Raw genomic sequence first — 120,817 nt, 5'->3', positions numbered from 1 at the left:
GTTGTAAGGTTAATTGTGGTGGGTACGCGAGAAACTGGGCGTTTTAGGAGGCATATAATATATTAGTAGGTATCACTGGTCTGAGTGAGTTAGAAATGGGGAATTACTGGTGTGCGGAACGACTTTTAATACAAAATGGGGGTCAACAATGGACAAAGTTCACCATCTTGACTTCTTCATAATATTTGAATTTATTTGTCTGATCACGACAAAAATTGATAAAGGAGGATCTGAAATAGCCGCCGTCATGAATTTCTTTATTTTCAAATTGCAAAAACATGGCCGTCATCATGAATTCCTTTATTTTTGCTATGATCATATCGAAAATTGATATTTGAGGATTGAAAAAGGCTCTTCAATAAGAATCCGATTGTAAAAAGCGGCCGCCATCTTGAATTTCAATTGTTTTTATTCAATCGTGTCGAAAAATAAACACCTAGATGTCTATGCATCCACTCTATATAGTTTATGGTGAATCGCGAGTTCTCAGTTCGAGCGCACTACTAGTATAATCAACGTAATAATAGATACAGGTCGTTTTAGACCTAGACCTTATCACAGTTAACACATAGAGTGCCGAGATCCCGCTCGGCAGGTGCTCTTTTCATAGTCGTTTTCCTCTACGAAGTGGGAAAACGCTAGAATCGGCTACGCGTGTAGAGCTACGAAGAAGTTAGCAGTGAATGCGTTAACTACATAGTATGTATTTAAAATGATACGTTACGTTACGATGTGGATTAGTTATGTCAGTGTCAAAAGTGACGTTACCTCAAACAAAAACGTCACTTTTGACACTGACATATCGAATCCATATCATTTCTAGATCTAATATTTGACGTATCTTAAAGTTCGAATCGGGCCGTTAATGACTGTAATGAATTCTAATATATTCTAAATAAAATCATTGTGGCAGGCTTCTGAAAAAAATATATTAATAATTTACTGATGATATAAAAGCGTTTGTCCCTTTCTAGGAAGTATATACATAAGTATTAACCTCGAATTTTGTAAAATCCGTCTTGGTATACCGCTGCGCTTGAAACCTTAGCAGGATTAATAATTATTTTTCTTAGCCATGGCGAAATTAACAGAGCGGGCATTATCTACCGTTTTATCATGTAAAACTTGTTATAGCAAAAAATAAATTACCTGGTTTGATTCTGCTACACCTTTCAATCATCATACTGGCTCATCCTGAACTCAACTTACAACAATTCAGGATTATGAGGTAAATCTTTACTTTCGATCTCTATGCCGGATAACAAGTCGTATCTATAATAATACTCTGGTTCTTTGCTATCATAAAGGCGCAAACGACAGGGCCACGGACAGCAAAAACAGTTCGGATAAATAAATATAAAAACAATAAAACTGTTGTCTATGGGCGGGAGAATGGACGCACGCTCTGGCGGCACGGTGACCACACGAACGTAATTCATTTGTTTTTTTCGATACTTTCTACTAAGATATAGTGTGTCAAGCCATTTCCGTCAGTAGAAAAAAGCAAATTTAAAATCATTTCGATCAGGTCACGTGTCCGTCTTACCAATTTTCAATCTGTCGGTCACGTGACCTGTCGCGAGTTTAACATTTTTTCCCCACCACAAAAAGTGCACAGCGTCGCTATAGTAGATTGTTAACCAAGGAATGAAAGGCACTCATATCTGCGAGGTATTTTGGCGCTCGAACACAGTGAGAGCGCCAATAGTCCGAGGCTGAAATGATGCCTTTCACCCGAGTTAAACACTCTACTTTTCATTTCGAATACGAGGAAAGTAAAATGCATGTGTTTTTTTTAAAACATGACCAAGTATACATTTTTATAGTATTTCTTAAGGCTGGCGTCCACTAGACTCGCCGAGGCGAATCGAATCAAATCGCAATAATTCGCCTCCTATATTTTCTATGCAACTGCGTCCATTGACGAAGAGCCGCGACGCGCCGATTCGAATCTACCGCGCTCATTGCTCGTCAGGCGAATTTCTGCGGCTACGCGTTTCGACTCGACTCGGCGCGCCTCAGTCGACGCGGGGTAGCGGATGAGTGATGACCTGATGACGGGTGGTTTCGTTTTTGAGTTTAGGTAGCATTTCTTCATCCGAACTATCCATCATCGACAAACTGTACAAGCACAGGCGCCCGTGACTTCGACTCGCTTCGATTCGTCTGTGATGAACGCACACGGAAAAAATGCGATTCCATTCAACGGGGCTCGATTTGACGCGATTCGACTTTAATGGACGCCAGCCTTCAAGGGTACTTACGGTTAACAATTTAGGCAAAAGTATCGTTATTAATGGAATGGAGAGTCAAATATCAGAATGGAAATTGTATAACAAATCCATTTAATTCAATTGCTTATCGTAAATTTTCTGCACACCTTTTAGAACAATAATGACCCTCTTTCAGAGCATGAGAAATGAAAAAGAAGTTTTCCCTTCACTAGCTCGGAAAGCCGTCTTTTATCCTTTAAAACAAGCGGGGAAAAACGCATTTTATCCACTAGTGGGGAAATTAAATTGACCTTGGATGGGGCGTGTTTAAGTAGCTTGACAGATAACAAAACGTAAAACGCTCATAATAATGGTTCGTTCGATATTAATTATCATTAAATAAATGGTTTGAGAATCTAATAAAAAATACCAGATTTAGCTTTATTTAATGTTTCGAAGTCATAAACCTTAAAATTCCATAATAAACGTTTGTTTTTTAATAATTATGTTAAATATAATTCTGAACGCACAAGTTAAGTCAATGCAATTTCAAAACGCATCATTGACATTTCATACGTCAGAAATGTCAACATTGTCAACAAAAATTTTACTTAAAAACTTCTCACGTATAAGTACAGAATTTCCAGAGTTTTTTGTTATAATATCGTACAAAAATGAGTGATTCCAATTGATGAAGATGATCTAACGCCTGTGGATGTTGCACTTTCCTCGCTATAGTGAGGGGAAAAGTTTTGTGTTACACACGGGTGCAAATGTATTTTACTTCTCGTGTGTTAAAACACTCGCTACGCTCAGGATTCTATTTTAGAACCACTCGCTTCGCTCGTGGTTCAACTATAGAATCCTTTCGCTTGCTCGTATTTCAATTCCACACTCGGGGGTAAAATACAACTTTGCACCCTTGTATAACAAATAACTATTTCACTTTAAAAAATTGTCTCGAAGGGTACCTACCTAATCGTCCCATAGAAAATTGTAAATACCGGCCGGCCGGCTATGAATAGGTTAATTTGAAGTAACTAAAAATTAAAAACATAAACAACTGCACGCTGTATCGTCATGATGAATATATAGGTATGTAATACCGTACTAATATACATGTAGGTACTTCATCTAAATGTTTATTTAATTCAGACTCCCAACAAGTATATTTATTAGTAGGTACCTAAATATATTATACTTATTTTAAGGCGTTTCTATTAAAGTATGCAACTGTTTATGACTGCCTCTACGAATTGTATTTCTGCCTACAAAGTAGCGGCTGTGTCCTGCTGCCCCTAGAACCGTGCCCCCCCTAGCGTGGGGGTGGTGTTTTCAAATTCAATTGCGCGCAGCCCCGAGGCGATCTTTCTGCCCGAATTGAATATCAATCGTCGTGGACTGGAGTGGACATTACGCTTGAATTAAAATTATACTGTGTTGTTAATTAAACGGCTACCTTTTATTAAAGTGTGGAGACTAAGGTATAGTGATAGTACCTTAACACACATTTTCTTGGCCTTTTTGCCACGGCTCACTTATGGAGCTTGCATGGGGTCCGCTTGCCAACTTAATCCCATATGCAGGAAAATACCGAAAAGTGACAGGTAAACATCAGAAATTAAGTTATACCGGACTAGCATACGTTCGAAGCCGTTGGTACGGGCCGAGGTTTAAACCAATGACTTTCGAGATGAAAGTTGTACGCTTTACCGGCTATGGGCCACCAACGCCGCTTAAACAACCTAAACATTTCACCTCCTTAAGTCTCTTAACTCTCAAGACATCGCACTTGCTATGGGGTTTTAAACAGAGTGATAGAAGTGGCACATGGCGCATCCATAAGCGCTCATCCTATCCCCGATGGTCTAAACGCATAGATATGTTCAGAAATTGTAAAAGGGGACTTCTTGAACTTCGCAGTCCGTTCGGAAATTATATCATTGCACGGCGACGCGAGGGAAAACCAAATATTTTCCCATTCTTGCTCACGATCTTTGATTTCTAATCTGTAATACAAATGTTGGCTTTGATATTGTAATAGCAAGAAAAACGAATATTGATGGCTACATTGGCTACCTACTCTTTGTTGCAAAAGATGTTTTCTCTAATAATATTTAGCTACCTAGTTGTTTACTTAAAGATTGGATTGCTATGAACTTAAACAAGTATAGTACCTTAAAATGGGGTGAGTAGGGTTCGCGGGGAGAGTTGGGATGAAAGGGGGATGAGATGGGATTTTAAGGCTACTGCTACAAAAATAATGTATTCCAATTTAAAATGGAGCTATAGTAATACTCATAAATAATTAAAAAAAAAAACGATCCTACAATCTTCCAAAATCACCTTTGTATGAAAACCCATCTCACCCCAATTACGAGGGACTACGGGGTGAGGTGGGATTTCCTGTTTATTGTCAAAGTTATGAAATGGAACTACCCAAAATAAAATAAAAACTAAAATACAAACGTCCGGAACACTTATTGTATATATTATACACCATTCAGTTTGCATATGTAAAAATAAAACGTTATCGAGGTTTGAATGTCAGTTTTGCTCCTACTCACCCCATTTTACGGTACCTACTTATAAGTAAGTATATACTTCGTGTATCTGTTTTTAAATATTTTTCTATTTTTTTTTATCAGGATAGAATAATATTATTTTACTAATAAGTAAAACACTACACTACACTACACTTTATTTTCTTGGCCTGTATACTAACAAACTGCATCATACTTTAGCAAAATATTTCGTGCAGGAGTGACTGAAAATAAATTACATGCACATGCACAGTTGATGCACAGTCGTCCCTCTTTGAGTCTTACTGTCCAGCAATTTGTAAACATTTCTGTTATATTTCACTTGTATCTACCTACTCTTACAAGACATTTTACGTGAAGTGAGGAACATAATTTACTTAACTCGCCAAGTTTTTAAAGAGTTTTTTGATCTATTTTAATATCTACATATTAGAACACAAAGTGAATTTCTTGCTCAGCGTATTATGGGGAAATGTATTGGAGCTTTTTTTAAATTCTCAAGTGGTATCGTAAAATACCGTATTTGAGTATGCGTAGGTAGGGTAGATACAAATGCTTCTTCATAACTACCTGTTCTTATTTTTTAAATTATTAACACCTAATAAATGAATCAATGGACCACTGCTCTTTATTTACTGTGTTCAATGTTGTGGTACATATTTATAATAATCTCTACTCTACTATTCTCTCTTTTACTATTGGAATGATGGCAAAGGGGCAATTTATCACAAGGACCTGAAAGATTCAAAATTTAAGTTTTTTTTAACTTCCAAAAAGGGAAAAAGAGTAAGTATGAAAAAAAAAGATTGTACAGCAACTATATAGTATATACATAAACGCAATATTTCACCGATAAAAAGGCAATTTTCTGGTTTTGTCCATACTTCAAGATGGGCTCTCAGTGACCTTGACGTCACGTTCACTTATCGTTTTGTTAGGAGCGTTTCGCGAGTGAAGTACGACTGTCGGACTTTGACTTTTGTATTGCTTTAATGCAATGGGTCCAATATCGACATTTGATCCTAAAAACAAACTGGATCAATTGATATAATTAATGAAAATTTGCCATCAAGCCTATTGAATCATTTGGTAGGTATACACAGATTTTTATAATATACATTATCTTAATGGAACCCATTACTGAACCCAGACTGGCTCAAACAAGTTAAGACCACCTTTAACCCTAATATTTTATGGTTACACGCAGAAATGGTTAAGAAAGAAGACGTAAGTTATACAGGTGGTTGTAAATATTTTGCGCTACAGGGTGTATGGAAATGCGGCCAATAAGGGCGTTTACGGTCGATCGTAAAACTACCGCTGCGAATAAATATCGGGCTGCTGCTACTGATAACGTAGATACTCGTATATCCGGACTAGAAGGCGTAATTCGATAGACTGTGGGAATAATTAAAATTCAGGTCGTACAATATAATCAATATATTAACTTTTAATATGAGTATAATCCAACTTCATTATCGCGCAAAAATAGCAGCTGTAGCGTAGGTACCTACCTACAAAGCCTCGACATATTATTCAAAGGGGTGCATGTTGTAAATAATGTATTTCAATTTTAAAACTAATGTTTATCAAAAAAAAGGTTATATATAATTACCCTAAATTACTTGAAATTTGGATTGCAGTTGCCCTGCCTTGGGACTTTCAGTAGGAGGTAGTTTAGTTCTGTGTTCTGACTAATACAACAATGGAAAGCCGATCGCTTCGAAGAGGTTAATTCATTTTGCTACGCCGTGCTCATTATGTAGGTACCTTGGTTCTAAGTTTCCGTCTTTGTTTCGATACGGAAGATAGACTGTTTGCTACCATATAAAAATATATGGGAGTAGTCAATCAAATGCCTATTATTTTACTTAGTACTCTCTTCTCTTCTCTGTCGTATCGCTCTTGACAGAGCGGTCGTGGTCACGTTGAGGCGTCCGCATCAGCTAGCCATACACGCACGGATTTGCCCGTCGGATCTGCCTGAAAGATGTGTCTGGCGGACACACCCGTCAATGTGTGGCGAGAAATAGACACAGATGGGCAGCGGACGGGCATCCGGCGGACAAATCTGTGTCTATTTTTCGCCACACATTGACGGATGTGTCCGCCAGACACATCTTTCTGGCAGATCCGACGGGCAAATCCGTGCGTGTATGGCTAGCTATCGGTAGTAGAGGCGGACACAGCTCTTCGCACGATCTCCCGCCATCTCTCCCTATTGGCAGACTGTCTAGCACACTCAGATACTTAGTACTCACGTGGTAACATTTATGTACTTTATATTTTTGTACCTACCCGTACTTTTTGGGTGACTTTAGTACTATTACTAAACTCACCCAACATTACTATTAATGTAACCATTGTATAGGATATCTTAGCTAGTTTTTCACACTGCGAACGTATAGGTATACCTACTACCTACTACCACAAAGACTTTTAACTGCCGCGCAGGCTTGCATTGTATTTTTATTGAGTGGAAGAACAGTTTACATTATAACATATAAAAATACACCCTTCAAGGATATTCTATACATATTAATATTAAAATAGTAGCAGTACCTACTGGCAGTATCTGGCGCAGTAGTAATAGGTTAGCTTTCTCGCTAAGATCTGTATAGGTATATACTTACTTATATTTAAGACTTCTCGACAGAGCGACAGTGAAGTAGTCGGTCTCGGTAGTAAGCTAGATGTATTAAATAAATGAGGTACGCTAAAGCAGAGAAGGGCAAGGGCATGGAATCTGATATGAAAAAAAAAACTCGTAAAAACGAATAATATTTGACCTTACGTTATTATTTTTATGCCCCACATGAGGCGTATTCATAGCAATAACAACATAGTTCCGCGGGACCGCCGCAGGTGCCCGCGCCGTAAACTTTTACCGCTTGTGATTATAACATAAAACCCCGATGCGGCTGATACACTCGCGGCCCTGGAAGGGGTAGCCAGGAGTCACTCTTAGTAGTAGCTACCTAGCCACTCTAAGTTGTACCCAGTAAGCATGGTTGTACTTATCGCGCGATAACGTCAATATGTAACATACGTCACTTTTATAAACTAACACAGTTCTATAGGATATATCGAGGGCATAAGTATAGGTATTGTCATTATTATAAATTTGACCATAACAATACATAACACGCGTTCGGATTTAGCAAATTCATATGTTCACCAACAAATATGTGTATAGGGCCCTCCACACTCATGCGCGAATCGCGGAATTCGCGCCGTGATTCGCGCATGAGTGTGGAGGGCTCTTATGAATAGGGTATTTGACTACTAGTCAAATCAGTTTCTTTTTTCGAACTGTCAAAACGATTTGCTACTATGCAATTTATATGAAACACTAGCATGTGACCTTACGATAAAATTACCCATGCTTTATAGTTTTATAGGTACGGTTTTTAATATAGAAATTGTGTCTAAAAATAACTGCTGTCTACGTTTCTCTATTAGTCTTCAGGTGTTTTATTTCTTGCATGGTGTAAAATAATTTATTTTAAATATAGTCAAATACAATATTTATACACTTGCTTGTAGCGTAACTTTTATGATGTCATCTCATACTGATGCTTACTCATAGCAAAGTCAGGCAGGCATTTATATTTTTGGTCCGCTTGCACAGAATCGCTTGCTTTAAAAACTTTTTCATCCATAATCAAACTTTTTTTGCAGTAAACAGCAGCTTTTTTGCAGTTGGTTTGTAGTTAGTTGACATACACCAAGGAAAATATGCGTAATTATTTGTAGTACCTACACAAATAATTTATTTATCCAATATGCAAAAACAAACAAGGAAGAAATTACAAAAAGTGGACCAAAATTGCCGTTTGATAATAATTGCGTTACCATCGGTTCATCGCGGTATTAATACGGTCATGATCATGATGTAGTGTGATGTAGGTAAGTACACTAGCGAGCTACGCTAGAGCGGCGTGAGCGGGTCGTGTCGCGTGCGTGGCACGTGCGGTCGCATGCTTTGGATGTTTGTTTACAAGTTGATTCGTTATCCGACAAATTCTGGGTAGGTACCTAAAACACAAAACAAACATTTAAATATGTATACCAAGTAGATACAATTCAAAATTAACATTAACATAATAGTTGAAAACCATGGGTTCGAATGCCGAATGAATATTATTTGCCATTAAAGTTATGGATGTGCTTTATGTAAGTAATTATATATGTATTTCTGTCTTATATTATATCGTCGTCTAGTACAAGATTTATTGAGCTTACATGAGTTACATGGATGGGTGAGACTAGGCCTATTTTGTGTAAGATTGTCTATATACCTATATAGAGTCGAGATACTTCCTATTGAAACCCACACGATAAAATGTGAATGGATACATCCTGTTATTGCATCAAAAATTTTGATTGACAATTGGAGGCATGACAAGGAATGTAAAGTTAGATTCTAGATAATCTCGTGTCCATACCTCAACCCTTTTTCGCCATTTTAATTAATCATGGCTTATGGCTGCCCAAGCATCGGACATGTTTAGCAACAAGCTCGTGGTTTAGCGCCGCGTGCAAGTCACGTGCAAGTCACGCGTTACTCGCGCACCACTCGTTTAATGAAGCATAACAACACGCCACTAATACGATAGTGTTCAAAACGTTACAATTTAAATTACATTTTTATCCTTAGGATTACTAGTGTTGCTCTTATTTAAGTTGTAAGCTTGTTGTATTACTTAACTTATCTACTTTGAGAAGCGATTTTTTAACCCTTTGTTTTGTATTGTATTGTGTTTGTTAATCTTCAAATGTCATTCCTAACTTTTGTCGTTTTTTAGTCTTGACAATATTTACCTATATGGGAAGTCAAAGTAACTACATATTAATATCATATTTAATACAAAATGATCTGCATTCCTATCAAATACCTATCAAATAAAATAGGGCTCTCAAAAAGTTGGCTAATTCTCTTAGGTTTGGTCAATATTTACCCTAGTTTATTTTTCGTTTTCATAAGCCATTAATTTGTTAGTATAAATTATATGTACAGTCGCCATCAGATATATCGGAGCGCCCGAGGTGCTCACAAATATCTGAACACGCCTCTATTGTCAAGGCGATAGAGTGCGTGTTCAGATATTTTGGGCACCTCGGGCGCTCTGATATATCTGATGGCGACTGTACATGGGTACCTACACCAATAAATAAATACTTTTCATATGAATACCCCGAAAAACGGGGCCTAACAGAACTTGTAATGCCTCTTAAATCTAATTAACTGAGTATAATGTATAATAAATCTAATAATATGATATGAATGACAGTTTCTCACAACTTGGCAAGTTTAATAAGCCCTCTTGTGAAGGGAAACTATTGTAAGTAGGGGTATTAAGTGGCAAACTTATAAGTAACAACGAATGTTGCTTTGTATAGTTAGGAATGTAGGTATAAATGTGAAAATATTGCTGCAAGTTACTTAAGGCAGTAGTGACTTATTACAAGCAGTAAACTATTACTGCCAGTAGGTATTTAGCCTATTTACAATACCTAAACTATTATATTGGCATTAGCCTGTCTTTCTGGTATATATTTAGACATGTATAGCCTGTATAGCTGGTAGTAGTTGCTTTTGAAAACAGTCTAATGTTTTGTTCGATTATCAGGTTTGATTGTGAAAATTTCAGACAAAAAGCTCTTCTCTGTCGTAAACTTATGGGCATAATATGTATTTATGTACCTTCACAGTTAACCAAACAATCACATTTTGAATTAACAAGCCCCACGGAAAGTTGGATAAATTTATAATAATCCCTCTCAGTCTCGAGGTGACGTTCTGTTAGTACGTGACAACCACAATGACATATGGTGAAAGCAAATATCATAATATATGCTGGCTGGCTGTGGTAAATCAATCTGTAAAGCCTTTCAGACTCAGATATTTTACTCATGGAGACTATTTTTATTTTATTTTCTATACCATCCATAATTTTACTGTTAGTATATTTTTGAAGTAAGTATGTTTTGAAGTAAGTCTTTAGTGAATAAATTTAAAATGTTTATGTAATAAACAAATGCAATTTTGTGCTCACATCCCAAAATAATAAATACAACCAAAGGGCGCGTACACTTTACTAATCAAAAACTTGCTCAACTCGGAACTTCTCTAACAAGTTGTGTGAATCACGGCAGGTATTAGTAGTCTTCAGTCTTCACTAATTTATCTTTCGCGAAGGGTCAAATTACAATTTACTGTAAACAAGACTAGCTGATATTTTACTCACATTCAACTAAATTATACCTATCTTATACTGGCACTAGTGGTACTATATAATACCGTCAACCGGGGTGAATAGGATGGCTGGGATAAATAGGGACAAAACTTAGAATATGATTTTGTTGCCGCCGTGCAGGTCTCAACGACTTAAATACAACTTCAATTTGAAGTAAACTGATGTAATCTTCCAATAGGTTACAGAAGGTTTACAAAAGTACAGTTGCCCAAAACGGTCAAAAGATGTAGAAGTGGTGGTTGTTGTATGGAGGCTGATGAAAGAGTGATTTAGCGAAATTGAACAGTAAATTGGCCGCGATACAAATTATGTGAAGCGCTCCTATTGGTGCTGGCTGACAGCCCGACGGCTGCGTTTAGATACTGCATGGATAATTTATATAATAAAAGAGTTGAGTTCGCAACAATTTACCTGACAATTTCTAAACAAAAATACCCACACACATTGTATCTTCGATTTAAAATAATAATAAAATTTTGTGTGATATAATTTTTGTAGTGGGTATTGTCTAAGAAATTTGTTACGTAAATCACATTTTCAGGTTTGTCGCTATTCACTCGCATCAGCCATCCCTCTTCACCCCAGTTGACGAAAGTAATCTTTGTCATTTAAGCCAAGCCATCAGAGGAATCCTGTCACTACTTTGTACGGTTTGACATTGTGTACAGTTTCAACTGTGGTTACTCATAGAGTACGTCTGAATGTCTGCCAAATTAAACCAGTTTGACAGTACTGGCACACAATTACAATATGAATAATTGTAATACTGTGGTACCTACTGGCTTCCCTCGAATGCGGCTGTCTTTGACATTTCGCGAATCTCGTGATATCGGTGATGTAAATACATTTGTTTGTCGTCGTAAAATGTACGATACCAGCAATACCAACATTCATTTTGTCACACTATACTTGTATGCGACTTATGCGGCAAGAAGTGCCGTGCAGCGACAGGCTTGTATAGCCATAAGCGAAAATGCATTGGCCGTCTCAACCGCTCTTGACACAGCATTGCAACAATCATCCGTCAGGGATGCAGTGGCCATTGATGACTTGTACGCGTAATGCACCTCTAATAAGAACACCATTTTTATTTTTTATTTATTTAATCCATAAAAACGAGACTACAGAGTACAAATAGCACATCTGTCAAACTACAGAACAGATTGTTGGCAGAAAACGAAATCTACCCTCCACCATACTAGTATTATTGGATAGCCGGGGTAACATAATTGCAACCACCGGCATTGTGACGACCGGTCTGGCCTAGTGTGTAGTGACCCTGCCTGTGAAGCCGATGGTCCTGGGTTCGAATCCCGGTAAGGGCATTTATTTGTGTGATGAACACAATCATTTGTTCCTGAGTCATGGATGTTTTCTATGTATATTTTATTTTATTTTATTTTATTGATTTAAATTTTTTAATCAGGCAACAAGGCCCATATTACAAATAACTTACAGACTAACATACATAATGTATTATATAAACTTTAAAAAAAACAACACTTTTTATGCGACAAAACGGCGGACGGAAACGGAGCCACCCGTTGAATCGGCTGCTCTTGTGTCTGATTCGGCAGTTTGCCCCGGAACCTCCGAAACACGACACCCTTCGGCCAGAAGTCGGCGCACTCGATGGTCCCCTGCAGCGGTCGCGGCACGCGCACCACAAAAGAGTTGAAGTGCACGTAGTGGCCCGATCGAAGCTGGAGCACCCTCAGCGTGTAACCGGTCTTCTGGTGTACATATTACTCCACCACTTCCCCACCTTCACCACCACGTATATAAGTATGTATTATCTATATGTATGTATATCATCGCCTAGCAGCTGTACACGCTTGGCTTAGTTTGGGGCTAGGTTGAACTGTATAAGATGTCCCCTGATATTTATTTATTTAATGTCAATGAAAGCACCAGGAAAAAAACAGGACTAACGAGTCCGTAAAGAATTTCACACGGAAATCGCGAATATTGTGAATTTAGTTTTTTTGTGTTTGTGGAAAGTGTGAATTGAATCTAATAAATATATATTTTTCAGATCATACAATGAACAGTTATCATAAAAACTGGTGGATCTTTACTAATAAGAAGAGCGACTGATACGAAAAAAATTATAGCGAGTGACCTTAATCGAATAGCATGAAGCAGCTCTTCTGAATGCAGGTATTCGTATAAAGGAATAACTCCGTACGCCAGGTGCTCTGAGACACGCGGTAGCGTGTCCAACCAAGTTCAAAAAAAAGGAACTGGCGACGCAGCAACAGCAACCGTGAGTACACAAACCATTTCGAGCTACTTTTGACACCTTCACAACTTGAAACTTATTTAACCTACACACATGAAATTTGGCACATTTATTCAAGCCCTTTAGCTTGTCTAAAATATAAAATTTCATAAAAGTAGCTCAAACAGTTATTGATAAATTAACGTTTAAAAACCGGCAAAGTTGTGACTGACTGACATAGATCATAAACCTATCAAAAACCTAACCCACTTCCAGATGGCCTAGAAACTTGAGGCATCAAGGTAGACTATTAAATGGTGTATAGAGGAAAAAATCTGAAAACTGGTAATTACCCTAACCCACTTCTAGATGACCTAGAAACTTGATATTTGGCATGAAGGTAGACTATTAGGCATATACAAAGGAAAAAATCTGAAAACTGATAATTGTTGACAGTTGACCGCGCGGTAGCGAGGGTCTCCTTTTCAGCTTGGGCAAAACTGCTGTCATGATGAATAGGTACTATAGTAATTTCTGTACAAAAAGTAATGATATCCCAACAAAAATATAAATGTGAAATGAGAGCCAAGTTTAATATTAAGAATATGTGTCGTTGTTGACTCGCCGACAAAAGAATTGAGATCTATATGGGTGCCAAGTAGTGCTGTGCTGTGTAGAAAATCCTAAAATTATAAAGGATAAAATTTGGTTTGTTGGTAAAAAGTAGCCAAGTCAAATCCTTTATTATTTCAGGATTTTCTACACAGCACAGAACTTGGCACCTATATACCTATATTACCTATAGATCTCAATTCTTTTGTCGGCAAGTCAACAACGACACATATTCTTAATATTGAGCTTGGCTCTCATTTCACATTTATATTTTTGTTGGGATTGAGATTACGTCCCGAAATCATTTCTATTTTTATACGTTTTTATATGATTGCGCATTTTATAGCTTGCCTGTATCGCATATTTAAATTTTATTCGCCTTAATGTCGCCACACACGCCACTGCTTGCAATATCATACCTATACCACTAAGTAAATTTTACAACTAAACCTGCAGATATGAATCTTATTACTTTACATTGTGGTTTATTTTACATTTTATTGGGTGAAAATAAAATGGTTTTGCGTATACAGATGTCGGCGAATAGAAACGATTTGGAAGCAATGTTTTTATTTAGAATGATGCCATTTGGTGACGGCTTTACCTGGGGGTTTTGATTCGAAATCCATCTTTGGGCCCCAATTGATACTTTTCATGATTATGGAAACTGAGAATAATGTGGAGAGCGTATTACAATGTTTACTTTTGCTTGCGACGAAGAAGTGGTTTGTTTTAAGGTTTTGGCCAGTTATTGAATATAATATGTAATTATTTAATTAAACATTTTACTTGCAATTAAACAATTAATAATATTCGAATTTAAACTATCGTGAGACATACTAATTACGTAAGTGAAACCGCTAAGTTAGCTAAATTATTAATTATGACTACCGTTGACATGAATATTGGCTAATTAATAGCAACGTACCAACAATGAGATTAGTTAGAATAAGTACTGTACTGATTTTTACAGCTAGTGATATAGGTCACCGAGAATAGACCAAAACATGTTAATAAAATGTTTTTGGTCTACCTACGCGAAAGTTTTAAATGTTATACCTAGTGCAAATATGTACTTGCAGTCTGTAGGTATAACATTTAAAACATTCGCGTTTTGAACACACTGAAACACATTGATATCCGGCAGTAGGTATTTAAAAACTTAACTACCTGTTGAAAATACCACATTTCCTTTCTTAACCAGTTCTTAACATGCTACTGATTTCAACATGTTTGTGAGTTCATAACCTGTTATTAGTGTTATTACAATCAGAATACGTCTCCTGACGTAAACGTCAAACCTCTACGGACATTATTCGCTGAATATTAGGTGCGTGTGCGTGCGATGCGAGCTACGGCGTAGCATTCGTAACAAATTTGCGCGTGAATAGAAAAAGAGTTAGAGCGGCATTTGAATTAAGAAAATTTAATTTTGATTTGACAGAAGCTTGATATTATTCTCAGTTTATCACGCTCGCACGACTTCGTCTGCGTGGACTTAGTAACAGCACCTAAAGTAAGTATAGCGCCTGGAAAAATTATCATCGCAATCAATCAATTTGAGCATATTATGCACCCAAATTAGCAGGCACTTCATTAATTATCTCAATACCCCGCTTTTTACATTCTTAAGGGATAATTTTCGGGATAAAAACTATCCTATGTCCTTCTCAGGGACTCAACCTATCTCTCTGCCAAATTTAATCTAAATACGATTCAGCGGTTTAAGCGTGAAGAGGGAACATACAGACAGAAAGACAGACAGACAGACAGACTTTCGCATTTATAATATTAGTATGGATAGATAGGTTAGGTATTTGTTTACTCGTAGGTACCTATTTATTTCTAAACCCACGAAGAAATCTGTTATTTTTGATTAATTTTCGCATTACATTTATCTCTGTCATACTCGTTGTTAAACATAAGCTTGCCTCTTTCTCTTTAGTTGTGCGGGAGCTCGTTAGCACGTTCACATTTGTCGCTTGCCTAGGCGTGACTAAAGCCAACTGGTACAATTTGTACAAGGTAAGCGCTTAGATTTTGGAACGCCTAGATAGGTAACCTATTTTAGTTATAATATTATTGGATCTATAGAGAAATGTCTAGTTAAAATTAGAAATTTAAAGTTCGAATGCACTAGGAGAAAGCTCTCTAGGAACCTTACACTATAACTACTTACAAATGCACCACAGTAAACATAAAAAACCGGCCAAGTGCGAGTCGGACTCGCGCACTGAGGGTTCCGTACTTTTTAGTATTTATTGTTATAGCGGCAACAGAAATACAGCATCTGTGAAAATTTCAACTGTCTAGCTATCACGGTTCATGAGATACAGCCTGGTGACAGACAGACGAACAGACGGACAGACGGACAGCGGAGTCTTAGTAATAGGGTCCCGTTTTTACCCCTTGGGTACGGAAACCTAAAAAAAAACTGGCCTAGTGCGAGTCGGACTCGCGTTCCAAGGGTTCCGTATATTACACAATTTAAACAATGTATTTTTTATGTGAAACGTGAGTGAAATATTTTTAAAAAACCCGTAGGGGTCGGATCAAAAACTAAGTAATTAAGCCTGACTCACGCTTGACTGCAATTTCTAATAGATTTTCCTATAATCTATAGGTAAAGATCTATTTTGCTTATTTTTTTCACAATTTTAGACCCAGTACTTTCGGAGATAAAGGGGGGTGGGGAATGGTCATTTTTTGCCTATTTTCTTGAATAACTTCTAAATTGTTTTTCCTAAAATTATAAAAAAATATATATTTGATTGTCACAATGAGCTCTTTCATTTGATATATAACACGATATAGTTTGAAATACTTTATTTTTTAATTTTCTCATTAACCTCCAAAAGTGGCCCCCATGTTTAAAATTCATTTGTTTGCGTTACATGTCCGTCTTTGGGTCACAAACTTACATATGTATACCAAATTTTTAACTTAATTGGTCCAGTAGTTTCGGAGAAAATAGGCTGTGACAGACGGAAAGACAGACAGACAGACGCACGAGTGATCCTATAAGGGTTCCGTTTTCTCCTTTTGAGGTACGGAACCCTAAAACCATAAAAGAGAACCTGCCAGTAAAACAGTTTTCAGCTTGTGTCGAGTACCTTGAGTAGTTGAGCACATCAACAAACAACGGCGCGAATATAAACTTCCGTCATAAATTAAATCACAGCAAATCAATGGCGCACGTAACCCAATAAAGGTGCCACTGCACTGGCGTGAATTTTTTCCTCTAATTAAGGGGGCACCGCGTGCGCATGGCGTCGCGTAAATCATCCGCCTTATTAAAAGAATTCCACGAATCGAACCTCCTTAAGAAACCTTTAACAACTCTCAAAGAAAAAATAACCTTAACTGAACCGATACACGGTCCGGTTCAGATTGTGTATGCAATTGAAAAGTCATTGATAAGTAGGTGCAGAAAAGTACCTAATGCTTTTTAATATCGCCGAGTGTGAATGATTTTGGTGTATTAAAACAGGTTTGGATTTATTGCTGTAAGTGAACCTATTTCGTTATTTTCATAATAAATATCTAAAGTTCACAAGTAGCTGCCTTTTTTGTTTTTCCATATCTCTTATTGCTTTATGATATGAGGAATACCTTTTATTTTTATACACAATAAAATATAATTATTACTAGTGGCTCTGTGAGCTGTAGACCTCGCAAGCGGGAGAAAACGGTTTCGACTAACTAAATCTTAACAAATCACTTTGATTTTGATGTTGATCGCTTCAACATAATATTTTCTAGGTTTATAAATTTCGCTTTGAAAATTATTGTGGCATTTTAGTAGGTATACATTACCATTAGTTGAACCCTATGAAACTATTAATACTGGATAGAAATGGAATCGATTGGCATAAAAAATTGCATGTGAAAAATAAAAGTTTTCATTTCATAGGTACAAATTGTATGGGAAAAGTTTTCCTCGATTTGTGGCTTTCCTAGGCGGAAGTTTTTTATGGTCCCATACAAGCTTTTGATCGTGGATAGGAATGGGATCGATTGGCATCAAAAAAACATAGGAAAAGCCTGTATTAGGACTATTAGGGACACAACCGCAGTGGTTGACGTGAAACGTGGCGTGGAAAAGTTATTGCGAAGACCGCATAGGGCCGCTTAGGGACCTCATAGCGTAAAGCAGGCGCCCTGTATGTAAGACTTGATTGTTCGCTTTTGCCCTACCCTACAGTGAAAAGCTTGTAGGTAAGAGAAAAAGGGCGCCCCAGGCATATGTCAAAAATGACCTTTTTCTTGCATCCTGTAGGTACCTATGTTCTTTCCAAAATCTGTAAACCCCAATCTTCATTCATTTGAAATTGAGGGAAGGTTTTCTAAGACCATTTTCACGTAGCAGCACGGGATCTGGTAGTTGCCCTCACTGACCCAAACCACCCTGTATACCTGGCTGATTTTTGAATTTCTAAAAGTATTGAAATGCTTAGTAGTGGAGATATATTGAAGGGAGCCACACGAAATCAAGCGCTCGAAACTCTAAAAACCGCACGAGTGCGGGTCGGACTCGCCCACCGAGGGTTCCGTACGTTTTAGTATTTGTTCCTATAGCGGCAACAGAAATACATCATTTGTGAAAATTTCAACTGTCTAGTTATCACGGTTCATTAGATACGGCCTGGTGACATGCAGACGGAGAGACGGACAGAGGAGTCTTAGTAAGTAATATGGTCTCGTTTTTACCCTTTGGATAAGGAACCCAAACATCGGCCCGTTTCGACCTTACGATGTCACCACATATCGAGCAAATTAGGCACTACTTAGCTAGTAGGTCAACTGTGCTAAAGTGCTTTGTTAGTTATTATTAATCTTAACTTCACCATCTTGTTTAACATGGATGATCACTCACACCGGACAGGCGTTGAGCAAAATTTTCTCAATTTTTATTGAATTTTTCAATAATATTATTGAATAATTTACTCCATAAACCCACTCAGACAAACGAATCTATACAACCTAAACCTCAGTTTATGGTGCAAAAAATCTACGTATTTTAAGAACAAAACTGTAAATACAATTATATGAAATTCGGAATAAGGAGAAACACTTAAATCTAAATAAATGTATGGCTCCGCGGTTAAGAACTTTTTAGAAAATTAAAATAACAAAAAAAAAACATATTGTTAGGTCTAGTTAAATAAAAGCTTGTAAAAATGAAACGAAAATACGCTTAGCCCGCGCTTGATCAATCAATAATACGATTTTTTTTTCATTTTTTGAAAATAGAAAAATATTAAATAAATAAAAAAAACAATACGAAATTTAAGTGAAAAAAAAAAACAAAAAGTTATGCAGCAGCATACAATTCCCGGGGATCGAACCGGACCACCCGTTGCAAACGAAAAAAGCGACTGTTTGCAAAACACACAATGCTAGTTCTTATCTAAGCTGACGAAATACAGCTACTCATTCTCGAGTAAAAACTAAACATCTAAATACCGCCAAAACCAGCAATACAACTTTTCTGCATTTTTCGCTGTTTAATCTGTAAACATATCTCAAAAAGAAAATACTGTTATGATATCGATACGACTATTTGTTTGGGCGCGAGCTATCACGACTCCGCCATTTAGAAAATTTTCCAAAAACCGGGTCGACAAAAAAATTCTATTTAATCATAGAATTTGGTCACAAAATTTCACGAGAATCGGTTGAGAATTGCGACCTGTAGAGGAGAACATCCGGACATATAAAAGCAAAATGCCCGAGTCAAACCGTAGACCTTCGCTACGCTTCGGTCAATTAGCTCGTAAATTAAATGTAGATATTATAATGCTACATTTCAAAAAAAAAACCAGGTATAGTAAAACCACCGAATATTTACTATCGGTTGTTCTAATTTACTACCAAATTCTTAATTATAGTATATTTATCTATCAGATCTAACTAGTGATAATGCTAAGAATATGAAAATGGTTGCAACTATTGTAATAAGCGAGGTTTAGATTATTTTTGTTCCATCTGAATCAATAGTGATCATTATTATAATAACAACATATGACGGCAATAGGTTTTAGAATGCTAGCGTGTACTACAGTGGGGAGGGTGGAGGGACATTATTAGCCGGAGCTGATCCGGATCGAATCACACCCGCGATTGGAACACGCCTACAGCGCGTTCTATGATTGCCAGACCGATAATTTAAGAATTATATTAAAAAATGTATGAAATATCAAAGAAGTAAATCGTGATATAAAAATATGACGGCAATAGGTCCTATAGAACGCCAGCACTGTGTATTTACTACAGTGGGGAAAGTGCAGGTGGAGGCCTGGTGGGACATGATTAGGTATCCAAACCTGATCCAGATCGAATTACACCCGCGATTAGAACACAGCTACAGCGCGTTCGACTGTTTTATAATCGATAAATTAAGAATTGTCTTCGAATTATATAAGTAAGAAAGGTCAATGGAGGAAATCTCGATTGGATACAGACTGATAAAATTACAGAATAGATTTCGCACCGCGAGTATATTTCTCTTTCAGTGGCGCGGGCGTCATTATTTATTTTTTGGATAGGCACCGCACCCGGCTCCGGCTCGCCGAGGAGTGGGGTTGTTGAGAGACATGACTTCGTCAGGGCCGTCCACGTCCACATTCACATATATCCTCTGTGGTCATGTCAAGTGGTATTACCGAGATCAATATGGTATTATTATTGGTTATTAGTTTTTTGTTCATTATATTTATAAATGTGTAAGTAATTTTATGTATTCCAATTGTTGTTTTTACATTTTTACTTTGTTGTATATTACTCATTTTGTATTCATTTACCTAGATGGAAGCCGATAAAAAATGAATGAATTATGATCCTCGATATTTATGGAAAATTAAAAGTTACTAACTTCTTCTTTACTAACTTCGGTCCAGACTAAAAAATATCATTTGGCAAAGTCGTAATAAATCCCTGTCAATTACAAACTAAACGAATCAGCCTGTAGCCGATCGGCCCCCAATTCATTCGAGCATATTTTCATAAATGCAAACATTCAGAAAGAATTTCCTTTGAAAGCTCATAAATATTTCCCACTTTTACTACTCCCACCCACGCCCTTCATTATAAAAACCAACTTTATAATAAAGAACATAGAGTTTTTAATGTATTGATTAGAAGCAGTCATAAGCGCGTTTTTAAACGAGAACAGGGAGTTGGAATTAAAGATTAATCTGAATCTCCAATAAATATTGGAACGCATTCGGTTTGAAATTGGAATCGAAGAATTGGAACTTATTCCGGACCCATTTGTAGATGAGGTGTTTTTGCAGCGTGAGTTATGGCGATGCGAGGCGAAATGGTTGGGATGAAAAAACGGTCAAGTCATGAGAGTACTTGCACAATTACGTGATTGGAAAGCGACTTTAAAAAATCTGAGTATTGGTAAGGTAACATTTGTACAAAATTACAAATAAGTAACTTTTTCGGCACTGATACATTAGAGACATTTTAGTTCATCGTAAAAAAGAAGGAAATCGAGCTCTAATTTATTAAATATAATGTGATATTTTTAGGTAAAAACAAATAAATACCTGCATTCCTGCCCAAATCAAAAACCAAATAAAAATGGATTTCACTTTGGTTAAGTCTTCACTTAAGTATTAATATTAACAATAACATGAATTTAATTAATTAATTTAATTCTCGCGGAACCCATTTCAATATCTTTAATAATAATAAAAATGTAATACGCAAAGTAGAAGTTAAGTGATCTGTTAATAAGATTTTTTGTTAATTATTATGATTACTAAAGGGTGAAGGACTTATTCGATTAAGATGATTTCTTGCTCTCTTTGATTCTTCACTAATTAAACATTTTTAAATTAGTAGGAAATGTAAAAAAAATAATTTATGTTAGTTACTTCGATAATAAATCGGCGTTCTATAAATAAGTTAGTATTTTTCTATTATTTTAGAAAGCTTTTATATTCATTAGAAAAGTTTTGGCTTGGTTTTAGGATAAGATGATTACTAAAGTCACTTATACCTAAATAATACCAATCAGTCACTACATTATTATTTATAGTTAACAATAAAAAATTACAATCAATTTGCAAAAAAAAATCTCAAGTTACGTTCGTAGATACCTGTTCGATGTTAGTATTTTATATCAGCGTTGCCATATTCTAGATATTTTCTAGATAATAAATATTTGCGTGGTTTTAATTTAGAGCAACTGAAAAATTCTCTCACCTCCACAACACAAACTTATTGGCCATATTATTTGATTTCCGAACTTTATGCTTAGTTTAAGTTACAGATGTAGGATGTAGTGCATAACTGTTTTCCATCGTATTTCCTCGGAAACGTTCGTATTTGTCATGCTACTTCAGTCAACCACAGTCAGTAATTTTTGTACCGAGACTGACTGAAATAGCAAGACAAGTTCGTACGTTTCCGTGAAATTACGATGGAAATTAAATATGCACTAGATCTGTAATAGATAATGTGTTTCTCTAACCGAAATATGTTTGTTGAAATTGAACTAGCGAAATACCGAATCGGACAAATGTTTGGCAAAACAACCAAATTAGAAGAAATTGCACTCCAGCTATTATCTCTTCTGGCCTCGCCAGCCAATCGGTAACAGACCGCAAATAAATCTGAGTCCGCGTAACCCGTAAATCTGGTCCATTAACTGGCACTTAGCACTTGGCCGAGGGGACCTAATTTAATTTGTTCGACCGCTGTCTTGACGACGGGTAATTTGGCTTTGATTGTTTCTTGGATGTTGGTTCGGCTAGTTATTTGAAAATTAGACCAGCAATTACTGGTTGTCTTTACGTTTTATTTCTTTTACGAATATTTATATGGAAGGAAGCTCTTAATAACAGGCTAGATATACCATACGCATAAGGGAAACAGTCTATTTTCATTACTAAAATGAAATACTAGTGACTTTCATCTTTCAAGCGCGTCACGCTCAAGCTCAAAAACTGTTTAGGATATACAATTTGACTTGGAAGTAGGTGCTGCGATCGAGATTTAGTGATGAAACTTAAAGAGCTAAGGGTTTAGATGAAATGTTTTACGCGGGTATGTATGATTAATAAGCTACAAGAGAATATTACGTTACTTGAAAACATATTCACCTAATGCCAGCACCATACTGCGCTGTATTTGGCAAATATTCGTGTTGCATCCCTTTTGTTTTGTATGTCAAAGGAAAGAGATGCAACACGAATATTTGCCAAATAAGGCGAAGTGTGGTGGCAGCATAACAGACAGAGCTGACGTGTCCCCGAGTCCCCGTGTCCCCGTTTCCCCTTTTTCCTTTAACTCTTCTAAATCATTAATTTTGAAACAGCAGCTGCAATTTTCCATTTACACATTATGCCATAGATCTTATTTAGGCCGCGGTTTCCTTCCGACTCGGGCTGAAATGTGGTGCACTTACGTCGCACACTTGGCGACGTATGGGCCCTCTAACTAGCCGAGACAACAGACGAGGCTCATGGGGAGTTAAGAACGGTTAGAACCTCACTGTTCTAGTAACTGAACACCCCTGAAGTGTACTAAAAATAACGGAACACAATTTCAAAAGTCAATTAAGAGGTACCAAAATACACACAAGGGAGGACAAATAAATAAATTCAAACGGATTATTAATTAAGAGGTGTAAAATTACACATTAAGTACATGCAAATGATTTCCTCGTTGTGTCCTTTACGTAACTCAAAGTTAAGGTACGAAGTTTCTTCGAGTTAAAATATTAGGGGTACTGTAAAAAATTGTACTGTAATAGGGGTATTGTACAAAATTCAAAACAAACAAATATCTGAAAAAAAACACGTTTCGTGTTTAGCATGGCTCCCATCTCATGGTTTCGAATTGTACCTAAGTAAGTAATTAGATTGTCAATATCTTTCGTCCGCCTCTAGCCATCCTTGGCACGCTTGGCGTCAGCGTCGAAGCCGCTAATTGCAGATTTACAGCTCGCGCCGGCGCCGCGGCCGCGACGTATGTGCCGCCGCTCCGCCCCATAAGTGCTAAGTGCTGCTTTTATTGGCTTCACTAGCTAAATTGATGGAAACCGAGCTCTTGGTTTTTACGCCAACTTTTGGACCACATTTGGAATCGCGTTTGAGTCTTTGTTAAAATTAAAATTTATATTTCTCTGAGCAGAGATTGTCATTGCCAAGCTGGAAATTCTGCACTTTCGTAGTTTGTACCTACAAAAGTTACGAGTATAACACAGTGTGAAAATCCTTATTTTCATTTTGGGAGGTATTTGTAATGGTTTTACGAAACTTTTTGTATATTTTAATTATTGTCTTGGAATCCAATAGAAATTCTAAGATAATAAGTATATCAAAGGAAATTACATAATAATTTTGCATTGATGTCGCAACGCCGCAAGATTGAAGACTACTGCAAGACTATATTTCAATATCGCTCCTCGTACGGGTCTGACCACTTAATGTCGTCGATGCGCCGTGCCTCGCTCTGCTGTATTATGCTGCATGCATGCTGTATCCATGCTCAGAGCAACCGTCAATGTTTTTCTGTTTTCTGTTTATAAGAATATCGATGGATCAATCTAAACCTTTCTTTTTAGAACAACTTTTGTTTCATTAATGACACACGGGGTCGATCGTTGTGTATGTATTACGTTCCCACAGGTTGTCCATCACTTCAACCTCTTTCTTTCCGGACTTGGATTCGATGGACGGATGGATAACAAACAACTTGCTTAACCTGACCTAATCGAAGTTTAACAAACTGGCATCCGTAATGGTTACCTCCGATTAGCTACTGACCTGTTACGCTATACTTATAGGATTACAAGACTGCGGGAGTATTCGATGTATTGGCGTTCACCGAGAGCAGTAAGGGACAATAAACACGGCGCAGGTGTGCAGCTATTGGAAAACTTGCGGATTAACGGACGCTGCTTACTGTTCACTAGAGAAGGCCCTGTTTTCGACAGTTGATGGTTTAGTCGATGTTTGGTTTTTTAAAGTGAAACTTTTATTCTATCGCCCCAAATTTTTTGGGCTGTCTTTGGCATGTCGCATTACAGCATTAGTAAAATTCTACTTTATTCCTAGTACTTGTAGTTCATTCATCAGTTCAGTCTTTAATATAAGCATACAACTTTTTGTTTTCGAACATCACGGATCCAATACTTCATTCATTAAGGCTGATATTTGCTTGTAATTTCATACACAATTTTAAGGAACGTAGACCTTATAAACCTTAAATAGGGTGGCCTTCTGTCAAATTCAAATAGAATCAGTCAAAATACATAAAGATAAAAAAAAAAAAATTAGTAAAATTCAACTTTAATTGTAGTAGTTATAGTTCATAGTCTTTTGTCATTCTTTTTGATGTTTATCTAGAATATTAAACTTTGTAATCTAGCAACAGCTGTTGTTTACTGTCACATAAAAGTAAATGTCGTAAACAGAGATATTATAAGCTTTATTTCTCTATTAATTTTAAAGTGTAGCAAGCAACACGAGAATGATGTAAAATTGCGTTGAGGACTATAAATATAATATTGGGATGCTATTTACATCATTCTCGTGTTGCTTGCTACACTTTAAAATTAATAGAGAAAAAAAGCTTATAATATCTCTGTTTACGACAATGACATTCTGCAGAAAATAGTGCGATTTGATGGAGGTACCTGCTTATACGAGAGATAAGTCCTATGCCTGAAATTCTTCAGCTACAAGATGGACTCAAATCACGACATCATTAAAATAAATAAATAAAATAAAAATAAAATAAAATAAAATAAAAAACCTTTATTAATTCTCTACATAAAAAAAATTAAAATATGTTTATAAAAGTAAAAAAAAAGTTTTCTATTGTGTAGAGACCCCTCTACGGGTGTAGGCCTCCTCCAGATTCAGCCAGTTTTTCCTGTCCTTGGCCTTCTGTGACCAGTCTTGACCGGCTGTAGCCACGATTTCGTCGAGCCATTTTTCTTTAGGTTTCCCTTTGTTTTTTGTCCCCGAAGGGCCCCGCCATAGGGTGGTTATTTTTGCCCATCTGTCCCTATGCATACGTGCTGTATGGCCACACCATTTCCATTTTAATTTTTGCGCAAATAATAATGCGTCGATTACACCAGTTATTTGCCGTATGTCTTTGCTCTTCTTTTTATGGAATAATTTTATATTAAGTATGGATCTTTCCATGGCGCGTTGGCAGCGTTGTATTTTATTCTGCGCTTGTTGATTGTATATCCATGTCTGGCACGCATATGTCAGGCTAGGCAGGAGACAGGTATCGAGTACTCTTTTTTTCAGCTTCATTGGCAGACTTGATTTTAAAATTTCGTTGTATTTCCAAAATTTTGACCATGACATCATTACTCATGTGTTAATTTTAAAGAATTTCTGAAGCAAACTGTGTACGGAGCTACAGAGCGTGGCGTGGCGATATTACCCGAAATTCTCCTAATGTGATACCTAATTATTGCAAAGAAAATGGATATAGAGTCAGAAGCTGCAATTATGTTTTTGTTATTTTCATTCCACTGTTTAAAACGTTTTCTATATAATATTCACTAAAATATATAATTATTCGAAATATTTCAGTTAAATGCCTACAATCTGAAATAAGTTTCACTTGCATCGTGGTTTCCTAAAACCACACAATTAATTTATTATAAATAGGTAGTCTGCAATCGCAAATACTTTAACGATATGTTTCAGGCGGTTGTTAAAGTAAATAATGAAGATCAAATTAGTTACTGGATTAACTGTTGTCACCATTTAAGATTTTATCAGTCTTTATAGTTATCGCAAAAAATTATTTAGTATGGCACTATGTAAACTTTTCCGCTACCGATTTGATTATAATTAAAGAATATGAGAAACAATGTACCATTACCTTCAATCCCTAGTAGATTTCTTTCATAAAATATTGGTACAATTACATCCTACGGTTCATTCTATCGATACTCTCCCACCTCTAGATATTCGGTGCACCTAACATTAATTTTGTGTTGTATCGAGTGACGCTACATTATCGACCACTCGAATTAAAAGCGATAAATTGTAGCCGCAGCGAATTGAAAAAGTTCACCAAACGGCAACATTCACGTAATGCACATTGTTTATTGTTTAATTTTAACTTTTGAATAAGTAACTTACATTTAATAAAAAAACGTTTTGAGTGTTAATGTTAACAAAACTTTTTTGTATTTTATGTCGGAGCTTTACAATGATCGGTTTGAAACTTTTGTTTTTTTACTTTATATTTCGTATCATTTAAGCACTAAGCATACAAACATACTTGAAAATATGTAGTTCCCGTTTTTCGTTTATCTCACAATCACCATATATCTAAGCAAAAAGATATTCACAAACATGTCAACATCAACACGATTTGTTTATGTATCTATTATATATAAATGCACGTGTCCTGACTGACTGATTCATCAACGCAAAGCCGAAACTAAAAAAGATAGAAAGTTGAAATTTGCACACTTGGTTGCATTTACAAAGTGTACAAGAGATAAGAAGCGATTTTGAGAAATTCAATCCCTAAGAGGGTTAAAAAGGGGATGAAAGTTTGTATGGTGTTCAATTTTATTTTAAGGTAGGAATTTTAAACTTTGTAAAAGGGTATTTTATTAAAAATCAAGAAAACTAATTTCAGCGTTTTTGAAAATTCATCCCCTAAGGTGGTGAAAAAGGAGTTTGTATGGAAATCAAACATTCTTTTGTACCTACTTATTCTTTGCAAATAAATACTTACTTACTTACTTTTGAGCGCGGGACTTGAATCTGTGCATAAAGGTATATTATTAGAATACAATAAAAGTAATTTCAGCGTTTTCAAAAAATCATCCACTAAAAGTGTTAAAAAGGGGTTGAAAATTTCTATAGAGTTCAAATTTTATTTTAAGCTAGGAACTTGAAACTTCGTAAAAAGGTATTTTATGAAAATAATTTTTTTGTGAATGAAATGTGTGTGAGATGAAATTTGTGAATTTTTGTGAATGCGGGACTTGATTTTTTGTATAAATGCATAATATCAGATTACAAGATAAGTAATTTCAGCGTTTTCAAAAATTCATTCCCTAAAAGGGAGAAAAAGGGGTTGAAAGTTTGAATCCAATACGAATGATTTAAAACTTCTTAGAAAGGCATAATATAAGATTACAAAAAAAGTTATTTCGACGTTCTTGATAATTCAACCCCTAAGGGGGTTCAAAAGGGGATAGAAGTTAAAACTCATGCACCGGTCAATTCGAACAACGTAATAATTACTAGATACGAGAACAATACGAGATCTAATAGATACGTTATAGTTTAGTTCTCAACTAGTTATCTTTTGCAGTTCGTCGTCTATTATTGTGACGTTTTGGGATATCCATTAGATATCCATTGGATGTCTAAGTAATATCTTAAGCAAATCTTAAAGAAATCGTTCAAGAGGACATTCGGAATTGGTGAAAAAACCGGCCAAGTACGAGTCGGACTCGCGCACGAAGGGTTCCTTACCATTACGCAAAAAAACGGCAAACAAATCACATTTGTTGTAAGGGAGCCCCATTTAAATATTTATTTTATTCTGTTTTTAGTATTTGTTGTTATAGCGGCAACATAAATACATCATCAGATGATGTATTTATGTTATGTAAGTCGCAGATTCTTTTTTTAAATAGTTGACTTGAAAGTCTTCAAAGGGGGTTGAGAGAAGAGGGATTTTTATCGAAAACAATTTTTTTCAGTTAAGGGCTTGACACTTCGTACTAGTTCGTACGAGTAACTATTAACAAATGATTAACCGACCTTACTGCTATCTTTTGCTGCATAATGTTCTATGCTTATGTAAAATATATAACCACCAACATACAAATCCACGCGTACGAAGTTGCGGGCAACAGCTAGTTATTAATAATGCCTTTACTTAATAAAATTATTAAGTAACGGCAGAGAGTATCATTAATTAAGCCATACAACGCCACCTTCCTCGTCATTTTGTAGGCAGAGCTATTTACTACATACTTTAGCTTTATGCGTATGAAAACTGTCACCATACTGCTATTTAAAACTACGAAACGTAAACTTAAACTTTCTTGTCTGCTGTTATACCTAGGTCCAAAAATACAATGAATGAATAAAAAATGCGTTCCATTCATATTTTTATTAGTTAATGGCGCCATCTATTTTTACTTTTTTAAGCCTTTGAAGAGAGCTCACTGGTAAAAAAATCTTTACAGAGGAGGGTAGCGTAATTTTTCACCTCAGCTTAAGTCTATTCATTGTTTTAAGTCAAGTGATAAAAGCGATACAAAGGTGACACTAGACTAGAGTAAATTTCTTGTGCAAGTTATTGCTAGGAAATAATTCTAAAATTGCAGTTGAAATTATTGATCTTGGCACTGCGTGATAGATCACAATTGTATACTCGTATGCATTGCGAAAATTAATTTTTTAATACAGTTGCTCAAAAAGTGCTACTTTTCGTGGCTGTTTAGCGTGCGGAAAGTTGGTTTTCGCGAACAAGTGCTTTTTACTTTTCCAATTTTTTTAAATTTTTACTTGATCCAATTCATGACTACTTATTGATAAGTGTTAATATTAGTTTCTTTTAAACGTCGTAATTAACATAAAAACCTACTGTTAATGTAAGAATACAAAAAAAATGCATATTTCATATTTTATTACTTACCTCTTCATCATTATAAGTATTATAACACGTTTATTTTTTAATGTTGAAAAACCGTTCTTAATAAGTTGTCTGAATGGAACGGAACGCCTGTCAAAGAAGAGGCGTATTTTCTTACTGCAAGAATGTTTTAAGTTTCCAAAGGCAACATTCGATATTGTTTTTATAAATATACGTTACACAAATATTCGTAAATAACGATATTTAGGTAATAATAGTACAATGTTTTAATATTTACAGTTGTTTCTGTCTTATAGAACATGCATTTGAAAAAAAAAATAACTCATTGAAGTGGGTTCAATAATAATAACAAAATCTATTCTAGTCGAATAAAAGCTAGAAAAACACCTCTTCATAATGTCAATGATGTCACAGAATGAATAATATAAAAGTATCGAATTCCATTTCTTGCTTTTCTTATTTTTTCGCAACTGTATTAAAAAACGTCGTTCGATACACGTGCGGAAATGTCATTCTTCACTCGTCCCGAGTCTTGCCACTCGCCTACGGCTCGTGGTAAGATATCTCGGTACTCGTGAAGTGATGACATACTTTCCGCACTAGCATCGAAATGTACTATTGTTATAACAGTAACATAACCTACTAAAAATAATGACACTGCGCAGTAATCATCATTAAACTTAATTACTCTATTTACTGAGTTAACTTTCCGTTCTTCCTGCTAATTGTGAAAACTCCACTCTTAATGCAATTAAGGCTTATTTACACGCGCAATCCCAGTTAACCTGAGTTTAGTAGTTGCAATGGACAAACGGACAGACCGCTGACGCAGTTTGTTGCTAATTGCCCTTTACGTCTTAGCGCGGTGCTAGCATGCTCGAGCCTGAACTAAATGGAAGCAAGTATGGATTTTAGACCTTACGCCGACATTAATGGTTATCCCTATCACGTCAAATTGTACTGTACTGCGGGCTTAGCACGGTTATTGTCATATTGCGCGTGAAATGGTTATTATCATATTGCGCGTGATAGGACTGCTGTCTTCTAACGTTATCGTAAAAAACTGTCATTTTGCGAGCATGGTACCGGGCTACGATAACAATATCCCGTCGATAATGCAAGTAATCGACAATCTTTTTTTTTTCCTTTTCTTGATGGACTTGAGGGCGGTGTTGCCCGTAGCCAATGTCACGTAAAAGGGTAGGAACAAAGAAATGCTCTTAGAGCACGACGCTGTTCGGTGGTTGTTGTAGTTGTCTCGTAAAACCGATAGCTGGATTTTACGAGAAGCACGTGGACTACCGGCCGTTGACTCCAAAATGGTGGTTAAACACGCTTTGAGATTAATTCTCCATTCACTGCACACTACCACATTAGATTATTGTATAATAAAGCTATCGATATTACACTTTAAACAATATTAATGAGCAAAAAACAAAGGAATTAATCACGAGGCTACTATCAAGATGGCGTTAGAACCGGAAATCTCTAATCGACAATCATTCGTTAGTGACCACGATTGTCTATGCCTAGAGTTTTTGAAAGATCCATTCAATAGGTGGCCTTATTCAATTGTCGGACATGTGTCTGATGAAGTTTGAACGCGAATAGCTAGATTTATTATTACACTTCGAAATTATAGGCCATAACACACCATCGTACCGCACCGTGACCTTGGAGCAATTCTAGAGGGTCCTTTACGCTCATGCGCGAATCACGGCGCGAAGCCGCGAACGCGAGTGTGGAGTCTAGTTCGCTATTCAGCGAAATCGACTCCACATTCGCGTTCGCGGCTTCGCGCCGCGATTCGCGCACGAGTGTGGAGGGCCCTTAGGAATAGGGACACAAACAGTGTCCCATATTTCCATGTTTTTCTTTTTTTTTCATGGAAATATGGGACACTTGGCAACACTGGCGCACGTGTGCGGCAGTCTGTAAGGTAGGATCGCACCGTTTTGACGGTTCGGTGCGATAGTATGGAAGCCCACGCCAGTACTACCTATTCCTAGAACTGCACCAAGGTCATTGTGCGACGCCCCCATAAGTAAGAGCGAGAAAGAGATATCGCTTTCTCGCTCTTACTTATGGATGCGTCGCACAATGACCTTGGTGCGGTGCGACGGTGTGTTACGACCTGTAAAGGCAAATACGTCAAAACGGTGCGAACCTTACAGACTGCCGCACACGTGCGCCAGTGTTGCCAAGTGTCCCATATTTCCATGAAAAACATTCATTCATTCATACATGACTACGATAACAATATCACGTCGGTAATGAAAAAAGTTATCGACAATCATTCGAAAGTGACCACGATTATCTATGCCTAGAGTGTATGTCAATGGCTGGCCTTATTTAAATTTCGGACGTGTGTCGGACAAAGATTGAACACGAATAGTTAGTTTTATTACTACACTTCCAAATTGAAAAAAGTTTAAATGAGTGACAGTTGAGTGACAGCTTTATACAAATTGACTTGCATTATATAGTTTGTCAAAAGGGCCCTCCACACTCATGCGCGAATCGCGGCGCGAAGCCGCGAACGCGAGTTTGGAGTCTAGTTCGCTAATCAGCGAAATCGAATCCACACTTGCGTTCGCGGCTTCGCGCCGCGTAGTCTGGAGCGGGCTAAACATGAATCTAGTATAACATGGATCGGTCATGAGGGGTGGGGCGAAATGACCGAACGGGATAGTCTTATGTATCTTTAAGTAGTAGTGACAGAGAGCAATATATTACTTTTTGTCTTTGTCATAGTTTCACTTTTCCACCGCTGCCACAACCGAAATTGTGGCAAACAAATAAGTACGTGACATGTCATGCTTCGTTGCTTGTTTAATTATTGTTGTTTTCTATGAAATTGTGCTTTCTCTTATAAAACATAGTGATGGTTAGCGTTTTGAATTGATAAAATAATGGTGAATTGTTCTGTAATTGGCTGTCATAGCCGCTCTGAGCAAAAATATGAGAACATAACCTTTCACACGTAAGTACGGTATTTTACACCTTCCTCTTAACGCAATATGTGAGAATAACATCGTAAAATTACGTTACACTCAAAGCAATGTAGAATCAAACGATTTCAATAAAAATATCACAATTATTTACGCAAATTAACAAAACATTATTTGTAAAATTATCCGCCCAAATTACGTAGGTTGTTTGTGGTAATCTGTCAGCTACTCAGACGAGTCTGAAGTCAGCCGTTTTTAATCTTCTTCTTAATTTAGCTGCATAACAATCATGTTAGGGATACCAGATGAAGATATCATCATTTTATGGGTAATTTTGACTTAAGTTTTTCGTATTTCTAATTCTAAAAAATAAAATAAACAAATGTTGTGAAGATTAAATGTGGTGTACATTAATTGGTGTGAATAATGTGATTGTGATTTGTGATTTCATAAAATTTTAACTCATAATACATTTTATTTTACGTTTTATTTACTAAACATGTTTAGTTTTGTACCACCTGCGGGAATTATAGGAGGTATTTCATTGTTCATACGCCTAAATAGAACGGCCCATTGACATTTATTCAACAATTTTAATACCGTCAAACTTTGCCTCCAGGGTAATCGCCCCAACGTAATTTTTACCAATATGGTACCCCCACGTTTATGACGTCATCTATGTCTATCCCTTACGGGCGCACGCGGTAGCCCGCATCTATGTAATGCTACTCGTAGAGTCGTAGGTCTATGGGGCTAAAGGACCGTCTCATTTCAAACATAGAAATTTCAAACAAGAGAGAGAATCATACTATCTTTGTCTTACACTAGTACTAGCACCCAAAAGAAAAGGATGAGTATAGTTTTTTTTGTTCTTATTTACTGATAAGATTTGCTTGACCAACTATAAGGCCCCATACGCACGAGAGCTTAAAAAGCGTTGCGTGTGGGACGCACCCATAAGTAAGAGCGAGAAAGCGATATCTCTTTCTATAAGCTCTCGTGCGAATGGGTGGGGCCTAACATGCACGGATAATTGTGTTCTCTCAACTTAAAGCACACTCGAGCGCGAATCGCGGCGCGAAGCCGCGAACGCAAGTTAATCTAAAGCGAAATCGACTCACGCTCGCGTTCGCGGCTTCGCACCGCGTAGTCTGTAGCGGGCTTAACGTTTTGACAATTGACAATATTGACATTGACAAGCACGCGTGCGCGTCTGAAGAAAATACTTCGAGCGCCATCTTGATAGTTAGCATCGTGATTAATTACTTTGTTTTTTGCTTATTAATATTGTTTAAAGTGTAATATCGATAGCTTATTATACAGTAAACTAATGTGGTAGTGTGCAGTGAATGGAGAATTAATTTTGAAGCGCGTTTAACCACCATCTTGGAGTCAACGGCCGGTAGTCCACGTGCTTCTTGTAAAGACTAGCTATCGATTTACAAGAGCTAACAAATCACCGTACACTGTCTTGTACAACCGTACAATTTTTGTCGTTTGTAAACCTCTCAATACCTTGATACTGGCGAAATAGTCCCACTGAGCTGAAGCCATAATTTTAAAAGAAGAAGAAGAAGAAGAAGACAACTGACTAGAAAAAAATATATACTGATTTGATGTGAAAACTAAAGAAAATGCCACCGATAATGTAAGTTTCTCTAAAGAACAATAATTTATTTATAGAAAAAGTTATAGTTCGTGTAGATTGTTTGACCAATAATCAATAACTGACTTTATCATGAATTTGTTTTTCAGTCGATGACGATGCTTAGGCGCAGAAGAAAATGCTAGCGAAATATATATATATATACTCCCTGTTTAGACACGTGGAAAGAATGAGTGGAAAAAGGCTAACAAAGAGAGTGTATAAGGGAGAGGTAGAAACGGGAGTTGGGAAGGGGCAGACCTCGGCGGACTTTTTCTGATCAGATCGGGGAAATCCTGAAGAAAGACCAGGTAGAGCACCCTAAACCGGCGAGCGTGTATGAGGAACGTTATGAAAGTGAAGGTAGCGAAAGAGGTATGTCAGGATCGTAACAAGTGGAAATCCGTGGTCTCTGCCTACCCCTCCGGGAAATAGGCGTGATTATATGTATGTATGTAAGTTTGTTAAACTATCACTAACTGAACGTGAACTTCCAATATTACTTGGAACTCCGGTGGCCGTTTAAGAAGTGTAACACTCTTACGGTAGATATCGCTAGGGTCCCCTAGACCCATATAGTGGGAAGATTTGCTGACTATGGATGAGGTCTTGGTGGCTCAATTGGCAGAGCGCTGGAGTATAGATCCAGAGGCCGTGAGTTCAAGTCTCACCCAAGGCAGTAATTTTTCCACTTTTAAATTTATTCTAAGCTTAATAGCATCGATCGCAGACGTTTCTGCTTGTTAAAAACTACGTAATTATTCATACATTTACTCACACTATAGAAAAAGTGCATAAGGATTCTAACAAATATTAAAAACTTTGAAACCCGTCGACCTCACTCAAAACTTCAAAAACATTTTTTTCTTACCCTGTCTGTACCTATATTCTAGAACCTGGTTTTGTATGCAAGAATCCAAGTTTATTGACAAAAAAGACCACCACACTTTGTGCCATAAATTATGTAGGGCTCCGTGGCTCAGTTGGCAGAAGCGATTGGACCGATGTTCCAATGGTCGCAGGTTCGAGTCCTGCCGGAGGTGTAAATTATTCCATTTTTCCTTTAATTTAAAAATCTGGAGTAACGCTCGCATATGTTTCTGCTTAAAAAAAAAGTTAAGTATGGGTATTAGCACATTGTGTGTGTGTGTGTGTGTGTGTGTGTGTGTGTTAAGATCATTTCTTACAGGTAGATGTTGCTGAATACTGAGAAACAAAAAAAATCCCCCTGACTTAAAAACGAGAGCTTTCTAAAAGTGACATTATTTTCTCATAATTTGCCAATGAACCGCCATACTAGCCTGCACCACTATACCTATACAACTCATGACCTCATCTAATCTATTTTGTTTCTGTTTCAGTCATAACATATTAGAGGACACTCAAATTATCGAGGACATGGAAGACTTATTTAGAAAAGGGATAGTCATAAAATTTAGCTATCGAACGAAAGAAGAAAAGTTCTTACATTCCGCCTGGAACAAACCTCTCAGCAAGTGGCATGTCCATGCATTTCGAATAGTCAATAGTCAGTGTTTATTTGTAAAACATATGTAGGTGAATCTATTACAGTGTAAAGGATTTTTTTTTACAAACTTAAGTTGCAACGTTGCAATGTATGTATCAAGTCCTGCAAGATAAATTAGACCACACTTCCCTGTATTCGATTGAGCTAAAACTTCACATACACTCTTTAAGTTGGGTGATAACATAATACATTATATGAGTTGGGTGATAACGCAATATTATGGTACAGTCAGCTGCAGAGAAAAGGCACCCCCTGCATACAAATTTAAATTTGCATGAACGTGGGGTACCTTTTCCCTGCAGTACCATCGAATATCTGATGATGGACGCAGGAAGTGGTCATATAGGAGGTCATAGAAGGAGATAAAATAACGCAACCGAATTTGTGTCTGGATTTGTTAGAATTGTCTTGATAAGTATTAGCATAGAGTTACTTATACTAGAGCGGTACTGTCATATTAAATTTTGTAACCCCAGTAAATTCACTGCCATCTGTCGACATACTTTAAAACTAAAAATGAAGATTTATAAAAATACGATAAAATGTATTTAGATATATAGATAAATGATTTTTTTTATTTGCATTAATTATTTTTATGATTTTGACCCATGTTCTTTCACTGATATGCGTTAAAATTGTTAAATAATAAACGAAACCGTCAACGCCATCTATACGACTGTAGGCCAAAACTAGTAGCGCCCTCTGAACGAGAATCAAATTGTCTTGATTTTCGAGGCACGTTTTTTCCTTAGACTGTATCCATCTATTGGTATTAGTGAGGGCTAACGCGTATGAATTCGCCGCTAGGGGCGCTAGTGTAGATGGTGGTCTTTTCCATAGTTCGAAATGTCAAATGTCAAATGTCACTTGTCACTTTAATGACTGACAACTGTTCTTTAGTGTTTTGGACCACCATCTACAGAGGCGCCAACTGGTGAGCAAAAAAACGATAGTCCTCTTTGCCTGTTAAAAGAATCGGCAATAAAAACTTGTATCAAAAATATCAGTTTTAACAAAATCCTTATTTCATTTCATTTATTTAACATTAAAAGTCATGTGCATTACAGAAGATGTTAGTAAAATGTAGTCAGTACATTGACACCCGGGTAGGGCACATAATGTTAGTACTTGTGAGGTACCTACAGAGGGCTACAGTTTTTGTGCTCACCAGTTGGCGCCACTGTAGATGTAAATTCTTCTATGCTTATTTTTATAAAATCAATACGACCACACTTCCCTGTATTCGATTGAGCTAAAACTTCACATACATTCTTTAAGTTGGGTGATAACATAATACATTATATAAGTTGGGTGATAACGGAATATTATGGTACAGTCAGCTGCAGAGAAAAGGCACCCCCCTGCATACAAATTTAAATTTGTATGAACGTAGGGTACCTTTTCCCTGCAGTACGATCGAATATCTGATGATGGACGCAGGAAGTGGTCATATAGGAGGTCATAGAAGGAGATAAAATAACGCAACCTAATTTGTGTCTGGATTTGTTAGAATTGTCTTGATAAGTATTAGTGAGGGCTAACGCGTATGAATTCGCCGCTAGGGGCGCTAGTGTAGATGGTGGTCTTTTCCATAGTTCGAAATGTCAAATGTCACTTCAATGACTGACAGCTGTTCTTTAGTGTTTTGGACCACCATCAACAGAGGCGCCGGACTTCCGGTTCGAGCGCCATCTTGATAGTTAGCATCGTGATTAATTACTTTGTTTTTTGCTCATTAATATTGTTTAAAGTGTAATATCGATGGCTTATTATACAGTAAACTAATGTGGTAGTGTGCAGTAAATGGTTTAACCACCATCTTGGAGTCAACGGCCGGTAGTCCACGTGCTTCTTGTAAAGTCTAGCTATCGATTTACAAGAGCTAACAAATCACCGTACACTGTCTTGTACAACCGTACAATTTTTGTCGTTTTTAAACCTCTTAATACCTTGATACTGGCGAAATAGTCCCACTGGGCTGAAGCCATAATTTTAAAAGAAGAAGAAGAACAGAGGCGCCAACTGGTGAGCAAAAAAACGATAGTCCTCCTTGCCTGTTAAAAGAATCGGCAATAAAAACTTGTATCAAAAATATCAGTTTGAACAAAATCCTTATTTCATTTCATTTATTTAACATTAAAAGTCATGTGCATTACAGAAGATGTTAGTAAAATGTAGTCAGTACATTGACACCCGGGTAGGGCACATAATGTTAGTACTTATGAGGTACCTACAGAGGGCTAAAGTTTTTGTGCTCACCAGTTGGCGCCACTGTAGATGTAAATTCTTCTATGCTTATTTTTATAAAATCAATACGTTCTAATATACACAAAGGTATTTTAACGTCTAAATGTGCCATTTTTTCAACTTGTTTAATTTTGCATATATTTTAGTTGGCAGTTTTTATAAACCACTAACATTTATTGAGCTATATCATGTTTACCATGATTAATCAAAGACGAACAAACATTTACCACAATTATGAATAAGGAAGGAGTTAAGTAATTTCCCGATAAAAAAGCTTGAAGCTCCTAAAACTTCTTTGCATTGGACATTTTGAAAGACCTCCATCTACACTCGCGCCCCTAGCGGCGGAATTAAACGCGGTAGCCCTCATTACCTACACTAGAGCGGTACTGTCATAGTAAATCTTGTAACCACAGTAAATTCACTGCCATCTATCGACACACTTTAAAACTAAAAATGAAGATTTATAAAAATACGATAAAATGTATTTAAATATGGATAAATGAGTTTTTTTATTTGCATTAATTATTATTATGATTTTGACCCATGTTCTTTTACTGATATGCGTTAAAATTGTTTTAATGACAAACGAAACCGTCAACGCCATCTATACGACAGTAGGCCAAAGCTAGTAGCGCCCTCTGAACGAGAATCAAATTTTCTTGATTTTCGAAGCACTTTTTTTCCTTAGACTGTATTCATCTATTACGGAGTTATATCTATCTTTGTTACCTACTTATACTTATATTATAATCTATTGCTTGTACCAATTATAATGCCTGCATATCTAATTTAATTTAACATTTTTATAATATGTCAAAAAGCTAATAATTATAACAATAATTTGGAACCCTTTTCAAACTCAAACATATTTATTGCTCATAGTATTACAAATTACAAGAATACAGACCCTGTAAGGGCACAGCAATTTTGTTTTGCTGCAACGCACACAGCAATCCTACGGGTTTTTTTGTTTTGTTTTTATATTTTTCTTTTGTTTCTTTTATATGTGTGTATTGTGGCAAAAGAATAAATGATTTGTCTATCTATCTACATTTACTTAATAGGTTTGTGTAAATAAACTTCGTTTATTTTCTTGGCAATGGTTGTATTATTTACTCATTTATAATATTCTCTCCAGCAGCACAGAGCCGACAATCCGACATTGTTACATATCTGTATCAGAGTTTACATTAGTAAACATAGAAGACTGACAACGCCGCGAGAATTGTCATTGTTGTAAATGGAATTTAAGTTACTTATAGCAAAGACATAATTATGTAACTCCGTATAAGCAAGATAAATAGTATAAGGAAAAAATGTGCCTCGGAAAGCAAGAAAAAGTTATACTCGAATAGATGGCGCCACACCTTTAGCCTATACTCATCTCATCAAGGGGGGGCAATATTTCTCACTTATAAGAAACTAGTTATAAGAAACATGTACCGTTTGTGCCCAAATAAACATTAAAACATTATGTCCTGTCTTTGTTTGTAACATGTATTTTTCTTTGTAGTGCACAATAAAGAATTTTATTATTATTATTCCACCTACCCAGGGTCTCAGCCAGGTATAAGTAAATTTCTGTCTCATTTACAGAGGGTTCCATTTATAGAGATGAGACTTGAGGTTATTTCAGTTATAGAGGCTTGTTTTGTCTCAGCACTAACAGAGATAATTCAGTGCTAAAGTATCGGGACCGCGCTATGAGTCAGCTATAATAGAGGTACTAAGTACCTAACAGTGACAGATTTATTACGTATAAAGCTAAAATAAAAAATAGGAATAAGCGAAACCTATTCACCTATGTCGAGTCCATTAAAGTTGCGGGGAATGCTGTTTTGTATGAAGATTGTCCGTCTTGAATGTTTACTAGTCTCTACTTGTATAGAAACATAGGTAAATAGTTTAGGTAGGTATTCGTGTGATAGTAAAACATAGGCGACATAAGTATGTATTTATTAAGCTCGCTAGCAACTCGCAAGCGCACACTCTTAGTAACAGCCGGTTTTGTGCATCATGCTTAGGAAGTCCTTGAGGAGCGCCTTCCTTAATTTCTCCCTTGATCCAAGAGAAGTTTTCTGGAAGAAATAGAAGGAAATAAGTAAAAGTAGGTTCATGTGGCAGCAACGGAGGAAATATTTTCACATGAGAACAGTATATTTGCACCCAAGATATACTAACTAATCGCCAGGAACAATCATTTGTATTTATGTCTGTAAACAAGGCGCAGATTAGATTAGAACTGGGTGCCTTATTTAAACCTAATATTGCATTCCCAGATTATGTATCTCAGAGGTACCTAACTATCAAATAATAGGTACCTATCTCATTGCACAATACAGCCACACTCATACTTATTCAAAAGAGTAAAAGTTACCTACTAAGACAGACCTAGTGGAGCGTTACAGTTTTTTTTATGTCTAGTTTTTAATTCGGTACTCAAAAGAACCTACCTTCTATTTACAGCTATTACAAATTGCATCAATAGCTACTGGCTCACAGTAGTCTGACCAATGGACTAGTTGCCATCAGCTAGCAGGTGTTATTACACCTGTTAGAACCTAGAACAAAAAAGTATCTACCTAGATGTAAGTTTTTCAAGTAGATTTTCCCCCTTAGGTTAGGATTTGAATGTTGAGGTAAAAAGTAGCTTAGTAATGTAACCTAACCTAGGTTAATAGCATAAGTAAGAGATTGTGCAACAGATATCTTATCATACTAACTTTTACATTTATAATGTGAGGTAGTATTTAAGAGTTTAGGAGCATTGTTATCGAGAGGTTTGTTTGACAGACATGTAAACTTTACGAGAAACACTGCAATTTTATAGCTTTACCTTTAGGTGTTTTAGTAATCCATCACCGTTTTGACTTTTGAGGCTCGGCGTTAAGTTCGGCACATAACTGTAAATATGCGAAATGCCCGAAATTCTTCGTCTGGCATATCAGGCGGGTTGTAAGAGTGTCTTGATAAAGCTATGCACGAGATTTTTAGACGCTCTTTTTCTTTAACAGCATCCGCGAGTAGGAATAATAAAATTTGACTTTCCTGCAAAGAAAAAATTGACAATATATATATACAGCGGAACATTGTAACTAATAACTCAATATCATAGAAAAACTGATATTTACCCGTAATTTATACCTTAAAATTGGTTTATTCAATAATTTTGCTTTCACGACAAGGCTTATCGTCACCTAAGAAGCACGTAGATAGAATTAACGAAGTTGAACTGTCAAAATGGGACAATGTGTCAAATTATCAACGACGGCAACGACTATGTTATGCAAATTGTCGTCTGTCAAGCTCCTGTCATCTACCGCTGTCATTCTGTCATCTACCGCTGTCATTCTGTCATCTACCGCTGTCATTCTGTCGTCTACCGCTGTCATTCTGTCGTCTACCGCTGTCATTCTGTCATCTACCGCTGTCATTCTGTCATCTACCGCTGTCAGATGTGGATAACTATCACGATTTCGCCCTATCACGGCCTTGTCACGCTACCATGCTAAGCCCGCTGGTTGACTTAAAGCCCGCTCCAGACTAAGTGTGGAGTCGATTTCGCTGATTAGCGATCTAGACTCTACACTCGCGTTCGCAGCTTCGCGCAAGAGTGTGGAAGGTCCTTTAGATACATCGTTGCTATGAGGTGATGCTTGTGTCAAATAATCTTGACAAACTACGAGAATATAGTGTACCTAACAAAAAATTCAAACAAAAGTGGATACTTCTTATGCCCTGCTTGTTTACCTACTCTGCAGACAATATATGCATAGGCTAACAACAGCTTGTAGTCAAAAAAAATCGTGGAACTGATGGATGCTCTGGCAGAAAGTTTCTTAAGCTGCAACGATCTACTACATAATGAAATGTATGTATGTATGTGTGTATGTATAAACTCTTTATAGTACAAAACACAGAACACAATTATGGCACAGAAATAGGCAGTACAAAGGCGAACTTATCCCTTTAAGGGATTTCTTCCAGTTAACCTTTGAGTAGATGATAAATGTTATACAGGTGGGCAAAAAAAATTGCACTTTTGAAACATTAGCAGAAATAAAACAAACGCACAACATTTAATGCATTTCTCTAAATTACATCATCCGGATGGTCTCGTTTCGGAGACCGTCTGGATGATGTATTTTTTTTAAATAAATTGTATTAAATTGTTGTTAGGTTGAATAAATAAAATATAAAATAACATTTATAGTATTATTTCTGACAATGTTTAAAAAGTGCAAAACATTTTGGCCCACCCTGTACTTGCTGATGGAAAATTGTATAATTGCGACTTAATTACATGGTAATTTTCTCAATTTTTTTTGTGGATTTCCCTAGAAGTTTCCTAAACGTCGTAACTGTTTGAATAATCCTGCAACTTGCGCATGTAGTTGAGTGCGTGCTTGACCTGCTGGTCATTTTCATAGCGTAATGGCGCGTCGTTAGCGCCATGTTAATGAAGGGACTCTACAGCTAACACCTCTATTACAACGAGCGGTGACTATAGTTAATATATTGCTTTTTGACTATCTGCTTTAAAATATAGTAGTAAATATTTCACGAATAACTACTTAGAATTGTTGTACCTGCTTACTATGTTTATAAAATACTTTCAGTAAAAAATGTTATTGTTGTGCCGTCTTTTCAGTCACTGCCATGACTGTCAATCTTGGGTTGGACCACATATTTTCTCCTACATTTTAGGTTCAATAAATTTAGTGATTTTAAGTATAAATAATTGAAATCTCAAGAATAGGTAAGGGGAGTTACTACTTTTAGAAACTTAAGCATGAACAAACCGTGGCATTTAAGCTTTACATTTAATAAACGCCATCACAGGGGCACTGAAATGGGCCGCGATGATTCCATTAGGCAATGACACGCTCCCTTACCCTCGGCCCGCGGCCTGCGCAATGTTCACTCACTGTGAACGGATGAATTTAAAAGGTTTGGTTTATTTAATGTTTCTGAGAGATAGTTGATGAAAGTTGTGTAATAAAAAGGATTTAGCTATTTTTTTTAACAAATTTTTCCACTATTCGTCCATTATATTATTAAATTTACGGATATCATTTTGAGATCAAATAAGCGAATAATATGATAGGGACCTACGTTAAAGCTCAAAAAGAAAAATAAGCAATAGCGATAATTCCTATTACACTATACAATTGAAGTCAAAATTATTTGTAACATTTTAACTCCATTTACATTATTAGAGAAATACAATAAAATATAATATGTTTTCTTAGTTTTATTATAATAAAAATGACATAGACATAGACATTTATTCATAATATTTTTAAATATTACATGTATTACGTGTGTTTGTATTTAATGTAGGGAAACAATCTCGACTTAACATTTTCCTACAATAAGTTTTGTAATACGAAATCATACTATTAAATATATAAAGTCATATTCACATCGCGTCACAGCATAGGGTAGGACCCCACGTCATTAGAGCGGAGGGTTTAACTCGGTTTGCCTACGCGCACGATTGATTTATACGCGTTTATGGAGATTAAAAACTAACTCAATTGGACTTTTAATCGCAAATGCAATAAACGACTTTATTTAGTTTAATGGCCGGATTAATTGTTATGCCCGTTATAGTGTATAAAATAATGTTTATATGGCATGATTAAAGTATCTACTTTTTAATAGAACAAAAGTTAACTTTCTGGACTGAAGCCTTCTTTCAGTAGGTATTATAAAATCTATTATAATAAATTCTTAAAAAAAACAACTTAGATCACCAGTAGTGCACTGAAATAATATATACCATACCTTCTTACAACAATGAGCAAACGAGCGACAATGTTTTTCTCAACTGTGTTTTTAGTAAGTATGGATAATAATCCATATATCAAAATGGATTTGTGCGGATAATTAAGAGTAGGAAATCTTATAAACGATTATTTGTTTGATAATATTTATATCAATAATACAAATAATTAATTCCTAAAAGTTTCAATCTAGACGAGTTATTAAATGTAGGTAACGTCTAATGTTTTCTTGTAAGAATTGAAACCCATTTGTTTCTAATCCAATTAGCTTCCAATATCCTTTAATTAGTTATTTCAATTTTACTTTATTTATTCTGGATCTTTCAGCGCTGTTTGTAGCGATAACGAAAAGATAGCAACTTAAACGTGACATACGCCTCTTAAATAACCTATATAAGCGTAAATTTTGAAAAGTTTGTTCCGGCGCGGGCACGTCCGAATACTATCGTGTCTGAAATCGTCTAGGCAAAAACACGTGGGGTGACCGTCGGGTGGGGGCGGGACCACCGTTCTCTCAGCCAATCAAGGACGGTACTGATTATCTCTCTCACTCACCCGTGGGGTGATTCTATCTGAATGCGCGGTCACACTACTCGATTCTTCATATCGGTTGATTTTTTTATCGCTGTTTAAAGTTTCGCAGCGAATATGGTGGAGCCGCAATTCGTATAGAATGTTGCCAATTTTGTTGCTTAAGGATTCTTGTTGTGTACCTACTAGTATAGTTGCAACCGATGGAGAATTTATTAAAATTGTTTTCTTTGTAAAATATGACCGGTAATGATTTTTTTTTATAATTATAGGTTCCTCAGTTGTTACAACTAATTATAACACGATGATAGATGATAAAAAAACTATAATAGTAATCTGTTATCATAACATGTACCGCAATTAAATTTTAAGCCCAATTCATTTCGTTGTGATACTTACTACTTCTCTAACGTACTTACGTAGATATGCTAAGATTATTTTTCAATTAATGTTATATATCGTAACATAAAAATACAAATAACCAAATTATAAAGCACCCCTGACTAATCTCTAAACACATTATCATCTTAAAAGCTGGCTATCAAATCTACCGGTTATAACCAGATTTACGACTAAAATTACAACAATAACCTATATCTTTCCTCTTTATTTCCTGTGCAATAGAGTTCAAAATAATCCACAAAGTGAAAAGTTATGAAAATATCTTGCCGTTTCAAGGGTTCTTATTATCAAGTGTAAAAGGTCTAAAACTGTTTATATAAACGTGTTTAGACTGTGGTTGTTTAATTTGGGTCATATAATAGACCGTTTATAATGGCCGACAAAAGCAAAGGTGTTGGTCTAATTGACGTAGGGATGAATGGAAGAGCGAGGGGTACGGACGAGGTGCCAGTTATAGCGGGACAATAAGCGAATTGGCAAGCGGATACAAGTAAACTAATTTTACAGTACATATGGTGCTACTTTCTCGCACTAGTGCGTAAAAGAGCACTTTTCGTGCATATGTCGAAAGTTTAAAGGGCCATATGTACTGTAAAACGTTGTACGATACACGTGCGAATAGGTAATTCGCAACTCGTGTCGATTTAAAACACTCCCTGAGGTCGTGTTTTAATGTATCGCCACTCGTTTCGAATTTCCTCTTTTCCGCACTTGTATCGTAAATAACTATTGTCGCTAGTGGTGATGGTTAGTAGTTATTCTTGTTTATTTCAAAAATCTGCTTATCTACTTTAGCCTATGTGCATAGCGTTATGACGTAGCCGATATGATAATTTCCGGTAAGGTATGTTATGTAGCGATAAAGCTTCGTAGAGGCCTAACGACAATCGGCCCGATTAGAACTAAGATACTCAAATATTATGTCTAGAAACGATATTGATTATATATATGTCTGTGTCAAAGGGACGTTTCTTCCAACAAAACCGTCACTTTCGATACTTGGACGTATCTTAAAGTTCGAATCGGAAGGGGGATTTTCACGAGTTTCGGGCACTTATTTAGACTTATGCTAGGGTATGAAAATCAATTTAAAATTTATGATATCGTTTAACAAGATCAATTACATCACCTTATTTGAAGAACATAAAGTAATTTGTTGTTGTTTTATAACTACTCATTGGTCACTAAATTTTCAATTAATTTATAAAATGACTAATTAAAAGGTATATAGAAACTAACTACCTACTTACTTATCTATTTGAGCCATCTAGATTTTCAAGGTAGTTCTAAATAAAATAATATTTTCATAATGAGTAGCTATAATGATCGCCCTGTAAGCCTAAAACAGGTGACTTTTGGTGTGAATGAATAGAGCGAAGAACAAAAAGTTTTTCAAAAGATATTTTTACTATTTTTTACCAAGACATAAAAATGTGGTAAGCGTAGTAGGTTCTCGCTCGCACTGGTACCTCACCCCGCGCATCCGGGCGTCGCGCCGGGGCGGCACATCCGGCCGCACAAAAGCGCAACAATTCGATTGTAAACATAATTAATTGGCAGCACTACACAGTTTACGCTTGAGGCTCTCCCAGCCACTTTGGTGGCAGTTATTTAATTGCTGATTTTTATCTTAGCGCTAGCGAATTTTGGCTTTTGAGGGCTAGCTTCACAAAAGTTTTTACGTTACCTAGTGAAGATAGTCACTAAACATGATTCTTTGTATTTTTAACTAAATAGGTACTGGTCTTTAGTTACGAATAATACTTCGGATGATGTGCAATGAAGTTTTACAAACAATACCTTTCTGTCAGTCAGTTATTTAATTACCTACAAGTGTAAATTTTTGTGTTTATAAACTATTATATAATACGAGTATGTTCGGATTTTTGTTATATCTACTTTGTTCAAACATACACTAAGATAAAATTTCACGGAATGAACGTACTGAAATAAAACTATGAAAACGGATTATATCGCGTATATTGAATTTATAATACATCCCGACGTTTCGAACTCTTTACAGCGTTCGTGGTCAACGAACGCTGTAAACGAACGTACTGAAATATAAAAAAAATAACCCAACCCTTATAATATATCTAATATCCATTGAATATAAACTTTAGAAGACACTATCTCACAATTTAACCCAATCAATTAAACTATTACCCCAACTAAAAAATACTTTATTGTCAAAAGTCAGGATGTAGCTTTTGTGAACCTAATAAATAGCTTTATTGTTATTTATTTATGATGGCTGGAGCTTTTTAATTTGCCTAAAGCTTTTAGGATCGGAGGGGTGTAAATCGGGGTAATGTTGTGGCGGTTTATACATATAATAATAAGCTTTAAAGGTTTTTTGTTTTTTTTTTATCGTGAGCCGGATGTAGCTTGATTTTTTCAAAGAGGAATTAGGTAAGAATTTTATTTTAAACGTACCATTTTCATTTGTTCGTCTTAAGGTAATATGATAAACATTTTTAATAATGAAGGTACTCGTCGAGATGAGATAATATTAAGATTTGGATGAGATTTGTTTAGATGTTTATTAAATTAGCTGTAGCAAAGTCGGTTGTCTCGTTACACTAGATTCATCTGTCTTTGTATTTTTATTTCTATAAAATTATATTCTAAAAATTGTATGTCATTACAATTGAAAATGTATACCTATCATAAGGTGACTAGTTTAAATAGCAGTTTATTGAAGTGCCTATTATACCTAGGAACAATTCAGGTCAATAAATCACATTATAATTCGCAAATTTGTCAAAGATTTATTACCCATTGACTATCAATAACAAACAAACAGCTGCATTACATTTGTCGGCATCGACAAACTATACCGACCACGACAGCGAAGGGGGGACAAAAACTGCACCCGACTTAATTATAAAGAGACAAGAAACGCCATCAAATAGCCATTCCCTCAATCTACGCTCTTCTGTTAACACCACTCGTCTTCTCACACTTTCTAACGTATGTGAAAAGGAGTGAGTAAGCTATAGTTTTGTGACCCTGCCTTCGAAGGGGCGTTGTCTATAAGGTTCAGATTGACTGGGCGGTCTCTATCCAGTTTTTATTTGGCCGGTTTGGTTATTTTCATTTGCAGTCGCAGCGCGCGCGCGGCCGCCCGCGTCACGGTCGTGTGATGACAATCCAGTGTACTCAAATAAGATTTCTACACTAGTGCGATTCTAACCTGTGAACTTGTTGATTTGATTCTAGCTCAATTGACAAAGTGGACTGGTCATGATTTGAAGACTGCCAGATTTAAATGTAATGACAAATTAAATTAAAATTGCACTGATAACCTAAAAATCCGTGATTATTAAAGACTTGACACTAATTGAAGTGGACTTTACGCAAGGTCTTTAAGGGCATGTTTTGAAAAACACTGCCCTTCGAGGACTGGTGTATAGACTGTAAACAATGTCAGAACTACGAGGGTCGCCACCTCTAACGCGAAACTTGGAGAACGGTTTCGGCGCACCGCTGGCCGCGCTGAGCTCGCTGGCGGAAGCGCCGCCGCCGGCGCCGAACCCGCACGGCATCGACCACATCCTGTCGCGGCCGGTGGGCGGCTCGGTGGGCATGGGCGGCATGCTGACGCCGCGGCTGTCACTGGCGGCGGCGGCGGCGGGCATGGCGCACTACCTTCAACACAAGCCGCTCTACTGGCCTGGCTTCCAGGGCCTGGTATCTAACCCGATGGCGTGGAGAGACCGGCTGCAATCCAGTAAGTCTTTTTAATAATTAGCATTAGCCTCCAATGGCAAATTTTGTGCATTTGTACCTTCTGTGGTTCTGTACAATGTCTATGGATCAGATATTGAATCCACAACACGCACTATAGGTACTTATTTAGGAAAGGAAGGAATTCATACAATTTTTTAAACTTTGACACAATCATATAATTTTGTGCGTCAAGTGTCAACGTCCCGACCACGTTGACACTTGACGCACAAAATTATATGATTGTGTCAAAGTTTAAAAAATTGTATGAATTCCTTCCTTGCAGTCATATATAGCATGTAGCTTTATAAAAAAATCCATACATACATAGGTACTTCTACTAATAATTTATATGTATATTTTAGACTGGACTGTACAGTTCTTATTGGGCTTGATGTACACAAGGACCATGTATTTATGTACACATGACACATTATAAGTATCATGATGTATGATAATAATTTTTAAATATTTGCGGATTTGTTTGAGTTGTCGAATAATGATTAGTAACATTAAAAACTACTTAAATAGTAGGTAGTATGTATAGGTTCAAATAATAGTAGAATGCATTACACTTATTTATATTTTATGAAGTCGGCTATTTAAAAAAGAGACCAAATTTTATTTAAACATATGTCTGTAAAAAATTTTTTCACGCCTTAAAATTTTAAAAGAAAGAAAGACATCAACGCGCTCCAATGCTGTAAAAAATACATTATAATGTCTCTACCTTATTTTCAAATAAAGTACGATCCTTTATTGAATAGTTTAAAAATAGCGGATTATAGACGTTAAATCAAATAAGTTTTTATATTATTTACAAATAAATATACCAATACAATAGTTAATTACACATACACGTCTTACATACATGTCGAAGCCAGCATGGCACGCGCGATTCCGCCGCCGTCGGGCCACTTCCGGCGTGGCGGCCATTTGCGGAGGCTTTACGGCTGTTCTCGCGCGGAATGGATGTACTTAGCGAAACACCCAATAAGATATTTGCCAATTCTGGCGTTACATATATTTGATTGCCTCTTAAGTTAACGTTTATAAAGTAATTGAATTAACTTGAACCGCCTGTTGTCTGCCTCTATCTCGTTAATCGATTGTTTTTCCTGAAGCTATAGGAGGAAAAAAAATAATGGGCCCTGGTAGGAAAGTGCCTTAAAACCTTAAGTTAGCTCATTTTACTTAAAGAAAACATTCTTTTATAAAAAAAAAAACCAAACATTTTTCGTTTTTTTTATTTTGCTTGTCTTAAAATATTCTTGAGTACCTAAAAATATTCGATTTTATGGATATTTTGTACGACAGATGAGTTTAAGACCCAATCTTTCTTGGAGAAATGTGATCATGAAATGTGGATGTGATGTGAAATGTGATATTAGCTGTATCGACTAGTAAAACAAAATAGGATTTTCTTTTTAGAATTTTGATCGGTTCGATTCCCGGGCGAGACAAGCGAATTAAAAAAATATTTGAAATGAGCTAACTTAAGGTTTTAAGATACTTTCCCTCCAGGGCCCATAATTTTTAGGGTTCCGTACCCAAAGGGTAAAAACGGGACCCTATTACTAAGACTCCGCTGTCCGTCTGTCCGTCTGTCTGTCTGTCTGTCACCAGGCTGTATCTCATGAACCGTGATAGCTAGACAGTTGAAATTTTCACAGATGATGTATTTCTGTTGCCGCTATAACAACAAATACTAAAAACAGAATAATATAAATATTTAAATGGGGCTCCCATACAACAAACGTGATTTTTTTGCTGTTTTTTTCCGTAACGGTGCGGAACCCTTCGTGCGCGAGTCCGTCTCGCACTTAGCCGGGTTTTTTTACACTGTGTAATAAAGAGTATGTAAGTATTCTGTCTATTTTACATGCAGATAAATTACCTATAAATGATTTCTAAAAGCTCTAACATTTTTAAAGATTAGGTACGGGGTTTTTAGAGACTTACATGTTTGTGGTTTATGAAGTTTGTTAAGTATACCATCTCCAATTCTCCACAGTCGGATATTATATTTATGCATTAAAATTGGTTTTACTTCTATTTTCGCTATCTACCCCTAAACGTCAAATTATATTTGCCGATTTTTCATTTGCTATCGAAAGTTTTTGTTTTTTATTTGGTTTGTTTCTAGTCCCCATTTTGGGCAGAACAAATACGAAATTATATTTACTTAGACCCAAACAAAATGCAATTAATCGTTATGAAAATTCCATAGAAAATACGGTGAAACTGCGCTTATATTGAACAGAATAGTAAACCTTATCTAATTATCAAATTTTATGAAAAAAAATAATCGTCCCTTATTGCGTTGCAAATTAGATTTATTAGATAACCTTATTACTTGTCTGATTTGATAACTTCATATCCAATACAGTGTACACAATAGTGCTTGTTTATATATACGTAAATATTAAACATTCGGTATTTTAGATTGTGATGTCAGAGCATCTAAGTGATTGTAAGGTTGAATTGAATGTTATGTCGTTCAATAAATACGCAACACGAACCAAATTATATATTGAGGCTGTGATGAAATATAAACAGTAAAATGAAGGGCTGACGGATAAAGTATTTGTTGATCGCACTATACCTATGTTCCAACATAATAACATCTTGAGCTTTTTATTAGACCCAAGCCCAGATAAGAATAAAACATACTCCTGATCCTGATTTGATTACCTATCAATTATTTAAAATTAGAGAGAAAGAATTAATTACAAAATTAATATCAAAAGGCTTCAATATTTAGTCACACCGTTACGCTTCCTAACGCTAATAAGAATAAAACGATCAAATTACGTCGTTGTGGCGCTAAGCTCGTCCGATTACCGCGCGATACGACGCGATATCGCGCGATATCCGCAGATAGCGGTTATTAAACTCGCGCGTATTACAGCTTTAATGCGTGTAATCGGGTACTCGAGATACGCGCATAGCTTTAATTAAGAGTCTCGGAGGGGGAACTAGATAGTTTTTAAAGGGGTGTATAATTAAACTTACCTTTTATATGTACTTATGGAAAGCAAGTACAGTTAAAAACAAAAAAAGTTACTTTAGTTGTACATTATGTGACAGTTGTCATAGCTAGTACCTATAATATATATTTTTTTGAATATTTTCCTTCTATGAGTAGATAGCTACCTAAACGTTGTCGTGGATGATCTACTTACGGCTCGATTCGAACAATGCTTACCTATAAGATATCACAGCGATACGAAATTGATCTGTCAGTGTCAAAGGTGTCATTTTTTTAACCAACATTTCAGTTTCGTATCGCTGTGACATCTTATAAGCATTGTTCGAATCGAGCTGCTAGACACTTTAGACAGGATCTTAAGTTTTTAGACGTGATTTAGGGGCACATGAGGAACAAGATGCTACGGGCTATGACGTAGCAGTTGTAGCACATCTTGCTACTCTCGTATAGAAATGTTAAGAGTCCCCGGCAAGCTCGGCCAAATTTCACCTTCCCATAAAAACGGAGTTTCGTTCCCATTTTAAAACTACGTGTTGTATTGTAATGAAACTTTGCACATACAATGACATGAGGTATATAAAACAGTTTATAAAACAAACGAAATAGAGCACAAACAAGTTTTGTATGAAAAACTTAAATACGCTGTATTAACACAGAATAACTAATGTATTAACTCTAGTAAAGTAGGAAAACCAACAAAAGATTTCAGATGTCGTGTTTACTGATATCCTTGATATCACTGAAAAAATTCCCAAAATAATACATTTCTATAGCTCTACTCTACCCATCTAAGTCTAGCTAGAGCATATACATAATTTGGCGTTAGTTAACGCATTAAACATACAGCGATATATGGGATTGTTCCTGTACATGTCCGTGTCCATGTCTTTTTCATAGATAGTTTTTTACAGTCAGCTGCAGAGAAAAGGTTACCCCCCCCCCCTGCATAGAAGTTTGTATGTAAAGGTTCTAAGCTAATAGCTGACTGTACTAGTTAAGACTACTAAGGTTCTTTGGGGTAGATTCGAAGGCGAAACGGCCCGATTCGAACTTAAAGATACGTCAAATATTACGTCTAGATAAAGTTCAAAGTTCAAATATACTTTATTCATGTAGGCCTAGCAACAAGCACCTCTGAATCGTAAGTAGGTATTACATATAATTATATTATCTTAAACTAATTATCAGCACAAATTATTGATGTATAATTCATAGTGTATTGAATCATTAAATAGAGTAGGTACTCCTACAATCTAATACTAAGAATTCCACAAAAAGATCGTCAAACATATTTTTTTTAACAAAAACTTTAGAATGTTTCTGGAATAAAATCTAAATGTAAAAAAAATCACAACAAAAGAAGTACATAACATTGGAATGTCCATTTTCTCATCATTAGTCAAATATACATATTAATAAATAATTAACCATTTCGAATCACAATTAATCCCATGTTGTTTTATCATTCATGTAGTCTTGTAAGTATTGTGTGGTATAATAAGCTTTAGAAATAAGTTTCCGCTTTACATAATTCGTAAATTTATTAATTGATAATTCAGTAATATGGAGTAATATGGTATTTGGAAGTAAAATGTTACACAATTACCCATGAATAATTTTTTTATTGTATGGAGCCTAGTGTAGGGCACTGCGAGCTTATGTTTGTTTCTAGTACTTACTTATTAATATTATGAATGTCACAATTTTTTCCTAAAATTGACAATATTTTTATGTACATACAGAATATTCTCATAAATGTAACGTTTGAAACCTTTGCGCTTTGAACACATATTAAATCACATTTTTAATCGGGTCTATCGCGAATTTATTTTGTTACCTTTATTTACCGACGTTTCCACCACCAGTGAAACCTACTGTGTCGAAACATCGGTAGGGTGAATTTTAACAGGTTCAAAATTTACCTATTTTTTAATTTTTGTACTTTATGTATAAATTATGTATCGATAATACGTAACTAGTCACAATCGATATTGTGTAGCGATGAGCTTTCATTATACATAGTAGTTTTAGAGATATTATGATTTTAATAATTTGGTTGCCGCCAAAACTGCGTCTACACACCAAAATTAGATTTACTGGCCACCAAAATTGTATACCCACACCAAAATTAGATATTTCTGCAAATTAAAAGTAATTATAACTAGTTATCAACTGAAAATGAAACGGACAAAGTTTAGTCGTTTTAGAAATATTATAATTTTAATCATTTGGTTGCCACTAAAACTGCGTCTACCCACCAAAATTAGATTTATTTGCCACCTAAATTGTACATCCACATCAAAATTTGATATGTCAATTTTGGTGGCTTAAGCAATGTAAATTACCACCAAAACTACGAAAATTGATGCACCAAAATTAGAACCATTGCATAAAAGTATATTAAAAAGTAAACCGTATCATTCACTTCAGTTTCAAGATTATATTTTAAATAAAAAAGAAACTATAAACATGCTTTAAATACAGTTCACACAAAAACTACTACTTTTCGGTCATTAGTTAGATACACCACCAAAATTGCATTAAAAAGTATTTTAATACACCAAAATCAGATACTTCTGCGTTTGATGGACAGATCTAGCGACGTACGATACGTGCGTCAACGCTCAGTGCCGGAGCGGAACTAAATTAACAGGTTACTACACCTTTGTTAGCCTCGCTGCGTTTCGTTCGACCATAGTTTAGTTTAGTTTAGTTTATTTCTTTCATAATGATAAATTACAATATAAATTATTCTTACACTAATCTATATGAATTTATATTATGATCGTCATTTATTCGGCATGCAAACATATAATTATAAAATGTCAACAACGATAAATCAAAAACAATACAAATTATGAAAAACTAACAATTATAAGTTAAAATCATTTACAATATTTACCATCAAAATTTACTATTTTACCCGGACAACTATTAATGCTTACTTTTAATAATCTTTACTTTTATTTTCTTATAATATACGTAGACTAATAACGAGTAAAAGTTTGTGAAGTTTTAGATAAATCAATGGATGTTATGGTTCTACCATAGAAATTATTCAAAAAAAATGGATTCCGGACACTACACCAAAATTATAATTACGGCGAAAATTTTTTTTATATAAATATCAATAACTTTTATAACATTTTGCGATTTATTATTAGATAATAATTTGTGTAAGGTTTTCAAAAAAAAAATACCATTCTGAAACAATTAGTCCACACTGTCATTATCAGCTCCGCCGCAAAAAAAATTTCGTTGAGATAATCACCCGGTAAATAAAGGTAACAAAATAAATTCGCGATAGACCCGATTATAAATGTGATTTAATATTCTCATAAAGTATTGACAGTGCACTGTCATTATGTCAATTTCCTTAATTATCTCTTAAGTGAGTCTCTATGGTTCATTTTATATATTGCTCGAATAGCCCTTTTCTGCAGAATAAAAATGGTATTTACACAGAACTAGGATGACAAAGAACAACTGTCAGGCTTTAAAAGTGCGACCAAAAATGAAATGCAAGTGTGTGCGTAAATTGTCTATGTGAGATCAAAACTAGTGATGTCAAGTTACAACATAATATATCGGTGTTTGACTGCTTTATCGACTACTCTTTCAATGTTTCTTGCACATTATTATTTTAGCACATTATTATTTTAGCTTAAATAATATTTTTAAAAATCATAATTACCTCATAGGTGATATGAAAAGCAGTATGTGTCACATGGTAGCAAAATTATTTCCATCTTGGACGTAACACACTTGAATCCCTCACTATGCTCAGGATTCTACTTTAGAATCCCTCGTTACTCTTGGGATTCTATTATAGAATCCTTCGCTTCGTTCAGGATTCAATTTACGCCCTCGCCGTAAATGTCATTTTGCTCCCTTGTGACACAATCTACTATTTCGAATTGGTGATGTGAAAAGATATATTATGTAACTCCGTATAAGATAAGTAAAGTCTAATGAAAAAAAAGCAAGCAAGCGTTGATAATAGCCGTAATATACTACCGCACCGCACCGTTACAGCTTTAAAGCAGGTTTCTCGTCGTATGCGTGTGTGTGGTGCAACGTCGTTAACACAAACACATGCTAACAGTAGGCGCAAAGAGTTGACTTACCACAGAAAATATTAATTTCGCCTCAGAATTAATAATAGTGCTACCGTACAGAAAGGAAACCTCCTACAAAACCAAAGTTTGACAGCGGTTCAGGGTCGAATCACGATGTCCCTTTCTAATATATGGCACTATCCCTTTCGGCTATTTAGGGTTGTCAAAATTCAGATCATTATCTTATCTGTGACCACTGTGTGCACGACCGTGCACGCAAAGGGACGTCAAGTTGTGCCAACCCTAATAATTGCTCGGAGCAATGCTGAGCCGAACAGAGCCGAGTTTTCCCGAAGCTAGGAGTTTCGCACCCCTGATTTCGCGCCTTTTTCTACTAACAAGTTGGATTGGGTGTGTATACGCTGTGTGCAAGTATACGCTGTCTTGTGTTTCCTTGTGTTGGCGGCAAAGTCGTGAAAAAGTGGCTAAAATGTAAGTAAGTACCTACTGTGTTGGAAAGTGAAGTTTAAATTTACCGCTAAACATGTGCACCTTCAAAAAAGGTGTTATAACAATCGGTATTATTTTAACTCGTTTATAAAGGCTAATATCTTAATGATGTAAAAAAAATAGTTAAATATATATTGTACCTATTATACCGACAAGTTATCGATACAGTCATATGAACATTTTGTCAAGCCCTAGCGTATAGTAACAGTTTAAGTTTTTACACAAAATATTCCAAATTATTGACTAATATGATAAAATATTAGCACACAACTGAAGAAAAACTTATAATTAATTGTATAAACCGGCTTTTTACACTTTTTATGCTGTTAATTTGACAAAATATCGTTAAGAAAACTTCGCTCGGAATATCATAATTACCTGTGAAATTAATGTTTGCCTGGGTTATTTCGCCCTGTGATACTACAATCCGGCACACTACACGACACCATCTTCACTACATTACTTTATTGTACGTTTTCTTCCTGATTTCTTTTTATTTTCATGATTAAAAAATACGGCAATGCGCTCCCGGTCGAGTTGGGCCGCCTGTCGCTCAAAAATGGTTACGTTTTCTCATTTGTAGTCTCTCTCGCACTCATGGGATGTTCATATACGTGATGGCTTCCCTTTCCCACACTTCAGCTGTCTTTATGCGTAAGCATAAATTTTAGGTCTGTGGGTATTTATCTCTGACGCACCTGATATGATATGTTGTATATGTACGCTATCCGAATGTAGCCTTAATATGAGCCACGACTTGGCGTCGTCATGGTGCTTGGTCATTTTAACTAAGCGGCGGTGCATATTAACTGATAGCGGTAACGCCGCGTGTAATGAGTGATAACAAAACACAATTATTGTCGACAACACTTCATTTCATGTTATGAAGCTCTCGTACTAAAGGAATATAGCCACGAGTGTATTTTCTGAAATTTGATAAAAAAAATCGGTGGTTAGGTAGATGATTTTTCAGAAACTTGTGTACTTGTGTTATATGAACTACCTAATCTACCTACATGCTCTAAGCAATATAAAGGTTAATACTTTATCTAACTTGCGATACCTTTTTTTAATAATATAAACGTGCTTTAACGATGTTTTTAATCCTATATAAATACCATTTACCTTCCTAACAGCCATTCTCTAATATTACGCAATTTAATATCTAATTAGAAGCGTTCATCTAAAAACATTGTCCAGCCGCGCCTCATTCAAACCAAACCTTAGACGCAAAATTTAATATTCGAGAACATTCGGTTATTAATTAGCGCGAGGGCGCGCTGCGGCCGCGCTGGGCTCGAATGAAGTGGGACACATTTTTTTAATGACCCCCACCCACACCCCACGCCTACATCCCCCGTGCATCCCATATGTCGCCACGAATTAAAATTTCAGCCTCCAAATGCAACTGTTTTATGCTGTTTTTTTTAGTTCGGTGTTTGGAACATGGTGTTTATTTTCTTTTGGATAGTGGTGAAACATACATTTTATACGCACCTAATTTTAATGTTTTCCTTGCACACATAATTTACACTGGCGCTCAATGAAGATATATCGTGTTTTATTTTTTTATTATTTATTTACAGCTATTATAACGATTTTACTTAAAATATTTCTGACAGTTACAGTTACATATGCCAGCCACCACGTTGCAACATACAATCTCTTGACATCCGAGTTTCACTTAAACACCAATTCCAATTACTGCATTCATAAGAGTTGAGTTAGCTAATAAATCCTCACGCACCGCCAGCAAAAAATCAGCATAACAATTTTCTAACAATTACCTCGAAGCAATTATAGTACGGTCCGCATAAAGACGGCGCAATCTCGCCCGGCCTAATGAAATTAAATTAAGCATAACATAATACCCACCCCCACCAGAGGAGAGGGAGGGGGGTCGAAACCGCACATTTTCGCTTTCCCCGTCTTTGTTTTTCGGATGATACTCTGAGTGTGACCTTGTTTCTATGTAAAATATAGTTAAATGTTGATGTTGGGTAGGTAAATTGCGTTTTTTTTATTTGAACAAGAAGAACTGAGTTTTCACTAAGTTGCTTACAATCGTAATGTTTTATATTTAGGCAGTCTTATTTTCATTTTTTCCAATAGATAATATCATGAAGGAGGTGTTAAAATGACAATAAATATTAGGGTAGCAGAAAGCCTGTCATTTTAAGAATATGAAAGAGAGGCATGTCATTTTATTTATTACAGCAAAAGTGATCTGCACGTACTTAATTCCATTAAATACAAAAAAATTGTAATTTCCGCGCTAACAACCTATGACGATACACGTCGCTGCCACGTGTCAATGAAATACCCCAAAATATTAATGTTGACATAACCTAATATCGAACTCATCGTTCAAGCGGCAAAAGTCAATGGAACACAACATACACGCATTTGACAGATACAATATTAATAATATCCAAATCCATATTAGTAGGGCACGATAAGGGCGCTGATTTCATTAGCGAGCATTGGGGTACTTACATCGCCCCTAAGCATTCCGATACGGGCAAATGGAGTGATGGCGTGATACGGCTTGCTGTTATTCAGACTGTAGTTACGTATTGTGATCTAATGTAGATCGAAGACCAAAATTATAGTATTTTTATATATGTATCACAAAGCATCATATACCTAATGGACTTAAAGCAAAGAAATTAAAGAGTTAGATTTTTCTAAATCTATTTTTTTTAACACAAATTCATCGAACGTAAAGTCTGCTAAATTCTTCTTTTAAGTTTGTATGTATATTGCTAAATTTACTGCACTAACTTTTTACTGCTGAACGTACTATCTTACCTTCATATTAGTGAGTTTTAGGGCCTGTTTCACAATGTCCAAGTGAAGTATTGGATAGCTAATTAACAAATAAATTAACTGCCAGATAAAATTTCCTACAAAAAAAGCACTTTATCCAGCAGATAAAGCTTATTTGGAGATTGTGAAACGCCAACGATGACTTTATTCGTCAGATAAGTGGCAAGTAGCTTATTCAGGACTTTACTTGGACATTGTGAAACAGGCCCTTAGATAAGTTGCTTATTGTTAGCTTGCAATTTGTAAATGGATTGCATGTGTGTAGACTAGTGAATTGATAAATATGTACCACTATGTACGGTTGTAGAGAAAATAATGTCTTACAATATCGCGCCCTACCGATTGATAACACACCCTCACAGGTGTGGTAAAGGCTCGCATACGAGCCTTCAGGGTTGCTACATCACTAGTCAAACGAACACTTTTCTTTAAAAATAAAACTAATAGATTTTAGATAGGTATCCATGTTATTTTCAGCCTATTGATGATCTGTAAAATATATATAAGTACCTATTAATAATTTTCCTATTATTCATCAATAACTATAGTAATTATCGAGTAGGTACCTGTTTATAACAAATCCCTCGAAGGTAATATAGGCTGAGGTCTAGTTTTTGTTGCACGGAGATAAAGCGAGTAGTGCATGATATTGGTACTCCGGGAGTTGCAAAACCGCCCAATCGCGGTGTCAGCGCTTTGTAGTAAATTGAGATCTCACTGAAAAATTTTATTATTTTTTAATTCAACTTTGACTGTAGACCTAATTTTTTCTAAAAATGAAGTTCACTGGTGTGTCAACCCTGCGCGCCGCGTGTTAGAGTACATGTATCGCGTACGGATGCGGCGTGTCGTCATCGCAGACAATATGGCGGATGCTTATCTGCTTACATTGTAGGTACGACATGATAGCGAACTTCGCTTTCCTATTACAACATTAACATTGTTCCTAATTAGGCGGTGACAATGTTGCATGTTAGCGTAGTATAACGCCGCGCCCTAACTGAACGAATAACGCGAACGCGATGCGAGACTTGACAAAGATACCAAGGACAGTTAGGTACAGTCACCACCAGCTCCGTGCGCCAGTTCATGCGGCCAAAGTACTCAAAAATATCTGAATATAGAGATACACTTTAACGTCTCGATAAGATAGATAAGACGATAGAGACTTTGTTCAGATATTTGTGGACACCTTAGCTACTAAGATGGTGTGTAATGTGGTGGCGACTATGTACAGGCATGGTCATTTCAGTCACATAGATTAGGACAACGAGGAAAAGACTGAACGGGAAGTATACAGGCGGATTGATAGACATGGTAGTTTGAATTAGCAATTTACAAATAGTGGTCACAAAGTTTCATCATCAACCCAAAAAACATATTCTTATATTTTATAATAAGTCTTCCTTCACACTCCACTGGCATATACTACTTAAACGTATGCTTGTGTATTATCAAGGGCATGAGTAATTTAAATTCTGACACATAATTCTGATTATATTTCGCAAACTGGCCCACTCGGGAACTATTAACATTAACTCTCTACATCTTATTAGCGCTCTATACCGTACGCGTTTTAATTTCGTCGTCAAATGAAGCCACTTGTAATTCCCCTACGCGGCGAAACGCGTAACGGCGACGCGCGAGTTCGCGATATGTGCGAACTTTACGCAGTAATTAGTGCGAACAAATGTAACAAGCTTCTTTGAGGTTTACATACTGGGTTGGCAATTGCAGGAAAAAGTTGGCGTAGCAAACTTTAATTAATACTTGAAACAATAATATTAGGATGATGGGTTAATTAATAATGTATAAATTTGGTACATTTATTTGAATAATCGTTTTTGTAGGTACTATTTTATCATTACATTAGGTCATAAGAGGAGGAAATTCTCATACTGTTCCTTTTGTACTGAGAGAATTCCTACTATGTTCCTTTTGCACCAACAGACCTCATTATCATTTGTGATTCAATTGTCTTTGTCGCCGTCACGTTTTACAACTTTAAATCGCAACGTTTGAAAATCGTAAAACATGACGTTGGAATCAATTTTCTATCTGTAATAGAATTGGAATCAGTTGCAAGTACACATAAAACGCACAAGATTTGATATGATATATTTTCGGTAATTCTTGGAAGTTACGAGACAAATCAGGCAGTGCTTATCTTAAAGGAGCCCACTGACTATCAGTGCGCCGGACGATATCGGCCTGTCAGTTGGAACAAAAATTTGACAGTTCCGAACAACTGACAGGCCGATATCGTCCGGCGGACTGATAGACAGTGGGCCCCTTAACATATCAAGGAATATTTTCCTGAGTGTGGGTTTGCAAACTATTCTCTATTCAAGTAGGATAAAAGTAATAAACATTTTTTTATCACGGTCTTGCCTGGAGGTTTTATAATATTTACCTCATTTGGATAAGAAAAATATCAAACCCACAGCGTCTAGTGACGTCGCGTAAGAATCTACATTTTAAGCACCTATATAAGTTAATACCTACTTGAGCCACATAATAAAAGTACATACCCTCGCCCTCTACACGAGTTAACGTCTCCCCACCGTTCGCTCCTCGTTACCCCTCCCTAGGAAGAAAAGGGGTTGATGGAACGGTACGCTTTGATAGAACTACGTGATTGTAAATGCAACCTTTTTAATTCCATTGCAAATTAAAATGTTAATAATGCGCTTTAGACCTAAACCTATGATATACCGATGTGTACAAAATTGAAGACATTATTTAATTAGCTGAATGTTTTAATTTAACCTGCTACGGGCTACGGCGTAGGCCCCAGAGAGCGTAGCGCTTAGCTTCCTTGGAAAGGATTAGGAGCGAAATTAGAATTTGATATTGATGTGTCATTTTCATCGTGCTCATACTTAAAATATTATATATGGCGAGAGCTAAGAGATTTTTAAACTTTGATTAATTAATTACGACTATTACATTGTAATTATTTTCATACATACCCCAGAAGAACATAACATCATAATAAAAAGCTGCATATTGTAAATGATAACTTTGCTACATACAGGCCAATTCGAACAATGAGATACGTCATTTACTAGGTCTAGAAACGATATGGATTAGATATGTCAGTGTCAAAAATGACATTTTTGTTTGAGGAAACGTCATTTTTGACTAGATGTAGATTTTTGACGTCAACTAGTAAATGACGTACCTCATTGTTCGAATTGGCCTCATAGTTAGGTATTATTATGCATCATTTGCAATAACCGCTCTGTTTTTAGTAGGCCGTATAAGTACATACGTTGAATTACAAAACATACTATAGATCACAGATAGATTATTACTGGGTATCAACTTTCAGAACATGCACAGTCTATATTTATTTGTTTAAACTTTATTGCACAAAATATATACAACAATGCGGACTTAATGCCAAATGGCATTCTCTACCAGTCAACTATAGGCCCAAACAGAGACAATTACAATTAGTGCAGAGAAAAAAAAAATCAATCATTTTAAAGAAAAGCAAACTAATATATACGGGGCAACGCTGCCAGTGTCATGGGGACGTTTGGGCCGGCTACGGTCCGGGGTGGCACCATAGCCTAAATAGTTTTAGTGGTTAAGATTGACGAAGCATGTTGCGGATTACATCATTTGTAAGTCGATGACGAAACCTGTTGCTGATTTGCTTTTGTGTCCACTTGACGAAGCCTGCGTTGCCGATCACGATCTATGCATGGACTTTCTATTTACTGTTTTATTTATTGTGACGTGAAAATAAATGATTTAAACTAATATATTTATAAACTACATAATTACATACATACACATTACACACTATAAATAAAATATTGATGAATATCATTCGAACCTTTTTCTTAGCAAATGCTTACGTAACATCCGTTTGAAAGAAAACTTATTTAGAGTTTGTCTGACATTTATAGGGAGTGAATTCCAAAGATGACTACCTGGACGGCGAAAGAATTAGTCATAAATCCAGTACGGTTCAGAACAGAAGGTATGGCCAGTTTGAGAATGCGGGAAGTACGCTCACATCCTAAACGAGGAGTATCGAAGACGAATTTACTTTTGATGTATCTAGGAGCAGAAGGCTCAAATAGGATAGAAAGAACAAAGGATCCGGAATGACCTATGAGTGACATTGGTAGTACAGTCGAGGTCAAAGATATCTTTACAATTGAGTGTGACAAAAATATCTTTACATTTAAATACGTTTACACACTAAATGACAAAATCATGCTTACAACGCACGTGACAGTTTCATCTTTTCACATAATGCACCAAAGTTCTGTTTACAATCTGTCTTCCATAGAAACATTTTCACACATTATGACATAATAGGTTTGCATTGCATGTTACAGAATAAGATTTCCTGTCAATGTGCCCTAAATATGTTTACATTAGCAGTTACACTTGAAACTTCTGTGGAAGACAGATTGTAAACAGAACTTTGGTGCATTAAGTGAAAAGATGAAACTGTCACGTGCGTTGTAAGCATGTTTTTGTCATTTAGTGTGTAAACGTATTTAAATGTACCTAAAGATATTTTTGTCACACACAATTGTAAAGATATCTTTGACCTCGACTGTACACACTTCAACATGCAATGCAAACCTATTATGCATTGCATGTTACAGAATAAGATTTCCTGTCAATGTGCCCTAAATATGTTTACATTAGCAGTTACACTTGAAACTTCTGTGGAAGACAGATTGTAAACAGAACTTTGGTGTATTAAGTGAAAAGATGAAACTGTCACGTGCGTTGTAAGCATGTTTTTGTCATTTAGTGTGCAAACGTATTTAAATGTACCTAAAGATATTTTTGTCACACACAATTGTAAAGATATCTTTGACCTCGACTGTACACACTTCACCATAATCAATGATTGGCAACACTAAGGACTGCACTAACATCTTTTTCGTGTTTACAGGCCGAAAGTTTTTTTAAGTTTATAAGTGTTCCTGAGACTTTTCGACTTTATCCGACAGCTGACTAAACTAGGAAAGGGTAGGGCTATATTTAGTAAATTATCTCTGATTCGTTAATCTCAGATTACGATATTGATTGCATTCATATTTATACGGGCCTAATACCTAATACCTAAAATAAATTATTCAATTCAATTTTGGAATACATAATCACCTACGAAAAGTTTCCACAAAAAATATTCAGTGAGTGCTATTATAGTTATCATTATCAGTAGTTATTCGCAATTTTATAAAAGTATAAAATTTAGCATTCTAAATTAGCTCTTGCTTACCCAGCAGACGTTTATTAGAACACAAAATTCCCCGGCCGTCACCTCGCTTATTGCAATAATTGTAGCAATTGTAATAATGGTAGCCATTGCAATAATTGTAATTTGGTGTAACGTTGCCGCGAATGCTGTTGCAGCTCGTATCCGAAGAGGTTTTATTGCGGTACAGACGTGACTGGAATAATTTCGCAACTCAAAAGGGTCGTGGAGATTTCGGGTATTACAAGTGCAAGGGTTTGATTAGGTGTTTCAGTTACACGCGGATTTAATGCTTCGTTTAAAATATTATTATTCTGTTGTAATTTTTATTGCATGATAAGTGCTGTCTTAATTTAAGCTTTTGTTTTAAATACATAAATTTAATCGAATAATACTACAATTTTCTTTCTTATCCTTTCTCCAGATTCCCATCTGGGGCAGATACAATATTGTAAGTACCTATTTAAGTTTTCTTGCTTACTTTGTATTTAGGTACAAACATTTGTCAGAATCACTACATCAACTGACAAAACTAAGCATTTTTTATTTCATGCGAAGAAGTGCAATAATGCACGTGTTTTGTATATAAAATACGATATATACCATCCAGTGTCCAGTTTGATAAAACAATATAGTTTTAAAACTCCTAACACCCAGTCTCATAACCCCGAATGGTGGTGCAATATTAACAGTACCTATCCATTATGCATGGGCAGCATGGCGTAAAAACTACGCCGGCAGCTCCGTACGAGTACGCGTAGGTATTTACTAGGTATAACTAGTACGGCTGGAGTAAGTTGGACGTCAGTATATAGACCACCAGGGAAACGTAGTTTCGAATGGAGAGAATGCAGCAGTTATTTCTAGTTTTTTCGCAACGCTAGCGGCATGTTAGAGGCTTAAATGGCACTAGGCACTGTTGGAACTTCGACACAATGCGTACCATAAACATTATTTTCTCAAATATGCAATGAAATGTCGTCCTTACGTACGTTATAACAGGCTTCAAAGTATCACGGTTCGGGCAGAGCAACTCTAGAAAACTGTAAAGGCATTGCATACTAAATTGAAGGCCTAGGCCGGGAAGTTCTTTTTTTAATTTTAATGAAAACATGGCGTCCTTAACAGGCTAAACAGCTGTTTGTTATCTTTATAGGGCTGTATCTCATATACCATGCGTCGTAGCGCAAAAATAGTCAAATTTTCGTTCCCGTTTAATACCCCACGCACTGAATAACCTATCATATTAGGACACAAAACAATCATCATCATCATCATCATCATCATCATATTTGTATTATTATTTCATTGCATGTTTGAGAAAAACACTATACATACCCCGGCGTGAAAAGGGGTTGCCGGCTTCATAACTGGATGGCCGGTTCGGTGGATGGTTGGTTCGGCCGTCTATTCTATTCGGCCGGCAACCCCTTACTTCTCGGCCTTTGTACTTACTTGTAGTAATTTACTATTAAAGGTTTGATAAAATGTCACAATATAAAGTTATTGTATGTGACTGAAAAGAGATGGCTGGCAGAAAACCATTGACCATATTAGTGATATTACTCATATGTATAAGTACACGTACAACAAAACCACATAATTTGAAATACCGACAATAACATCACTTTATCACATTCTAGGATACCGTAAATACCAATACATTGATTTTACCAAAAAGATTTCGTGTTGTAGTTTTTGTAACTTCTCTGGCTCATTATATTTTTTCTATGTCATTGTGTTGTTTATTCTCGTTATCTACACGTTATCATGACATCGCTATTATGATTTCGATGCAACCTAATTTTCTGTAACGCAGTGTGTTCAGTTAGCGTGACACAAACCTGACAACTTACGTTTCAAACGTATTTACTGCCTTAATAAATAAATAGCTCACATTAGCAGGCGCGCAGTTAGCCGTACTAAATATTGTCGAACAAACGTAGTACAAACAACGACCAAATGAAATCAACCAACCTAACAGAAACCGCATAAACTAAATCCTACCCTATCATCTTCTCTATAAAGTTGAAACTCATTTGTTCACACAGAACCAGTTTCGCATTAGTACTTAATATGTTGGTGGAGACATTGCCGTGCTTATTGAGACTGTAATACATGGAGATAGAGTTTAGTATGCTGTGGAACCAGTAAATGGGGGTTTGGCGAAATGTGGTGCAGGAATCGATGTAGTTTCCAATGGGATCTCCCTGACGGTTCTTGTATAATTACTTGCTAATCGAGAATCGTCGGAGGACTTTCATTTATATGTAAGATATCCAGGCAGGTACAAATATTGCTTAGGTATTTGTTTTACATAGAGTTTACATATGTATTTATACCTTGAACTAACCTTAATATAACTTAAATATACATATTACCTACATACATAAATCCAATATACAAACAAGATTTATTGTCATTAAGATACAAACGGTATTCATGCAATACATTTTGCAAGAAGGTACCTACCTACTTTTTTATAAAGGGTGGAGCAAAAAACACACATAGTATTTTCTTAACTAATTAAATTACATAGGTAAATATTCAGCCCGTAAATAATTCTGAAAATATGTGCCGCAATAAAACCAGCGATGATACATATAATGGGGCGGTAATAAATAACGCTACCTCGGAAAACAACCCGGATTAATATTAATGAACAATCCGGACTTCCGAAAGTCGCCCGTAATATTAATATCATTTTATGCAACGTTAAAGTACCTACCTAAAATATAGATCTTATCAGAGCGCCTTGATCTTTCTTTATGCGCGTCTCTGTGTTTATGTGCGTAAGACTGGGAGCAGTATCACACTGTCTTCTTACAATCAATGCGTTAGATAACATTTCCAGGTACAGGTAGTGCTTCTTTAGCAACAACCCTACCTTTGTGATTAAGAACATTTTTTTAAATGTGCTTGAATAATTTTTCAGTTTTTTTAAATAAAAGTGAGGCCTATTCAGATAGTAGTTTCTGGTTATCAAACGGTTATGGATACGATCTGCTACTGTTAATAGCTGACTGATCATATCCATAACCATTTCATACCAAAAACATTACTATCTGAATAGACCTAAAGTAGCATACTCTTATTCTATTTTGGATCAATTATTTTCCTGAAGCTATATTTTTTACTGAGGTGTGCAAAAAGAATATTTTAGGTATCAATCTATATATTATATTTCACACAAAATACATGTATTTGATTATTACAGTTCATAGTTAAGTACTTCTTCTTGTAATCATTCTGTCATTTCTAATAATAATTAAGTGCTACTCTAAACAGTAAGATTTATTTACTCGGTATGGTAACGAACAGGTAGGTTTGCATCTACAAGTATAAGCACTTATTATCGAATCCTTATAATTAAATGTTGAATCACAAACCAGGCAAATTCACCATCTAATCCACAAGTACAGTCGCGCGTCCCGCCCTGCGATACATTCGGTACAGTCGCAAGCGTTAAATTCAATTCCGCTTTATTTATCGTTGGTACCGTCGACAAAAGCGCCATAAGTCCCTGTTTCATATAATTAAGTGCTTAACCGAATTATTTATAACGTGATTGTGTTTATTTTGATGAAACGGCAATGTTAATAATGATTTCGCTCTCGCGTTTAATTTGATTATGTAGGTCGTTTATTTTCACGTTTTTGCTGGAAGGATATACTGATATCTTTAGAGGGAGATTTAGATGAAAATATGGGGCGAATAGTTATTTTATTACAGAATATTTATAAAAAGTATAATTATTTATTACTATTAGCAAAATAGGTACTACGTTACAAAGCTTAATAAAAACATGTAAAATGTTAACATACGTTGAAGTCGGATTCTTTAAAAGCAGCTTTAATTAAGGCATTTCTACAGCTTCATTACCTATTATCAAAAAGTCATTCAATATCATTTTCAAAATAACTGTCCGTATTTAAGTCAGAGCTTTCCCAAGATGATAACCTACTATGTTACTGTTTATCTAGATCTAGCTAACGGTGCGGTAACGTTAATATTCTGTTCTATCGTGAAATAACGTTAATATCGTGTTTGACACTGCCCCAATTGTTGCCATATTAAATCCTAATTTCAGGCAATAGGTGTGCCAAACGGTCTATCAACAATTATAATTAGTCTGTCTAGTAACAGGACATCTACATTATATTGTATATTCGATAGCCCTTTATTCTGACGCTACCACGTTTTTATCAGCCGGAGGAGGGGTCTCCCGCGGGACGCGCTTCATCAGAATGTTCCGAGCGTCGACCGCGCGGTTTCATGAGCCTTTTATTTCCCTTTTCCAGTTGAGTTTTTAATTTTTGAGTTGGGTCATGGGGCAATGAAATGATAAATTCAACAACAAATATATCTATCTATAGCTGTTGGTTAATCATAAATATCATAATAACTTGATGGTCTAGGTTACGATGAAAGCGTCGCGATATTTGTGAATACCTTGTGACAACAATGAGAAGGTGACAGTGTCAGCAGTTTTTTGAAAATTTCGGTAGTCATAAATGTAAAATAACATTATAAAGTTTTATTTATCTTAAAGATTCTTGAAAACCAAATTAATACTTTTTAAGCACAGTTTTCCAATGACATTCCTTCCGGATTTCGAGTCTTTTTCATACGTTCTCAAATTATATCAGCATAAGTTATTATGCGTTGTTCATTTTGCCGTTTAAGCAATTACACTGGCAAACGTCCAAGGCGCTATAAATCTACTTAATTGTATGTATAAATCTGATTAGAAACACAGTGGTGCTAAATGTATTTAAATTCGCGTAGATAATATTAGATAAGAAATAATAAGTCGATATCGATCTTGATCGGCAAAAAAATATGATCTTGATCATGATCAGTCTCAGTGCAGTGCAATATAAAAACAAGACCATACTTTTAAATTAGGATTCGCCTCTAGTGATTTAATCTATTTCATCTATTAATCTTATTCCAGTGAGCAACGGCGCACTGAGCGCGTGCGCACAAGGCGGGATGGACAAGGACGGCAAGAAGAAACACACGCGGCCCACGTTCAGCGGGCAACAGATCTTCGCGCTGGAGAAGACATTCGAACAGACCAAGTATTTGGCGGGGCCCGAGCGGGCCAAGCTTGCGTACGCGCTTGGCATGACGGAATCGCAAGTCAAGGTAAGTCATATAATCAGCTTTATCTATGTGGGTCTTGGGGACCTGGGGTGATACTATGGAAAAGAAAAGACCCGTGGATAAGCGGAAAGAATATTTATCAGATGGTTTTACCATTTCGGGATAATTCGCACGGTACCTTACGGTTTTAAGTAAGCACATAAATATTATTCACATTCAGAGGGCTGCATACACATACTGGAGAAAATGACTGAGTCACAAGTCTGGGCATATTGACTTTTACTGATTCTACGTAACATATTTTAGAGTTAAACATGCCTAACTTTAATGTAAGGTGAAAGTTAAGTTCAAATAATCGATTAGTTACTTGCTTACTTCTTCCACTTAGGTTGGCAGTTGATTCCGCAAACTAAGCCAAAGCAAATACTTAGCAAGCACTTTAGCAAATAATTTCAATTCTCTATTACGAGCCCCGATGCAAATTAGTTCGTCTAGTTCCACACAACAATTTTGTTTATTCTATAAATTTTACACATGAAGATATAATGACCCAGTAATGGGAACTGTAATAGTAATGTTTAATCTAGTTTATTTTGATCGTATAATAAAATTGCATGAGACTCTTATTGTTAAAAAATGTACTTTTCTAAAACGTTCTCCAAATCATATTGCCCTCTCCTATAGCACTGCTGCCTGCATGTGCTCGAAACAAAATTGTCAGTACATTGGTAGAGCCGTGTTGCTTTCCCTAGTAATAGCCCTTTTCACATCTGTTATATTCCTACCCGTCAAATAAAAAATAAAAAATCGTTATTTTTTTTTCTTTTAGTACAAACGGTATTTCTTGTATTTGGATTTAGTTATTGGAGAATATTACCATATAAATTAAACTACATTAGCATTAGCATTAAATGTTAGTGATTTTTAAACTTAAACATAATTTTTGCACAAACGCGAGAACCTCAGAAACCGGCTAAGTGCGAGTCGGACTCGCGCACGAAAGGTTCCGTACCATTACGGAAAAAACCAGCAAAAAAATCACGTTTGTTGTATGGGAGCCCCATTTAAATATTTATATTTTATTTTATTTATTTGGAAAGCAAAAAGAAATAAGCGAGCAGGAGATGAGTTTACAAATACACATTAAGGACATATATTATTCTGTTTTTAGTATTTGTTGTTATAGCGGTAACAGAAATACATCATCTGTGAAAATTTCAACTGTCTAGCTATCACGGTTCATGAGATACAGCCTGGTAACAGACGGACAGATGGACAGACGGACAGCGGAGTCTTAGTAATAGGGTCCCATTTTTACCCTTTGGGTACGGAACCCTAAAAATGGTCTGACTAGACAAAAACATATAGGTATTATATACTATAACATCACAATCTGTATCCTGTTTAATACGAGTAGAGCAAATGGGATAGTAATTAATATTTTCTTTATAAACTAAGATATAGACTGCCGATGTGACAATCCGCCATGCTGCATGTAGTACATGCACAATTAACCGGCCTGTAATCCGATTACGGAGATTGAAAAGTCAATCACTTAGCGGCGCAGTCAAACGGGATTAACCATGGCACAGTCGCTCTATTGGAGTACAGATATCAATGTGTGCGTGTCGTATCTGAACGGAATATCGTAAAAAGAGCATGCATGTTTGTGACCTAACCAAACGGAAATCTTTTGACAGTGGGGCATTTCACTGAAAGTTACGGTAACGTGGCTCTATTTTTCATATTTCTGATAAAGCTATGAAGCCGGTATTTGGCATGTTAACATTTGCTAAGTTAACTTTACATTCTACTGTCAGTATATGTGCATATTCTACTGATTTATGCCGCTTATTAAGGTAGCTACCATATGTGTTACGACCCCAACAACAGTTGTAATTTGAAAGACCCTAATACATATCAGTGTTACCTAAATAGAAAGTTAATTATTAGAAGTGGTGACACATACACATACACTCATATAATAACCAATTTTTTATTTCAAAAGGTAGAATTAAAATTTAATTCAAATGTACAAGTTCCCAATTAAGTTTTTCACGATCTTGTTAAAATGTAATCAGTAAATTCCTTAAATGAAATCAAGCCGACTTTTCAGTAAGTTCAAAGTTGGAAAATGATTAGGTACTAATTAGAATTTCATTAATTATATCTATAATTTATTTCAAGTTTGGTACCTTTTTGTTTAAATTAAAATCAAGCCAAACGTTTCAAGATTTCATTAAACTAGTTTTCAAAATTTATCTAGATGAAGTCAAACAATCCCAAAGCACTTTATTTAAAAACTAAACGAGCATCTATCAATTGGGCGAATAACGCGCGACGATATAGCCACGTTTTTATTCTGAAATAATTAGGGTGTGACCCTCAAGTGACGCTAAATGGAGCGTTTACGCTAGCGACTGATGGTAGGGACGAAATTGTCGCTTTTATCCTACAGCCTGTAAGGGCTCCAAACCGATATGTTTACCCTGTTCCCCGCTGGTTAGGAATAGCACTGTTAAATGATTTAAAGCAGTATTTTAACTGGTCGATTTCACTCACATAAAACATGTGTTTAGTTTCTATAAGATCCATAGGTTGATTTTATTTTGATGCAATAATATTTCAGAAGTCGCCTAATAACGATTCTTTTTCACCGCGATGTGCATAAAAAATACTTCCTTGGGTATCAGTCATACTGCAATTAGCGGGGTTACTTACGTCAATATTTGGTACCGAAAGTACCGAGTATTGAAATTCTAGAATTGAATTTAATTGAATACAACAATTATTTATGTAATAGATCTGCGGATCCCATTTATCTCTTGCATCTAATATTTTCGAAAATAGATGGTTGTGTTTGATAAATACGTAACTCGTTAGTGACAAGTTAAAATACTGGTAATATGTATTGCAGTTACCGACTACGTAACAGTCAAAGCCCAATGTGAAGGCATTTACCCCACTAGTTGACGTGCTAAACTATAGGTTAGGGTTCTAAACGCTGCGGTCACGCGTATTTAGAGCGGCAGAGGGCGCTGCTGTGTAACGGAGACCATGGGGTCGGTTTGATAAATGAACATACAATGAAATAATCAAAAACTTAACTGAATGGAACAGTATTATCGTAGTATTACTTTGATAGTTTAAAATGGTCAAACTGGACCAATAGTTGTGTAACTCACAATATAATCTGCTAAGTACCGTAAACTTTGATTCATGGGGTAACCTTGTAACCTGGTAACCAAATAAAGCATTGTGTGCGATTACCAAGTCATTATAAGTAGGTATTTAAAAATATAGGTACCTAATATTGTTACGATTTTAAGACCCCCTGGCAGTGATTAAAATGACCGACTTGGTTTTATATATCTCAAAACTTTTTTGTAGTAGAAGAACTGCGTTGCGAGACTTGCATCTTTTTACATGTAATGTTTTTGATGGGATTTACCACTTAGCTAAAGGCAAAAACAAAATCAAATGTAAGTAAAACAGTCAACCATCAAACATAATTAAAATCATCATCCATAGCCAAACGTCACAAAGTCGCAGTAACAAGTCTCCCTTGTGAGGGTAGGACAAATCGCATTATACTAAGTGATACTTACCATTTAGAGGGTGCGTGTTAGTAGTGCGAAGTGGAGCGTGGCTTTATGCGTTTGGAAAATCAAAAATGTGAGTGAGACGTTTGTCACACGCCGATAATAACGTGGGTAGAAGTTTAAATCGGTAGCCTCATTCTGACTCTGCGCAGTCTGCAGGTAAGTTCATTAGAAAAACTACACATTTCGAATTTCGTAGATTTTCGAATAAGGTGGCGAGGTTTTTTTTATTCGAAACGGTAAGCAAGAGACAATCTACCAACTTCTTGCTCAAGAAAACATGTATTGTTAGACAGCCCGTCAAGTGCTCATCGCAATCGTTACCTACGTAATAGAGGCTAGTACGGCTACCACCAGTTTGACACTGACAATATACGCTCGCGTGTGCGTAACTTACTTTCTATGCATCTCGCTCGTACTCGCATATTGGTTGGTGGTGAGAAAGTAAGTTACCTACGCAGACGTTATCCAATACGTCAGTTTGACACTGCTAAGGCAGTTGCGGTAAGCCGTAAGGCTACTGGTATCAAAGTAACCTTATTTTACCTACCTACCTACAAAATTCCCGTTTTATCTTCCAGTACCTACGGTCTGATGTACCTACATCAGTTAAAGTTAGCTTGCATGAATTCAATTTGGTTCAACGGCATATAATTTTCGCAGAATGTATTACTATTATTCGCTAGGGCCATGACGCTCCGCCGGGTAGTTGGGTGGAAGTAACGCGATCAATGGATGCCGTTACATTTGCGCTCGCGGGATGCACTGCAGTGTCAACAAAATGATCAATCATCGACATCACAGTACGTCTAAGATATGTTTACATTTTGCTCCTGTTTTGATTGTATCAAGGCAAAATTGTAGAATATTTCGGCTTTCCCTGTAAGTACATACGAGTCGCGATCATGTTGGCAACACAATAGTGTGACGAATATATTATTGTAGGTTGCTTATTTTAAAAATGAAAAACTTGATCTAAATACATATAAACTGTATTTTATATAAATACGTTTAATTTGCCGGTATTTAGGTAATGTCAAGAAATTTATTAATATAAGGAGAAAATACAACTGATTGCAGGTCCAATTCGCATATACCTAAATGCATAAAATTACTTACGCAGCTATTATACAAAGCCGATTAAACCTATTCCGTATAATATCCCACTTAATAATCCTCCATATTAACTTAATAAAATAAACAATTGCTTAGAATTAATTGCATCAGTGCAACACATGTGTAAACACAGAACCCCCTGCATCTCCCTTGGGATTAATTTATCGAATGTCAAATGAGCTATGACACCCGGATACTCGTCTGACCGATTTATTTCATACATCTATCAAGCAGTAATAGACTCTTTGTCAATGCATTAAGAGCTAACACATAGCACGTAAAAGTTGGTATAAATGTATAGGGGAATTGAAAAATACAAACAAATATTAAAATATGCAACCGCTCTTGACTCCAAGTAACAAAGTTGAATTTTGGCTGGCTAAAGGACAGGTGGCAATGGTAAACCGTGCCCCCATAGTATGGTTTTTAGCGCAATTTGTGAATGGAGATGATCTGCGATACGTTTAGCGTTTAGCGATATACAAAGGATTATTGTGTAGCGACTAATGACCGTTATAGAGCCTAAAATGTCAATTGGGCATCAGACCGCGAATATTTCAGTACTTATCGCACTACAGCCTTCGTCACTAGACACCATACCAACACATTACCAACAATGTAGTACCTAGATGTACCAATGTACATAGATACGACTCCACATTTTTAATAGTTCGTGACCGAACTTGACAGCTCGTCGGTAATATGCCACTTTTCACTTTTTTTTATACTACGTCGGTGGCAATCAAGCATACGGCCCGCCTGATGGTAAGCAGTTACCGTAACCTATGGACGCCTGCAACACCAGAGATATTACATGCGCGTTGCCGACCCTTTAAAAACCTGTACACTCCTTTTTTTAAGAACCTCATACTGTAGCCCCTCGGGAAAACCTCGGCAGGGAGCTCATTCCACAGCCGAAGCGTCCGCGGGAGGAAATTCCTCTTAAACCGAACAGTACGCGACCATTTAGGTTCTAGGGTGTGAGGATGAACACCCTGCCGACGGTCTATTTCAATGTGACGAGCTGTAATTAATTAATACGATACGAGTCACTTAGCCCTTAACTCGAGTCTTATTCGTAAATCTACCCAAAACGAGATTTTTGGTTATTGGTATATTTAAAAACGAATAGGGTAGCTACCTATACCAATATTTAATGACTGTGGGTCTACTCAAGACCCTTAATGACGATGACACTGCGCTAAAGAACGTTACGCATTAAACGGCGCGCGAATTTGCATCGCATGTAAATGATTCACTTTATAGTTTAGACAGAGATTTATAGTTATCGATGTTATACTAATTCTGTAATCATTAAGGATTTCCAGTTCGTTTCTTTTTTTATTTACTTTTGTTTTATATAAGAAACACAGACAGTTTATTTCTTTGGTACATATTATTTACGGTCAATAACAATCTAATTAAAATTTAACTATTCGTGGGAAAAATGAGTTACTATTGTTGTTATCATTGCATATTTCAATTTGTATTATGTCTGAATATTTTGCAGTAACACCGTAACGCAATAAAATAAAAAAGAAAACCGCATTTCAAAACGCCCCTTAAGAGCCTATAATAACACTACAGATAAAAATTAATAACATCGTATCAATGTGAGAAACATGACGGACACAAAATGAATTCAATTTTTTACTGCACCATAAAGATGATAACTGAAATGATTTGCATTTTGAGTAGGAGAAGGAATTATGACCCGCAATAAGAAGGTTATGAGGCTGTAGCTGTATATCAGGGCGAATCGTTAAGTTTAGGACCAACAAGTCAAGTCGGTGAGCCAATATTAGAGCGTGAATCATTTATGGTGCGGTTGATAGTGAAATATTCTGTCAAATATGATACGTCCATTAACTGCTTACCCATGTATGTGTAGTAGACCGGTATGAGCCAAATCGCTTTAGATATGTACCTACTTAACCTACTCTTATTGAAATGGAACGGCAATTGAATATTATATAGAAAATATAACTTTTTTTTAATATACCACATCGGTGGCAAACAAGCATACGGCCCGCCTGATGGTAAGCAGTCACCGCTTAATTAAACTACTCCGTCACAATTTTAGAAAGTAGTTATTAATCACCTCATCATAATTTATGTATTTATATAAGTGATTTCTGTTTTCTCAATACAAAGTAACAGCTGCATTAAAAATAAGAAAATATCTCGCCCTAAATCTCAACGACGCTCGCAAATTATATTTAAATGGCGTTTTAAATTATCACAAAAAATTCGTAACGCGTTTAAGCATTCATAAAGTATCAAAACACATTAAAATTAAATTACTGCGTCATCCATCACGATAATTTAATATGGTGCTTCCCCTGGAGCGAGAGGGTAGTGGGCCCAACTACAAGTGCGAGCGAGGGCTAGCTAGAGGTATCGGAGTCATCTACATGAGTTTAAACTGTCGTTTGTCTTATCTGTGTGACGTCATTAGGCGTAAGGGATCTATTCTGTATAACGTGCGACTATTTTGGAAAGCTTGTGCTGTGCTGTAGGCGCTAGACAACGATTGACATTATTACTTATTGTTACATATACTATATTAAAATGTATCATAGGTAAGTACTTAAATACGTTCGTATACATATTAGGATGATTTGAACACATCATATATACTTATAAACCAAATGTCAAACCAACTGCCATCATATTTAGGAACCTAATAAATATGATGTCTATGTAAATATGAGAACGTTTTCAAAGAAAAGTCATAGAAACGACGTGGAAAGTTCAGGTGCTTATTTGCTGAAAAAGAAAATATATTTAAGGGTTTTTTTGTGGATTAAATGTTGTACCATTATTATAGGAAATTATTATTCAGTTTGTCGTGACAGGGTGAGATCCGTGTTAGGAATTTAATCATAGTTTCCCGTAGGCATGTCCACAAGGCGCACATATGGTCCGGCCCACCTGTACGAATAGATAAACGATAGGCTCCGCAGTTATTAGTTTGTCGGGGCATGTCGAAAACGAGTGTGTGATAATGGCATGAAATCCATATGTCAACGAAATATTTAATTGTACCTATTTTGTTCATACTTAATTTAAGTGCGGTGCAATGGTTTTATGAGTCATGTAAAAGAAAAATAATGTACCGATTAAAAAACCAATTATTTAGTTAGTGTTATTTAGGTTATTTAGTAGGCTTTGTATTATAAAGTGCTGACGACGTGGGTATGCATCTGGACTACCGAGTCCTTATGATTTAGTGTCAGGTATCTTTGCTGTGATAGAGCTGTCCGATTACATTCATATGTAATGACATCTCTGAATACATTAACATTACAAAGAAAATAGTTCAAAGACGAAACAGGATATATTACCTATATCTACTTATTACCAGGACGCAACAGTAATAGCAATAGCGTCCATATGAACCATATCAAGTGGTCGCACCACGCGTTGCGAGGGGGTCCACTGACTATCAGTCCGCCGGACGATATCGGCCTGTCAGTTGTTCGGAACTGTCAAATTTTTGTTCTAACTGACAGGCTGATATCGTCCGGCGAACTGATAGTCAGTGGGCTCCTTTTTTTAGGATAAATTGATAGCGTAAACAAACGCGACATCGATAGTCCTTCCAAAAACAAAATCCAATCACATAGACACTGACGAAATCACTTTTACACTCTTCTGCTTTTCCTATAACTGTTCTCCGTGAAGAAACCAACTCAATGTACTATTGATAAGGGTCAAAATGCAGTGTAATAATTACTCGATATCACCATGCCATAGATTGATGTGATGGGAGCTCTATTACAATGGTGTTTGGGTTGAAAATACGCCGCAATAATGGTTGATTGCCCCGGTTTGGGAAATCAATCGATTGAGCCGATGACAATAGCGGGGTAATCGAGTCTCATCAATTGAATCCAGCCGGGCTGATTGATTTCGAGGACTGTTGGTAAGTCAATCCTTTGGTACAATTTATTTATTTTTACTAAATACAGGTTGCTCAAGAATAAAAACTAGGTAATGATTTTAAGGGTGTTATTAATTAGAAATCTTAGAATTATATTTAGTGATTAAAATGTCGTCTAATTTGACTAGAGTACTAGGGTAGATTACAGTGGTTCGTAGTTTGGCATGTTAGGCTTACCTATAGTTCCAGAAAAGAAAAGGAAATTTTATTTACGAAATCATTATGCATACCACCAAACCAATAAATAATTTTTTGCATACCTATATGCAAAAAATTAAAAAAAAAAACATTCATTTACAACAATATTTGTAAACACAGTCGCTGTGGCCTTGCTAGAACGTCACGATATGCCAATAAGCTTTTCCAATGTATATCCCAATATATTACATCGTTATATTTTACATCAACACAATATTTTAATATCCAATATGAGTAGGTACAAATCTGGCATAACAATAACACCGCAACTAATCGGATCCCTCACCATCTGTCGCACCATCAGCTGTTCTGGACGTTTTACATATATTTAACATCATATTTGCTGTAGGTATGTTATATTACATATAATCTTTATGGCTGTGAAATGAGAATAATGGAATGATTCTACTATGTTTGGGTCTACCATACTATGCACTATGAAGTTATCGTACTGCCTGCAATTCATCATGCGTGACTAGAACATAACACGAACACGGAACATGGTACGAGCAGAGCCCATAGGGAAGCATATTGTAATGCTAATATGGATATAATACGGCTGCGGTCAATATGTTGCCATAATACTATTATTAAATACTGCATGTCCGTTCGCCCTCGCGCGTTATTTCTTGACGGATGAGACATAAATGCAGACTGCAATGTATTTTTTTTGGAAATTTACTGTTATTTTTATTATTGCCTACGTAGTAAGTGTATATCTTGGAACCTAATTTTAAACAACTAAATTAAAGTCTTAGTTTACTTTATTAACGTAACAAATACACCCATGCAAGCCAATATTGTCAGTAGAAAAAGGCGCGAAATTCAAAATTTTATAAAATACCAACCGTTCGCGCCTAGAGTTTTCAAATTTGCCGCCTTTTTCTGCTGACAAAGTTGACTCGCCAGACTATATTATATATCATTATAAACTAAAAGGGCATACATGTTCGGTATAAGAAAACAAACAATATTGTTAATATAATAATACTATAAGCACAATACACGTATAATGTAAAATTAAGTATTACGGGAATTAGGATTAGGTTGCCCAATTTTCAGCAAACCCCACCCTGGCCACATGTGGCGAGCCGCGAATATTTAACCGATTTGTTTACAAACCCTTCCTGAATATAAATGCAAAAATAAAATTATATTACAGCTCAAATCCACAATCCCACGCACCCTAGTGCAATCTTACCCGAGACTTAACTATGGAAACGTATGATTGATTCTTTCACGTCTCACGTCCCTTTTGCACTCGTTCACCTTTTCTATGTTTGTCTCATTTTCTCATGTTAAACTGGGGACACATCTGCGCACGATTGTTTAGGGCTGTCGACGTGTGGTTTTTGAAGAATTAGCGAAAAATTATACGCGTTGAATGGTTGGGTTTTTGGTGGTGTCGTCCCTGACGTGTGCTATTGTGACATGTCATTGTTGTTTGATGTATGACGTTTTTAAATGGATGTGTTTTTTAAAAAACATTTGCGGTACAATTTAACTAAAAGACTCGAGAGCTTATGTACAATAGGTATAGTTTATTTGTAGGTTTCTAGCAGAAATTAGCTTATAGTTTGTCAAAGAACTGTCTCATTTCAAACATAGACTGAGAGAATCATACTATCTTTGTCTTACACTAATATAGCATCCAAAAGAAAAGGATGAGTATAGTTGTGTGTTTGGTTCTTATGTACAGCCAATTTGGTTTGACCAACTATAGTTTGGGAACAAGTTTAGTTTCAGTGTATAATGTTTACTTAGTGAGTAATGATACGGTTGCGCAAAGCATTAAATTATAAAAACCTATTGGTTTCTTATTTCATTATAGTTCGATATTTTCAGATAATATATTATATGCAACAATCCCACAAAACTTTCCATCTGGAAGTCAGTTTATACTTTATAGGTCATTTGTTGCACAAATAAGCGCCTACTCGTATTTTTTTCTATCTGAAATAATAAGCAACATTTAGTGCGTATAACGACATTTTAGTCTACAGTCAGGAAAAAGTTAAGAAAAATACTATATGTTTATCTGTGTGTATGTATGTATACATTTATGCCCTTAAACACAACTTTTTTTGTAGGATTCTGGTTAGAATAAATTTTTATCCAATACACTAGATAATTTATCTAATACTTATTTTTTTTCCGTTCAGTTAGTTTGAACGGACAGTTCAATGACTGGAAATTAGGGCTAGCACAGAAGGGGCCCGACAGTATACTCGAATAGACAGCCCATCCCACTATAATAAATATATTTAAAAAAAGACGGGTAGTCTATCTCGCGGGCGATATACTGTCGCGTCACTCCTGTGCTAGTCCGGCTCGGCTGGTAGATAGTGGTTCCTGTAACTTTGAGTCCCTAACCTAGCAAAATATATAGCTACATAACATTCCCCCACACTCCGTAATGCCTACTGTTCCATATTTTTACAGCTCGACCTGCCATAAACGGGCAAGTTAACTAGCCCAATCAATTAAGGGCCCGTCTTGACAAGTGCCTCCTAACTGCGCGTTCGAGGGTTGCTAGTACTGGGCCTTGTTCCCATGTTATATTGAAGGTACGAATTGACTTATCGAAATTATTTTGGGAATACAATATTGGTTGTGTACTTACGCGCGCTCGCTTTAGAGCGCAATCAAGTGTGCCAGCATAACACACTGATATTGGATTGGGAGCAGGATAATTCTGCAATTTCAACGACATTTTTTTTATTGAATGTTGTAATCATCTATTTTACTTTCACATAAACCTCAACTGCATTTTCTCTCAAATTGGATACCTATTGGATATTATATTTATATATGATTACTGTACTATATGTATGATTTCCGAGTAAGTACATAATTAAAAAATCTCACATAAAGCGACATCAGACCAAACAAAACAATTCTTCAAAAACAATAAACGGCGCGGATCTCACGAAATCCCGCAATAATAAGGCCCGTGATTGATACAACAATGAAATCCCTTGTCGACGCCGCCATTTGCATTTTTATGGGCGCCGCCCTACGCGCGCCCGCCCTGCCGCCCTACGAGCTGCTGACTATGTGTGTGAATGGGCCTTCATTTAGAATTTAAATAATGAAGATAATAAAATAACATTGCGCTTGTCATGTGACAATTTAATTTTTAAACTAACTGAACCGTAACTGATAATATCAACTCAATTAAACCGATGTAGCACCCAAAAGAAAAGGATGAGTATAGTTGTGTGTGTACAAGATAGGTACTTAAAGTGCAATGGGTGCAACCAACGGAATTTTTGAAAAAAATGTAGCGCTTTTTTCGGCTGCCAAAAAATGTGAATAGCAATCAGTAACCTCATTGATTCAAAAAATGAAACGAACAGGTCTAAAACGCACCATAAAAATATGTTGCTACTTTTGCACAAAAGCTATTAACATGAATATTGCTTCTGAAAATACGTAATAAGTAGGTATTTATCGATTACTTTTTTTATTGTTAAAAATAACAATTCCATTACAATGATATCCCCGTTTCCGGACTTTCTGGGCACGCACGGCCATCCGCTCAGTGCTCACGCTCAGCGAGCTACGCTCGGAGAAGGACCAGGGTGCGTAGACAAGATGCCAATCGTTAACGCTCAGTCTCAGTAGCGAACGAAACGCAACTGTCTCGGTCGCACTAATATGGAAGAGTGATAGAGAGAGATAATTACGCTACGGAGCGTAAACGATTGGCATCTTGTCTACGCACCCAGACTAGCTGCACCTTATCGTGTACCATAGTGAGTATCTATATATATATATGGCGGACTTGTTCCTTAATACCTACTGTTTCAATATTTTTAATTCACTCCACTCAATCCATACTGAACAATAAACCATTATATATTATAATTACGTCATTTGATATTTGTTTCCCACTGAAATCTAATGCGACACACTTGCATCAAGAAACACACTATTTTCGAGCTATATCATTGTCGAATATAGCATATTAATTCTACAAGCAAAACTATACCACACACCATCACTAATACATAGTATAAAACAAAGTCGCTTCCTGCTGTCTGTCTGTCCCTATGTATGGTTAGATATTTAAAACTACTCAACGGATTTTGATGAGGTTTTGTTAATAGATAGAGTGATTCAAGAGGAACATCAGCATTGCACCCGTGCGAAGCCGGGGCGGGTCGCTAGTATTATCTAAAACGGTAGCTTAAACTTCAATAGCGGCTCCCATAATTACTTTTAAATAAGCCCCAATTTGTTAATCGCCTTATCCAAATTAAGAATTTTAATTAAGGCTGTACCGCGGTACACGCGACTGTAGGTACACGGGTGATGAAAGTCGTGGCTATTAGCTGCGAGTGACGTTTCCGTCGCCGCCTTAATAGGTTCCTAATTAATTTTAATACGGGTATCATAGTGGGCTAGTAATATTGTAATTGACAGAACTAGCCTTATACGGTGGAATCAAGTAGCATGTAAGAGGCAATGACAAAAAATTAACTAATCATTAAATTGAGTAGGTTGAAATAATTTGCTTTAGATAAAAAATGCATCATACAATGATATCTAAAATAAAATTATTTGTTCAGCGAACTAAAAGTTATGGGCTAAATTGCTTTCTTAAGCTATATCTGCTTTTTAGGGATTTAGATGACAGTTTCTTTAAACCTGATCCACAAGCGGTCATCAATCGCTCGCAATTAGAACGTTTATTAGCTCATCTGTAAACATCTTGTTATCCGGCTTAGACGGAGACGTCGACAAAACGCTTCACGTTTTACGGAGCACAAACAATTATTTATGGCTGCGAAAACAAGCAAACACCCTAAGCGAAACTAAAGGGACGATCAAAAAACAACCTTAGACAACCCTTATTAAAGTCTCAAATCATTTAATCCGCAGAGAGCGACTCTCGAGCAAGATTAATAGGGCATAAAATGTAAGATAATACAATATACAAGAAGACACGTTGTTAAACGTTCTCTTGACGGCGGCACCAGCAGTCTCTATCCATCTCTCTTATCCTCATGTATTTGCTCAGTATCTATCTCGTTCACACAGTTTCAATTATCTGCGTAATCCCTCAATTACGTGGACAGATGTCGCTCGCGTCTTCGAGCTTATGTGCCAGTTTAAAGTAGCGTCGGCAAGCAATTACTGTTCATGAGATATTTGGAAATTTTAGCGCCGGCGCAATTGAAATATTTTTTAAGATTAGCATTATGCAAAATGCAAATTGTTTTTTAATAATAGCAAATTACTTTTATTATAAGTTTTATAATATTTCATCTTTTTGATTAAGTACCTACCTTAATTAAAACGAAGTAAAGGATATTGATTTTTCGAGAAACCTTGAATAAACTATAAAGATTTAAGAAGAAAATGCTCTTGCTTCATGTTAAATTATTTATCGCTATACAATCAGCATCTGTGTATTATAAGATTAATTTTGAGAAGCCAGATAATATTCCATATTATTTTCTCTTAGTTTTAAATGACAATATTGGCACTAACACGTAATATTCTTTATTACAACTTTCATTTCATTTAATATTAAATATGACGGTTCAAATAAATATCGCGTCTAAGCCTTATAATTATTTTGCCGTCGCTACACCAAAAGGGTCGGGACACGAGTTAGCTAATAATTAATATTCTAATTAATGTATAAATTAATCGCCGGCCGCGGGGTCCTTAACCGACTGTGATTATGGAGGTTAACATTCATCCCTCACGGAAATTTAGTCGCAGGTGTTTTTATTTGGGCTGTTTGAAATCAAGTAAATGTTTTTAGTGTTATGATTCTACTTCGAATTCGTATGTGTGACCAATCTCATTAATCAATATTGACAAATCTCAGTAATTGGTAAAAGTAGATTCAAATTTGTAAAAATAACGAAGTCTAGTGTGGTTTCCTGTACTAACAAAAATTTGAAGGCCTAGCAACAAGCACTTATGAATGGTGAATAATATATATGTACATATATATTATCTTAAGCTAATTATCAGAGCAATTTATTGATGTTAATATTATTCCATAATAATATTGAATTATTATACAGATTGCTGTAGGAAGTATCAACTATTAAAGACATCTGAAGTATTGCAGCCGGCAGCAATAACGCTGATGTAATAGGTATTAATCTGAATGTAACCTTTATGGTGATATTAAAACATGTCAGTTTAGCCCCTAACACACCTTTAAATTCCGACGGTAGAAGAAAGTTACGCTCTATCTACAAATTACAATCAAAATTCGATTACTATATCGATCTCTATAATATAAATCAATTTATGCATAATAACCAACAATGAAAAGACTCGTCAGAAATTCGTCGAAAATAACAACCGTGTAAACGAACCGCCTTAAACCCATGTACCCGTCGATATCATTACTCTAATGTCATTAGTAGCGACATTTTCCCCTCTCCAATTAAAAATGCCTTAACTGAGATTAAATATCCAATGGAATTAGCTACTCTACGACAAAAAATATAGAGTTCATATTTGTATCACAATCTTAATAGAAAATCTTTATTCTAATAGATTTAATGAAACCAACGCGCTACCGAACGGCGGCACTCTCACACAACATCATTACCATTTTGACACCAACCAATCTTCCGACTCACTTAATCACTCTATTCATTCCCACCTAACTACCGCCATCGTCTCACGTAAAAGGTATTCTCTTTTTAATCTATTAAAGTCGATTTTTGTTTAGCTGTTATATGTGTAAGAGCGTATGGAAATATTGGAAATGGTATTTGATAGACGGGTTTGACAGCTGAAATAGTAATCGCAATCCGAATGTGCAGTAAGACGATTTTTAATCGATTTCTAGATTTAATCCGTCGATGTTGGAAGTTAATTTACTGGCTCACGGTGCATTTGATTTTAGAGTTCTGTATTTTGGCTGAGTTTAAAGTTAGACCAAGTTTAGTAAAGTCTGAAACGATTTTGATAGCAGACGCAGTGCAACTGGTATTTTTACGTCATAATTTCATAGAAGCTTGACGTTTAAAATAACACTTGCACTGCGTGTGTTATCAAAATCTTTGCAGACTTATCTTGGTCTGACTCTAGTTCCGTAGTTTTTTTTTATGAGATAAAATCAGACCTAATTCACTGTTGTCACAGATATAGTTTTTTGTAGTGATCCTATTTGCGATATTAGTAGTCTGCAGCAGCAGAAGTTGCTAAGCGGGCGAGGTGTTCAAAATTACATTGACACGCTCTTATTCTCTTAGCAATAAAGTCGCGTCAAGATAATTTTGAACACATCGTGCACTTAACAATATCTGCTGCTAACTGTATAGATTTCTTCATAAAATATTTAGTTATCTATAGTACGTCGTTCAAGTTTTGCTTATTTTGCATGTAGATTTACCTGTCCCCAAAATATGTTAGGTACGGGAAGATATTGACATACATAAGAAAAATCGGAGTGAATGCTAACAGAACGTTTGACTTAATGAATGCCTCCGAGAATTATTATTGGCGAGTTTACTTTAAGCAACGTTATTTATACTCAAAAATAATTCGTCATTTCGTAATTTATATTTATGAATAGCTACATAATTTTCCGTCGGAACTAACAACGAATAATGACTAATTTATAAAATTTGCATTCCTCCAAAAAGAATTGCATCAATTTAGTAAAAAAATCTTTCACAAATTAGTAATATACTACATACAAGCGGTATTTTATTTACCTGAACCAACACACTAAACCCGGCTCACGCTTGACCGGGCGTAGATAATTATCGACGCCTGTATTTACGGCGGCTGACGCTTTCATTTGTCACGCGACGGACGGATAGACGGACAGAGTGATATATTAATCGATGATATTAAGATAAGGTCGGCAGAGACGCGGCATGAGAATAGGTAGCCGTAATAAGTAGCTGTAATATTTCTAATCATGCTTGCACAAAGACAAAAATCGGTTTCATTAAGTTTATCTTCTCTATAGTTTCAGTCAAACATTTCGATTCGTGACCATAGGTAGATAACAAGTAGCATTCCTTAAACGGGTTTATGAATTGAGATTTAATATAAGTTTAGTTTGTTCCTCTATATACGCTATGAAAGAATAAAGGATGACTCACGTTAGACCGGGCCGTGACCGGGCCGGAGCTTCCGGCGCTTACTTTTCTATGACATGACAGGTGATCACGTGATGCTTTCCATAGAAAACAAAACGCCGGAAGCTCCGGCCCGGTCACGGCCCGGTCTAACGTGAGTCATCCTTTAACAAAATAGTTTTTTTATAGAATCCAATGCACTTATTAGAAATCCTGTGTTTTAAATCCAACGACGTCGGGTGAAAAACACTGAAACATTTTGAACGTAAACGAGAAAATTAATAAAGAATACCTACACCCGCAGTTTACATTATAGGTACCAACTATATATATAAATTGGTAACCAACCCGTAATATTCAATTTTTAGAGACTTATTTAGTAGACTTAAAAATATTGTTGTTTTTTTTTGCTTTTCAGAAAATCGGATAATTTGCCTCAAAATAATCCTTACCTAATACATATACAAACACTATGCAGATAAAACATTACAATATATTTCATGCAACCAGAATACCGACTTCATAGTCACACAAGGAAAATGTTTGAAAAATTTTACACCACTGTTTTTTATCGCAAAAAAACTCTCCTCTCTCAATTCTTTAAATCAGTCACATGTCACCTGCGTCCTAAAAACGAATTTATTGACACCTCATTGACCAAAATTATCTATTAGGTACCTACCTAGTTTTGTTTTGAGGCTATGGTGGAGTTTCCACACCACACAAGCATAAAATCATATCGCTGCTAAAATCATAACTCTTCACGTAGTCGGGTAAAAAAGACTTTGCCAATGTTATAAAGATAACTATACTCTCTCACGGTGTCAGTCAAATCACGCGTGTAAATTCCTCGTTTGGCCACGCAGCCACTTTAATTGATTAGGTGTGCGAGAGAGTTAACATATGATCTATCGATATTATCTCGAGAATAAAGTGGTTTGCGGTTAGATTGTCACTGCGAACTGCCTGATCAATGATAATACATGCAGCTATATCCTGTTTGATTATTAAAACTAATATAGGTTAATTCAATGTAGTCTCCTGACTGCTATTGTTAAAAAGCAATTCTACAAGCATTGCTGATACACACAGAAAGATTGGTCGATATACTCGTAGGACTCAAGTGCATAGACCACAGCAAAATGTTTGAAATAATTAGTCTTAACATTTAGGTGCTAACTTAAGGCATAGTTGCGATAATCAAATGGTTGTTTATTAATATTGGCGCTTATAATAACTTCTATTCTACCCATAAACTATAATACTTTTTGTAGAAACGTCTTTCTATATAATACGAGTATGTTACCTATTCCGGCACAATATACGAGTATAGTACTCTTAAGAAGTTGTTATAGGATATGATCTACAAGCATGAAGTAATTAAATGATCGTCTGTCAGTAATGTTTCTAAGTAACAACACATTTCGGCCCACATACCGTAACTACGTAAAATTGTAATAAAACAAGGTTCTATTACAAACATTTAGATTCTGCTTAGAACTCCAAGATGCTGTGTAATGGCAAACTAATGGCACGTGTGTCTGTCAGCATTCCCGCCAAATAACACCTCATATGTGCCCATATACCGTATTACGCTTGTCTATAACGCACCGTATCATTCCCTCCCGAGGAGGAGGACAATCGATAGCACATTATTCATATGAGCCGACGACGCGCCCGGCCTGGCGGCGGCTAAGGAATGACGTAGAGTCGCTCTTTGTAATATTGATGCGAGTTACAATTTTTATACATTACCAGTACCTACTATAAGTGTAAATTTGCATGATTTTTTATTTTTCTTTTGGGATGGAAGAGAAACAAGCAGTTTTACAATATAGTAACAAAGTATATCCATTCATGATATTCCATTAATGAATCCTTGTAAGCTTAAAGGGTCAGCCACTATAGCTTGTAACTCCACTAGAGCTGAGAGCTGCTGTAACTGCTTAACATCAAGCGGGCTGTATTGTATGCCACCGTCGTGGATGAAAACAATTATTACGATTACAGCATAATAAATATTAGGTAACATTTTTTGTGTAATATTAAACACATACTAGTATAAATTGTTTCTGTTTTTTTTTTAAATCTTCTTCTAGCTATGAGTTAATATATCTAATTTAATGTTCACTCTTCTTTAAATAATAACAGCTCCAACAAATTCAAAGATTACAAAAATTATATAGGAACTCGTAATCATATAAAATATTTCAAAGGTCTCTCCACAACTTCCTAGTCCTGACATCGCCAGCGTGTCGCGGTATTGCATTATCTGCTCGACTCCATGTACACTTTGTTATTGCACACTTGTTATGTTCTTCTAATATTGTAATAGTCGTATTGTAATCAGCGTAACCTGCTCCATGCATGCATGCATGTTACGCTGATAGGACTTGCAGCAAACAACGACAGCAGATTTGCTCTAATAGCATAGTAGAAATGTTTAGGAATATTAAATATTGTTTATACAAAAAGGTACAAAGAGAACCCTTATGGTGCGACTCTGTCCGTCCGTCCTTCCGTGCGTCGTCCGTCTGTCGCATCGCAAAATATCGCGAGAACTACTTAAAAAGCTATAGATTTGAAATTTGGAATAGTCATGAACAACACTAACCCAGACAGATTGAGTGTTATTTTTTTTATTAAATATGAAAAATGACCCATATGAAAAGGGGACAAAGTTATAGGTCAAGTGGAGTATCGTTTGAAAGAGCTCAAATTGTAAATTTCAAAACAATATTTGATTCTTTTTTTACATTGTAAAAAAAATATGAAGGAAAATGTAAAAAAATATACCATTCTCTCCCTTATCTCTGAAGTTTACTAATGAAAAAAATGAAATTTTTACAGAACATTAACATTACATAAATTAATTTATTTAAACTTTATTACACAAAACATATTGTACAACAATGGATAAATTTTACACGAACAATCACGCTTATCTTGAAAACTTTTTTTTTTAATTATCCAGAAACTTTTCCGAATCGAATTTGCCATTTTGCCACCTTTGCGAGTATTTATTATATTAAACTTATGAGATTACTTTTAAAACACCTTCTTTTAAATAAAATAAAAATGTTGAAATCGGTTCACATGAAAAATAATGATCCCTGAAAAACCAACGCATCGGTCGCGCAAATTAGCCGATTTACCGATAGATGGCGCTGTACATAAATATTCTTATCATACTTCTGATCAAAAGTCTTTTGTGTTTATAGTTACATGAGACAATTGAAAGTTTGTACGGAACCCTCGGTGCGCGAGTTAAACGAACTCGCAATTAACCGGTTTTTTATTCTGATTACGCACACCTACCACATTATTGCAATCGCAATTTACAAAAGGAAATATCTTTATCTAGGTAATCTTTTTCATTGAATTTATTATCTTATATTGAAGAAATAAAATCTGCGCTCTTCTTCATTACAAATGATCATACACATGTATCCATATCCAGCATCTATTAATGAACTTAGCTTCAAAAAGTTGATCAAATCCCCTGAACACATATTATATTTGTTATTCCATTTAAGCTTCCTTACACCCTTTGACCCATCTTCCAATATTTCCAAAGTGCACAGTCTGTCGCATTATTTTAAATAGCCATCAAAAGCATGTTGGCCGGCCAATCGGAAAGACATTAGCCGGATCGATTCCCGCTACACGTGTCTTTCCCCCCCCCTGGGAGGGTGTCCCGGGGCCCGTATATGGACTGCTTGGGCCAGACGTTTTCGGCAAACGTAGACAATGCTAGTTTAAATACCTATTGCGGTATGGGTGTCTGAAAATTTTTTATTTTTTGTATAAAATGTCTTTATGAAGAAAATAAATTATTTTTAGGATATAAACCTTAAGTTACACATTTTATAAATGGCTTTAAGAAATTTTACCACTGTCAGAGACTCGAAATTATTTTTAACTTTTATTTAAGCTCATCTCGTACGTGCTGCGTCTAAGTCTACAACCAATTTACGGCTATAAATAAGATTTTCCTGTTATACATTATTGGGTGTTTACCTGTAAATAAAGAACTATTATTATTATTATTATTACGGCAAAACACACTTCAGGTACCTACTTTGAAAAAATAAAATCCCTTTTTGAGTAAAATCAGTTTTTTTTTTCAATTAACTAAAAAAGTTGATATTTATATCCCTAGCATATTTATATAATCATAGCAAAAGACTATACCCTACAATAACCCAAGAGCACGGTGTCTATAAAAGGTAAAAGCGAATAAGCAATAGCGATCGACTGGAGAGGGAGAGGCTAGAGGCCGATAATCGCGCCGTGCGTATGCGGCTCGCGGGGCCTTTATTATTATATCCACATATTGACTAGGGCTCGCGGTCGAATCCGTGTTTCGTTTACACGTTTCGAATACCCGTTTCCGAATAATACGTAAACGGTTTTCTGGCCCGTTCCGCACGTTTAATTAAGAAACGTGTAGTTAAGACCCGTGTACACGGATAAACGGGTATTCGAAGAAACGTATCTTATTTATCCGTGGCTCCGGGACACGTCCTTGACGATAGTAGCGAAGGAACGAACGCCAGCTACAAATGAATAGACAAAAGATTCATGACGAGTTTATGTCATATTTAACCTTATTCCGTGGGTCATAGAGACGAAATTCAATAAACGGTTTAGAAACCCCTTTCTTGGGCAGGTAGTTTTTGCTTGCAATAGGTATTACGAGTATTCACGCTTTTTATCAAAGTATAGTACTTTATATAGCACTTTAAATAGCTACTTTTTTTACGTTGCGGGTTAGCAATATAATAAAAAAACCTGCTAGTACTTATTTAAAAAAAATATCAGAACCATCGAGTTCAGTATATAGATCTAGGCAGGAAGTCAAACTAATGTTCGAAATTGGCATTAAGTATTTATAAAAAAAAAACAATTTTAACTTGCTTCTTTATTTTTAGTTAAATTTAAGAACATGATATGAAATTGTATTTCTTGTCATATAATGTAGGTACACCTTATAAAACAAAGTCCCGTCCGTATGTCTGTCTGTATGTTCGCGATAACCAGACCTCACCTATGGAAGAAGTTTTTCTTTGGGAATGTTTATGTGTATATTTTGTTAAGGTTTTGTTTAAGTTGGTAGAAATATGACGATGTTTGCTAATGAAGTTAGAAAAAATCACGCTGGCTTAATCGAAAACGCTGCCCAATCTATTTGATCTCAATGTATGGTGGACTGTCTCTCTTTCATTGGTCTACAAAAAAGTCTGTCTATCTGATGGCTGTCTGTCTATATTTTAAGAATAATTAACCCATTATCAACTTCAAAAAAAACCGGACAAGTGCGAGTCGGACTCGCCCACCGAAGGTTCCGTACAAACTTAATTTTAAATGTTTGTTGTTATGGCGGCAACAGAAATACATCTGTAAAATTTTTAACTGTCTAGCTATCACGGTTCATGAGATACAGCCTAGTGAGTGGTGACAGACAAATGGACAGTGAACTCTTAGTATTATTAGGCTTCCGAAGTGAATACTTGTTACAGAATGTATTTTATTATGCTTGACTCTCTATGCGAAGCCGGGGCGGGTCGCTAGTTATTAATAAACACTTTAAATCAACATGATAAAATTGCACCTTCTCAATAAATTCTAATTGTTTTTGCTTTAGGTACCTCTTACCACAGTAAAACGCTTTTTAGTGCGGTGCAGCTACAAAACAATGGAAAACATTTTCTTGTGCATATGTTTTGACCTTATTACAACGACATAAAGCTTATAATTGGCGGTGACACTTGTGATAATAGTTTGGGAACCTACATGTTTTCGACGATAACAAACAAAAGGATATTGGAAAACAATGGATGGATGGACCACCGGTCGGCAACGTGCGCATTTAAGTTTATTACCTGAACGCTAGTGAGAAAGTGACCAAAGTGAATTATGAATGACTACCAATTTAAAGATCTATCTTAATGTAATTAGCAATATTATCGCAAGTTATCCAAGGTAGTATGGGTTTTTATGGTTCTTGGGTAAAATTTTGTTTTTCATTTGAGCATGATTACTCGATAATCCCGCTTTTGTGTACCTACTAATAACTTTTTTGCGCCGTTGGCAGGTTTGTTGTTTTCGCAAAGCAGTAATAGATCCGAGATAAAAATAATCACGAAATAATTAAACTGTTATTTTTAATTAATATTGTATTCTGTCTGCACACCTCTTATTAACGAAAATACTATACCATTATATAATTATAAAAAAAATCTATGATCGATATCAAATTTATGTAATTAACTTAGAAGCAATCGGTTTTATTAAATGATATAAATAGTTTAAAATTAAAATTATGTAACCTACTATTAAACATAGGAAGATGGCTCAGTACCTATGTTTTATCAATACGGTTAAAAACAATTTAAAAAAAGTAATTGTGCGGTTTTATGAAACCACGATGCAAGTGAAACTTTTTTCGGATTGCAGGCATTTAACTAAAAAAAATCGGAAATTAATTCGATTTACGGTATTATAATCGCGGTTTTAATCTTAACTTAATAAATTGGGGCAATAGAATAAAAGCTTCACTTTAAAAATCGTACGACAAACGAATTCATCTGAAGTCGGCATAATAATAGTGGACCTTGTTACCATTGTACATTGGCTCAAACTGGTTCGGAGTATTTGGACCCGTTCGGAACGGTCTTAAGTACCCGTGTAAACGGAGATACGTGTCTGAGATACGTTTCTTGGGAACGTTCCTTCGAAACGTTTTCGAATCCCGGCGGTTCCGTGTAAACCGGGTTCTTAGTACCGCCGGGCTTAAGAACACGGGTATACGTTTCGGCGTGTAACACGGATACCGGGAGCCCTAATATTGACTCGCGCTGAGCGAATTTCACGACAAATGGACGAAACTGAGCAGTTGCATCCGGTATTACAGAGGACTAAATTCGTTTGTTTATTAGCCACGTTCGAAGGATTTGAAGAATGTCGTAGAAATGCAAACGCTAAATACAAAGGTAGTATACGAGTATATTAGGTATTATAATACACTTAAAAAAATATATAATCATAGCAAAACTTAAGATTTAAATAAAATAAATACTACTAATGATTAGTTAAGTATTTGAAATGAAATATGTATATAAAGAAAGTTATAATTTTATAAACATGGAATAAAAACGATGTATGTAGGGGAGACCGAGGTGAGTTGAAACAGAGGTAAGTTCAAACAACGTCAATTTTGCGGTATTTATAATCGTCTTGAGCCCTATACGCATATCCCTCACCAGCGGACGACGGGACGAGGCTAAACATCGGTTTTTCCAGCTCGATAACAGTTATAAATGTGTCAAATTTGACGTTGTTTCAACCTACTGTTTTAACTCACCTCGGTCTCCCCTACCTATTATAAAACGATATACTTACAAAGTGTTGTAGATGCACAGTTGCATACCCGCCTAGTAGTTTATTTGTTATACTCGTATCATTGCGTTGAACAGTATTAATTGCCAGAGTGGGATCACATTAAGCTTCACCTGTAATTTATCACTGAAATAAATAATGACTAACATTTAAAAATAACCACTACAAATTAATAAAAACCACGTGACGTGAGACGTGTCCATAAAAATCTGTGTGGCCATGAAATTTGATGCGCCATCATATCAATATAACGAGGAGTTCTCTTAATACCATTCGATTGTATTCGATTCCATTCGATGCTCAGATCGATTCATGAATATATATTGCGCTTTCACTCGGCCTATGCGAATAATGAATTCGTTTATCCTGATTATGTTCTCGATTCGTATGATGTAATCTATTTGCATTTTTTTCTGGATAAAAAATATTGTATGGCAATCGATGTGTGAGTTTATTGTATTTGATTTTGTCTCTTTTCTGATTGGGCCCTTTCATGTTGGAAAATAAATTTATTGTATGTACATATATTACAATAACATAACAATAACCGCACTTAAAGTAAGTAATATTCGATATTATAGCAATAACTACTATTCCTGTATACTTCAAAATCTTCTACAGATCCAATACCAAATAGGGTGAAGCAAACAGTATCATTCAGGTACTTATATCTAATTATATATCTATAAGTCACTGAAATTGAGTCCTGAAATACATTTATTTCATGCACAGAAGTATGTGTTTATAGCTTAGGCAAGTAGGCACGCATTTGTGCACAAAATGTAGTTAGAAATACACAATAAACAGTATCACATAAGACATATTCCTTTAAATAAACTTTGTATTTACAGGTAGGTACCTAATGTTGACTAATGATAGCGAAAATCTTGAGTACGTACAGATTTTATTTTAAATTTGTGCAAAAATGCTAAACTGCAGCTGCCAGTGGACAAATAAGAACCTAAATAATCAACACGACTTTAACGCAGCGTCTTACGTAAGCGAACAACTCGCGAAAGCGAAGCGAAGCGGCGCGGCAGGCCCACGGCGTTCGCGTTCGCAACGAGTTCGCCCACGTAAGACACTTTTATAGGTAATAGGTATCAAAGGATTGATTCACCCCGCGCCGCATCGCTCTTGAGCGTAGCGAGTGTTTCAACACAGAGAAGTAAAATACATTTGCAACCGTGTATAACACAAAACTTTTCACCTCACTATAGCGAGGAAAGTGCAACATCCACAGGCGTTAGATCATCTTCATCACTGGAATCACTCATTTTTTTACGATATTATAAGAAAAAACTGGAAATTCTGTATTTTTACGTGAGAAGTTTTAAGTAAACGTCAATATATGACGTATGAAATGTCAATGATGCGTTTTGAAATTGCATCGACTAAACTTGTGCGTTCATTGCGTGCGTGCGTTTGTTATATTGAACGTCATTATTAAAAAACTTGGGAATAAAGCTTTTGGTATTTATTATTAGATTCTCAAACCATTTGTTTAATGATAATTAATATCGAACGAACCATTATTATGAGCGTTTTACGTTTTGTTATCTGTCAAGCTACTTAAACACGCTCCATCCAAGGTCAAATTACTTTCCCCACTAGTGGATAAAATGCGTTTTTCCCCGCTTGTTTTAAAGGACAAAAGACAACTTTCCGAGCTAGTGAGGGGAGAAGATATTATTAGATTCATAAAATAATGTATAGTAATGTATGATTAAGATTTAGTAATATGATTTACTTATCATCTAATCTAGATTAGACGTATGTATTAGTTTATAGCAGTCTTACTAGTACAGTAACTTAGAGTATTTATAAATTGCAGTTTGCGTTACTCCATTGTTTCAGTCAAATCAAAACTAGTGATCAAGTGTCAATTCTAGCTGGTCTTTAGGTATTCATAGGTGCACGTGAAAAGATAGATTTACGTCACAGGTGTCAGCAAAGCGACTTGTTTGTCACCGCCCATCCGTCACATACGTAAACAAAAATCGGCTGTTGAAAAAAAAACACCATTTCATACCTATCCATTTACCCGGGTGGGTATCAGGGTCCATTAATAACGCGGACTTATCCGGCCTAATCTGGTTCATTCCCGCTTTCCGCGAACGATTCTTTTTCGCGCCAAAAAAGCCGCCATGTCTGTCCGCGCAGATTTATTGCGTTCGCGGATTAAATGCTGGATAAATAATAAAACCGCGTATAAAACACTCGGTGTGTGATTCCGATATCGGATATCCGAACGTTTCTGCCAACGTAACCAGCCAACCCGCGAACGTTTAATTTCCGTTTTGTTGCGTTGTCTGTGGAGCGAGTTTCCTTTGTTTTTTCAAACCGGCAACATTATTGTCTGCACCAAAGAGTTGGTTAGATAGGGCACTGAATGTAGGGTTGTTTGCGCGAATTTTCAATTTGTTTCGGCGGTTTCCTTTATCGGGCTCCTCTCCAGGGACTGAGATATCCCCCTGTTATTGATAGTCGTAACGGCGTAATTGGAGTGTTTACGGCCGAGCCGATGGGCTATGAAAATTATGTTAGTAAACAAAGGCTTCCTTTACGCTTTATTACTCATATCTGTAAAATAAATAATGACTACAAAAGAGCTGAAATTGCTTGCACGTCTTTCTTTGCTACACATTATTTCAAAAATCTGACAAAATAAATTTCTAATAACTTCATTAAATAAATTAAGACATTAAATTAAAAGAAAAAAGTAATTTCCAATGCTTGATGCATACGATATAAGAAATTGAATATTCCTAATTTTATCATAACACACTAGCGATTCATTGAAAGCAGATTCGAATAATAGGAGAATCATAATTGTCTGCTCAGTTTAGCAACTTAGCATAAAAGTATTGATTATTTTGACATAAGAACATACTCTTACTTCTTCATGACTTACTTGACTTGACTTATTGTCCTATGTCCCCTAGGTGGGGCAGAGGGCGTCCACAGTGCGCCGCCATCTGGATCGGTCTTGAGCTTCGTGCTTGACTTCGCTCCAAGTCTTCCCAATAGCCTTCGCCTCTGCAATGATAGTCCGGCGCCAGGTCTGCTTTGGACGGCAACGTTTCCTCTTTCCTTGGGGATTCCAGTCTAGGGCTTGCCTCGGTATGTGCTCAGGATCCCTTCGGAGTGTATGCCCAATCTAACTCCATTTCCGGCGCTTGATCTGCTGGTCGATCGGAGTCTCATTGCAGCATCTCCACAGGTTGATATTGGAAATTTTCTCGGGCCAGTATATACCGAGAATGCGGCGGAGGCAGCGGTTAATACAGACTTGTATCTGGCGCGAGATGTCTTTTGTGACCTTCCACGTCTCGCACCCATACAGCAATACGGTTTTCACGTTTGACCGGAATATTCTGAGCTTGACTCTCCGTGTCAGTTTACTTGATTGCCATACGGGGCGAAGCTGTGCGAAGGTTGCTCTTGCTTTGGCTATTCTCGAAGCAATGTCCTCTTCGGTCCCTCCTGTTTCCGACACGACGCTCCCGAGGTAAGTAAATTTGTGGACTTGCTCCACAGCCTCTGTGCCAATAAGGAGCGGCACGGTACTTGTCGCCCTGCACCTCATCTCCTGGGTCTTCCGGGTGTTGACTTTGAGTCCCGTCTTCATTGCCTCACTTCGAAGGTCGTCCAGCTTGGCTTGCATATCAGCGCGTGTGTGGCTCAGCAGGCATAGGTCATCGGCATAGTCCAGATCTTCTAAGATGTTGGAGAGTCCCCACTCTATGCCGCGGCGCTTGTTGTCAATGGTATGATGCATGATGCCATCGAGAACAACAAGGAAGAGGAGAGGAGAGAGAAGACACCCTTGTCGCACCCCCGCATTCACTGGAATATCCTCCGAGACGAGGCCATTGTGCGTCACTCTACAAGAGTAACTCTTGTAGATAGCCTTTATGAGGTTGATGATTTTCTCGGGGACACCAATTTCACGCATTTCACTTCTTCATGGTCGTACATATTTTACGAGCTACTTAGTGTATGTCATGACATCACTTTTCTGATCTGGTTTTGATCAACGTCAAAATATAGCAGCTGTGCTGTGGTTGCCCAATTCTTAATTCTCACCGCTTTGGGTTTAGGTAGATGTAATAATGGTCTAGTTAAATATTCTGCGCTGAAGTTTTTAACGCAGTCAACTCGCAACGATTGGTGATCCAATGTTAGTAACTATGCTATCCTAGCTGAGTATATTTAACATGAACATACTTATAAACTTATAAATTTTCCAATAGGTAACTTTTAACAAACGCATCACTTTATGCTGATATACTAGTAATCCCATTAAGCCGTCACATTACTCCATATCACTAAACAAATCAATCTAATCGCCCCTAAACGAACAGTAAATACATTGCAAAATGTAAAATAATGCACCCTTCACACGATAAGACGTGGTCGCGGTTTGCTGGCAACATTGGCTAATACCTTAATTTAAATTTAAATGACATCTAAGCTCGTGGACGATAGGGGGTTTGGGAGTGACGTTGTGTTTTGTTTAATGGTTTTACAAATTGTGGTCAGGAGTGATTTAGCTATAAATCGCCTTTATTTTTAAGGACATTACACCTGATGTTAATCCAAGCGCTGATCTTTAATTAATTATTCTTTAAGGTTACATTCGTATTGAGGTTGAGACTGCAACTCTGGGTTTGCAGCAGCAGGAAATCGGTGATGACACTGTCACTTTCCGGGATAAATGGGCTATGAAACGGTCACTTTCCGGGGGTAAATGGAGATGACACTGTCTCTTTCTGGGATAAATGGGCGATGACATTGTCACCTTTCGGGATAAATTGGCGATTACACTTTCACTTTCCGGGATAAATGGGCGATGACACTAACACTTTCTGGGATAAATCCCGCACCTTTTTCATTACTTGCACAATGCTTAGATAAATACTTGCCTAATACTTGCTATTTAAACCTAAGATGGACTACCTACCTAACCCTTATAACTAAGAACAGCTATAAAAAGTAATGAAATAGATTCATTTGTATTTGTATAAATGAGCGTTGACATTGACACTGTCACTTTCCGTGATAAATGGGTGATGACACTGTCACCTTCGGGGATAAATGGACCCACGGCGTATAATGGATATAAATGGACGATGACACTGCCACTCCGGGATAAATTGTAGGTATTAATGTCTTTGCAGCATTGCTGTCGTGATTATATAAGAAAGTTCATGCCGTCAATCATTTTATCAAGGAGATTGATACTATTGATAGTAACAGCTTCGGTTTGTCTCTGCTGCAACGTGGCAACAGTAATGCTGCTACAGTCACAATTTGAATGTAGCCTATACATAAAAATATTATCAGTCTGCAATTACACTTAAACCATCACCACTACCACCTTAAACTAGTAACAACAAAGCATAAAACAAATATCGCCAAAAACTTTATTGCAAACCGAATAGTAAAAGCTTGGAACAAATTACCCTCTGAAGTTGTGAACTTTACAAAAGTATGAATCAATTTAAAAATTGACTTGACAAACTATCTAACCAGTGAAATCGTGCTAACTATGATTTAGACGTACCAGCATCAGCTGCCTGTCTAAAACGACAAAATCATCTTGTGGCGAGCGAGCTGACGGTGAATGGCGACACCGCGGACCCCTATTCCAGAGGGCTCTTTCATCTGGCCCTCGCCTCTGTGCATGCCTTAACTGGCGGGCCAGAGTGGAGTCGTAAGAGCGGGACCTATGCTCCAGGTTGGAAATGTAAAATGTCATAACGCCGGCGGCCTGCTGAACGGATTACCGGGAACTGGCTACCGCAGACTCACCTCTCGACAATCTCACAGCCACTTGCCAGCTGTTGTAGGGCCCATGAGTTGGTGAGTCCTATTGAAAGGCTGAGACTGATTGTCACGGCAGGTGTCCGCTAGTCTCCTCCCATAGCCCATTGTCCAGTCCATCCAACTTGCATATCAATAGCCTATGACCTTAGATCCCATCACAAAAGTGCTGCACTGCAATAGTCTTTGCACCTGGCGGGGACCATTTCTGGATGTATCATATTGTGCGCTCGGGGATGGTATCCCTTGCTTTTAGATTAAATTGACTTACTTAATAATAATTGCCTCTGCGCTGTTGGCTATGGCCTCACGCACGCCTCTCAAAGGTCCGGGACCTCATGGTCCCGAGATGTGAAAAGGACAAACAAATAATAATAATATTTTTTATATACATATTGTAAAAATCCTAACTTGAGATAAAAGATAAATAAAGAGAATACTTTATAATAATAAACTTAGCTTGCTCAATTATCTCTGCATTGCTGACTAATTAATACACAAAGTAGTTTAGCATGAATGGCAACAACGATGTAACCAAATTAGGCGCCATATTATTAATAATTCTGCGTTAAAATATAAAAACATAAAAGTGCCGTTTTAATTACAATGACAACATTAGGTGTGTAATTTTCCCGCCACACCCAATACCAACATAACGGCGCGTCGCGCCATAAAGACGGGCTCGCACGCTAATTCCGAATTGATGAGTGGCTTACATGCTGATAAGGCGGGGGTGGGCACCCTTTAAAATTTCAAGATTGAAGATAACCAGTTTACATGTGCTGGCTTTATTTTACATATATTACGTGTGTGGAATTATTGAAGATTAAATGGCGTGTGTGTTTTATTTATAATAGGATGATCTGAGTGAGACTATTAATTGGGTTAGACTAAGTTTGTTTTTAAATCTGAGGCATAGTTTTATAAGATGCAATCATTAAGTATTTTTAGGTTTCTCCCAAAAGGTTTAGCTTTGGTTGAGGTGTTGAAATCTTAGTCTGTTACTGTTCGATAGCTTTATAGCTACTAACCCTACGGAATTCATATATTGTTTTATTATAAAAATATTAAACCTCCGGCTAACGAAAAATAAGCAGCAAAAGTTTGTCCTTGTCATCTGTAACAGAACTTGAATCAGAGCCAAAACTAATAACGGGCGAAATTTAAAAACTCCAAAATTAATAAGAAAAGGTAAAATCCATTAGTCATGTCGGAAAAAAAATTAAAAAACAAACTGCTATCAAAAATCTCAGCCGTTTCATTAACTCTGAGAAAAAAATGTCGCCCGAAGATAAAATTTTAAAGGTACTTTTTTTAATTAATAATAAGGGAGAGGTGAAGTAGGGAGAAAAATTAAATGTCAAAATTACAACAAGATTTGCTTTAATTATGTCCGTTAGGGAGCCGTGGGGTGTACACTAATTACATTTTCTTAATTTGCAAACTTCCTCTTGTTGCATTTGGACTTGTCCAGTGCTGCCGTCTCTCGTGACTTGTATTGGAAAAGTTTGTTTTTGACAAATTTTAATCGCTTTTGGCATTGTTCGTACCGTACCTATAAAAAATGTGGTTTACACTTTATAATTGCAATCTTAGTAGGTATATGTTTTGTATGGCGTACCCTACTGAACTAGGTATCGATTTATTTTAATTGCGATTTTACAGTTTTTATACCCAACTTACGTAATCAAGGCATCATTTCTTTTTGAATTACCTAGTTCAAGTAACTAAGACCCGACACATTCCACCTCTTTATTTTTGTTTCAATGAAAAACCGTCCTTAACTACACTCCTAAGATAATGCTAAATACTTCACATTAACATTTTTATATTCTCTTCACTGAAAAAAGGGGTTCACCCACCGGGGGGGTAAATTGTAGATAACTGAGTTTATCGCTTTAATATCTCTTCGTCTTTAAAAATTTGCTAATGAGTTTTTTTAATAACGCAATTTGGCTCTTCCCTAATCCTTCCCTTGATTTAGAGACGTCACTTCATCCCAGTTACGTTCGCCATAAACTTTTTTAGTTATTGTTTTAATTTTTCTCTCTACTCAAGTTAAGAGATAACATCACCTGTTATTTATTCCGTCTGTCTGTCTGTCACCAGGCTGTATCTCATGAACCGTGATAGCTAGCCAGCTGAAATTTTAGATGTTGTATATCTATTGCCGCTATAACAACAAATACTAAAAACTACGGAACCCTCGGTGGGCGAGTACGACTCGCACTTGTCCGGTTTTTTTAATGTTATGCAGGAGTTATGCACAAGATACTTTATCACTGGATGTAAAGCTCTCTAAAATGAACGGAACTTTGTATTACGATAATCAAGTTTCACTATTTACTTGTCCCGATATAATTAACCTTGATAATCGTGTTATTACCGATGTTCGTTCTCTAACTACAGTCTTCCTAACGCCTTGGTTGCGTTGCGTGGGAACCGGCCAAAGATCAATAAGTGATTAGGGCCAATCCGGCGCTTATTCTCCGATAATGGCCGAATATTAATTATTAATAAGAGTTACTGAAGCACGGATTATTGCATGATTCTTAAGAGCGGTGAATGCTGACTTAAGTCTGGCATTTATAACAAATAATCAGGACGTATTAACTTAGAAGACGCTTAGTTTTTATACTAAGGTTAAGCGCGGTAAGAAACGATGGTGCAAGAGAAGCACTTGTAGGGAAAATAAACAGAGATACCTAAAAAATATTAAAAAATGGTTTCTCTTGCTAAAAGCCAAATAAACTATGTTTATCTTACCCCACCTGGCCTTATTTAATATGACTATGTTTTATAGGAGAAGATCAGGTCATTTTTCAAAGCAGTCTGATTCTTTTACCATTGTATTGTTATTGTTGCTTAAATGGCGTTAAATATCTGTCTGATGCACCACCTATAGGTATAATATTTTATTCCATTTATAAATCATATCAAGTAGATTAAATCATAAGATATAAACTATCGTGAGTCATATTGATATTAAAATAATTCTGAATATGGTAGCACAACGCACTTGAAACATGTATGTCGCGCTAAATGTGACTACAGTACCTGAGTTAAGCCGTTATATTTTTATAATCATATCATAAGTAATTGGCCACAGACTCTTGACAGATGATTGTTGCAGCGACAGTTTATAAAGAAGAAAAGGTCTGTGCGCCGTCGGAGATCGTGTACACCTTTTCTTGTGGCTGTAACGTCCAATCGCAGCACGGCACTTCCTGCCACAAAGATCGCAGGTGAAGCGCGAATCTGTTGATGGTTCCTGTGAAGCCCGAAGCCTTTTCTGCTTTGATATTTGTTGTCCCTCTTCATTTAAAGCAATCTATGAATTTATGAATATTCCACGTTTGGCCAAACCGCGTCCATAAATATCCTAAAAATCTAAAAGGCCGCAAAGATACCATCCGAATGCACAGATTGGAAATTGCATTCCATTTCCATTCTACATCGGTATCCATTAGGCCGACGTTTCCATCGATCAAACGTTCCAATTTGTTCCTGGCCACAAATACTGAACGTTAAAAAAGAAAATAAGTCGTAGCTATATGGTCTGTGACTGTGACGTACTGTTTGTTTGTGGTTTTTGGTGGACTGTGAGAAATGGTCTACTATGGACTGATATTATGAAAACTGTTATGTAACGGCCGAACACCGACCAGTTTTTGAAACTTTGGGAATGTATATATATTTATGCCCTTGACTGTACACACATCATCCTACTGATGATTTCGCCAATGTCAAAAGTGTGCTCGTAACTAGAGCATGACGTTGTTCGGTAGGTAATGTTTAGTTATGTAGTTGCTTTTGATAATGTGATAGCTGGACTTTACAAATAGCCACGATGAATTGTCGGAATAAGGACGCGTTTCAAGACTAATTCTTCATTAGCTTCACATAGCCTTGGACTGGGACCCGGACACGGACCCGGACTCGGACCCGGACCCGGACCCGGACCCGGACCCGGACCCGGACCCGGACCCGGACCCGGACCCGGACCCGGACCCGGACCCGGACCCGGACCCAGACCCGGACCTGCTATCAGAGAAGTGGGTTAGGTTAGGTTAGAACTGCGACCCTTATAGAAATGAAATGCTACTAGAAAAACGTGACGAAATGGATTAGTTATACTATATCTTGTGATAAATTAAATACCAGCCAATAATTTATATGGCATATCACTGTTTTGAGTAGTCAGTTTTTTTCTATTAAAGATTATTCTACTGACAAGTGAGGTGTGTTTCAGTATACCTATACCTAAGTAACTTACTTCTGTGGGGGTTTGTCTTTTTAATGACTTCTACAACAACGAGAACTTAGTCGCGGGCAGTGTAGGTAATTAACATGTCATTTTCGTAATTAAGTTTTAGGATTTTTTCTACTTTTACGTACAAACTTAAAATGACGGATTTAATTAAAATGAACACGTGGAACCGTTAGACTCAAGACATTGCATTTGATTGTACATGTGTCATGAGGATCTTGCAGGATTATGCGACCGTGAAGACCGCGGAATTGTGTAACAAAATCCAAAAACTGCATTTCTTTCCCCATAACAAAATGTAAACAAAGGCAATCTCCACTTATCTAGGATAGACAAAACCCTTTCCAGTGTATCCGCACATCATTAGCGATCATTTGTCACTGCAGCACCCTTCCGCTAATGGTGCCGCTTAATGGCCTCGCTCGTACTTACATGTGTCGGATTGTAGCTGTGTTGGACCGCCTGATTTGGTTGCGCTTCATGTAGTCGCTAATAAAAATATGGTAATCTATAGGTTACTCAAAATATCTGAAGGTGCATTGTAATGACTTGATACTAATGATAGATTTGTTAATTGTAAGAATGATGACAGTGGTACTTACAGTTTAGCGTCCGTGTGGGGAGTAAGTAGTATTTTAGACTTAACTGAGAAGCGCATTTAGGATGTAGTTGCACAAAATGGACTTTACGTTATTTGTATTGTAGAGGTTTGGCAACGGATATACAGTGTAGTTTATTGATAATCGGCCACGAGAGCTCATAGTATTTTTTAATATTTTTAAAGTGAAACTTTTATTCTATCACCCCAATTTTTTTGGGCTGACATTAGCATGTCGCATTACATAATTCAGCATTAGTAAAATTCTACTTTATTTCTAGTACTTAGAGTTCATAGTCTATAAAATAAGCATACGACTTTTTGTTTTCGAACATCACGGATACAATACTTAATTCATTAAGGCTGATATTAGCTTGTAATTGCATACAAACTCTTAAGGACAGAAGACCTTATTAACCTTTAACACGGTAGGGCTTCTGTCAAATTCAAATAGAATCAGTCAAAATACATAAAGAATAATGGGTATGTAGTACGTACGTTAATATACCTATAATTCTAGTAGTTCAGTCTTTTGTCATTATTCTTTATATTTATCCAGAATATTCGATATTCTAAATGTGAAAGAACATTCGCTACTTAGATTCTTACTGTGAATGGCAAATTGGCAAATAGTCATCCTGGTAGTTGTAACCTAGCAACAGAACTGTTGTTTACTGTCAGACAAAAGTCATCCTTTTCTTTTGGGTGCTAGTACTAGTGTAAGACAAAGATAGTATGATCCTGTCTATGTTTGAAATAAGACAGTCCTTTGACAAACTATAGGTATGCCTGAAATTCTTCAGCTACAAGATGGACCCTAAACATGACATCATTACTCATGTGTTAATTTTAAAGAATTTCTGGAGCAAACGGAGCTACAGAGCGTAGCGTGGCGATATTATTAATGTAATGTGATACGTAATTATTTCAAAGAAAATGGATAAAGAGTCAGAAGCTGCAAGCGGTGGATTCAACCTACTTGGTACGCTCTTATTAGTTACCATCTTTTTATACCAAATTTAAAGCAATAAAAATGCTTACTTTATTACATTGTTTTTTTTTTTTTTCATTCCACTTTCTAAAAGGTTTTAACATAATATTTACTAAAATATATAATTTTTCGAAAAAAAAAACCGTTAAATGCCTATTACAGTCCGAAAAATAGTTTCACTTGCATCGTGGTTTCCTAAAAACACACAATTCATTTTTTTTATGTAAGTACTAATTCGGTTTCAATCAGGCGTAAAGGCCTTAATGGAAAGCGGATACTGTATTAGTTGGTTGAAAAACTTTATACGTATATCAGGATTTACTGTATTGATTGTTGCCATTACAGTTATCCATGCAAATCCTACATTGCAAATAAACAAACTGCATACTAAATTACCTATCCTTTAACTACTGTGAAACTCATAAAATTATAATTGTTCGAACTATAATTTAATTCAAGATAGACATAAAATTCTCCAGAATTGCTTATATGAGTATTATTATAGTGTGTAAAAGTGCAAAAGTGGCTGTTTTCCGCGTTCCCCGACGTTAGCATGCAGGGCACGCGTCGCAAACTACCTCACTGCGATGAAATGCTTGATTTATCCTGCCTATTGACACAACCAACGATTCGCCGGTATATGGAGAAATATTATATTTAAAACTCTAAGCTACTTACTGCAAAATACTCGCCAAAAATAAGCAAAACAATCAATTCAAGTGTAATGTTTCACAAATAGGTACACTGAACGCGTTTTGAAACCCTTATTCGTTAGGGTTGTCTACGTGCTAGGCGCTAGAACGTTTGTTATAAATCAGTTTATTAATTTGAATTTATGCCTATTGAATGCACTCGCGTAACAAAATAACAAAACATTCTCCTTATCATTCAAATTAATTGCTTGGAAAACAACATGGCGGACATGTTAAGACGTCTTTATTCGCCGACGCCACTGAAAGCGCATTATCTCTATCAAGCCATTACAGAGCTCTCTTGTGAAAAATAATAGATATTCACATAATTATCCCAACCCTCCTCTGGCACGTGAGATGGCGATATCACTGCATAGCATACGGCGAAGCGAGACGACCATATTACGTTTCGTGCGTCTTTAAGCACTTAAGTAATTGAATGCAGAGGGCTCGGGTAAGTTGGGGCATAAAGGAAGACTGGAAAATAATAATATAAGTAATAATGTTCGCGGCGCAGCGTGAAAGGGTCGCAAGTTATGGAGACTACTGTAGTCGTAAATATAATAATAAACATACGTCACGATGTTTGTTGGGCCAACATTGAGTTTATCCGAGTTTGTTATGAGCTGGGCGGTAACTGACACAAGTGACACATAAAACGTGGTTAACTTGAACCTGCAGGTATATTCTGAAGGTGTTTCAAAAATTACTTTTTAATACAGTTGCTCAAAAAGTGCTACTTTACGTAGCTGTTTAGCGTGCGGAAAGTTGGTTTTCGCGATCTAGTGCTTTTTACTTTCCAATTTTTTTAAATTTATACTTGTTCCAATTCATGACTACTTATTGATGAGTGTTAATATTAGTTTCCTTTAAACGTCGTAATCAACATAAAAACCTACTGTTAATGTAAGAATACGAAAATATACATATTTCATATTTTATTACTTACCTCATCATCATTATAACACGTCTATATTTTTATATATTGAATATTGAAAAACCGTTCTTAATAAGTTATCTGAATGGAACGGAGCGCCTGTCAAAGAAGAGGCGTTTTTTCTTTCTGCTTTAAGTTTCCAAAGGCAACATTCGATATTGTTTTTATAAATGTACGATACACAAATAATCGTAATTAACGATATTTGGGTAATAATAGTACAATGTTTTATATTTACAATTGTTTCTGTCTTATAGAACATGCATTTAAAATAAAACTTTCATTGATGTGGGTTCAATAATAATAACACCCAGCTAAAAAAACACCTCTTCATAATGTCAATGTCAATGTCAATGATGTCACGGAATTAATAATATAAAAGTTTCGAATTCCTTACTTGTTGTTTTTCTTATTTTTTCGCAACTGTATTAAAAAACGTCGTTCGATACACGTGCGGAAATGTCATTCTTCACTCGTCCCGAGTCTTATCTCGGTACTCGTGGAGTAATGACATTCTTTCCGCACTAGCATCGAAATGTACTGTTACAGTACATATGGTGCTACTTTTTTCGCACTAGTGCGTAAAAGAGCGCTTTTCGTGCATATGTCGAAAGTTTAAAGGGCCATATATGTACTGTAAAACGTTGTACGATACACGTGCGAATAGGTAATTCGCAACTCGTGTATTTAAAACACTCCCTGCGGTCGTGTTTTAATTTATCGCCACTCGTTTCGAATTTCCTGGTCCATGTCCATACATAATACATATGGTAATTGATCGTTCGATATTAATTATCATTAAATAAATGGTTTGATAATTTAACAATAAAATACCAAATATAGCTTTATTTAATTATTTTAAGTCATAAACCTTAAAATTCCATAAGAAACAATTGATTTTAGGGTTCCGTACCCAAAGGGTGAAAACGGGACCCTATTACTAAGACTCCGCTGTCCGTCTGTCCGTCTGTCCGTCTGTCACCAGGCTGTATCTCATGAACCGTGATAGCTAGACAGTTGAAATTTTCACAGATGATGTATTTATGTTGCCGCTATAACAACAAATACTAAAAACAGAATAATATACTCGTAAATATTTAAATGGGGCTCTCATACAACAAACGTGATTTTTTTGCTGTTTTTTCCGTGAAGGTACGGAACCCTTCGTACGCGAGTCCGACTCGCACTTGTTTTTTTATAATGATGTTGAATATAATTCTGAACAGTGAGTATTATATTCTTTGTTCTGAACGCACAAGTTGAGCGATGCAATTTCAAAACGCATCGTCAGAAATGTCAACATTGTCAAGTGTCAACATAAATCTTACTTACTTTAAAATTTCTCACCGACTCCGACTCACGTAAAAATACACAACTTCCTGATAGAGTTTTCTGTTATAATAGCGTAAAAAAACCGGCCAAGTGCGAGTCGGACTCGCGCACGAAGGGTTCCGTACCATTACGCAAAAAACGGCAAAAAAACACGTTTGTTGTATGGGAGCCCCCCCTTAAATATTCATTTTATTCTGTTTTTAGGGTTCCGTACCTCAAAAGGAAAAAACGGAACCCTTATAGGATCACTTGTGCGTCTGTCTGTCTGTGTCTGTCCGTCTGTCACAGCCTATTTTCTCCAAAACCTTTGGGGGGGGGGGGTAAATGAGAAAATTAAAAAACAAAGTTTGTCAAACTATATCAAATGCAAGAGCTCATTGTGACAATCTCAAATACACAAAATAGATCTTTACCTATAGATCACCGGAAAACCTATTAGAAATATGCAGTCAAGCGTGAGTCGGACTTAATTACTTAGTTTTTTAACCGACCCCGACGGGTTTTTTAAAGACATTTCGCATAAAAAATACATTGTTTAAATTGTGTAATGTACGGAACCCTTGAAACGCGAGTCCGACTCGCACTTGGCCGGTTTTAGTATTTGTTGTTATAGCGGCAACAGAAATACACCATCTGTGAAAATTTCAACTGTCTAGCTATCACGGTTCATGAAATATAGCCTGGTGACAGACAGACAGACGGACAGACGGACAGACAGACGGACAGCGGAGTCTTAGTAATAGGGTCCCGTTTTTACCCTTTGGGTACGGAACCCTAAAAATTAGTGATTCCAGTGATGAAGATGATCTAACGCCTGTGGATGTTGCACTTTCCTCGCTATAGTGAGGCGAAAAGTTTTGTGTTACACACGGGTGCAAATGTATTTTACCCGCGAGTGTGGAATTGAAACACGAGCAAGCGAAATGATTCTATAGTTGAACCACGGGCGAAGCGACCCTTGTATAACAAATAACTATTTCATCACACTCGCAAGTGTTGAATTGCACGCAGGCCTAGCGTTTTCCCTAGGTAGTTATAAAGTTTCTAGTATTATAATTAACAGTTTTTTATCTTTATACTTCATTTTTGTATCGCAAGTGTGATGAAAAACATTGTGTGTAACTCGGGGCGTAATAATATTCGTTTGCAATATTTGACTTACGCCCCCCATGTTGCACAATGTACTATTATTTAATTAAACTTCTTAAAGTCAGCCTTTAAATTTTTTTATTACCACGCCAGAATACAATACAAAGTAGTAGGTATTTTAAAAGGTAGAGTAGGCAAATATGTACCCAAACATACAAATACTTCTTTCTTTTACCAATCCCATCTTATGGCAGACATGTTTACAATGTAAACTACTAAATAGACACAAGACATAAACATGAAGTTTGTCGCATCAAGTTGGCAGTAAAAACAAATGACGCAATAATAATGCGACTAACTTACGATGTCTTGTTTTGTACGTTCCCATTTTTTTTATTGCTATTTTGTTGTGTTAGCTTTTTTTTTTAGGGTTCCGTACCCAAAGGGTAAAAACGTGACCCTATTACTAAGACTCCGCTGTCCGTCTGTCCGTCCGTCTGTCTGTCTGTCATGTGTATCTCATGAACCGTGATAGCTAGACAGTTGAAATTTTCACAGATGATGTATTTCTGTTGCCGCTAGAACATCAAATACTAAAAACAGAATAATATAAATATTTACATGGGGCTCCCATACAACAAACGTGATTTTTTTGCTGTTTTTTTCTGTAATGGTACGGAACCCTTATGCGCGAGTCCAACTCGCACTTGGCCGCTTTTTTCAATTCTGTTTAATAGCCTACATAGTTTCCTCTCGGTCGTTAAGTTGTATTTAGAAGGTATATGTATCATACAAAGTTGTATTTTTTTGTATATTTAAAAAGAAACACAAAATAGATATTTACCTTAGATATTTATTGCTCTATTCTTCAAGTAACTAATAGCGTAAGGTATACGCAGAAAAAAAATCGCAAATCGATCTACAGTTTAGGCGTGGCACACGTGACGCCTAGTCTGTTTTTTTATTCCGTAGACTAAAATGACGTTTCATGTATAAGACATGACATTTCTTAGTACCACATGAAATGTCATTTTAGTCTACCGAATAAAAAAACAGAATATAGAGGTCAAAACAAATTTTTTGACCCGCAGTTCTTAAAAAAAATCCCTTAGGAGGGGAGTGCGGAGTAATTTTTTTTGTATGGGATTTTATTTTCAGAAGCTTATCGTGTGTGGTATCATATGAAATGCCTTAGTTTCAAAATTATTGTCTAAATTGCTTTCTTGGAGTTAGATATGAAAATATCACGTATCATTTGTGGTTTATATTGTACAAAAAAGAAATCAGCCATATCGTATCTGGAGGAGCCCAATCTTGCGTTATGTTTTAAAAATTATTTTTGTTTTAATTAAAAAAAAATGGCTGAAATGTAATAATGTGGTATATTTTTAGAATCGCCTTAAAAAGCCCTTTCATAAAATACCACACACGATAGGTTTCTGAAAACAATTTTTTTCCCATACAAAAAAAAAGACAGCACTTAAGGGGGGTAAGGGATATTTTTTTAAACTGCTGGTCAAAAATTTTGTTTTGACCTCTAGTATGCGTGTGCCAAATGGCTAAGCTGTACATCGATTTGCGGTTTTTCTTTGAAATTGGGTTCGTATGGCTTCCACTATTTTTGCACGATTTTGGTCATAAATGGAAATATTAATATTAAAAAACGTCTAGGTATACCTAGACTTCTTTCATATTTTCGTAATCACATGCATATCGAATAATTTGTCACAAATAGGGAGTAGGTACCCCCGTTAGTACATACTTCGATGCTTAATCGAATATTGATTCCATATTTGTATTTTTTTTTTTGAAGATTTGGTTAATTTTATTGCTTGTAAAAATTGACATGTAAAAGTGCCCCTGTGGCCTATTTGCTGAATAAATGTTTGATGTTAATGTTTGGTTTTACAAGCCAATTTTAATGTAAAGTTGACGTCAAAATGATACCTAAATGATGTCACTTAGTTATCGTGCGTCTCGCTCGCACCATTATATGTAAAAGGACGGTTTTTACGTAAGTACGGGCAAGTACCTACGAGTACGAAATGCACAAAAACTAAATGACATCATTTAGATATCATTCTCATGTCAGTTTATGTACGTTCGAATTTGTCTGACAGTTGCCAAACAAGCCAAACATTCAGTAGATAATGAAAAAAAAGTACCGAATCGCTTGGCAATAATTTATTACTTAAACATCGCTCAAAATTCTTTTAGCACTAAACACTAACACTTTAACATGTCTGAAACAGGTCTGAAAGCATAAATCGAAACGTGCCAAAGACTTCTAAAAACTGCGATAAAAGAAATAAAGAAGTGTTTTAATGGGTTCACAGTGACCATAAAGCTTAAAAATCACACAAATATTTTTTTTTAATTCAATTTTTAATGAGGCTATAGAGTGCGAAACGAAGTTTTTATGGCACTATCGCAAGTTAAGTGTCTAATTAATGAACGGTATTTGATGTTCCAGTTGCGTTTGGTGTGCAATAGGTATAGGTATATTATCACTCTCTTCATTTTTGTCAAATGTAATTTTGATGGAAAATTAATATTTTTTTTATCACAATAGTAGTTCTTGATTCTAGACGATTTACAGCAGGTAAAGACAAGACAAGACAGAGCATTTATTTAATTACATAATATGGACCCTGCAAGGGCGCAGCAATCTTACAATTAAATACAAATACAAAACTTTAACAGCTTGGTAGCAAGCACAGTATTCTGCTAATTTAATGGCGGTTTAGGTTCATTGTCCTTGTTGCCAATCTTCCTCGTCTGTTTCACTCGTTGTCACTGTCAGAGATCTAACTAAATCCGAACAAAGTATCAAAATGTATAGACTTGGCACAGTAGGAATTACTAGTTTAAAAAAATAATCTTTACCTACATGAAACCCACTGGGGTTCACGCCGTTCACGCACCTTTATTCTAAGTGCTCTTTTTTGAAGTATAAAAGCCTTGTTCGTATCATAATCGTAAGTAGCTCCCCAGATTTTTTTACTATATCTAAGTTTTGAATCAACCAAGGCCTAATATACCGCCTTTAATTGGTCTGTCCCGAACCTCCATCGAACCGTCCGAACCTTTCATCGAATATTGAGGTGATACTTGATAATTTTGATATCACCTTAATATTCGATGAAAGGTAACTAAACTTCTCGATTATATCTTACAATCCAATTAAGATTTGACACCATTACAAAACATAATACCAGGACATAATAACGGTGGCATCTGCTTCAAAGTAAATCACCCAGCCCGGAATCGACAAGCATCCTTCTAATAATGAGAATGTATTTATGACCTAATTAAACTGCCGGCTGCCTCCCGGAACCTACAGAGCGGGACAGGTTTACTCTGATCTAAAGAAGAGAAAGAAGGATAGCACGGGGCCGACGCCAGTGATTAATGATTGTTATATGGCTGGTTAAGTACCGTGTAATTTGCAAAACGACCCTTAATTACCGTAGAACACGGCTACTATCTCCATCCTTATCGCGCTTGAGGCGTTTGGGTGGGCGCGAGGGAGGGCAGCGTAAGTTGCCGGTTCAACTTCAAAGGCGTTGTTTAATGAGGCATTATGATGTCGCTTGAGCAGATTAGGTTCACATGGCGCTGAAAATTTGTTTGCGCGCTCTTTATATTTGGCTTTCGGGAGGTAAACAGGGGCTTGAATTTAGTGGCGCATTACGGCGCCCGCTACACAAAGGTGTTTAAGTTTGTAACTAATGTTTGCTTTCATATTCACGTTAATCCCAAGATCGTGAATCTTGATATAGGTACCTAAATATGAGTAGAAGGACATAATACGAGTAGGCTTAAATCGACCGGGATATGGACCGTGATTACGTCTTCTAATCCGTGGTCAAACTCTGTGAAACTAGTGAAACTAGACTTGAATGAAATTAATCCGCGAATCTTTCCAAACTGTTATAATACGAGTACATATTTAGTAGCAACAACATACCTAGGTACCTATGTGTCAGACAGTACATCAAAATTACTGTTATCTCGCGATGTATTTCAAAATGGTCTTATAATGCCAGCAGTAGCAATCGAGCCGAAAGTCCATCGGAACATATTTAATATCTGTCCTCATCTTATTTGTAATTAATGACAATTACTACTAACTGTGATCAAGTTTAACATTAACTTACCTAATAGTAAAATAGTGTCTTAAAATAGAAACATACACTCATATTCACATTCTTGTCCACAGGTATGGTTTCAAAACAGAAGAACAAAATGGCGGAAAAAGCACGCGGCCGAAATGGCGACCGCCAAACGCAAACAAGAAGAGCTCGGCGACGAGTGCGACGACCAGGAGCCCCAGGACAACGACCCCTGCAGCGACGAGGACGAGGCCAAGCGGCCGCGCCTCGACCTCCACCACCCCATGCACCACCTGCCTCACCATCGTCAGTGATCGGTCCCGACAGGCGTCAAAGACTATGAACCCAACGCCTGTGCAAAATCTAGTGCTCCCACTGACATTTACAGACCACCCAGTGACGTTGGATGGTACTCCTTCCCCGAAGAAGGCCCTTGTGATCTCTCCAATTGGCAAGTCAAAATGAACAAGTTCGAACAGAGTATGGCGGAGAACGAGAGAGAGATAGCCACCAGCGAGGTGGATAGTGAACAAGGTGTGAGTGAAACGAACGATGATGCTCAGCCCATCAATTTTGCGTATTATCATTTTTAATGATATGTAGGATTTTATCCGTTGCTGGCACATGAAGATTACATATTTCTGTTCTTCATGAATAAGAGCGCGTTTATATATAAATGTAACATACATTATTTATGCCCTTTTTGCAAGTTTAATTGACAGGAGATACAAACGGTCTAAGACCAAAAAATGTAGTTTTATTTTAATATTTATTTTAAATTGGAAATAAGTGTGCTACATGTACAGCAACGTTAGAACTTTAAATTGAAGCTTGATCTTTAATGTTGTAAATAGCTAAATTTAAGTAGTCACGTGATAAAATAAGTATTTATTATAGTTAGATTTTACATGGTACTAAATGTATTTTGTGAGTAATTACTAATAATTGTATATTTTATGCTCCCGGTGCCAATTTTCCTATAAGTAGAAACATTTAGTATTAGTATGTATAAGACCTGTGTTTGTCTGAGACCTATTAATTGCGATATGTAGCAGAGTGGAGAATAAAAACGTCATTATGTACATCTGAAACGTACCTATGTTATATAAAAGTGACATGTGGTTATATAAAATGTAATTTATACAGGTAAGAAAGTTGGTTGATCATTAAAACAATTGCCATAAATAATAGGTACCACTCAACCATTACCCATAAATACGGATTTTTCAATTTAAGCAGTACCTTATGAAATGAATACAAATTCATCATATTGTCTTCGGTTACCGCAATAGTTACTATGAAAACGGATTATATCGCGTATATTGAATTTATAATACATCCCGACGTTTCGAACCCTTTACAGCGATCGTGGTCAACGGGTGACTGAGGAAACGGGTTAAAGTTTATAGTTTAATATGGTACGTCTACGTACATTATTTTTGTATGTGGGTATTTTTGCACATTGTAGCTTTTACTCAGTGACACGTTGACCACGAACGCTGTAAAGGGTTCGCAACGTCGGGATGTATTATAATTTCAATACACGCGACATAATCCGTTTTCATAGTTTTATTTCACAAAATCATCATTTTCATCAATATGAAAAGCTGTTATGTTCATTTTATAAATTAGACTCTGACAGCGACAGCATCTGTTACTACATATTTGGGATAACAAATAAGGAAACCAGCGGCGGTAGCATGGTCGCGTTTTTATTGCGTGTGTCATGAGTCACTTTGCTCTTACATACTTGGTAGAACGTGACAGGCATGGTGACACGACCATGCTACTGCCGCTGCGATCCTGACGTGTCGAACCTGGGTGCGTAGCCAACGTGTCAATCGTTTACGCTCCGTCGACCGTAGCGAACGAAACGCAACTGACACTGTCGCACTAATATGGAAGAGTGGTAGAGAGAGAGCGTTAACTATTACCATGTTGGCTAAGCACCCTGACGTGTATGTCGAACTATCAGCTGAAGATAACAATTGTCAAGTAACTTTTAATTTCAGTGTGATATGCAGCTAACTGCTAGTTTTAACTTTTGTTTACTATGGTGACATAGTAAAGGCAGCAAAGCAGAACATAAGACAACTTATTGATAATAACTATCATAATTCATAACTAATTATGCTATAGGAGTATTTTGCCAAAAAATAAATAAAAACGCTTATTTTCTGTACCACTTAATACGCGTTTGTTGGCTTTTTTTAACATAGCAACCAATTCGTATTGCTTAAACCAGGTGATATCCATCTCCCTCACCGCTGACAGATGTATTTGCCATCATTAGTGATCGGTAACAACGTTTTAATTTCATAGCAGCGTTGTTGAGTTCAAGGAATCTGTAAAATAAAATTCAGCTGAAATTATTTATTAAGGGTACCTTCATATGAACGTTATTTGACCGTCTCCTTCAAAATTGTTACTTTCCTTTACTTTAACTCGACCACGCTGCCATGAAATTAAAACGTTGTTAACGATCACTAGCCATCATTATATTCTAGTTTATAAAACAAATTGTAAATATGGAATTATTACAAACTATTGTTCAAACAAAAACATAATATTGAAAATTGACGACGACGATGTCGCGCTGCAATATGTAAATTGTACATTTAAGTTAAGAAATGTAAATAGATATTTAAACGAATTTATCAAGTACTATAATTTTAAAAACAAGGATTGATAACCACGCAAGTTGTATATAGAAATAGGTTAAGATGCAATCAGTCAGTGCAGAACTCAACCGAAATTGTATTTATATCGGAGCATGTATATGCTTCTAGATATCTTCCAAAATAAAAAGCACCCGCTAAATCTCACTGTATTAAAAATGAAATGTCATTGTTACACAGATTCTCCAATCTGTGTAACAATGACATAAAATTTTTTACGTAAAATATTGCAACAGGGACCTATACTTAACTTTTGACCCAATGTTCATATTTTAGTGAAGTCCTATATTTTTAACAAACAGTTTTGTTATAAGTGTAGTTAGATAGATAACTTATTTCTTACAAGTAAATTAATTTGTAGAAAACATGCCTCAACGAAATATAGGTATTGACACATTCGCTTCCAGGACCTGCTAGGCGGGCTCTCTGTTCGTAGGCGCTTTTACGTTACAAACGGGAAAACCCGAGCTACGCTCGTAGTGCGTATCTCGAGCTGGCAGTGAATCTGTTAAGGGTGTGAACCAGCGCAACCATGAGTCAAAGCAGTTTACAGTTCTTTACAAATATGAAATATCATTTATAAAATAGGTTATAATGAGCTTCAACACGTATGTGCTTTTCACTATCATAGTTACGCCGTTCATACCGATCAAAATTAGATTGTAGACTTGCCGTGGGATCGACATAAGTGGTTGAATAAAACAGTTAGTAAAATATTACATGGCATTTTCATTATTACCACAATATACAAAACACCATGTCTGTTACTTGCAGACCCTAAAAAAAACCCTCATTCACAACAAATATGTAGGTATCTATCTAGTAGGTAGGTATTTATACCTATACTTACAAAAAATAATGTATGGGGGGTCAAATTCCAAAGTCAAAGTAAGTATCTAAAACGATTCATTAGTTATTTAGTTGTCGTCAATAGAAATAAACACTGTGTCTGATATGTAAATACAGATCTTGAGATACAGCTCACTGACAGATAGATTAGCAGACAGCGGGGCATTAGTAATAGGATTCTGTTTATTACCCCCCAAGTACATAAACCTAAAGCCATCGATGCTTAGGTACAATCAAAGAGAATTAAGAAGACAATTAGTGCTCACTCCATACATTTTTATTATTTTCGTAGTCTACATCTAGGGTCAAGTAGCAGAACTATCAGTAGATACTGCTACTCGACACTAGATGTCACATGTGTCGCGAATGACGAAAAGTGTATTTCTCAACAGTTTATAGCTAATATTATAAGCAGAAGGAGTTGTAAATAGAGTTCCGGTTAATCCGGTTATAATATTAGCTGAAAATCGTAGATACTTTCCGTTCGCCGCGAAATCTATTGATGCCGACTACCTACGAAAATAATAGTCGTTTTGGTAACAAAACTGATGTATGGAGTGAGCACTCTATGTCTTCTTAATTCTCTTTGGTATAATTAAAAAAATAGGTTCCTTTTCTAATGGATTTTGTAACCGTTTGCTTAGTTAAAAATAGGCAAATCAAAACAACATAGCGTAATTTTACTAGATACATTGTTTGTTTTTATCAGTGGCACAATCTTTAATTCATGTAAATTGGACTTAATGATTTTTTATAGGTACCTAGATAGGTAAGTACATTATAATATTACCTACTCAAAATTCTATACTGCTCATATTTAGATAGTAGGCATTGTCGCAGTATTCGCTATATATTATGAAAAGACACAAAAGGTTATTGCAAATAATATTCAGCCCCAAAGGGAATCAGAACTGAAAATAATTTCCAGCATCGATTCAGTTGCAAATGAAAATCCCTCGATTCGAGAACCGGTGGAAAACATTTCAAGAGCTCTTTGTTCGCATCAATTTATTCTTGCAAACACCGTTTATCGTATATATAGCTGCTTACATCGAAAGTGATCAGAAAAGCCCTTCGGAAGGCAATCGAAGGAGCCCGGCCAAAAATCGGGACGCGCACCCTAAGTTACCATGGAGACCGGCTAAATCTACCACAGCCACATAAGGCAAAGAGGGTTTTATAACACAGCGTTAAAGTAGAATTTCAATCGAGGTACGAGGCGATCCTGTGGCGTCACTTGCGAATGTGGCTTGTAGTTATAAATGTAAAACAGCGCTTTACTGTTCCATATTGAAGTGAGACGCGAAATACGGTTCCCTCTTTTCTGGAGCGAGAGGGCATTATTCTTGGGAGGGCTGAGGGTGCTGGGGAGGTATTCTTTCATTTGTTGTGGCGGTTCGCGATAAGGTGCGTCTACCTTTTATTTATGACTACATTTTAAAGTGGGGGTAAGTATGTTACGCAATTTGGTGTGATTCCTCTGCGGGATCATGTTCTCGGATTTGGGCCTGATTTATCTGCCTCTTACACGCCGCTTGTTTTGAGCGCTCTTGATTTAGGGGCGTGTGGAGTTTCAGGACTGTGAGCTGTGGAGCTGAGGATGATACTTGTTACTCGTAAGTTTTTAAATAGTAATCTCAATAACTACCTCATATTTGGAAACTGAAAATACAAATAATTATATTCATACCTCATACCTACTTAAATACACCCTGACAAACTTGCACGTTTCATTTTCAATTAGACAGGGAAATCGATGGTTAAAATCTGAAAGGTTTATTAAGACACCATTACGCCTATATAGATTTAAAATTATGATTTATGTTATGACTATAGTTGTTATGGTGGTTGGCTAATTATAATAGAGACTGGTTTCCATTATTTATACTCTTTTGCGCTCAGTCGAGTAGGTATACCTTTAATGCAGTTTTATGTAAAGCAGCCTAAATAAGGTAGATATAAGATATATAATTAGCAGAAAAGCGATGGGTTTATTTATCTGGCAAGTTAATGATATACCAAATTAAGCTTTATCTAGTTGGAAAACTATATAATTTATCTATTGAACACATAATATTTAGGCCGTGCTTCAAACACAACACGGCCACACAAGCAGACGGCCGTATTCTGTTGACAATGACTGTAATAGCCATATTTATGCTTTGAAATTACTTGTTGCTTCCCAATCAGATTAATTTGTTTCAATGTGTGTGTTGTCTATACATACGTATTATTACAGATTATACTAACAGATAATATTTTAAGTAATTATATCAATATATAATTATTGTTAAACTTTTATCAATTACAAATGTTTCTTTACTATTTTTTAAAGCTCTGTCGTGCCAACCTTTCTTACAAAAAATAAATTTATGTTCTATAATTTTATTTTTTCTAGTGAGTCAAGCCACTAACATGATATTGAACTGTAACAAATATAAATATATATAAAAAATCCACAGTCGTGAATGATACACACACCGGTAAATTGTCATCCATCATCATGGGGTTATCATTGTCATTGTCTAACTCATTCTATCAGGCCAATTCAAATGTGCACTGACATCAGAATGACATTTCGCTCTTAGGGGAGAGCGGGGCTAGAGGATACCGGGGTAAGGTGTTTTGACGGTGATAACGTGAGGAAGAAAGATAGCAATATATTTGAAGTGCATATTAATAATAATAATATCAGGTAACGAGCAACTTTGGCAGCCATTTTGGTTATACGTATATTGACAACGATGGGTGAGTGTCTGTCTTTAGGAGCGTAAATATTTTTGTGTTTATACTAATTGGTCTACATGTGTCTATTATGGTCCGATTCATCTAACACTTTCCTGTAGTGAGAAAATATTACATCAATACAAGAAGAGATAAATATATCTTCAACATTTCGATATATTTATAAGGAATTCTTCATTTTTATATCAAAATATTATTTTAAAATCGGAACTTCTAGCCCCGCTCTCCCTTACTTGTCCGTTTAATGTATTGGCATGCGCGAAACGCATGATAACTAAATAACATAGTTCTGATGTCGGTGTAACGTTCGAATTAGCCTGCATAACACTTTTTCGTTCCAGAATCCGCATTATCGAGACACAGCGACGCTCCGTGGTGAGTGACACGCGTCAGTAGATTTACTGCGTCCGTCTGTCCGTCCATCCGTCTAGTGATTTACTACACACACTGTCCATGCCCAATTAATAACGTATTCTTTACAAGTACGGGATTACACTGACGATTACAAATGACCAGTAAGATAAAAAGAAAAACAAAAATCAGAAAATCCTAAAAGCTCTGAAGGATTGATGTTTTTGTGTGAAATGGCAAGCAGGGAAATAAAAATCTGTTATGTGTATTTAAAAAAGCTAAATCGTTTAAATGGTCACCAGAGAAAAATATCCTTGGAAATAGATAATTATTTATCTATTTTCAAGGATATTTTTCCTTGCCTAACTTGCAATTGCCTAACTTGTAACTCACCTTCAAAAACTTTTATGAAGTATCATTACCACTCACTATCATCATACTTAGAATTTGAGCAAGATACCTCACTTATAATTCGACTACGACTTACTTGGACTTTTCATATACTCCGTCATAAAATCTGTTAGCTAACAAAACGTCATTAAAAACCGATTTAAATTAAGTTTTATTATGGCCAATACAGCCAGTTTGTAGACGAGATAGTTTTAATAGCATCGTAAAGACGTCGCATTGGGCGTAAAACAAAGACACACAAATCAAGACTTTTTTCGAATCAGGTTGATTAATTTGGAGTCAACCTAGCTAAAGATTATCTCGTTTTCTACTTGGTAAGTCTATAAAATACAAAAATTTCACTGAGTCAAATGCACAGGTAGGTACAGTCCGTTAACTCTTAGAACGACATTCGTTTTTCGGGTACGTAATCGCGTAATAGAAAGTGACAGTTTCTTACTGATTTAGTTGCAATCCAACACCCAAAGAGTGCAGTCGTCTTTTCAGCCTTAAAATATATAGAGTAGGTAATACCACCATAACTAGTAGGTAAACAATATATTTAATTTCATATGTTTTGGCAACTA

The 120,817-nt window shown here is 36.2% G+C and overlaps 1 protein-coding gene and 2 non-coding genes across 3 annotated transcripts; all 3 read left to right on the top strand.

Moving 5' to 3' along the window:
• Window positions 1-34,672: 34,672 nt before the first annotated feature.
• Trnay-aua (transfer RNA tyrosine (anticodon AUA)) lies at window positions 34,673-34,745 on the top strand. The gene has a single exon. It is a non-coding gene; the product is annotated as a tRNA-Tyr (tRNA).
• Window positions 34,746-35,034: 289 nt separating this feature from the next.
• Window positions 35,035-35,109, top strand: Trnai-gau (transfer RNA isoleucine (anticodon GAU)). Its single transcript has one exon. It is a non-coding gene; the product is annotated as a tRNA-Ile (tRNA).
• Window positions 35,110-47,947: 12,838 nt separating this feature from the next.
• Window positions 47,948-114,320, top strand: LOC134741437 (homeobox protein Nkx-6.2). Its single transcript, XM_063674218.1, has 3 exons — window positions 47,948-48,299; window positions 68,878-69,071; window positions 113,325-114,320. Exons 1-3 carry the CDS (start codon window positions 47,993-47,995, stop codon window positions 113,529-113,531), a joined length of 708 nt encoding a protein of 235 aa, XP_063530288.1. The 5' UTR covers window positions 47,948-47,992; the 3' UTR covers window positions 113,532-114,320.
• Window positions 114,321-120,817: the final 6,497 nt, after the last annotated feature.

Source organism: Cydia strobilella, chromosome 1 (genome assembly GCF_947568885.1).
Source record: "Cydia strobilella chromosome 1, ilCydStro3.1, whole genome shotgun sequence".
In the NCBI taxonomy this organism is placed as follows: domain Eukaryota; kingdom Metazoa; phylum Arthropoda; class Insecta; order Lepidoptera; family Tortricidae; genus Cydia; species Cydia strobilella.
The sequence above is the reverse complement of the archived record's forward strand: the minus strand, read 5'-3'. Positions and strand labels throughout refer to the sequence as shown.

Bases quoted from the DNA above. Each gene is read 5' to 3' on its own strand.
- LOC134741437 (XM_063674218.1), top strand. From the start codon at position 47,993: ATGTCAGAACTACGAGGGTCGCCACCTCTAACGCGAAACTTGGAGAAC. The intron at 48,300-68,877 runs GTAAGTCTTTTT...ATCTTATTCCAG, and splicing joins GAGAGACCGGCTGCAATCCA to TGAGCAACGGCGCACTGAGC. The intron at 69,072-113,324 runs GTAAGTCATATA...TCTTGTCCACAG, and splicing joins TGACGGAATCGCAAGTCAAG to GTATGGTTTCAAAACAGAAG.